Raw genomic sequence first — 144,179 nt, 5'->3', positions numbered from 1 at the left:
CTCGCTCAGTATCTAGTTAAGTTCATATTTCCTCTTTGTCAGGAGTGTCAACGTGTTCCCATCTGCTAGGTTTGCACAATGGCCCCTTTCAAGGTCCCTGATCTGGTTCTCTAGTTCTATTATCTTTTTGTTTCTTTCCCTATTCATCCTGGCCTTGATGCTTAGGAGTTTCCCTCTTATCGTGGCCTGTAAGGCCTCCCATAAGGTGCCCTTGTCAACTTCTGTGTTATCATTGAAGGTGAGATAATCTTTGATGGCCTCCTCAATTTCAGCTAGGTTTGCGAGGAGTTTCAGGATGTCACTGTTTAGTCTCCAGCTGCGGCTAGGCCTCTCGTTGTGTCTTCCGCTAAGCGAGAGGGTAATGTGTGCATGGTCTGATATTGTTATTGGGGCAATCTCCGTTTGGTCTATAAGGTGTGTGTGCGAGGCCAACATTAAGATGTAATCTATTCTGCTATATGAGTTATGGGGGTGTGAGTAAAAAGTGTATTCCCTTGCATCCGGATGTTGCCGCCTCCAGGGGTCACTAAGCTGGAGCTTGGAGCATAGGTTCTTCAGGGTACTCTGCTCCTGCGACCTATGACTCGGTCTGTTTGGGTGTCTATCTGTGGCATGGTCTAGTACTTAGTTCATGTCCCCGGCCAGCAGCATTAGATCTTCCTGGGGAAGGTTGCCTAGTCTGGACTGCATTCTGTCCATCAACTGTGATTTTTGCATTTGTCACCCCGAGTGGGATGTGTATGCTCAGACGTGAGTCCCATGCACTCCACACCACTGGATTCAAGCAAGCCGGGCTGAAGACGGCTGGAATACCAGAAACTGGTCCTCGGAAGCTTGTTTCCGGTCCAGGGAAGGCATGGCTTGGCAGTTCGGGCTGGGCTGTTCCCATGAGGCACAGGGTCAGACTGATTTGCACATGGCCATGTCTGAACTGGGGTGGTGTGTAGTGCAAAAAAAACGATGGATTTGTGCCCAGATCTCTGTACTGGGGTGAATGTATGACATTGTTCTGCATTCTGTCCATCAACTGTGATTTTTGCACTAGTCTGGACTCCACCTCGTCCCAGAGTGCTCTGTCCTCTGAGTTCGAACCATATATGTTGGCTATATGTATCATCTCGTCCCCCCTCTTAAGACTTGTCACCAGAATTCTCCCGTTATCATCAGCATAGTTCTCGTATAGGGTGAGTTTGGCTTTTTGTTTATCAGTGTGATAACCCCTCATTTTTTTTGTATGGCTGGTGAGCAGAAGGTTTCGCTTATCCAGTTTGCCTTGAGAGGCTGCGCGTCCTCCAACGAGAGTTTTGTCTCCTGGAGGACGTACACGTTGCCCTTAAGTTTTGCTAGATAGTCTAGTGTTTTCCTACTTTTAACTGGGTGGTTGAGGCCTTTGACATTGAGGGACACCACCTTGAAATCAGAGAGTAGTTGGCTGTTTGTTGGAGGTGTCATGAAAGTGTATCTCTATTGTGGCCTATTGTGGTGCGTTCTGTCTGTTTCTCTCGCCCAGGGTCTCTCTGTGTCTCTACCTCTCCTGTAGGTGCTTTGTTAGGCTAGCCTAGTAGGCAAGATGCTACATTAGCCCTGTCCCCAGGGTGAATAGTGAGTGTGGGATAGAAAGCAGAAGGAAGAAAGACACAGAAATAGAGAATCACATACGACTGTACCAGAAGGACCACCCTCCCCCACCCCACCCTCCCCTCCCCCGTGCTTTGTGCAGTAGGCGTGCGACAGCAAGGGCCCTCCCCTCCACACCCCCGAGTCAAGTCCTGAGCTTAGCTCCGTAAATCTGTCCGAGGTGTACTTCTCACTTCGCACGTTCTATATAGATGCACCTAAGGTAAAAAAAAGAAAAAAACTTAAAGGATATGAGAAACTCTTTGTGTGTATCTTGGCTGGGTCTCGATCTCCCTGGCCCTCCTGGGGAGACTCTGAGGTAGGTTTTTCAGGTCCTGTGACTCGTGATCTATTCTGGATCTGAAGTGCTCGGGCCTGAGGTAGGTAGGTTGCTCTAAAATTTAATTGATCTTCGGGGAGCATCCAGTGTGCTCGTGAATGAGCCGAGGCTGCTGTCACACGTCGGCGACTCCTTCAGCATTATCCGGCGGAGCTCTTCTTTTGCCAGTGCCCGGGCTTTGGGCCTCCAAGTCTTCCGGGGCGGGCCCCTGTAGGTACCTCCTTAGCTCGTTGGGTTCATTGAAGACCAGTTTCCCTCTCCTGTCTATGATCCTCATACGCGCTGGTCCTGCAAAGCTGAAGGTTATGTTATCCTTCCGTAGTCTATCTCTTAGGGCCAGGATGGAACCCTTTACTGGTTTCCACAGTTTGTCTTGAGAAGTCTTGTGTTATTATAACTTTGTTTCCATTCAATTTCAGGTTCTGGCTTTTCCTGGCGAAGGCGAAAATTGCCGTCGTTTGATTTGCTCGTAGAGGTTTGCATATTATCGGGCGCGGCTCTCGACCTTGCTGTGGTTTGATTGCTGGCACTCAGTAAGCCTTGTCCACCTCAAAAGTCCTGTCGAATTTCAGACCTGTCAATCGTGGCAGAAGGTCCTTTAGTAGGGCTGCGCAGGATCCTGGAGTGTCTTCTTCTCCTTCAAGGACTCCCAGGAGCCTTATGTTTCCCTTCCTGCTGCGTTGTCCTGTTCTGCCAGCAGCTTCTGCAGGTTATTGACGTCTTGGCCACATATCCCATATCTTTATGCGTTTTGCAGCTGGTGTCCTCTAAGTCACTTATCCTTTTCTCTGCTGCGCCCAGCCTACAGTTCGTCTTGCTCTGCTCTGCTCTTATGGCCGCCAGCTCTAGTTGCATATTGTCTATTGTTTTTTTGTTGCCTTAGCCAGCTCATTCCCTTCATTTATCTTTTTTAGGATCGTATCCAGTGTGGTTTCGTTTTTGAGGCCATTTTTCAACTTAGACGGGGAGTCAGGCTGGTCCTGAAGAACTGGGCTTTCTTAGAACCCAACGGCGCCAGGGGCACGGCCGAAGTCTTCGGATTCACCTGTCTTGGTTTACAGAGACACGGAATACTTCTGGGTGACGTCAGAGACCTACAGCCTGATTCATGAAGTAAAATTGCGCCCGCAATCGCTGCGAAAATGCAATTGCGGGCGCAATTTCCGTAATCGGCATTCAACATCAAAATAGCGAATTCGCAAACACAGAATAGCAAATTCGCCATTATATTCGCAGTATCCTGGCAGGTGAGCATTAGCGAATGGGAAAATGCGAGAAACCACGGATTCTGCGAAAAAAATTGCGAATTCGCTATATAATCGCAATCGGTATTCAAGAAAAATCGCTAATAGCGAAAAACCCAAAAATTGCATTTTGCGCCGCGCAAAATAAGGACAACTCAAAGCAGGTGGTAACCATAAAAGCCATGCAAAAAAAACTTTCAAAAAACCGTTGTCCAATCACCAACAGGTTCTTGCCTGACCAATCACACATAAGGACAATCATCATCAGCAGCATTAGGAGTCCCACAATGCCAGGAATGTACATGGTGGTGAGGCGTCGAAGGCTACAGCGATTAGCACGGAGGAGATGCAGGATCCAGGACAGGATATTCCGCCAGCAGGTCACCTTGCTGGGCCAAACCAGAGAGCAGATATATGCTAAATACAGGCTGAATGGGGAAATGATAATGCAGCTAATACAGGACCTTGACCCCCTGATGCAGCACCCAACAAGCCGTACCAATGCGGTGCCTACACATGTGCAGGTATTGTGTAGCCTGCACCTCCTGGCCTCCGGGAGTTTCCAGGGGATAGTAGCGGCTGCTGGGGGGATATCCCAGCCCACCATGTCACGCTGCCTCCACACTTTTGTTGACGCCATGCTCACCCAGCTACACCGTCACATCAAATTCCCCGCCAGCCAACAGGAATTGGACATGACCAAGCTACAATTCTACAATGTAGCCCATTTTCCACATGTGCTCGGATGCATAGACTGTACCTACGTCGCCATCTGCCCACCAGCTGCCATGGAGTATATGTTTCGCAATAGAAAGTCCTACCACTCCCTCAACATCCAGATGGTCTGCAATGCTAAGACATACATCACTGACATTGTCGCACAGTACCCAGGGAGTACCCATGACTCCTTCATATTCCGGCACAGCAGCCTCCACACACGACTGGTCAGGGGAGAGTTTGGGGAAGGACTCCTACTTGGTAAGTACACTTTGTTGAAAATGTCACATTGCTAAGATGTAACAGCGCAGCACAGGCAATCACCATCTGCTCCTCTCATTCAGGTGACAGTGGCTACGCCCTCCGTGAATACCTCCTGACCCCATACCTCAACCCTGCTACACCCCAGCAACAGCGCTACAATATTGCACACATACGGACAAGGAATTGCATAGAAAGGACATTTGGCCTGCTCAAGAGCAGGTTCCGCATACTGCACAAGACAGGTGGGGCCATGTATTACAGTCCTGCAGTGTGCTGCTGCATTGTGGCTGTCTGCGCAATACTACATAACATTGCAACCAAGCGCCGGATACCTGTTGACATCTCTGGCAGTGAATCTGAAGGGGACAACCGGCCACCTGCACATGCGCGCCATGCACATGGGGAGAACCCAGCAGAAGGGCACAGACGTTGCAACCACATCACAGTGAACAGTTTCTAGTATAACCTCTTCCATCACCCCACAAATCAACAATGCATGCAAAATGTAATGATGACACAACGCTAATGTGTGTAGCAAAATAAATGTATTTGTTCAATTCTAAGTATGGGCGGAAAATCCGTTCTGCTCGCGGATTTTGCGGATTTTCGGTAAATTCGCAATCCGCGAGATTCGCGAATTTCCCGCAAAATCCGCAAATCCGCGAGCAGCGGATTTTATGGCTTGCTCGCACTGTTCGCGTCAGTTCGCGGCTTCCCAGTTCAACTTCGCGCCCCGCGAATAAGCGCTAAATTGCAGAAATACGATCTTAGCAAAACTGAAACTACTTACCAGGTTCAAAAGTTCAAGCTCATCATTAGTAGCCATTTCCTGTAGTGCTTCCTGAGGGGCCCCTCCAGAGTTCAGTTGCCTACTTGCAACTATTATGTGACCCTGCTCTGACCCTCAGAATAGTTACACATATGCCACAAAGGTCCTGAATTACAGCTAAGGGAGACAAGCAGGAGCCAGGCTGGAAGTTCAAATCCAGTGACACATTAATCAGCCCCTAATTCATTATTGTCAGTTGGGGCAGGGCAGGTGTTGTAACTAATTTTGCAACAATGAAAGCACTTAGCAAGTGCAAAAGATCACTAATCAGGAAGCACTAAGGAAGCAGGTGCCAGCTAAAAAAATATTCTGTGACACATTAATCAGCCCCAAATTAATTCAGGTCACTTGAGGCAGGGAAGGTGTGCTTTGCTTTGCCACAATAATGTACACTGGACAACCAGAGGGTGCTGTGATGAAACAGAGGGTGGCATGGGTGGGCCAGAGGGTGGCATGAGTAGTCAGAGAGTGGCAGTGGTGACAGAGAGTGGGAGTGATGAAGAAGAGTGTCCCAAACAGGCTAGACACGTAGAAACAACAAGTTCGCAAAACTTGCGACATGACAGGTAAGTTTGCGTTTGCAAAATTGTACAAAACCCTCGCGAACTGGCAGAAACCCGCGCGAACACAAAAAAAAATCCGCAAATTCGCGAGAATTCGCTGATTTTGCGGATTGCGAGTTCGCAAATCCGCAAAATTCGCGAACGCGAGATTCGCAAAATTCGCCCATGCTTATTCAATTCACAAAAAAAAAAGGTTCCAGTACAAATAACTCCCACTAACAGTATTACAGCCGGCTCATGAGTTGGTGGTGGCAGCGGCGTGCTGCACTGCACTGTGTGGACATCGCAGCAGTGTTGGCCTCCATGGCTGCAGCCATGCGGGCCATTCCCTCACCCACACCTGCCATGGCTGCAGTCATGTTGTCTAAGCGCTCCCCCACACCTGCCATGGCGCCCTCATGCCGTCCATGTGGTCTGCAACTGTGGCCACATTGCACCCTATCATATGGAGCTGCAGCTGAATGGCTCCTTGCTGTCGTGCCTGGCGCTGGTGTATCCGTAACATGCGTCTTTCAACGCTGAGACGCGCCAGTCCCTGTCCATTGGCCCGCCTGCTTGCTGGAGTGGAGTGCTGGCGTGACCTGCCACGCCTGCCCTGCTGGCCTGAGTCTGTGGCTGGCCGCTGTGTGGCAACTGGCACGGGCCCGGATATTGTGGCGACAGCTGCTGGGGGTGTGACAGCTGGTGTTGCTGGTGCGCCAGATGCAGGGGGTGTGACAGCTGGTGTTGCTGGTGTGCCAGATGCAGGGGGCACAATGGTAGCTGCCCTGGCTGCGGCTCTAGGTGGTGCAGCAGTAGCAGGAGGCACAATGGTAGCTGGCCTGGCAGCGGCTGTGGGTGCTGCACCAGTCACAGGGGGGACACTGCAGGTGGATCTGGCTGCTGGTGTTGTAGCAGCGGCAGGGGCTGGTGCCTGGGTTGGTGGTGGCACCTCCTCCTCCTGGACCTCCTCATCAATTTGCAGCCTTTCTCTATCGCTGCTTTCGCCACCTGTGGGGGTAAGTGGAGGATCATTAGTTGCATGTATCTGGCAGACGTGCAGTTGCTACATGCATGCTGGGTGACATTCCCTGTATGGCTGTGGCTTTGTGTGCTTTGGGACCTGTCTGGCTGCATTGTGGTACTACAACATTGTGGCCACACTACATCTCTCACAATGCATCAGGACATTCCTTGATGTGCAACTATGGCATGCCTATGGGACATTAGGGGAGCCTATTTGGTCATGGACATTCATAGGGGGCAGGGTCGCAGTCGCATGCCACTTACCTTGGGTGTCTTGGGTGGTGCGGGATGAGTCGAGTCGTGTGAATCCTATACAGGCCTCCCTCTCCAGGGTGTCCTCCACCTGGTCCTCCATGGCAGTATTGGGTGGGACTGTTGGTCCACCACCTCCAGTGCCCGACGACTCTCCAAGGCGCGCCGCCACCTTCTCCTTGGCACGGCCTCGGAGGTCATACCACCGTTTCTTTAACTCCTCTAGGGACCTGTCCGCCACTCCCACGGAGTTAACAGTGGAGGCAATCCCCTGCCATATCCTACGTTTCTCTTGTTCAGGGACCCTCCTGGAATCTTTTCCGAACAGTTTCTCATGGTTGGCCACCACCCCCTCTATCAAGTGTTCTAGCTCCTGCTCGGAAAATTTGAGTTTCCTTTTGCGCCCAGAGGAGCTGCTGGTGCCAGGTACAGGTTTCTCGGACATTGTAGCAAAGTTGTGGACGTGTAGTTCTCTCCTGTAATGCAGCAGCTCTCCAACTTGCTCCCTCTCAGTCAGCCTCACTGTGGAGAATGGGGGTGGGTACTGGCAGCTTCCTGGTTGTGATGTCATCACTGGGCTCGAAATGCGACTTCCCGTTTTCCCAATCTCGCGAGTTTGCGATCTCGCAAATAGCGATATCTCAAATAGCGATATCGCTATTTGCGAGTTCGCAATCCCGGCGCGGGTAGCCGAAAATAGCGATTTTTCTGCGATTATCGGTAATCGCTAACGGAATTTGCGATCGCGTGCGAATCGCTTTTTTTAATCGCAATTCTTCATGAATTCGGATTTGCGATTTCTGAATAGCGATTCGCTTTTTTTCGCTATTACAGAATCGCAAATGCCGTTTTTCATGAATATGGCGGCAAGTTTATTAGCTGCAGCTAGTAACAGTGATCCTAAAAATACAGCATGGTGGTATTTCAGGAGACTGCTCCAATTCGTAGAGCAAGACATCTCTTTTTATACACAATAATCACATTTTATAAAGATACATTCCCACTGCGCCAAAAGTCAACCAATGAAATACATTCTCAAACAAAGTATCACATGACGAAAAGGCTCAGTTTGCAATGTCCCAACCCAAAGTTAATCATTCGGAATGTCCCAAATCCAATTTCCACAAGCAGGACAAACCCATAATTGAAAGGCACAATATATGTAATAAAGAACTTAGAAAAGGAAACAATGTCTGATAGTGAGCAAGATAAGCATGTGTAAGGAGACTAAAAGTTAACGATGTCCTGAACAATGATTGGTAATCTCAGACAACGATCAAACCAGGAAAATTGACTCGGCAGGGTCAGCTTCAGGCGAAGGAATCAGATTCTTGCAATTCACCTCGAAGTCAAGAAAGACCCTGTTAATGTCTAAGAATACATGAAGGCCAGGTTGCTTCGTTCGTTCAACCACACTTATCGGCCTGCGTGATGGCAAGACAAAATGGAGGCCTAAACAAAATGGAACCCATGTTCGAAACAAAATCTCAAAACACATCGCAAATTCGCTAGCTAACTGTTCCGATGCCGACCGGCCCAACACCATAGGAGTGAAGAACGTCCCAATCCTCTACCCTCACCGTGACCCCCAACACCCACAATCAAAACGGATGGTGGAGAATACGACACCGGGAGAAGGTGGGTAACAAAACTAGGGAACCCAAGGTCTTGGGGAACACAGCTCGTCTCCTCTGGCTTCTTGGCAGCTGACAGCTTGACACAGACGAGACCGCTAAAATGAAAAAAGGGGACAAGATTAAACATACCCCTACTACTATTACCAGTGCCAGGTACACACACGAACCACCGACCTCCCTGCTTACCCCAGTTAACAAACGGGAGTGGCTTGATACGAAACAGGAATTCTTCCTCTGCAATCGTATTGGTTGTTTCTTGCGTAACCCCAGACCAACCCCACCCCCTCGGGAAACACCGAGAATGTCAACGGGGGTGGAATTCACAATTCATAAGACAAAAAGGGACAGGGGAAAAAAGGCATCAAGGGAATACGAAAGACACCCAAAAAACCCCTGGAATCTAAAAAAGAACACAAAGGTAGCACAAAAACGGTCGTTATTCAGCTCCTTCATGAAACCACCCAAACACAACGTACAACAAGATGGTTTGGATACAAAAAGGGATTATAACGGGACGCCAGATCTCATGGGAAACGCAGCCGCGAATCCCCGAACGTCACCGAAGATCAAAAAACAGGTCCCCACAAAGGGTTCAGTAAGGCCAGAGGAATAGGAAAGCAGGGGAACAGGGAAAAAAGGGGGCCAAAAACCCAGCACTGGAAAAGACCGCTGGAACAGAGCACGAAGGAAGGGGAACAAGGTAGAACCACAGGAACAGGAATCACGCAGCAAGGGACCAATAAAGAAACCAAGCACCTGTTTCCTGTTGACAGCCCCCTTTTAAAGCGAGCCAGAGGGAGCGTCCATAAATTTGCATATGCACTTGGCACTTTAAGAAAAATCGCTGAACGGGGCACTAGACAGAAGGCACCAGGCCCTCCTGAACCCCAACAGTACCCCCTCCCGAAAGCCTTCCTACAGGCCTAGGTTTCCCAGGGTGCAGGCGATGAAACAGACGAACTAACCGGGCAGCATGAACCCTACTCGCCGGAACACAAGAACGGTCCTCAGGGGGGTATCCCTTCCAGTCAATTAGGTAATACAGCCGTCCCTTCATCCACTTGAAATTCAAAATAGTTTTAACCTCATACTCCACGTTATCATCTATCAAAACGGGAGGAGGAGGGGGCAACTCTTGAGAAGTGGTGACGTATGGCTTCAACAAAGAGGTGTGAAATACAGGATGAATACCATACTCAGCCGGTAAAGTCAACCTGATCGCAACTGGATTCACCACCTTCTGGACAGGAAAAGGACCTACAAACCGAGGCTGCAATTTTCTTGGTCCCGGCAACTTCAGATTCTTCGTTGCTAACCCAACCCTATCCCCAACTGCATACAGAGGAGCTGGCCGCCTATGCCTGTCTGCCTGTACTTTCATGGCTTTCTTGGACTCAAACAACTGCTGTTGGGCTTTCTTCCAGATTTCAATCAAACCCCTACTCAGGGAATCCACTGCTGGTACCCTCTCAGATGGCTGAATAGGAATTGTCTTGGGATGAAACCCCATTGAACAATAAAACGGTGACATGCCCAAAGCGGAGTGCATGCTGTTATTATATGCGAACTCAGCCACAGGAAGTGCTTGTACCCAACTGCCCATCAGTGACGTTAGCAAACAGCGCAAATATTGCTCCATGGTTTGATTGGTACGTTCTGTTTGCCTGTCACTTTGTGGATGGTAAGCTGTTGACAAACGTACTTCCACCTTTAATGACCGACACAGGGCAGTCCAAAAATGTGAAACAAACTGTGCCTCTCTATCTGAAATGATGGCAGTAGGAACCCCATGCAGTCGGATTGCTTGGGCCATAAACACATCAGCCAATTCTCTAGATGTGGGTAACCCTGGCAAGGGAACGAAGTGAGCCATTTTAGTGAATAAATCCACAACAACTAAAATGGCCGTAAACCCTGAATCAAGCGGTAAATTGGTCACAAAGTCCATACTGACCGTATGCCAGGGGGAGGGAGGCACTGGCAAAGGGTGAAACAACCCCGATGGAGACATGTGCGAGGACTTACTAACAGCACACACCGGGCATGAGGCCACAAATACCTGTACATCATGGGCCAGAGACTTCCACCAAAACCAGCGCATACACAGCTCTTTGGTCTTATTGACCCCCGGATGCCCAACCAAGGCTGATGAATGACAATATGTAAGAACCAGTGTACGCAACTCAGGGGGCACAAACAACTTCTTTGCCTGATACAATAACCCATCCCTTAACGTGATTCCTGGTTCCGATAGCCACGGAGCCAGATCCAACTGTTTCATTTCATCCTGCACTTTAACCATGAAATCGTCTATGGAAGCACAACCAACCATCTTATCTCCGGGAATCATAAAACAGGACTCCTCCATCTTACTTCCCTGTGATGGACCTGCATAAATCCGAAATAATGCATCAGACTTCCCCTGTTGAGCGGCTGGCCTATAAGTGATGGTAAAATCGTATTCATTAAAGAATAGCACCCATCTCATCTGTCTGGGGGTCAAAGCCCTAGCATACCGGAAAAACTCCAAGTTCTTGTTATTCGTATAGATAGTAATGGGGTGATGAGCCCCCCAAAGATAATGGCGCCATTCCTCAAAAGACAGCTTTATGGCCAATAGTTCCCTCTCGGCAATCGTATAATTCTGCTCAGCAGGTAGTAGTTTCTTTAAAAAAAACGCAATTGGATGCATCAACCCAGATTCACTGTCACGCTGAGACAACACGCCCCCAACGGCTAGCTGGGACGCATCCGCCTCTACATAAAACGGAAGAGCAGGGTCAGGATGCATCAACACAGGAGAAGACGTAAAAAGCCCGATCAATCTTTCCAAAGCCAACTATGCTGCAGGCGTCCAATCAAACACCACTCCCTTCTTCAACAATGAAGTCATAGGCAAAACAATGTCAGAGAAATGACTGATAAAACGCCTGTAGAAGTTCGCGAAACCAAGTAGCACCTGAATGTCTTTAACACATGTGGGTGTGGGCCAGTTAACAATAGCTTCGATCTTCCGGGGATCCATCTTTATACCATCCGCAAAAATCAAGAGAAATCAAGAATCCCAAAAACTCAACATGTGTCGCACCAAATGTGCATTTATCGAGCTTGACAAACAAACGGTGTTCCAACGACTTAGACAAAACCTGCGAAACATGAGCATCATGTTCCTCAAAAGACGGGGAAAAAACCAAAATGTCATCAATGTAAACAATTACACTGACATCTAAAAACTCACGCAAAACCTCATTTATAAAAACTGAAAAGCGGCAGGGGCGTTACACAAACCAAAAGGCATAACACAATATTCAAATAAACCAAACTTAGTACGGAACGCCGTTTTCCATTCGTCGCCCTCGCGGACGCGAATGAGATGGTAAGCACCTCTTAAATCAAGCTTTGTAAATACCTTGGCATGTCGCAGCTGATCTAACAACACCAGTATGAGAGGTAATGGGTACTTGTTCTTTATTGTGACCTTATTCAACGCTCTGTAGTCCACGCAAGCGCTTCGGTATAAAAAATATGGAGGATGACACAGGCGAAGAAGAAGGCCGAATAAACCCATTCTTTAACATCTCATTCAAGTACTGCCATAGAGGTTTTTCTTCCGGCTCCGACAACGCATAAACCCTACTACAGGGCAAAATGGCCCCCGGAACCAAATCAATACGGCAATCAAAAGCCCTGTGTGGTGGCAATACACACGCCTGATCCTTGTCAAACACCTCCTTATATGCCACAAACTGTTCTGAACACAATCACTCGCTGCACAAGACAACGGAGACACCCAATCAGTCGCTTCACAATAACAGTGAAGAAGACAATACTCTGAATCAAGCGTGACCAACCTCCGTGCCCAATCGATTCTGGGATTATGGGCCTGTAACCAGGGCACCCCGAGTACCACCCCAAATGCTGGTGCGGCAATCAGATTGAAACAGACCGTCTCAGAATGCCCATTATCAAATGTCATCAACAAAGGTTTAGTTTGTCGTACAATCGGCCCAGAGGTTAACTCCGTGCCGTCAATAGCCCTCACTGATTCAGGCTGTTTCTTCATCACACAGGGATCCATCAACTTCTCTGACAACCCAATGTCCATAAAGTTCCCTGTGACCCCACAATCCAATAATACCGACAAGGAATCTCTACCACTAGATTAATAAGCGAAGCAAGCAGATACCGTAAAATGATGCGGGACCTTTTGAACCGCCCCTTGTACGTCATATGGATTACAAAAACCACTTTCAAGGACAGAAGGACTCTCGATATCCCTTCCCACGAAAGCCACTGCCTTATTCTCCGGTATCCGGGACGGTTTCACTGGACACTCACAAGCAAAGTGTCCACCCCTCCCACAATGCAAACACAACTGCAGAAAGCGCCTCCGCTCCTTTTCCTCCTTGGATAAGGGACCCCGCACCCCACCCAAAGGCAAAGGTTCGAGGACTGTTTTTACGCCCCCATTCTCAGATGTTTCTCTCTTGGTTACAGTTGTCCTTGGGGGTTGAAACCTGATCTTTTCCCCTTTTCTTTCGCTCATTCGATGGTTGAGTTTAACAACCAAATCGACGAACTCAACGCAATATTCAGGGGGGTCTACAACCTAAGAGACTATATCTTTTAAGTCCTCACACAAGCCCTGATAAAATAAAGAGGTTCTTTTTGCCATGGGCCATTGTGTCTCTGCTACTAGGCGATTGAAAGTAGCCCCATAACCCAGAAGATTCTGCTTACCCTGCCGTAGCTTTAACAATTCAACATAACTTGCCTGCATGAAAGCATGCTTAGCAAACAGACTATGCATCTGGTTCTTAAAGACCGGGAAACTACTTAACACAGCGTCATTGTTTTCCACTAAGGGGACCGCCCAACTAGCTGCAGTACCCGAGAGATATGAGATCACGAACGCTACCTTAGTAGTATCGTCAGGAAAAGCGATAGGTTGACAAATAAAGTGCAAATGGCACTGGTTCATAAATATAGCATATCTGCTACTATCCCAGGAAAACGTCTCTGGAGCTGCTAGAGGCACCGGCACGGGAGTGTTCACTGTAACAGACAAAGGAGAAGGAGGCCCACTCTGCCCCCCACTCCTCTCATATTTAAATGTGGCTGGTTGAATCAAGGGGGGTCTAGCCTTAACTGAGGGATCCCTCCCTCTTCAATTAGAGCTTTCCTTCACCTCACTCAGTGTCCCCCGTAACTCCTGATTCTCCTGTCGCAGGGATTGGACTTCACCCTGCATGTGTGCTAAAGCCTGCATAATTTCCTGCATCGAAGAAGTCCCCCCTGCTGCCTCCTCAACCATTCTTCACTCGGGCGGTGTATTAATTCGTGGGCTTGGTTTTCTGTTCCGATGCCGACCGGCCCAACACCGCAGGAGTGAAGAACGTCCCAATCCTCTACCCTCACCGTGACCCCCAACACCCGCAATCAAAACGGATGGTGGAGAACACGACACCGGGGGAAGGTGGGTAACAAAACAAGGGAACCCAAGGTCTTGGGGAACACAGCTCGTCTCCTCTGGCTTCTTGGCAGCTGACAGCTTGACACAGACGAGACCGCTAAAATGAAAAAAGGGGACAAGATTAAACACACCCCTACTACTATTACCAGTGCCAAGTACACACACGAACCACTGACCTCCCTGCTTACCCCAGTTAACAAACGGGAGTGGCTTGATACGAAACAGGAATTCTTCCTCTGCAATCGTATTGGTTGTTTCTTGCGTAACCCCAGACCAACCACGCCCCCTCTGGAAACACAGAGAATGTCAACGGGGGTGGAATTCACAATTCCTAAGACAAAAAGGGACAGGGGAAAAAAGGCATCAAGGGAATACGAAAGACACCCAAAAAACTACTGGAATCTAAAAAAGAGCACGAAGGTAGCGCAAAAACGGCCGTTATTCAGCTCCTTCGTGAAACCACCCAAACACAACGTACAATAAGATGGTTTGGATACAAAAAGGGATTATAACGGGACGCCAGATCTCATGGGAAACGCAGCCGCGAATCCCCGAACGTCACCGAAGATCAAAAAACAGGTCCCCACAAAGGGTTCAGTAATGCCCAGAGGAATAGGAAAGCAGGGGAACAGGGAAAAAAGGGGGCCAAAAACCCAGCGCTGGAAAAGACCGCTGGAACAGAGCACGAGGGAAGGGGAACAAGGTAGAACCACAGGAACAGGAATCACACGACAAGGGACCAATAAAGAAACCAAGCACCTGTTTCCTGTTGACAGCCCCCTTGTAAAGCGAGCCCTAGGGAGCGTCCATAAATTCACATATGCACTTGGCACTTTAAGAAAAACCGCTGAACGGGGCACTAGACAGAAGGCACCAGGCCCCCCTGAACCCCAACACTAATGTGACAAATTTACTCCACATTAGCCACACTCGCTAAATAAGGTCCGACATCACCAAAATTGTAAAGAAACCATGACTTTTGGTAACGAGGCCCATTTTCACGGAACCACAGACCCTCCTTTTACCATTACGTAGGCAATAACCTAAACTCACGTTAATCTGAATCTAGGTCTATCATCATCAGACCGTCTAGGTGTTGCTGGAGCATCATCCTATTACTCTCTACTTCTCTCCTCGGGACAGGTCTCTGCACACACATCGTAGCATAAAGACCACAAACGGTAGGAGCACACTGGATACAAACACAACAAGAGAAGAGAATAGCTAGAGCCATACCAAAGAAAATCAACACTTTCCATCCCCATTTAGACAACGATTCCCAAAACCATCCAATCAACCACCAGTTCCCTTCGTCTACATGAATAGACTCAGAAACCTTATGCAATCTGGAAATGGCTTGGTACACTGTCGGGGCATTATCTGGTATATAAACGCAAGAACTAGATTGGATCAATTTGCATACCCCTCCTCTATCTGCGAGTAAAATGTCTAGCGCAACACGATTCTGCAATGTCATAACACTGTCAGCCTGTAGCTCCACTGTAATATTACTCAGAGCACCTGCAGTTTCATTTATAGTGGCCTCAACCACTCTCGTAAGCTGTCGTATGTGTCTGCTATTGGCCATAGGATCCCAAAAGGGAAGGAAACCCTTAAAGAAATATCCTACTTCCTGTAATGCTGTATCTTCCTCATCAAAGACACCTCTAACATATCTCGTCCTGTGTTAATCCGTAGCATCCGTTTACGGAGGGGGAAGAAAAAACGCTACATAACATGTGCCTGAAAAATCAGGTGGCAACAATGTGTAAGCTCTGTCATGACATACAAAATATGTACCTTTAGCTGGCACAAAGGGAGGAGAAGTCTGGGATGCATAAACATAGGTTTGAGCACATACACTCTCACCTAACTGAGCTTTCGGATTTCGACCATTACCACGTAAACAAAAGTGGCCTTGATGGGGTGCAATCCGAATCGGGGAGACCTCTTACGTTTCTCCTTCTCTGTCAGGCTAGTACTATACCCAGTAACATTCCAACCAATATATGCCTGTGCTTTATCCTTAGGGATAGCATTGTATGCATCAATATCTCTGATCATATCTACTATTCCCTTTATCAGAGCACTATTGCTCGGGTTGTCTCTCATGGAACGCATAGGGTATATCTCATTCGCATAAATAAACATTGTCTGCAAAGCCCATACAGACCCATTAGAAGAAACGGGCAAAACCACGTATGGCATACCGCTATCCGTCGTATGGGGCATAAGACCACATACCCAACAATTTGTAGTTTTGACTACCAACTGATGCTGATGCAAACGCTGTATGAATGAATTGTTTACGAATTCCGATCTTTGTGTCTGTTCATGTTCAGGCAACGTATAGAATTTGTGCAAAGAAACAGTAGTAGAAGAAAGCATAGGTTGGGTGGTGGGTGCAGAAATCAACAATGAAACATGTATAACCCAACCCATACAAGTCAATGTGATACTCAAAGACACAAAAGAACACAATATAATAAAACATTTGTTATGGACCAATGTACATAATCTCATCTTAAAATTCATTTTCTCAACAACTCTATCTTTTACAAAAGACGCCATCCTCTAACGTGCTGTTCGCGGCAGTTGTTTCTCTTCACTCAAGTGTGCGTCTGTAAGTCCAAGGAACGCCCTAGAACAAAACAGAACCGCTGACCTTGCGTCCTCGCGGCTCACAACCTTAAGTCTTTATACCGCGACCCTACAGCTGAACCCGGATGGTGGTTTGAAAAAGAAAAACACAAAAAAAGTCTCTTGTATGATAGAGTATAGTCCATTCAAAAATATCGGAAACACTCGTAACCTTTATTAGTTCGATATACTACGCAGATTATAGCGCTCTTTACCAGAAACAGTCTGATCCCGAAATAATGTCTCTGGATTCGTAGTGTCAAGTATCATCGATGGAGGCACAGCTTCTTGCAAAACTTCATCATCCTCACGTTCAGACTGAGTCCATGTCAAATGCGCATCACTAAAAGGGACAAAATTCACAATCCTCTCGCTTTCTGAATCGGGAATACCATCAGCAATGAATTGATCATACGGTAAAGGAAGTGGAAGCTTCTTGGTGTGGGTGGCATGCGCCCAATTTTTCTTTTCGGAAATTTTAACAGCTGTCCGCGTAGTTAACAGAACTTGGAAAGACCCATTCCACCTCGGCTCGAGATTCTTCGTCCTCTGAAAATTCCTAACGGAAATCCAGTCGCCAGGTTTGATGGAATGTTCTGCATCCACAGAAGCTGAAGGTAAGGTATCCTACACCTGTTGGTGAAGAACACGCAATTTAGCAGTCAGATCATGTAAGTAGTCAACCAACTTAGGGTACTCAATGTCGCTGAATTTTTTTGGCCGCGGCACACCCCAAACATTCGCCGGACGTCCAAATAAGACTTCATACGGACTAAGTCCCATACGAGAATGCACCATCGTCCTCATTGACAAAAGTGCCAAAGGCATGACATCGGGCCATGCTAGGCCAGAGCTCGCTTGTATCTTACCCAACTTCAACTTAAGGGTGCCATTGTAGCATTAACCAAACCAGCGGACTGGGGGTGATTCGCAGCATGAAACTTCTGCTTTATTCCCAAACCTGCACACACTTTCTTCATAATCTGGCCCACAAATTCACTTCCATTATCACTCCAGACCATTCTCGGCAAACCACACCTAGGGAAAAACTCCTTCAGTAAAACTTTAGCTGTAGATAAGGCAGTATTATCCTTTAGAGGGTAAGCCTCTACCCATCTTGAAAAGGCACAAACAACCACAAGGACATACTTCAGGTTGTTGCATCTCTCCAAATGAATAAAGTCCAACTGTAGAACCTCAAACGGATACATCGGAGGAGCAAAATGGCCTGCTGGAGTTGGAATTCCCTTACCAGGATTGTGCATCAAACAAACCATACAATTTTTCACCAGATTCTCAGCACATTTCGGAATTCCAGCATTCTGCCATACTGGAGCCAACAACTTACATATCCCCTTCACACTGATGTGAGCCAATCCATGTGCCATTGTAACCACTGGAAGTACATACGCATCAGGCAACAACCATCGCTGGTGTTCCGACAACTCAATCCAACAACCAATCGAGTCCAACATTCCCGTACTCTCTCTCCACACACTCAATTCTTTCTCAGTAGCTTCCGTCTGAATCGATTTCACACTCTCTATTGTATCTTCACACATTCCTCTATCCGGAACCCATCTCGCAGGGCCTACAACATACATTCGACTCGTCACATCTTTTGCTGTTTCTCTCGCTACTTCATCCGCAAATGCATTACCACGACCAACATCATCCGTAACCTTCTTAAGTGCACTGCATTTCACAATCGCAACGCAAGTGACTCAAGAAGTTCATTCACCAACTGTCCATGCTGAATCTTCGTACCATGGGAAGTAAGGAATCCACGTTCCTTCCACAAACGTCCAAAGCTATGGGCAACACCAAACGCATATTGGCTATCGGTAAACACAGTCACTCTCTTTCCTTTCGACAACACACATGCTCTCGTCAGTGCAATGAACTCTGCTGCTTGAGCTGAATTCTGTGGAATACGTACAGCTTCAACAATCGTGTGCAAAGTCGTAACCGCATACGCTGCAGTCGTATCTCCATTCGGAAGCTTAAAGCATGAACCATCTACCCATAAGGTACCATCAGAGTTTGAAAGAGGAGTATCTTTCAGATCAATTCTACCCTTTGTTTCTTCTTCTGTCCTGAGAAAGCAATCATGCTCTTCCTGAACATCTGTCTTTACAGAAATCGGCAACAACGTAGCTGGATTCAACATGTTTCATCGCTTTATGTGCACATGACTCGCCAAAAGCGTCAACTCATAACCTGACAAATGTGCACTAGTCAAATGCTGAGTCTTAGTCTTATTCAATAAAGTATCCACTGCATGTGGGACCATCACAATCAACGAATTATCCAATACAAGACCAGCAGACTGTCGGATAGAAACAGCAGCTGCTGCTGTAGCTCTCAAACAACTCGGCAACGCCTTAGCTACTGGATCTAACGAAGCCGAAAAATACGCACATGGGCGTTGCTTGTCTCCAAATGATACCCTGATTAGCATTAGCCACAACTTCTTCTTTCCATACTGGAGGAACTTCTCTCATGGGATACTGCTTCACTTTTCTCCTAACAGAAGGATCAGGTTCAAAAAACGACTGAGAAGGAAGTCTACACCTGAACGCAAGAAACGTCTCTACTGCCTCTTCAACATCGGGACCCACTATCGTCCCTTTAGCAAAATCGGACTGAACATTAAGTAACCTACCTCGATGGAATCGGACCCATTTCAATATCGTCCCACTCTTCACGAAGAAAAGTACACATAACATCAAAGACATACCTTTGCTTTGGCGCTTCCCACTGTAGGAAAACATCCATAACCGCTTGCAGATCATAGCTGGAAGCATTCAAAACCCATCTAGGAGCAAGGAGATCTAACACTGCTCGCTCCTCGAAGCTCGGGAGCTGACTACGCGTTTGTGTCTTCACAGAAACTGGGGTCATATTAAGTGACCCAAAAAGAGGAGACAAAAGGCTAGTGACAGTTTCAACTATTCCTTCTCGAGTAGAAGGAGAATAAGTCGACACAGGAACAGGAGACAAAGTATTCTGAGACGGTAAAGACATAGGGTCAGTAGAAAAAGAAGTTAAAGGCAAAGGAGTAGAAGGCAAAGGAGTTTGAGGTAAAGGAGTAAAAGGCAAAGCTGGCAGCCCTAGAGAAGGCTCGCCGGAGGTGGGAGAACCTACTGTGGAAGAACCGGTGGTGGCACAACAGCAGGAGGCACAACAACTGGAGGTTGCACAACTGGGGGTTGCGGAGGTGCAGTAGCACTCTGCATATAAGGGGGTGGTGAACTCAACAAATGCGACATCAAAGGATCCTTTTCAGAGTCCTTTGTCACATTCGAGACAGGAGGTGGCAAAGCTGGATAACACTTATCAATGGCCATGCAACGCAATCTATCTGACTCCTCAATCGCACGATCTTCTTCATCTTCTTTGAACTGCCTAGCAGCTTGCATTATCGACATATTCCTATCTTTCCTATCTCTTTTAGCTTGTTTAATTTCTCTCTGTTTGGCTTCCTTACGCCAGAGGCGGAAAGAGTCAAACATCGCCGGCCGGGCTTTCTTCCTAAATAGCTTAACTTCCAAATTATCTAAGATATCTGATTCAAAACTACCATGATGTGGCCATTTTAAGACACCATCTTTCCGTGTATAGCGGGCCCATACTTCATTATACGTAATGGGACCCACTCCATGCTTTGAATAGAGCTCATAAGTCGGATTCCAACCGGAGGTATCAAACACGAGTCCTCCAATCGGGAATCGCTGTTGCAACTACAACAAAACAAATTCCTAATTTTGCTAAGACCAGGCATCTTCGCTCACTAATCTAGCTTCAAACCTCGAGGGGTTATCTAACACGATACTCTCGCAAATGTACGAGCCTTTCGGCTTTGGTTTTTGCAAGAACCAAATCAAAGAACGCAAGAAACAAAACCAAGTCGTGGTAGCGACCCACTTATACTTAACCAAAATGTCTTGTCACGCCACCAGAGGACCGTCTATCGTCTCGCTCTACAAATCTTCACAAAAGGGTCCAAGACAGGGCGACAGTCAGGGCAGCAGTCTTTCGTAGCCTTCGGAAAGGGGAAGCCTCGCAGCAAAAACCTTCAGTCCACATTCGACATTCCGGGGTCGATGAAGTGGAGGCCCTCTTCCAGAATTTCCTCACGAAGCTCCTCACGATCCTCGGGCTTGTACCGGTACCGCTGAAGTCGCCCCACGTCGGGCGCCAACTCAAGAACTGGGCTTTCTTAGAACCCAGTGGCGCGAGGGACACGCCCGAAGTCTTCGGATTCACCTATCTTGGTTTACAGAGACACGGAATACTTCTGGGTGGCGTCAGAGACCAAGTTTATTAGCTGCAGCTAGTAACAGTGATCCTAAAAATACAGCATGGTGGTATTTCAGGAGACTGCTCAAATTCGTAGAGCAAGACATCTCTTTTTATACACAATAATCACATTTTATGAAGATACACTCCCACTGCGCCAAAAGTTAACCAATGAAATACATTCTCAAACAAAGTATCACATGACGAAAAGGCTCAGCTTGCAATGTCCCAACCCAAAGTTAATCATTGGGAATGTCCCATATCCAATTTCCACACGCAGGACAAACCCATAATTGAAAGGCACAATGCATGTAATAAAGAACATAGGAAAGGAAACAATGTCTGATAGTGAGCAAGATAAGCATGTGTAAGGAGACTAAAAGTTAACGATGTCCTGAACAATGATTGTTAATCTCAGATCAAACCAGGGAAATTGACTCGGCAGGGTCAGCTTCAGGCGAAGGAATCAGATTCTTGCAATTCACCTCGAAGTCAAGAAAGACCCTATTAATGTGTAAGAATACATGAAGGCCAGGTTGCTTCGTTCGTTCAACCACACTTGTCGGCCTGCGTGATGGCAAGACAAAATGGAGGCCTAAACAAAATGGAACCCATGTTCGAAACAAAATTTCAAAACACATGGCGAATACGCTAGCTAACGTGACAAATTCACTCCACATTAGCCGCACTCGCTAAATACGGTCCGACATCACCAAAATCATAACGGAACCATGACCTTTCGTAACGAGGCCCATTTTCACGGAACCACAGTCCTTCCTGACTTTTTCACTGTCATTGGTGGTTTTGTCATTGCGTCCCGCCATGGTATCAAAGCCTCTTCTGGCCAGATAGGTATGCAGCCTGTCGTCCTTCTGGTGTTTGGTTTGGTCCCCCTTTATGTCTGTGGGCCCCTTGTTTGTATTTGAGCTTCCTAGCCGAAACCTGATTGGCCCCCTGATCGTCCTTGTCCTAGTCTTTGCCCCCACCAGCTCTTTCTTCTGTGGGCTGCGTTCTTTTACTTCGTTGGTCAAGGCGCTACGCTGACTTCCCTCCGGCCTCTGTAGTTGCCGGGTTGCGCTGTTAGTGAGTGCAGTTCTGCTATTTCACGCGCTTGTCGTGTGCATTTAGTTGTGGTTATGCTGCCCGTGCCCGGAGGCCTTCCCTGTTGGCTGCGCGTTAGAGTTGTGGGCTTCGGGCTTCTCCTGTTGTTCCTAGTGCATTAGGGCAGATGTCCTTGTTTGAGGTCGTTTCTGGTGGGGTCTGCGCTGCTGCCCTGCTGCACTGCGGTTGGCTCCGTAGTGGTTACCCCTAGGCCGTGATATGTCTTTCCCTTGGTGTCTTCTTCTTGTTCTATCTGCGGTTGGATCTAGGCAGCTCCTGGCCTTTGTTCTGGTGCGTGTTCCAAGGTATCAAGCGCCACTGTGTGAGGGTTGCTACTTCGGGTCTCCTGCACAATGTTCGTGCTATTGATTTATCTGTTAGATGAGCTACACACCTCTTTCCCCCTCTGCCCGCGGTGCGGATGGTTGTGTCTTTACAAAATGGCTGCCCACTGGGATAGTCTTCGGTTTCGATTTCCGTCCTTTCGCCCGGCTACCTTATCTTCTCGCTTTGCGCCTCCCGAGCTTGGGGGCTGCTGTAGTACATGGCGGGTGGTTCCTTCTGACCTCCGGTGCAGGGTCTGGGTGAATTCAGGTTACGACAGCTCCGGTCCAGAGTGTTTGTTCTTCCTGAGCTTCCCGGTCTGCGTTGTCTCCTTACGCTCTTGTGCGCATTCGTCTGCGCAAAGATGGCTGCCTCCAGTACCGTTCCTTCAGTTTTGTTTTGAGTGAGTGCTCGCCCTTATCATTAAAAGGCTACCCCCAGTGTCTTCTTAGCGTTGCCGTCGGGCCAAACGGTAGCCGACAGTTGCCTGTGATTGCGATGCTCACACACCCTCAATCCTACCTCTCGACTGGCTTACGGTCTGAGTGCATCGCTGGGGATACTTCAGTGCGTCGCCATCTTGTGTTACTCCCTTGTTTCCCTTCTTCGCTCGTTTTCTGCTGATTTCTTGTTTCTCTTCGTATGTTCGTGCTTCCTTTTGTTATCCTTATGTGCCTTGTTGTTTCCGACACCGCCTTCCTCGTTTGTTACCAGATCTAAGATCGTCTCGTCGCTACTTTCCCGGTTCTTTATCTCAGGGAGGTGGAGGTAATGGACTCAGGCAGCCGTCCACATTGCCGTCCAAGCCACGCCCCCCATCGGCACTTTTTGTTGCCCTTGCACCATCACATAAGTTTATCGTTTAAGCTGGACCGTAATATTTTTTCTAGATATTGGTCCTAACCAGCGAGTCAGAATTTATATGCAATTTATGCATTTGCACTTTCATGTTCTAATCCTTTCATGCCTTTTTTATTTATCATGTTCGATCCTATACATCATGCAGCAACTGACGATTCTGCATAGATATTTCCGCCCTGTGGGGGCTGCTGCACTGCTATTTATAAATCATAACTATTTTGTCTCTGTAAAATTGCTGCTCTTTATCTTCCATATTTTATCCAGTTTTATATGTACTGTATGAATATGGCACTTTTATGGTTGCAACGGCCAAAATAAAGTTATTTGGCTTGGCAGTTCGGTCTGGACTGTTCCCATGAGGCACAGGGCCAAGACTGATTTGCATATGGCCATATCTGAACTGGCGTGGCTTGGTGAGCAAAATAATGATGGATTAAACCCAGACCTGTGAATGGGGGTGAATGTTTTGACATTGTGCAACATTTCGTACAACATCTTGTGTTTTAGACAAATCAAACTACCTGTCAATTACAATGATTATATTGTTGATTAACTATCACATTTCTGCACTATTTTAGAACTTTATTTCTGTAATTTATAGTAGTGTCTAGATAAGCACATGGGAATGACATATCCGTTTGCATGTCTATTAGGAAATTATATTGTCTATTACTATGACATTTTTGTTCTATGAAATGTTTTCCTGTTTTACTCTTGTATTTTTTTTCATTTTGTTTTGCACCTGCTTATCCTGTGGTTTATCTTGTATCTTTCCAATTCTGTGTAGAAAAAGGGAAGTTGTGTCGTGTTGGCTTCTCCCCTTTGCGAGGGGTGTACGTTGTTAAAACGCATGCTTTTACCATGCATGCTTTTACAGCGCAGGTTTTTCAATGCAAGTCGTTACAACGACTTGCGTTGGGGGGTGCTGGATAGTGAATAGTTTAATTTACTATTCCAACTCCAGTCCCCGGATAGTAGGGAAGGTGTTGGATAGTAAATTAAACTATTACCTATCCTAGAGCTCCCCCCAAGCGCAATTCGTTGTAATGACTTGCGTTGAAAAACCTGCGTTGTAAAGGCACTGCGGAGTAAAAGTTGCGTCGTAAAGGATGTTTCCCCTTTGCGAGAGGTTGCTACCTAGGGCGTGGAGGGAATGCCAAGACTCCAACGTTCTGTGGGTTAACGTTGGTGACTGACAGTTGTCCTATTGCCGGACGAGCTTTGCACCTGCCGCTCTCCCTCAGAGAGAATAAACTTCTTTAATCTTACCGCCGCTTGGAGTAGGGTGACCAACCGGCCATACTGAAAAACCGTGACGTGCATGATTGTCTCAACCTAATATAAGATTATTTTGACTTGTACTTAGGTGGCTGTCTATTTACTTACTTATATACTATTGCGCAACCACCTCTGACGTGTCTGTAAAACGTACCTTTTGTCCCGAAGTTTTGTCCTGAATTTTGACATTTAGTCCTGAATTTTTGTCCTGAATTTTGTCCCTTTGTCCTGAATTGTTAAACTCACCGTCCTGAATTTGCACCTATGCCAGTTGGTCACCCTAGCTTGGAGCCATTTATTTCCACAACATGTATACCTTAAGAAAATGCTCCTTATGACTGCTGCCCTTCATAAAGAACAGGCATACCCAGCGCAACACTTCAGCACCTGCCCTAGGTGACTGGAGGAAAACAATCATCACTATAGATGAGCAGTTCGGCTGTCTTTCCCCAGTGGCACCTGTAGATTCAATAACTGCTAAATGCCATGTATGAACCGTTGAGATAATTGAATATTAAATAACCTGTGGAAGACGTAAAGGGCCCTCTCGGGTTTCATGTCCTTTGTGCGGCCAGGCATTCTGTAAGCCAATATTTCTGCGGATCCTTCCGTATGCCGGTTACAATAGCCGAGCTCGGCCTGTAACCCGAGCCTGCTATAATTGCGCAGGCGAAACAGACAGTGAATGGGGCCGGGCGGCGCTCCGTACAGTACGCAGCTGCCATGCCCTCAGCTGGCAGCCCCATCGGTACCGGAGCCGCCTCTCCCTGCAGCTCCCCTCCGATGCTCGCCTCTGGGCGGAGAGGGGTCCTGGAGATGCGCCGCTAGCGTCCGTGGGTGGAGGCTGACTGCGGCGCGACGGGTTCCAAGGCCTGAACGAGGAAGGCCATGGCTGCCGACAGGTGCGATCCGGTTTGTCTTCGCCGTCAACGCAGTGTCCGACGTTTATGAGAGAGGTGAGCCGGTGCCGCGATGGCGTCACCGCAACGGAGCGGAGCAGCGCGCGCTGTTAATGGGTGACGTTGTGAGGATTTTTTTTAGTTCTTCTTCATGCCCTGAGAAGGGACCCCCATCATACTCATCAGCGAACTAACGAAAGTGCTCTACGCCCATAGGCTGCTTCAAGTCTTGGATACAGGGAACTGGTCCAATTATTCACATAGTTATTATTCACACACCTGTTGTCAGCATCCTTACCTTTAAAATTGGAAGCATAAAATACAAGATAGGAGGACGGGCAGACATTGTTAATTCCTTATACGAACATTTTTTTTCACCTGTGTCAGATGCAGAGTGTATCTATCTGAAAGCAAGAAACCCCAGGAGGTTCAAATTGCATTGTGGGTTTAAAGCACCGTACTTTTATTAGACGTTCATAATGTCGCATATTACAATGTTTCAGTTTTCCATGTTACAATGTCTCAGTCCTAGGCACTATATGAAGTTAGTTATATTGATTCAGTCCTTCATACAGTGGGATGTTGCAGTTCTGTTATTCTTATTGCTAATTATTGTCAAGTATGAAATTGCGCGGCCGTTCTGTAGTCTGCAGTATGGTTTTCTAAATGTTTACATTGCAGGCAGAGCTATCATCTGGTTTTGTGGGTAAGGTGCGGTCAGTAGGGTAAATATGTCATTTAGGGCCACATATACCTTTTGTGGTCACAAACAGTTTGCCGATGAAAAAGGCTTTTTCAACTGTACATAGCCCTATCTGCGATTCGGTAACCTATTACCGAATCGTAATTTGGGGTTTGCGATTCATTATGCGGAAGGAGCATGTTTAGGGCTCCCCTTCCTAATTCCAAATGGGTGTGGCATGTGTGAATGATTTGCAACTGAAATGTGGTCGCAAAACATTTGGATTTTACCACCTACTTCAAGTAGGTGGTAACCCATTCGCAAATGGGAAGAGGTCCCCAAAAGACCCCTTTCCCTTTGTGAATGTTTGTAAAAATATTTAAGAGCAGGTAGTGTTCCCACGAACCACTGCCTACTCTTAAGTAATGAAAAGAAAACTTATCAGTTTTAAAAAAAAAATATCTAGTTATCCTTTAAGGAAAACGGGCTGCATTTAAAAGAAAAAAAAAAGTTTTATTTAAAGCATTCATAAACATGGTGGTCTGCTGACCCCCAGCAGCCGAACATCCCTTTAATTTTTGTAATTCCCAATGTGTCGCATAGCAAGACCTAAATCATTAATACACATGAGGTAGGTCTATTTGCAACCCACTGGGAATCACAAATTGTGTTAGACGCATTTCCACATTGGAGTTTGCAATTACCAAATAGCGATTTGAAAATTTGCAAATATTTGCATTTGGTAATCGCAAACGATTACCTTTGTACATAAGGCCCTTAAAGAGTTTCAAATTGTTTGATGGGTCAAAGAGCACCAAAACCCTCTGTAGTTCATCGATTGGTACAGGATTCCTTTGCTTGTCAAGTGCATATGTGCGATAAGTAGCTGGTAGTAGCAAGTGTTGGATGTATGTCAGGGCTTTAAGTGGGATGAAAACACTGTGGGGGTCACTCAAAGTGGCGTGGCCAATGTCATTAAGGGCGTGGCTTAAAACACCTAAGATAAAAATCTGTGCTTAGCACAGTGTGCTGCCCGACTTGTATTTTGCTGTTTCTGTCATTGCATCCAGATATATGATACAACGTGTAACATCATACCTACAACAAGTCAGGACTTATGGGGTTGTCAATGGTTGTTAGTTGCATAAGATAAATAAACAGCAACTATGGCTTGTATATAATATTGAAAACACTTCCACTTGAAGCCCTGGTGACACCATGACAATGTTGCTGCTCCTGAGTTTCAAAAAGAGAAGGAAATTCAGAGTGAAAATTACTCTCTTTAAATGATTTCGCTTCCCCTACAACCCTCACCTGGCATGACGTCAGGCAGTAACTTCTCCACTAGTAAGAAGTGAGCAGTGTGGGCATGCGCACATCGATGTGCCTGCTGTCACTGCAATGTGGAAAAAAACGGACCGCCTCGGCCAAGGTACAAAACAGAGCACTATAGAGGCCTTCTTTAAAAAACTGCCGGTGCTCAGCACCATTGAGACCCGGCCCACTTAAAGCCCTGATGTATGTTTATAATCCTGTCTTAATGGGGGCATCTGATGATTGCTGTCACTATACATCTGAAAACCAAAGCTCAAATCATCAAACACAGCAATAATCTAGAGTACCTGCTGTTGGTGAATTTCTAGAGGTGCAGAACTAAGAGAAGAGATTTGTTTTTATCACCCCTATTAAAACCCTTCTTTTTTGCTCAAAACATCCTTAGGTGCCCTCCTTCCTAGAGTGTTGGATGCATCAGGGGCAAACATACCATTGGTGCAGCAGCTGCAGGCATTGGGCCCATTGAACCCATATAATACTATCCTAATGCAATTGAATGGGCCATTTTCCTTGATTGAACCGAGGCCCGTGCCATCCTCTCCACGCTACTGGGATGTACTATTCAGGATCAGGTTTCAAAAAGGGCGAATGTTGAACAGCAACGGGTATTTTGCAGCCAGAATAAGGATTTTAATTCCATTTGTTGTGGGGATCTTATGTTTTGTTCTTTAAAGTGCTGTGCAGAGGCTTGATGATAAAGTGTTTTACATGGTGCGAGTCTCCAGTCTTGCCATAAAATAGTTTTTTCCCTCTACATTGTTCAACCCCCTTTAATGTCTTATCCAGTAAGAAATGTCATAATGTAAAATGATGGAGTCCCCCTACAGAATGCGAAGCAGGCCCCTGAGTCTCCAATATCTCAAAGATATTTATTGGCCATAGGGTGGAATAGGGCCACTTTGAAGGATTGGGGGACCCCTGAATGGTTGGGGGCCCCCCTGTGCCGCAAACGTTTAAAGAGTTGCATTACGCCCCTGTTAGCAAGATGTTTTTGTTGTGAGTTATGTAGAGAGGACTTTGACACTCACCCATAGTGCACGTCTCTTCTGTTTTGTTTATCAAGTGTTCCGTGAGAGATTGAGTTACTGGTGAGTGCTTTTGAGATCCCATGACAGCCATTTAGGTATTTCTATGCTGTGGTACGTGCTGTAATAGAGTTCCCATGACAACCGGTAACGATATTTGTAATTTGTGGTGAGTGCTCTTAATGAGGTCCCATGACAGCCATATAAGATATTTGTAGGCTGTGATGAGTGTTGTAAGCAAGATCCTGTGACAGCCATTTAAGTTATATGTAAGCTGTGGTGGGTGCTGTAAGCAAGGCCCCATGACATCCATTTAAGGTTTTTGTAGGCTGTGGTAAGTGATATGAATGATGTCCCACGCCAGCCATATAAGGTATTCATAATCTGTGTTTTTTTTTAGCTGTGTTCAGTGCTGTAAGTGAGTCCCAAGACAGCCATATAAGGTATTTGTAAGCTGCGGTAAGTGCTGTAAGCAAGGTCCCATGACACCCACTTAAATTATAGGTAAGCTGTTGTGAGTGCTTTGAGCGAAGTCCAATAACAATAATTTGAGGTTTATATAAACTTTGGTAAATTCTGTAGGCGAGGTCACACAACAGATATTTAAGTTATATGCAAGCTGTGGTGAGTGCTGTAAGCGAGGTCTCATGGCAGCCATTTAAGGCATTTGTAAGCTGTGGCGAGTGCTATAAGCAAGGTCCCATGACAGCCTTTAAAGGTATTTGTAATCTGTGGTGAGGCCTGTAAGCAAGGTCCCATGACAGCCATTTAAGGTATATTTAATCTGTGGTGAGTGCTGTAAGCTAAGTCCCATGACAGGCATTTAAGGTATTTTCTAGTTGTTTTGAGAGCTGTATGCGAAGTCCCATTACAGCCTTTTGAGGTATTTTTTATATGTGGTGAGTGATGTAAGCGAAGTCACATGACATCCATTTAAGATATTTGATAGCTGTGGTGAGTGCTGTATGCGAGGTCCCATGACAGCCATTAAGATATGTGTAAGCTGTGGTGTTGCTATATGTATACTGTTGGATTGACCTGTGAATCACTTCAAGGGATGATAGATACAGGGCCTAATTTAGAGTTAGGCGGATAGTGGCAAAAAGCAGCAGATGTCATTTTCACCCTTTTTAAACTGTATTGAAGTCTATGCACCCTAAATATGGTGAATAGGCGTGGGACATCCGCAGTATCTGAATCAGCTAAAAGTGTTGGTAATTACTGGTCCTTCATACAGTGCGGTAGTCATTGACACTCACACTTCAGTCCTGGATACCATAGGATGCTCAAGACTTTAAGTCCATAACACTGTAGGATGGTCCAAGGTTCACCCTGGGTGCTATCGGATGTTATATTGCCTTAGTGCTTACTGCTGTAGGATGTTACGCTTTAGGATGGTATACGGTTCAGTCCTTGATACTACTGCAGGATGTTATAATGCTATAAGATGTTACATTACATTAGTCCTTACTGTTCTAGGATGTTTTAGGATGGTATAAGGTTCAGTCCTTGATACTGTAGGATGTTTAAGGTTCACATTGATGCTATACAATGTTATATTGTCTTAGTCCTTACTGCTGTAGGATGTTACACTTTAGGATGGTATAAGGTTCGGTCCTTGATACTACTGCAGGATGTTATAATGCTATAAGATGTTACATTACATTAGTCCTTACTGCTGTAGAATATTAAACTTTAGGATGGTATTAGGTTCAGTCCTTGATACTGTAGGATATTTAAGGTTCCACCCTTGATGCTATATGATGTTATATTCCCTTAGTCTTTTCTGCTGTAGGACATTACATTGTTTCAGTCTTACAGTGCTCCAGACCTTGACATAGGACCTCTCATTCTATTGATTCCGGTGCCTGCATACTACTCCTCCTATGAAAGCCGGCCCATATGTTATTCACATGTGCCCCATCAGGTTTACTCTCAATATCCATACGAAAATTCCAATGTACAGCCTTGAGCCAGTTTGTTGTGCTAGGAGAAGATAGATCAGTCTTACGCTTACAGATCTCTGTCCTGGCTAGTAGCATAAGATAGAACAAAAGGCCCCTCTGCACGCTACTCGGCAGACTACGAGAGGCCGCATCAATGCCCATTAGGACAAATACGATGCTTCATGTGATATTAACACCCAAGATATCCTTAACTACATTCTCAACATCATGTCAATAATCCTTTATCCCAGAACAGGTGAAAAACATGTTGGTCATCAGCTCTTAAAAGGCCACACCATCTACTCTGGGGATAGGCGCCTGTGAAAATTTTGCGATCTTTTAATCTGTTGATGGTAAAAAAATGATTTTGCTTAAGGTTGGCTGGTTTAACCTCAGAGTAGTTTTGCCACACAGATTGAAATTCGGTCTCCTGAATCATTCCTTCCCATACAGAATATGGCACCTTCGTTTTTCTATCCCCAGCTTCAAAAAACTTCCAGTACCACATGGCAAACTCCTTACTTTTAGATCTCACATCCCGCAGTTCCGACTCAAATTTCCAGACACCCCGTGTCTCCTGAATAGTGCTGCAAAGCAAGAAGACAGCTGCAGACATTTAAACCTTGGTAGGGAACTACCAGTACTGACCCGTAGAACTTCACAGGGTACTACCCTCTACACTGTTAACAATTCCCCCGGGTAGTTCTCCTAGCCCCAAACCCTCCTTAGTGGAATGCTCAGCCCATTCCTCAGACACTCTGGGGTACAAAATCAAAATAGTAGTTTTAGAAATGGAGGTCTCTGGTTGGCAGAGGTATGGACCTTTGTCCAAATAGGGACCCTTGCTTCTAGTCAGGGGGTAAGGGGGATACACACTTTAGATAACCCCCTGGGTAGCTTGGCATGGGCAGATATGCCTATCCCAAAGACAAGGTGTAAAGTATTTGAACTCAAATCACACAGTAATACAGTGATAACACCACAAATGGACACCACACCAATTTATGAAAAATAAAGTATTTTACCTAAACTTTAACAAGGCCAACATGACAAAAATCCAACATACATGTATTAGGAATATGACTTTTAAAGGGTTCAAACAACTTGGTCCATAGAAAACTATGGATGGATGATTTCTCTCAAAGTACCTGTAGTTGCAAAAAAATTCACAAGGCCATACAGCTGCAGAGATGGGAAGCGTTGAGAACACAAAGAGATGCATCAGTTCTAGAGATCATGGGGAAGTGATGTGACAGTTCTGCTGCATGCAGAAGTGTTGTGTCGTGTCTGGTCTGTAGAGGAAAGTGATGCGTTGACTCCAAGGTGATTCTGGTCCGTGGGTGATGTGTCGGGAAAATTTGCCACACAGGTGCGATGCATGGAAATCTGGGATGCGTCGTCGTCGTCGAGCCGTGCTGTGTCGGTTTCTTCAGTCGCGATCCCTCAATGCGTTGGTTCTTGCAGCAGCGACAGGTGCTGCATGGTTTAGGAAAAGGCGCAGCAATGCGTGGAGATTCTTCTTGCACCACGGTGCTGCGTTGGGAAAACTACTGCATGAAGGGCGATGCGTCGATTTTCTTCTAGTTGCGTTGTGTTTCCAGCTCTCAACAGCAAGAACAACCTCTAGAGGCCAAACACAATCACAGGCAACTCTTGGCAGATCGGAACTCCCAGCAAGGACGATCAGGGGTGCCGGGCATGAAGTGTTTGTTTCCCTGAGACTTCAGAACAGGAGGCAAGCTCTACTCAAGCCCTTGGAGATCTCCCTCAAGCAGTCGGACTCAGCACACAGAAAAGTCCTTGTCCTTTCCTTGGCATAAACAGCTACTGCAGGCCAACTCCAGACAGCACACAGCAAAGGGGCATTACTCCTCCCCTAGTTTCTACAGCTTTCCTCCATGGCAAAGGTTCCTCTTGATTCCAAAAGTGATCTAACGTTCTGTTGTTTTAAGTCTAATACTTATACCCCAAAATGTCTTTGTTCTCTTTGTGTAAGGGTCTCTAAGCCCAGGCCAAACAAGTTCTGTCCCCACTGGTGCAGCATGAACACAGGGGGTGGAGACAGCATTGTGCAAGGGAGACAGGCCCTATTCAGGTGCAAGGAGAATCTCCCCCCACCACTCTAAATGCAGACCAGACCTTTTCAGGTGCTAGTGAAATCTCTACCCACTACTCTGAATGCAGCCCAGGTCTATTCAGCCCAGCCCTGACTCATTCAAGAAAGGCATGACACACATACACCCTCACGTGGTGGCTGTCTGAGAGAATGCACATCCTCAGCCCCTGTCACTCCAAAACCGGAGTCAGTCAATACACAAACAGGCAGAGGCACACAGAATGGTTAAACAAGAAAGTGCCTACTTTCTAAAAGTAGCATTTTCAAACACACAATTTAAAAACCTTCTTTACTAAAATTTGTGTTAATAAATTCTGAATTCAGAGAGCCTAAACATTATTTCTCCATCTTGTCCCAATGAGAATTTATACTTGTAAGATGTTACAAAGCATTTCCCATTCTATACTATGGGGCAAGGTAGCCTCCCAATAGTGAAAAACGAAATTGGCATTATTTCACTATCAGGACATGTCACACACACCAGTACTTGTCCTACCTTTCACATAAACTGCATCTTGCCCAGGGAGGTAACATAGTGGCACCTTACATGTAAGAAAAGGGAAGGCTAGTGCCTGGCAAGTGGGTGTACTTGGCAAATCACATGGCAGTTAAGAAACTGTGCACAGACACTGTAGTGGCAAGTCTGAGATAACTTTTCAGGGCTACTCATGTGGGTGGCACAATCAGTGCTGCAGGACTACTATTAGCATTTGATTTACAGACACTGTCACATTTCAGTTCACTTTACTAGGAACTTACCAGTAAATCAAATATGCCAATCATGAAAACAGCAATCCATAAACACAATTTATACAGAGAGCATACGCACTTTAGCACTGATTAGCAGTGGTAAAGTGCCCAGAGTCCTAAAGCCAACTATCTCAGGTCAGGAAAAAATAGGAGGAAGAAGGAAAATGTTTGGGGATAACCTTGCAAAAAGGGCCAAGTCCAACAAGTTGCCAACATCCAAGACTCTGCTTACTTTGAGCCATAAACTCAAAGTGGCCTTTAGAAACTTTTGCCATACTTTTTAAAAAGATTTTGAGGCACGGGACTTATATAGGAACCCTGCGGATCCCCTCTACCTTACCATCTCTGCCAGTTACTTCCACTAAGTTGAGCTGTCCGGCTCACCCAGAAGCATCCCACAGTTTTTGAACTGAAAAGCCATGCAATACAAATTCAAATCCGGGAGAGCTAGGCCACCCATTTCGAGCCTGCACCTCAATATTTTCCACGCTAGCCTAGCCCCTCCAGAGTCCCATAAAAAAGTGGTATTTGGCCCTGGATTTAATCAATACACGGTTTTGGATATATGAGTAGTATGCAGCTGAAAAGATATGTCAGTTTGGGGAGAACCATCATCTTAATCAAGTTCACTCCCCCATAAATTGTCTGGGGCAAGTTCTTGCATCCGGCGAGTAAAGTATCCACCTTCTTCGCCACTCTCCCCAGATTGTACTGTGGTATCGCCTCCAGAGGCTTTACAGTAATGATGCCCAGATACTTCTCAACCAGAGATTCCCCTTCCAATCTGCTACATTCCAACACATCACCTCTGACTTGGAATTATTCACTTGATGTCTTGATAGGACTTGATGTCTTGATAGATTATCAAGTCATCCGCATATAGGGGGTCATTAGGATGGAGGATTTTCCGCATCCTCCGGGCCGGCGGAAGCCACCGCCGGCCCGGAGGATGCGGAAAATCCTCTGCGGACCCACCGCCACATTAGGATGGCTGGTGGGTCATGGTTTAGGTCCGCAGCTTTTCCGCCGCGGCTGGCTTACAACCGCGGCGGAAAAGCACTAAAATGGTGAAGGTGTCTCATAGACACCGTCAGCCAGATTAGGATGTGCTTGGGAACATGCTTTTCCGCGGCGGCTTTTCCGCCGTGGAAAAGCATGTGTAACTGCACTGCAGGGGCCCGTTGCAGGCCCCCTAGGTGTAGTGGGGGGTGGGGGGTGCACATGGGGGGTACCTATGGTACCCCCCTGCATTTGCGTGCACAATGCAGCAGGCACCGCGCGGTGCCTGCCGCTTTCTGCACGCAAATGCTGTGCATGCATTTTTAACATTGCTGCGGGTGCAGCTTGAAGCTCCACCCGCAGCAATGTTAAAAATAGAGGATGTGACCGCCAGGGTGGCGGTCACATCCTAATCTGCACAGAGGGAACGCCGCAGCCCATGCGGACGTTCCCTCATGCTCTGGGGTCGCGGACGGACTCAAGTCCGTCCGCGATCCTAATGACCCCCATAGTGCGATTTTATTACTATAATGGGTGTGGCTGAAGGAGTGACCTGCACATCTCTTCAAAGAAGCTGGGCAAATGCCGTAATATAAATATCAAACAATAAAGTGGACAGAGGGCAACCTTGCAGAGTGCATGTCGAGATACTGAAGCTCCCGTCAATGACCCATTAAGCAAAATTCTGGCCGACCAATTTACGTACAGCCTCTGTAGAGTTGAAATAAAGTGGGGACTGAAGCCCAATACCGTCAATACCTTCCACAAATAAGCCCAACAAACTCGGTCAAATGCCTTGGCTGCATGTAGAGTGACTACAATAAAGGGAATCGACCGAGCCGTGGCAAGATCTATAGACCTGATCAGCTGCTGGATAAAGCAAACACAAGGAGATGATGGACGGAGCACTGAAACTTTTCAGACACTCACCCCCAGTCACAGATCTGGGTTGAATCCATCATCGATTTTTAGCTCACTTCGCCAAAGCAGTTCAGACACAGCTATATGCAAATTAGTCTTGACCCTGTGCCTCATGGGAACAGTCCAGCCCCAACTGCCAAGCTATGTCTTCCCTGGACCGGAAACAAGCATCCTGGGACCGGTTTCGGGCTAACATTCCTCATCAGCCAGGCTAGCTTGAATCCAGTAGCAAAGTGAGCAAGGGACCCATGTCTGCGCATACCCTGCCAACTTAGGGCGAACAAAGCAAACACAAGGAGATGATGGACTGAGCGCTGAAACTTTTCCGAGACTCACCCCAGTCACAGATCTGGGTTGAATCCATCATCGTACTTTAGCACACCCATCTGCACAAGGAAAGGAGAACTACTCTCACTTGCAATCAAATGGGGTTGCATCACCAGTCTCAGCCTACCCTGAGTTCTAAGACCATAAACATTCCAAGTTCAGAGACATAAATTCTTGCCCACACCTATCATTGTCACCCAGGTTCAAGTCCCTCAACATTTGTTGTGGGTTCCTCACAAGAAGAGCCTGGTCTTGCAGGGAAGCAGCCACTCAGAGACCATCAAGAGAGAAATGGAAGTGTAACAGCTAGGGAGTGAGAAGAGGAATCACTGGGTTTAAAAGAAGAGATGAAAAACAGATTTGACGCATCGGAGGCTAACCAGGTGGGCATTCAAGTCTCCTGCTCTGTTTTGGCTCAGAAACTAGATGAAGTGGTTTTGCATACCAGAGCATTGGAGGAGGAGGTACGCTCGATAAGTCAAGATGTCCTAAAAATGGCACAGGGATAAGCATGCTGACTAAGCAAAACCAAGGTTTGCGGGAAGATCTCGACAGGGTGGACAACCACTCATGGAGGAACAATCTTAGATTCCTGAATATGCCCAGGGCTGAGGAAGGAGCTAATATGAAGTCCTTTATAATCTCTCTGTTGCAGGATACAGTGTTAAAAAAACGTCCAGAAATCAATCTAGATTAGGAGATATAGAGATTGCACAGGGATCGTTTTAGTTAATTTTCTTTCATATGTGGTAAAGGAGTTACGCCTTAATCCTGTCGGATATTGTAATTTATTATTATTATTATTATTTAAAATTTTATATAGCGCGCAGTTACCCTTGGGCATCCCAGCGCTTATCCAGACACCATCAGATAATAAAAACGGCCAGTTTGATGCACTCAAGCAGGAAACAGAAAGGTTTTAAGACATTTGCGAAACCACAATGTACAGGTCTCAGCGCGTAATTTTAAAGGGAGCGAGTTCCACAACTTTGCTGTGTTAAAAGAGAATCTTCTCCCGCCCGTGCGGGCCCTTTTAACTCTGGGGACTAAAAGAAGATGTTTGTGGTCAGAGCGCAGCGTTCTGCTCGCTTTGTATGAGACCACTAAATTCTTTAGAATAGGGGACCTTTCCCCAGAAGAATTTTATGGGCTGTACAGAGTGCCTTAAATATAACTCTCTCCCGCACTGGGAGCCAGTGCAGCGCCCTCAAGGCAGGTCTCGCCGATTGTGTCCTAGGAATGTCCTTAAGCAGCCTTGCCGCCGCATTTTGGACCTGCTGTAATGCTGTACATACAGATGAATATAGGGCGTCCATATCGCGTTAAATCTCATTGCTAAAATGCATCAGTGCATCAAATATATAGCACACCCAAATGCAAAAAGCACATGTTAAAAGGAATTATTGATGTTTCAGCTTCCCTGTTCGTGCAGGAACCTTAACTTCTTTCTTCTCAGGTTGTATTTATCTTCATATTCTCTCTCTTCCTATTCTAACTTTCCTGAGCCTGTCTCTAGTTTCTATTTTGCTCTCTCTTTCTGCATACTCTTTTGTTCTCACCAATTTCTTCTTTATCTTTCCCTTTCTTTGTCTCTATTCTATATACTTCTTCTTTTTATCTATCCTTATTCATGGGTCTTTATCCTGATTATGTTTATGATGTATTTTATGGATTATTGTTTATAGTATGTCATTGAACATAGTATCGTGGAATGTTAAGGGTATTAACTCTCCAATTAAGCGTCAACGTATTTTGTCACACCTTGCCAAATTGAATGTTGATGTTGCGTTCCTTCAGGAAACCCACCTCTCCGACATAGAATCTGCGAAATTTAAGAGAAGTTGGGTTGGTGAAGTTTTCTATTCACAAGGTGATGGTAAAAGTAATGGTGTAGCAATTTTATGTCGTAAATCTCTCCCTCTTATAATTATTTCCCAAGAATCGGATGCTAATGGCAGATGGACGCATGTCAGACTATTGCTTAGAGGTGTTTCAATCTCCCTCCTTAATGTCTATGCTCCCACCAATGGTGAACCTCTATTTTGGGCTGAGTTTTCTCAACGTATCACCCAATTTATGGATGATCATTTTATCCTAGCTGGAGATTGTAATCATCCCCTAGATCCTTTAATTGATAGGAATTCCGACGCCACTTATGTTCCCAATAAATCACACAGACATTTTACTCAAGCTATCTCCCAGCATAAGCTTGTTGATTCCTGGGGATTGTGTAATCCGACCTTGTGGGAGTTTACTTTTTACTCACCGTCTCAACGATCCCAGTTGCGGATCGACTATATTTTTGTCTCTCATACTCTTGCTCAGTCACTCACCGCTGCTGAAATTGGTCCGATTTTGCTCTCGGATCATGCCCCTGTTGTAATCAGCGTTGACGTGCTTCCTAAGATTAATGGGCCTAAGAGGTGGCGCTTCAACAATACCCTCCTCTTAGATCCCAAATTCACTGCTTCCTTTACTGCCTTTTTTGATGAATTTTTCCTGTTCAATGATACCCTTTCCTTCCCGAATCACACCATTTGGGATGCTTTTAAGGCAGCTGCGCATGACTTTATTATTGGCTATGTCGCAAAGAAGCGCAGGACTGCATGCCTATTCACTAAAAATCTCCTTTGTGACATTAAGAGTTTGGAACATGTCTACTTCACCTCACATTCAAAAGATAGTCTGACGGCTCTTGTCGCTGCCAATATGAAATTTAATGAGAAGTCAACAGAAGATGCCTCCTTATATTTGCTAAAGTCTAGTGCTACGTTTTATGGTGGAAGAAACAAAGCTGGGAAAATACTTGCCATTCATTTGAAGGTCAAACACAATAGACTGAACATTGAATCTATTTATGGCACCAATTCTAACTTACAGTACAAGGACGCTGACATCCTTACTGAGTTCTCCCGCTTCTACAAAATCCTATACACCTCCGAAACCCAACCTTCTATTAATTCCCTCACACATTTCTTCTCTACTATCCAAAAGCCTGCACACATCCCTCTTGATCTTTCCTTCTTGGAAAATGACATTTCACAGAAGGAACTGATTACCGCACTCCAGCATCTCAAACTTAATAAAGCCCCTGGACCGGATAGTTTTACCGTTGAGTTTTATCTCCCCTTTTCCAACTTGTTAATCCCCAAACTACACTCTCTCCTCAACACCTTTGCTGATTTGGGTAATTCCTCAGGAACCTTCTCTGACGCACATATTTGTTTCATGCCCAAGGAAGGGAAGGATGCAAAGCATTGTAAAAATTACAGACCCATTTGCCTTGTCAACATTGACTACAAAATCTTCGCTAAGGCGTTGGCGATAAGGTTGGACCATTTACTTCCTGACCTCTTGGGCGAAGAGCAGTCTAGTTTTGTTAAGGGTCGATACATTACTGACAATACCAGACTTTTATTCAACATATTGTCAAAGTCATCCCACCTCCAGCCTCCCCTTGCAGCGATCGCCCTAGATGCCGAGAAGGCGTTTGATAGGGTCGAATGGCCATACCTTTTCCATATTCTCGGATGGTTTGACTTTGGCCCTAAATTCACTTCCATAGTCTCACTGTTGTACTCTCACCCACGGGCTGCAGTCTATGCGAATGGTCAGATTTCCTCTAACTTTGATCTTGATAGAGGCGTTCGCCAAGGCTGCCCCCTTTCACCTTTTCTTTTCAATCTCGCTTTAGAGCCCTTTTTATCCAAGCTTCGCCAGAATCCCAACATACATGGCTTTCAGACTGCGGAATCTTCCATTAAACTTGCTGCCCATGCAGATATTTTACTCTTCATTTCTAATCCCACAGACTCCATTCCTGCTGTCCTAGAGGAAGTGCAGAATTACTGCTCCATCTCTGGCTATAAGCTTAACAATGACAAGTGTGAGATTTTACCCTTGATGAAGTTTACCTTTAAACCTGACTTCAGTGCTTCCAACTTTGCCTGTAGTCCCTCTCATATTAAATATTTAGGTTTGCACATCACCCCCTCCATCTCAGACACCATTTCCCTCTGTTTGACCAAATGCTCTCAGAAACTATCTGACCTTACAGCTAGATGACATCCTCTATATTTGTCTTGGTGGGGCCGTCTCGACACCATTAAGATGATGTTGTCCCCTATAGTTCTCTACACAATCTCTAATATCCCTGTCTCCATTCCCGCCCAATTCTTTAAGTTAATTCGATCCTGTCCTCCTTCTTATGGCATAACAAGAAACCCAGAATGTCCCTTGCTAGACTAATCCGTCTTTTTTCTGAAGGTGGAGTCAATTTTCCGGACTTTCCAGCTTATCAAAAAGCCTTTTTGTTACGCCAAGCCTCATTTTGGCTCCAAGATCCCGCCTCCCCCTGCCCTTTATGGACTAAGGTTGAGCGCCTTTTCCTTTCTCCATTTTCCTTCGCTAAATATATTTCTTTCTCACGTAAACCCTTCTTGATTCCCACTCCTATTCATAAATTTACCGTTAAGCTCCTTTTATCCTCCAATCCTCCTCCCCCTACGACCATTGCTGATTTTCTCTTGTCCGCCATTTGGCATTACAAATATCTTTTAATTCATAATAGACCCCTTTACTGGAAATCCTGGAGGACCAGAGGATTGCTCTGGATTTCACAGTTGTTCTCACATTCCACTTTTCTGCCTTTTCACACTCTTTGTTCCTCCTTTGACTTGCCCTCCTCCTCTGCCCCCAAATACCTTCTGCTTAAAGCAGCGGTCATGGAGATCTACACACGACTTATGCAGACACCATCCCCCTCGATTTCTCCTGACCCTGCTCTTCGACTTAATTCTCTCCTGCATACTGCTCCGAAAGCTTCCGTTATTTACAAGCATCTTCATGCTCATACATCTACTAGACCTAAGTCTAGGGTGGAGGAGCAGTGGGAACAGGACCTTGCTGTGTCTTGGCCAATACCCTTGTGGGACAGGATATGGACAAAGGTTCGTAAAACGTCTAGAGCGGCGTCCTTGACGCAATCCTTATTTTTTTATATATAAGAGGTTGCTCCATACTCCTTTTACCCTTAACAAACGGTTCTCTATTGTTCCAGATGTATGCTGGTCCTGTTCCTTACCTCACGCTACTCTGTTTCATATACTATTTCTGTGCAAAAATGTTCATGCTTTTTGGTTGCAGGTTTGGGCTCAAATTAACGTAATTTTCCATCAATGTATTCTCTTGTCCCATACTCATCTCTTTCTAGGGAGCCTCTCTCCCTGCTGAAAGGAGACGGACCTACTTGTTCGCATTGTTGATTTGCTTTTGGCTGTTGCGTTCCAACAGATTACTATTAATTGGAAGACTTCTTCTGACATTTCTTTTAAAGCATGGTGGTACAATGTTTGTCATAATCACAGGCTTGATACTGCTTTTGTTTTTCCCTACCCAATTGGCAGCCAAACGTGCAGACCCATGGCTTCCTGTTACAATGTATTTGGACAATTGTGTGACTCGTTCTTTCTGCCCACAACCTGCTCAGCAGGAGGTTCCCGAACCCCCATGATACCTTTTGCATTTCCTTTATTTTTCTGCATTATTATCTGTTTTGTCTTTATTCGCATTTGTTTCTGATGTATAATTATTGTATTCCTTCTTTTTACTCTTATTGCCCATGATAAGTCTTTTGCTATTTAATCTCTTGTAAAGTATATCCTGATTATTCTTTCTCTGTTTCCCATTTCCCTCCCCTCCTGTCCCTCATTTTCTCTTGCTTTATTATGTATTGCTGCCATATTTTATGATTAATAAAATTCTTCTTGAACTAAAAAAAAGGAATTATTGAAACTTTAAGATGTCACAGTTCTGCAGATATAACTTATACCCATATGCAAGATGTACATATGTAGCAATGACCTCTCCATGTTGTTGATATTACACTGCTGCTCATAAAGATAGTCCCCAATTGTAGGATGCCCTTGTTTTGTTTAATTCTTAATTCTGTAGGATATATCACTGCCTGAATTACAGTTTATCCCTCTCTGAAGGTTTAACATAGCACATTTTATCTTGCACATTGCCAGATGTTGACGTGCTATAAAAACTGCATATAGGATATGCATATTGCCTGGGCCATTCAATCTGTAGGTGGGTTACAGTACTCAACAAATAGGATATGCACCAATCTGGTATGTACTTGTTGTGCTGACACTACCTGAGTGCAAGATGTCAGTTCTTTCTTCTCACAACCCTGCAGTTGATGGGACCACCACACAACATCAAAGGAGATATTTTATGTGTTGTTCCCTTTAGACTAAGATGCTGGGAACTTGGCCTGAGATGGGAGGTTGGTATCCAAAGTCTCCTTAGGTCTGCAGAGTAGAGGAGATGAGCAGTCACGGCCTAGCTCAACGGAGGCAGTGTGGCACTTGGAAGTAAATACAGCACGACACACTTATCCCAAGTCCAATAAAAATGTAAATGTCCACCCAGAATTAGTTAAAAGACAAACATTTTATTAGTACTCTAAAAATACATCTACGGTAAAAGAATAAACCATACAGCAAGAATTCATGCAATACAATGAAAACGATAGTGTCACAATGGGTACACATAATGCAGTTAAAATATACTTCTCACTATAAGTACTTGATCGCAGTCACTATGATGTTCATACATGTTTCACAATTATAAGAATTGCAGTCCTTTTGTCATAGCAAAATAAACAACAATGCTATCCAATGGGAGAGGATCTCACTACCATTCTCCTACTTAAAATTATGAGTCCTACCTTGCTCACCACTTGATTGCGGCTGATAATAAAATTACAATCAAAACATGTTATAAAGACGCCTATCGGGGGACAGATAAAACAAAAAATTAACATGTTGACATCATAGTTCTATGTGTTTATGTTTTCAAATGTTCTGCTTTGTGTCCAAGTTAGGCTTGGGGTTAGGGGTTTCATGGTACTTGAAAAGTTGGCTATCTTGTTACCGAAAGGTGCTAACAAAACCCGATCTATTGTTCCAAATTCAGAGAGGGACGATTTTTTTTTTATTTAATTCATTTTTAATTACTTTGCTTGTATATAGCACACATTTGATCAACAGTTTGCTTTGTACTTTTACATATTCGAGTCAAGCAGAGGTGTAAAGGTTGAAATGTACAGCTAATTAACACTTATAGAATATATTGGTATCGGAAATATTAGAGAGCAGTACCTGTAATAGCGAGAGTCGCTGTAGGAAGAATCTAAAAATGAATGGTTATTTTAGAGGATGAAAGGCGAAAGAGCAAGGAGAGAGTGATGGTTATTCAGGGAACGAATACGCTTCCGGAATAAATAGCAGCTAAATTGGAGGTCAGTAAAAAAACTGGCAGCATATTACAAAGAGAGAGTAGTACCTCTGAAAAAATTTTATTTACGTTTTTTTCTCCAAAAGAATAAAGGAAGGGGTACGTTTCACATTGATTGTCAGGTCTAGCCATTTTGGGGGCATTTCGAGAAAAATATTTTAAAGTGATTTTCTGACTGAAATGTGTGATTTCAAGAGATAACATTGTGGCATATTAGCAACAACTTGCGAAAATGATCGCAAACTGCGCTTAGCTAATTTTTTTTTAATCGCCTCCTATCGCTGGATTTTATCGCGGAAATAACACAGTATTACCAACGTTTATCTCCACGGCGATAAAAAATCCAGCGATAGTGGCAAATCCCATGTTTAACGTGAGATTTCCAGCGATGAAAATCCTATTGCTTAGGAAAATCTCTCAAATAGGCAGGTGGGGACTTAGCCATAGAATCCACCGCCCATTGACTATTATGGCTAAGTCAGGTTTGTACCAGGTGTAAAATCCTGGCACTAATCGGGGTTAGCGTTTTTTTTCAATCGCGTCACGGGTATTGCTAATAGGCGATAGCTGTGTTAGCGACTGCTTTCAATCGCTACCAGTTTGGGTACGCCCACTTTGCATGTCATTAGTGATAAATATCGCTGACATGCAAAGCGGGCCCCAAACCTGCCGCTATCACCTGGAAGCTGTCGCTAACAGCTTGGTAATTGGGCGAATAAAATATTGCCGCTTTAACGGCAAAAAGTGCCGCTAAAGTGGCGATAACGCCCTTGCTAATATGCCCCCTTTGTTTTGTTTTTAGGGACGATACTTCCACCAAAGATTTCATTTTCAGGTAGAAGCATGTGGGTCAGAGTTTTATAAGGACACATTTACTGTGCCTGGTGAGCACTAAGGAGCATGGCATAGTGACTGCTTGTTTTGGGAGACCCCCTCCACTTTTGGTTTGTGCTTTTCAGGTGAGCCAAGCTGGTTTTCAGACAATATGTCTTTTGAAGTGGTAGCTATCTGTGAGCGATTAAAACACAGTTGATGTGTTTATACTTTCTAGCGCAAGAGATGAGATGGTCCTCCAAGTGAAGAATAGCTGTGAGAGTTACAGGTGAATTTTTGGGAGACCCTTTAGTAGGATCTTACCATACTTTTTCCAAAAGAAACAAGAGCTTTTTCTACTCACGTTAGGTCTACCTTGTGGGGGTAGGATCTGATGTTTTTCACTGGCTTTGCACTGAATCTGGCACTTTGTCGTGTTTCTGACATGCCCATCAGGATGGAATGCAGAATATGGAGTGAAGCCAAGGGATTTTGCTGATGTTTCTGTTTGGAGAGAGATACTCTTATATCTAATCTGGTTAGTTCATCGATTAGAGACATCATACTTTACATTTGACGAAAGGAGGAGGAGTTCAGTTTTTTGTTTGTTTAAGTTTTAATGCCATCTTGGTCATCAGGACTCTACTTTGGTAAGGCAGCTGATACAGGTATGCATGCACTCCTTCCATTTATGATTAGGTATAGCTGGCTATCATAAGCATCTTCGTAAAACAAGATGGCTCCTTTTTGCAGCATAACACCCACAAGGTTGGCGGGGGAGTAGGAGCTACCATGGGACCCTAACAAACTACAGAGGGAACTTTGGGGAGACTAAGAGTGAATTTCCAATCTTCTCACACTGCTATTTGTTAAGTATGAGGATGACCATTTCAAGACAGTGCTACCCAGTTACCTACTCTCACAGAGTATATTGAGAAGATATCATAGCCCACTTTGGGAATGCTCTGATAAGGCAACCACAAGCAGATTCTGCAAAACATGGGCTTCCCTCCATAAACAGCCATAGTATGTCATCAGCACTTTTGAAAAGGGTGGTTCACTGTAGTGTCTGGATCAGAAGTAAGATAAGAAGTCACCCAAGGGTTGTGTTGTGTAGGTGAAAACCGAAGTTTGCTAGAAAGGGAGGACAGTGATAGATATTTTTCTGTTAATGGTCTGAGTGGTGTTTTTAGGAGAGGGCAACTGTGGTACATTTTTAGAGGGTCAGGAACTGATCCATGTTCAAGGGACAATTACAAGAATTGGAGCCGATATGGGATGAGGGCTTGATTATGATCATTAGAGAGTAGGGGAAGAATGGTATCTGCTGAGTATTAATCTTCGCCTTGATAAGTTTGAAGTAATAGGGGTGAAAACATTCCAAGAGACTGGCCTAATATGTGGGTACAAAATATTTCACATGACCTGGATTGAGGTGTGATGTGTATCTACTATGATCTCAACTTTTTAACGAGTTTTTGGTTATTCTGTTACATTTAGATCCTTGCTACTACCTGTACTTGTACACAGATAGGCAAATTCAGGGACTCCCTTATGTATCTCGGAAACACTTTTCCTGGTAACCAGACCACTGAGGGTGGGCATGGGCCTGCCCAAAGGAAGAGGAGGACATTGCTCAACATGAGTGAATAACCTTAGCTAAGCAAGGACACACCATTATGACAGGTGATCTAAATGCAAGGACTGCATGTTTCTCATAAACCCATTATTGACATGTACTCAGAAAATATCAACCCTCTCTCCACCTATGCTACTCATTGCTCCAATAAGGTCTGGCATAATCAGGGTTCTATAGGTTGGCCGCGGTCTTTCATCTTTTTAAGATTCCTCTCTTTCAATTTAAAATAAAATAAACACTTTGGTAAGTTTATCTCCAGGTCTTTTCTTATTTCTTTGCAAGAGCACCCTATGGTTCATCGTTAGGCTTTGACTCAGAGGCGTCAGGGCTAGTCGGTGGAAGGCAGAAAAGGGAGAAAGAAGGAGGGAGAGAAAGGTAGGACAACTGTGACAGGGGAAAGACGGGGATGCAAAAGGACGTGCAAGAATGAGAAAAAGAGTCAGAAAGTGCAGAGTCAGGTGGTGAAATAAAGAGACACGAGGTTTAATCAAGATATGGCAGCTTTGGTGTTCTGCAATCCTGGTATTCGGCAAAACTGCACAGTGGACTCCATAAAACACTTTGGGATTCAGTACATATTTTATCACAAATTAGGCTCTGTAAAAGTCAATATAAACTGAAACTGCAAACATGGAATAGTCAAAATAGCTCCCGAGGAAACATGAGATAGAAACAAAGCAGCTCTTTGTTTATTTAAGGCGGATTGACAGGTCTTACGCAAATTATTCAAACACGTCGTCAACCACCTCATTTGAGTCAGTACATAAATAAACATAAGGCTCTCTTCAGTGTCACAATTAATTATAAAGTACTATTTTGACAGGCTTCAGGAACAATAATTGCTTGCAGATAATTTATTGTTCCATAAGTAAGATTAGTCCCATAAATTCTACCCTTTCCTTTGAAAACGGTCTCTATTTGGAGTATTTCTGATCCTCACAATAAGAATAATACTCTGGAGAGCAAAACAATCACTGAGGAAAATAATATTAGTCAGGACAAGTGTAACTCCTGACTGAGCTCTCATTTAGAATGATTTGTACCGTGGTAATGCCCAAAAGCAATAGCGCAAGGTATCTAGGGGTGTGCGATCAGTGCCCCCACACCGGCCGCAGACTTTTTTTTTGTGGGGGCGGGTGGCGGCATGTTTTCATGGACAGAATGGTTTTAAAAGCAACTGCTACCACTTTCCTTGCCTCCAGCAATTTTCAGGCAACCATAAAAATGTCAAGATAACTCTGGTGATTAATGTACCTGCTGCAGAGAGGTGGAAGTTTTGACTCATCATAAAGTAGCCTAGGAGGATAAAATGCCTGCTGCAAAGCACGTGTATCAGGCAGATCACAAACTGCATATAATGTAAATAGGTCAGAGAGTTACTGCTTCTGTCAGACAGGCATTTGTGCTACTTTCAGTTTATAAGTTTAAATCCTAATATAGAAAAATTAGCTATTAACTATCATCAAAGAGCTGCATGCAAACTTACGGTATAGAGAGAGCGTTTTTTTTTTCCCCTAGTCTCTCATTATCCTATTGTTGCAAACGGTTTACTTGGGTAGAAACCAGTTCTTATTAGTAAAGCCAACCCCCAACCATGGTTTTACGTTTTAAATTGTGAGTTTGTGGTTCTTCAGACCAAGGACTCTTAAACTATACTGCCTACCAGTATGGATGACTTGTGACTGGTACACCTTGTATTCCTCTGTCTGATGTAACATTTTCTGTATACTGATTTACACACTTACGATTCATTGTCTCTGTGTAAGGTGTGTGTGATATGAAGTGCTCTGATGCCTTACACTGGCAGGAGTGGCGCTATAAAACAAAAGAAATGCATGAGAACGAGGGAGTGTTTGTGGATACTTGAGGGGTACAGTTAAAGGGTGGTAGTGAGAGAGTCCATGGAGGGGGTTATGGGTGGGGGGGGGCTACAACATCCATTGTTGCATCAGGTGGCACCAGTGCAAAAGCCGCCCCCTCCCCTCACTGTACTAAGATGTTTGCTAGAAAATTTGGGTATTACTGTCTGGTCACATGACTGTCCCTTGTAAGAAAGTAGATTATTAAATGGGTGGATAGTAGTCCACCAAAAGTAATAAAGTCACTACTCTGTTAGGCCAGGCAAAGGTTTCAGTAATTTAAATCTCAGCTCAACCCGTTGCAGCTGAGGCATAGAGCAGATAGGCAGATAGGCTCACAGACGGGCTTAACTTAGTGAAATTGCAAGACCATTAAAAACCACCAAAACACATCGCAATACAGAAATTGAATTCAATTGATCAAATTAGAGGGAAATTTAATAAATAAAATAACACCAAAATAAAAAAAGTTCTATAAGGGAAACCGTAAATATCTTTTTTTTTAAACTTAAGAGAACTAAGTGCCAAGAAGAAAAAAAGCGCCAATAGAAGGTACTGTTACAGTTTGACTGGGGATCTAGGCATGGTTTCAGGCTGACTGTGATGGAGCGTGGGCCAGATACACCTAGCAGGTACATCCCAGTTAAAGATGTTACCTGACTTAGTCCTAGAAATTGAAGTTGAATTCCTAAGCAGGGCAGGTTTGCAGACTGTATCCAAAGAAGTCCTCTTGAAGTCTAATAGCCATTAAATGAGGTCCTGCTAAAATTGTTGGTTATGGCGGGAAAAGCTCAGTGTGGGAAAAGTTCATAATTTGCACCAAGAGAAATCCTCTTGTCAGCTGAATACTTTTGACACCTTTGACTGTTCAGATTTCTATCTTCAGCTTAAGGCCTGATTATGGGTTTGGGGGTGTAGGAGCAGACTGCCATGCCAGTGCCCTGCTCTTACATCCCCAAACTCATCCGCACACCGCCCACCAGATTATGAGTTCATTCGTGGTCTGCATGGTCTGCGGCAAGTCATTGGCGGTTCCATGACGGTGCCTGTTAAAAAGGCACTGCAATGGGAGCCCCAAAGCATGCTCCTGCATGGCATTTACTATGAAGTCCATGCCGTACAGGAACCGGGGGTGCATGCAGGCATGGGGACACACCATGTGCCCCCTGCATGAATTCCCTCGCCCAGGGCAACAGTTGGCCCTGAGGGCCCCCTCGGTTTCCTCACCACCACAATTTTCATGGCAAGATCACCACCATGAAAACTGCGGCGGTGAGGAAACTCATAATATGCTTGACGGTACCACAGCGGCACCATTGAGGGATCATGGATCCAATGGCGGTCCAAACCTCCCAACTCGTAATAGGGCAGTCAGACCGCTGGTTCAGCAGTTGCTGCACTGCCACCGTGTGTTTGGCAGTCTATTGGACCGCCTAAATCATAATCAGGACTGTAGTCTTTTATTTCATCAAGGTAAGGAAGCAGGATGTCTACAGGAAGGTCACACTGAATCCGGATAGACTTGCTCCACTGAACTGGATTTTCAGACGGCAAAAAGCTCAGAGTGGGACCAACCTGATTTTCTTGCTTACTGATGTCGCTCCTTGGGCAGATTGACGTGGGTTCGGTCCCAGTCTCCGGAGGTCTGGTAGTCAAAACTTTTCCTAATTCCAAATTTTTCAGAGAGTTCAGAATAAGTCATTCTGAACTAAGACTTCTAGAACTGCAGGGACAGTACTTAAGAGTCAGGACTCACTCTAGCAAAGACCACTAGCATGGCCCATTCTTCTTTTGCAGACCCCATAGGGGCCTCTCTATCTACGTTAACTTGGCGCTGGTGATAACAACAGTAAAAATAAATCTAACCACAGACATGGCACAGGTCGTGGGACTGACAGGATTGAAGATGATGGGGCTCAGCACATGGATACTGCTAATAAATATCTATTTCAGTAGTAAAGACAGCTTGAGGCTACAGACTATTAGAGAACTCGTGGCCACCCTGGAAGAGTTAATTCACACCCACCCAACCAGCGATATAATCATTAGTGGCAACTTCAACACACGCAATATAGGGGCCATGCATGTGAGCAAATACCCCCTCGTTGCTGCAGGCACTAGCCTCAACTAATTTCACGAAGCACATCAACTGACATCAGTACAAGACGGAATCTCATCATTTAAAATGCCCAAGTCTTATAACAGTGTCTCAACGCTGGATTACATGTTCATGAGCTGTACCCTATCGGCCCAGCCCTTGGGCTTCTCAATAAAGCGCCAGCAGTCTAACAACCACCTGCCATTATCCCTCTTAATATCTTTGCAGTCACGCAGCCTCCACACAATAAACACCCTGGGCTCTCCCATGGGGGAAGAAACCTACAATTTACTAAGAAGAGTGAAATGGAACAACATAAACACCACAAGCTTGGCAAATTGGAATAGCAACTGGCAGCAACAGAACAGTGATGTTTCAGGGGCTGACATATTCATGCAATAGCCAGTAACTGGAGTGGCCTTACACCTGCTACTACAAGGCAGATGCATTATGACGCATCAAGGGCCCAAGGCAAAGGAGGGCTGTCCTCAACAAAGCCAAAGCATGGCGGTGAAGAAGAGTAAAAGATCCTTGAGGCACGCCTTGTGCTAGTATTAACGTCATGGGGTTGCGGAGCTAGGTAGTAAATCCACCACTGCCAGAAAACTTCATAATTAGGTGGTATGAGAGGGTAAAAAACAACAACAAGAGCTGCAATGGCTGCATGTACACCTCCTTTTGAAAAGGCGTAACCAGGCTGAATTCTGGTTGTACACAAACAGTATGGAAAGGTGCGACCATTCGGTCCCCCCGAACGTATGGTGGAGTACCACGATCCCCCCGGGAAGCCATCTTGGGCGGGAGGCGTGTCTCGGCTGGTATGCCCGAAGCGGCGTAGCCGGGGCGCGCCTTTTTCCCGCCCTAGAGTGGGCTGGCCTAGACACCGACGCGGCCGGCCACGCCCTCGGAGGCAGGTGGGGGCGGGTTTACGCCCACCCTGAAGACGGATAAAAGGAGCGGAAGCCAAAAAAGCATCCTCTTGTTCCTGTGCTCAGAAGCTGCACCTCCCCGCTGCACGTGAGCTCGAGACGGAACGAAGAGCCAATTTTGAGCGTTGTAATCCCTCTTTTTGTCTTACAGATATCCAGTCTAAGAATGCCCAAGAAGGTCGGAAAGCGGGTCGGTACCGATGAGATGCTCCGTATGCTCATGAAGGAGATATCCGATCTGAAGAGAAAGGTTGAGGCCAAGGACGGGGAGGGAGGACCGAAACGGCCTTTACCGGGAACAATTCCCGGTGGAAAGAGCAAGAGGCCCAGAAGGGGAGCACTTGGGGGGGAGACCCCGGTTCCCGAAGCGCCACGAGAAGAGCCAACCCCGGCGCCAAAGGAGGGGAACCCAATCCCTGTGGTGGTCACCCCTGCGAACAGGGAGGATATGCCCCCCGAGTTAGCGGCGCAATTGGCAGCGTGGTTGGGAAACGATAGCGAGGGCGCCACGGCTGACGACGCCCGGGCAGTGATGAGACAACTGCGGGAATCGAGGGAGGCTGCGAAAGCTCCATCTCCTGTTCCCCCGCAGGTCCCAGCGGTTGGAAGTACAGCAGGCCCAAGTTCGGCGACAAGCGTGGGGTCTACTTCAGGTAAGCGGCCATTGCCGATTGCGGGGGGGGACTCTGCACCTTCTCGAAAGGAGAAGATTGCCCAGCACGTCCCACTAGAAGTCAAGGAGTTGATTTGGGCGGACAAATATGTAAACATGTTTTCATTGCTTACCGACCATTACGAGATCGAGCATGTAAAGAGTCAAAAGGAGCTCATGCATCCGAGTGTTTGGCGCGCTAAAATGGCCGCCTTTAAGGTTGATGAGACCATTGGTACTTGGGGCAGAGCGTGGGGAATTTTTACTTCCATCATGGGGGAACGCAGACCTGAGTTGTTGACCGAGTTACCCATCTATCAGTCACGTATTATGGAGTATTCTGTGGCATATGGGGGCAATCAGTGGTTCTGCTATGATAATCTGTTTAGAAAAGCTAAGGAACACAACCCGTTGTTGTCCTGGGACTGTTACGACTCTGTGTCTTGGCAAAAAATGGAGAGTACAGGGATGTTGAAGGTGCCGTTAGTAGGGAGTAACGGGGGGGAATCCTCCTGCCAAAACTCTGGGACGCCCTTTCGGACAGGTACAGGTAACGAGTCCCACACGAAGCCGAGTGGCAACACAGGTAAAAGGGGGATATGTTGGAATTTTAACAGGGGCAAATGTACCAGGCCCCAGGGGTCATGCAAATTCAGACATGAGTGTGGGGGATGCGGGCAGCCATCCCATCCTGAGTCCATGTGCAGAGCCAAAACGGGTGATAACGGTGGTAAGGGAGGCGCCAAACAGGTCTAATGTAGTCCGAGGGGCGCCTTTACCGACCCCGATTGATACCATGGCAATGATTCCTTGGCTCAACGAATACCCAGATTATGCTTCCGCTGGGGTGTTGCGGAACGGGTTTTCATATGGTTTCCGCATCCCAGTGGGGGATTTTCAGGGGGTACCGGACTGTAAGAATCAAATGTCGGTCTTACAGCACACGGCAGTGGTTCAAGTAAAGATTAGGAAAGAGGTGACTCGAGGTCGTGTCGCCGGTCCATTCGATTTGCCGCCAGTTGCTAATTTTGTGTGTTCTCCTCTAGGGGTGGTTCCCAAGAAGGACCCGGGGGAGTTTCGGCTGATACACAATTTGTCAGCCCCACATGGTCTTTCCGTAAATGATGCGATAGATCCGGAAGTATGTTCGGTGCGGTACGCATCTTTCGATGAGGCCGTCGCCATGTTGAATTGCCTGGGGCCCGGGACGCTGATGGCCAAATCGGACATCGAATCAGCGTTCCGGTTGCTCCCGGTACACCCAGACGATCAGCGTCTCCTTGGTTTCCAGTTTCAGGGTCGCTATTACATGGATAAATGTATGCCAATGGGATGCTCGATTTCATGTGCCTATTTCGAGAAATTCAGTTGTTTTCTGCAGTGGGTATTCACGAGGAAGACAGGTTTTCAACATGTTATGCACTATCTCGATGACTTTCTGTTTCTGGGGGCAGCCGGGGATTCTGAGTGTGGACAGGCCTTACATGAATTTTGTGTCCTAATGAATCAATTTGGTGTGCCATTGGCGCCAGGTAAGACTGTCGGTCCCTCGACCTTGATCGAGTTTCTGGGGATCGAGCTCGACTCAGTGGAAGGTTGTTTTCGTTTACCTAAAGAAAAGGTGTTAAAATTCAGGTTATCCCTTGAGACATGTATTCGTGCAACGAAAGTGAACTTGCATCAATTACAACAGGTGGTGGGTCAGTTGAATTTTGCCCTGAGAGTAATGCCGATGGCGCGCCCCTTTTCCCGCTCGATTGCACAGTCCATGGTCGGCTTGAAGGAAGGACATCATCGTACGAGACTCTCGGCAGAGGTTCGCCAGGACATGCGCATTTGGATTGCATTCCTGGCGGATTTCAATGGTCGAATTGTCTGGAATAAACCAGCAGTGTCTTCCGAGGAGTTGGGACTATGGACAGACTCGGCGGGGAGTGTGGGTTTTGGCGCCATATTGGGTACACAATGGTCGGCTCAAAAATGGCCGTCATGGTGGCATGAGTGCGGGTTGACGAGTAACATTGCTTTTCTCGAACTATTCCCTATTCTGGTGGCCTTGAGAACATGGCCAGAAGGGTTTAGGGGTCACTCTGTGGTTTTCTGGTCTGATAACATGACCGTGGTTGAGTGTATCAATAATCAGGCAGCACGTTGCAAATTGATTCTCCGATTACTCAAGGAAATTGTGTTGTTGTGCATGCAACTAAATGTACTGTTTAGGGCGCGGCACGTGCCGGGGGTGATGAACCAAGCGGCTGATGCGCTCTCTCGTTTCCGTATGCAGGCCTTCTGGGGTTTTCTGCCCACAGCGGACCCGGTGGCGGCACCCTTTCCCGAAGCTCTCTGGTCTCTCGGTGCCCCGAACTACAAGACCTTGTGGGAGAGAGTTTAGCACCCAGGACGAGGAAGGCATATGAAGGGGCGTTCCGTTCCTATTGGGCCTTTTTGGGTACTTCCGGGAGGGAGCTTTGGGGTCTGGAAGAGTCTGTAGTAAGATTCCTGCTCTCTTTACGTCACGCAGGCAAGTCAGTAGCTACGGCCCAGAGGCATCGGGCCGCCATTTCCTTCATGGCAAGGGCTCATGGGATCCAGGACCCGACAGCGTCTTTCGTTGTGCAGAAAGCGCTACGGGGGTGGCAACGCCTTGAGGGTCGCAGAGTAGACGATAGGCACCCGATAGGTTTGGATAGGTTGGCCCTGTTATTATCCGTGCTACCGGTAACATGTTCATCCCACTACGAAGCAGTGTTGTTCCGAGCCGCATTTGCATCAGCATTCCATGGGGCTATGCGGGTAAGCGAATTAGTGGCAAAGAACAAGCAGGATACGATGGGGGGACTGTGCCGGGAACACATTCAGGTCAGAGAGGAGACGATGACGGTCTCGTTTGTAAAGTCCAAATCCGATCAGGATGCAATTGGGGACTGTGTAATCATCCAGAGGATCCCCGGGTCCGCCATGTGCCCTGTTGGGTGCGTAGAAACATATTTAGCGCAGAGGGTGGCAGCATGGGGGGGGACCTTGTTAAGACACGCTGACGCCACCCCACTGACGAGGTTTCAGTTTCAGCGGGTGCTTGCGATGTCGATTTCTGCCGCGGGCTTGAACCCCGGCGACTTTGGGACCCATTCCTTTCGGATAGGGGCTGCTACGGAAGCTACAGCCAGGGGTCTGAATGTTGATCAAATAAAACGTGTGGGGCGTTGGTCCTCGAATTGTTATAAGAGGTATGTACGGTTACACATGTTGTGAAGCTGTAACGATGTACTCACGCTTCTTGTTTTTTGTTTGGTTTTCAGTTGCGCAAGCCTACGAGGCGGGGCGGACTGTCCAGTGGACCCAACACCGGGGGGCCAGCGGTCAGACATTACCGGCTGTGAAAAAGGAGGTGTGGGTCGTGGGCCACTCATACGTGAGGCGTGCCGCGGACGTATTCAAAGCAGGTGACATGACTCACGTGGCTGGGGAATACGGGTACAGTGTGTCCTTCTACGGAAAGGGCGGGCTCTGTATTGACCAGTTTCGATCATTTTTCGAGGGCTTGTTAGGGCGGACAAGGTCACCGCCGTCTGTAGTCATAGTACATCTTGGGGGCAATGATTTGGTGACCACTGGTAGACGACTTCTTCTTGAGGCGATGCTTTCCACGGTAAGTTGGTTGGCGAGAAGAGTTCCAGGGTGCACAATTGCATGGTCCCATATGATCCCACGGAAAGTGTGGCGGGGGCTATTTCAGTTACTGCTTTGAATCATTCAGTAAGGAAGATAAATAACAAAGTGAGTAGATTGTTTAGTTCAAATACACTGCATTCTGTTTCACATGGTTGTATCAAAGGGGACAGTATGTATTTGGGGGACGGCGTTCATTTGTCCCGGGTGGGGAACGAGTTACTCATAGGAGACTTCTTAGCCTGGTTAAAGGGTTTGCAGCATGACCTTTAGGTAGGAGTGTTTTGTGGGGGGTCCGGATAGCCGGTCAACTATCCGGCCTGTGGCGGTAAGGTCATGATCGGTGAGCAGTAATTGGAAGATCCCTATGAGGGGGCGTCACCCATTACGGATGGGAGCGCGCGGGGGAGGTGGCCAATTGGCCCCTCAACGGGGAGGCGGTCCTGTCTAAGGAGAGGCCGCCGGAAGGAAAGGAAAGGTGGTCAAGGCCCCTTCCTGGATAGGAGGGGCTACGGCCCCTCCTGGAGAATTTCCCGGGGCCAGGACATCTGCGACGGCAGATGGGTAAGTTGTGTGGGGTGCGGGAGGGGGTTTACGCTACCTTTTAGACACCTCACACGAGTCCTCGAACGACCGTTAAATGGCGTCGAGTTTATTGGGGCCCCCGTCAAGTACAAAGGGAAATTGGTAGATGCACTTGAGGTACGCCTCTGTGCGGTCGCTCCTCTCACAAGTGAGGGGGGTATGTCTGGTTTAGGGATCTGACACCGGTTACGACCTTGCCGTTGGCCCTTAACGTTAGGATGTACAATTTCAAGTCAAATGTTTTGTAGGATGTTAGTTCGGCTAGGAGAACCTCTGTATTAGAGATCTGTTAAGGTTAGCCAAACATCGTAATGTGGAAATGAAATTGTACATAATATGAAACTGTTATTTTAATGTTTTAATTTTGTTTCATATTTTTAATAAATACGGCCGGGAAGGGTGACTCCCTTCCCGCCTTCCAAAAATTCAAGAACTGTTTCCGGTTTCCCAATTCTTGGGGATTGTGTTGAGAGGGGGTGGCGGGTATCTCAGCCATATGACAGGTTGCACTCAAGACAAACGAAACAGAGTCTCCTCAGACATGTGGATCAGACATGTCCAAGGATTGTACTGCACGCCTCCCACCAGGTCCAGTTTCGCTCAGGACACTGAAGAGTCCAACCGATCACAAGGCAAAACCATGGGATGGTGCACAATTAGTCCTCCGTCAAGGGCGATGCATGGGGACTGCAGCTCTGTGGCCAAAATATTTAAAAACATAAGGAAGGATGGGGCCCCGGTTCTAAATGGGCTGCCTAGCCACCTATTCAAGGAGGTCTATGCATTCTGGGCTGGTCTTCTGTCCCCACATTGCCAACATTGCATCGCAACTGCCCCGACTCCTGGAGGGGCGTGATTCTCAAACCTATGTATTAAAAGGGTTAGAATACAGATCCGACGAACTATAGAATGATCGCACTGCTGGACATTGAAGCTATGGCCTTCGCACGTTTACTACTGCACAACATAGATAACTATGTCAGAGAGGAGGGCATAATGCCTTTTTACCAATCAGGCTTCAGGGAATGAGCTTCCACTGTGGGCAATATCAGGGCCCTAGCATCCTTGGTTGAGCAGGCCAAACAGCTGAACACTCATCCACTGTTTTTATGTTTCATGGATGATTCTGCTGCTTTTAATGACGGGGACAGGAAAATCCTCTGGGAAACCTAAGAATAAAGAGTGCTCCCAATTAAAAGTACCTAGGAGTGTGGTTTGTGAGCAATGGCAAGCCAAAGCTGTATGTTACCCACACAGAACGAAAGGACAAGGTAGTGACCTATGCTCTGTGCCAACTACATTCCACTCTACACAGTCCAACCGCCGTAGCCATATGAAAGGCAATAAACGCGAAACTTTTTCCCTCCATTATTTAGGGCCAAACAGTCTTTCTGGGGGTTTTAGTGGACACTATGGAGCAGGCGCAATGCAGAGACTACAAATGCATCGTCCAAATTCCTCCACTCATCCATAACTCATTGGTTCATCTTGAGTTCTGCTTGAATAAATAATCGCTAGTGAACTGGGTAGCCATCTTCCAGTACTATTTGGGCTCCCAATGCCACTTTTCGACAGCCTTTCCTTGTCGAAAAAGCCTATGTGGAATGGCTGTCAGAAACCGACATCATAATCCGGACGGCGGAGCCGCCGTCATTAAGGGATCATGTGGTCTGTCCAGTGGACCTACTGGTTCAAGGAGCCTGTCTGAACACGTCCGAATCCCCCAGCAGGTTTCACTCTGATCGCCATCATCCAAATATGGCAGTTGTCCTGTAAAGCTACTATGTCGGGCGGAAAGCCTTTCCTCCCGGCATCGTAATTAGGCCCTTAGTGTTTGGCAGACTGCGGCTTAGAATGGTGATACTCCTGTCCTACCTAACATGCAGTGCCCTGTTCCATTTAGAGGTAGGAGAATCACTGGTTTACCACCAGAAGAGACTCAGCTAGCCACGCCGACAGTAGCTCCTGACCCGAAGGTTCATCATAGCTCTGTCCGAGGGAAGATTTTCCTTGACTGCGCCTACAATGTGAGGCATTCCTGACAAGAGCGGGAACAATGTATAGTGGCCCGAAGCTCAGTGAGAAAACTCCCTACTTGTTGGGGCATTTGTGTTCTGCTTAGAGAAAAAATACTCAACAAAAACATTTGCCTACTAGACGCTTTAAACATGTGCCCACTTGGTGAACAGAGTTCTTAAGAGAGCTACTACCGCAGTGCCTCTCATTCCTGCTTGGAAATTCGAGCAAGAAAGGTGGTGGTCTCTAAATTGGACAAATGGTCCCCTGCCAGGATCTAAATGATTGTGTGTTTGCAGAAAATTTGGTGTTGTCATAGTTGGAATAATGTTGCAAATGGGCACCAGTCGGAAAGAGGATAAGTTTGTCTTTTTCTTCTAACTACTTTTCAGCAGATGTGGTAAACACATCAGCCAGCAGTGTTTGTTTGTTCACTGGTGTGGGGTCTGGCATCTGCAAGTCAGTTTAAAAATGTAATTGCCCCCAAACCATGCTGAGCATAGTGGCCCCCAAAGGTCTGTCCAACTTTTTGTTTTTATTCCTTTCCTGTAGGGAAGGGATGGTACTCTCAATGAACTTAATCTTTTTGGGGGGAAAACATTACTTGAACATCAGTTGGGAATTCCACCCGGTCCTTCTGTTGCTTTTACAGTCTGTTTACTGACATAGTAAAAGCTTGACTGGACGTGGTAAATAAATAATGGGGCAGACCCATGCTCCAGTCTGTTTGCCATGTTTAAGCCCTTGGAGTTGAAATTTTAAACATTTTGAAGTTTCAAGAACTGATTCCTGTTAGTTATAAGCCAGATAAGAGTTACGTTTATATTTAAAGCACATCGGTGTTAAGATGACCATTCAAACTTATTACAAGCAAAAAATTAAACCCAAATGGTAAAGTTCCTAGCAATGCAAAATGTTCACACTCATCTAGAATTTGTTTTCCAAAGAAGCATAGCGCACGCAGTTACCGATTACTGCTTCCAGAAGAGCTTGCACATTAACTACATTTCCAACTTTGCCACACCAAAAGATTAACCATTGAAAGCCCACTACTGATGAGACATTGCTCACTCTGGATATTCAGTGAAATTCTAGACTTCAATGTCCAGGCCATCCACAAAATGGACACTGAAATTACCAAATGCCTGTTCTGTGGTTTATCCAAGATAAGATTAACTTTCCCAACCAAGCCAGTAACTAAAGATCGCTGACCCATTCCCACACTGTATGTATACTTTCTTGGGAGTTGACTCAACATTTCATTGACACTCCAACAAGCTGATAGCTAAAGATAACTGACTCAAGCACCTTTCTTATGTAATGTCACTATTATAGGATGTATTATTTTTGAGGTTACATTAGGCTGTTGAGACTGCAGGAAAGATTTCAAGGCCAGTCCTAAAATAGGAGAAAAGCAGACAGTGTGTGTGTGTCAGTGACATTATAAACATTAAGCAGCCAGTCTTGGTCAAAAGGTGTTTTTATAAATTCTGCCACCCCATAGTGTCAAAGTCAAAGTGAAATGGTCTTTATTCATATATAAAATATCCATAAAAGTACAAATCATCACAACCAATAGGACATAAATATACAATCGACAGAAAACACATACATACAACGGGTTGGGTTTGTCAATCGAACTTCAGTAATGACGTAAGACCAATGTGTAAGAATAGCAATAAAGTGCAAATAGTTACTATATATACATTATGTAAACAGCAATTCTAGCGATATCATTGTGCAAATCCGCAATATGTAAACTATAGACTACGTGCCACCCCATAGTGATCGAAGAAATGTATGGGAATCCAGTTAGGGTACATGATGGGTTGTGGTGGATCATAAGAAGAGCGGTAAAAGGGTATTCTTCAGTAGTGCAAATGTGAGTGCAACCAGGGGATTCCTGCATGTTTTATCAGAGTCAGATACAATAATTGTGCATTTAAATATCTGTAGATCCCTTGGGCTTCCCCCAACTCAGATGTGAGACTATTTGACTCTGCGTCTCTCATGCATACTTTTTGTATTCAGACACTGATTCACTCTTCCATTATCTTTATGTCAATGTATTTATTTTTATTTTTTCGATTGAGTCTGAGCTTTTTTTGTGCCCTGTTGTTATGTGAACAAAAAGAGCTCCTTCCACTATTGCAACCATGAAAGTTCCCTGACGGGAAACGTTATTCATCATTGGAAGGTAGTCGTTGCTGGAAGCAGGAAGTGGGGCAAAGTGGCTGTACCTGTTGTGCATTTTCACTGTGTCACTGTAACTTAAGTTCTACCTACCCGCATCTCTTCCGATTATTCACCTGTTCAGTTATTTGGGCTTCGTTTACAGCATCCAAAAGGTGAATGAACATAAGCATCACCTTTGCTGGCCATTTAAAATTGTCTAAGCACCTAAGAATGTATTGAACGCATACCGTACCCAGTTACTCTGGCAATTCCTCAATTATCCTTGGAGTTTCATCCAGACACATTGGCCCTGTTTCGAAGTTGAAATGTCCAGACGAAGCACACCGAATATGTGGATTTACTGCGGATATCTTCAATACCATGCCGCTGTTAACAATGTCACTGGCCCTATCGGAATTAAGGGCCTACACATAACAAGCCTAGAGTCCATAAAAAATCAACAGTGGAGATTGTAGAACGTCTAAGTAATAATCATAGATTCGGACGCTTTTGGAATAAAATAGCTTTTCCTGAAAGAAACAGCTGTAGTGAGGCTATTATTTCTGGTTAACAAATTCTTCCAAAGTGCTAGCCGAACATGTGCTTCACCTCAGGGATATATGTCCAGGTCAAAGTGAGCGCAGAAAGTGTTCTCAGATTTCCATGTGGCCACCTCTTAAATTTCTTGTGATCAAAAGTTTGCTTATATAGTGCTGTAGATACTGGTTGAAGTCTTTGTTTAAATTCTTCTACACTTCTCTTTTTACATCTAAGTAAGCAGATGTTTGTTTACCAAACTGTAATTAATAACCCTATCAGTCACCTATTTGTTATATTGCATAACTAACGGTAATACCACTGGAGACACAATTTGGACACAGTACCAAAAATATTTTATTTTCTTTACCTAGCAAAACTATTTTATCATTCAGAATATGAAACGTTGTTTCTCGTCACATGAAAAGGACTATAAATTAAAACTTTAGTGAAACAGCTTGAGTTACATGAAAATGAGTTGCTACTTTGTGAGTACACGTAAGATAAGTAAGCAAAACTACCTCCATTTTTTAATACTTTGCAAGTAAGTAAGAGCAATTATATATTGCTTTCTTCAAGTCAGCTGACTCTAGACGCTTGTGAAATTTGCATGTGCATTTAAAAGACTTGCGTATGTCCAACTCTCTTGCCTACTGTAGAACTCCTGACTAAAACAGATGCCTACCATCACCACGGTTTGTTGACTGAAAATAGGAAACTATGTTTTTACAAAAAACATTATGCTTCCAAACTGGTGCAAGCTTATGCATAGGTGGAAAAGGTGTGATAGTTACTTTTAGCCAGTCTGGCTGCTACCCTGTATCGACAAAGCGTTGACGATTATATGTTATATGTTGTTTTAAAAAAAAAACAATAAAAATTATCTATAAAAAAAAGAACGTGTTTGTGGAATGAGCTTGTGTAGAAGGGTAGTCTCCTGATCTATCTAGTACAGATGTAGTTTGCAACGACTGAAAACATTTATAACTGATTTTCTACTATTAGCAAGATTTACTGTAACCTGGTCAGTCGCCTGAAGTTGTCATTGGATTGTTGTTGCTGTGATTAATAGTTTAAGACAATGGTGAGCTGTTTGCTCCTCTACCCCTTTATCATAAAATTTGATTGTAGTGGATCATTTCAATATTTCGGGGCCTGGGGCTTCACAGGTATTTGAGTAGGTTTAGAATAAACAGTACGTATCCCACCTCACCAGTACTGATTTTTGCCATCACAGTTTAGAAGATCACTGTGATTGTAGAAGGTTATTTATTAATTTGTATGACAGTTGCACTTGCAGAGATAGCCAATTTTGCACAATTAACTATTACCCCGGCGAAAACCCAGTACCAGGTCCACAAAAGCATGTTGGAGGTCCAACAAAAGTCCAGAAGACTATATGGGTTCACAGACCCAGGAGAGGGGCCAGGAAGCCTGATATCTAACATTTCTGATTACTACTTGATTGGAACGATAACTTCATTCAGTACTGCCTTATGAACTTTCTCTGCAGTACCCTTTGCAATTTCTTTGATGAGACATATTGAAAATATATAAAATACTCAATGTTTCTTATTACACTTAAAATATTCCAGCCAGGTGTGTCCACAAAGTCTTTTGACTCAAAAATATTTTTTAATAGTACTTTGCTAAATTATATGGCGTGGTGGTTCTTAACCTTTTGACTACTGTGGACCCCCAGTAGATCATTACTCGATTCCGGGGACCTGAACTGAGTCACTTTAGGAAGCTGGGGACCCAAGCCTAAGAAATTTCTATGATTTGAATATCAAAACTATACCAACAAAAAGCCAAAAACAAGTGTGCACCAAAAAAATGCTCAAATATTTAAATATTTAGTTTAATTCACAATCAAATTTGAAACAGTCTTCAAATTTCACTTTTGCTTCTTTATTTGTCATACTTTATTAATTTTATTTTATAAATTTAAATAATATTTAAATTTGTAAAACAGTCACAAGACCACTGAATACGCCTCGAAGAGCCCCAGGGGCCAGACTACAGGTTAAGAACGACTGATGTTGAGCAAAGAAAAATGTTTAAAATAACACCATGATTTACTTAAAAAAAACTCATAGCACACCATTATCTCCATCCTCTCAAGCCCATGAACTGAATTACCTTTCCCTAATACCAAATGTCATCCATGTGGCAGTCCCCTGATTGTCCCAGCCAAGAGCACCTCATGTTGACCATAAATCATGTAGCAAGAACTCAGACCAGGAGTAAGAAAACCATTAAATTATTTTCAATATTTTTGTCGTCCATCTCAAGACTGTTACCAAGAATTCCATCACAAGGCAATTGCGTACAGCCCCCAGCACCCACAGTGGACGGGTAAGTGGTCTTGTCTGAGTTGGTGATGCAATAGCATGCTTCCCACATGTCAGACACATGTAACAGATATTTGAAGCCCGATCCATTTCTGACGCATGACTCATCTGCTGTCTTTGGAAAATCCAATAGTGCAACCTTTAATCCCTGCCCCATGTTAATCTCCTGCATGTTGGTTCCCATAAAAATTTGGGGTATGGATAATCTACCAGGATGCTAGAATTTTGAATGCAGCCATCCGTCTGGCACCACTATTCATTTGCCCTGGGCATGTTAAGATGTGTTCCTAATTCATGCGTATTCATTGTCCGTTTGCTATGCCTCTAATTGGCTTAGGCGTAAGCATACATAGCCTTCTTGTAACAACCATAGCCCTATTGATTAAGTAGCCATATTAAAGACTATGTAGGTTTAAGTTCTGATGATTACAAGTTCAGTTGCAAATTTATTTTTCTGAGGTAAAATAAAAATAGGTGAAATATCTGGTGCTAGCATATAATTTATTTCAAAAGTATGAGTTTGTGTCTTCTTAGTACTGTTCACTATGAGTAGACTGAGCTGTCGTGTAATGCACGTAGGTGATGAGTGATTGACATGGCGACCGTTAGTAAATAAGGAATGTTCATCAATTCTGACAGTCAATTCCGATGCCTTGCGATATTAAATGTGCAAATGCACAACGTGAGGAGGCACATCATTTTTGATGCACATCCTGGGATATATTCTTTGTAAATAGGTGCAAATTTTATGGCGTTTTTACTCATACTGTATCTTCTTGTGGTGCTTGAGAAATCCTCACTCTTTCTTGATGTGGAAAAGGAATCTTTTATGGGTCATGAAGTTCTTGCTGAGTTTAGTAAGGGTGATTATGCCTCTACTAAAGAGCACAGTGGTTCTAAGACTGCCATTAAACAGTGAGATGTGAATAAAAAGAGATTACAGATTCCTCGTATTGACTTGAGACATATGTGGTAAGCCTTAGCCAACTGCTGACAACTAGATATGAAAATAAGTTCCTCCTTTTGGGTACAATCAAACACTCTATTTTATGGTGCTGCACACATTTGTTTACACACTGCTCTAACCAATGTTTTTTTAATTTCTAACAGGCATCTGTGGTCAAGCATGGACACCTCTTCAGTCGCAGCAGTGGAAAACGTTTAGTTCATCATGCACAGACTGTCTCACCAGCAGTCTGTGAGCAGCGAAAGCAGTGGCGGGGCTCGATTAGTGCTTCACCGAAAATGTGAGCCAGGAAGCAGAACCCACATGCAAGCCAAGTGAGTGTAAAACCAAAAATATGTGAATGTAGAGTCAAGAGGGAAGGAGTTAGAACATCTGCCTATGCTTTTATAACTAAAATATGTCGGGAGCTGAAGAGGAATGTTAGAATTCAATGCAGTTGTAAACATTTACTCAATTGTGCATCATAAGGAAACAAAGCATAATTTGGAGACCCAGACTTCTTACTCATTTTTTTATTTCTCATAAAAATGTCTCATACCCAGCCAGTTATAAAGGGATCATGGGTTCTACTCTCTGTATGACACAATGTGCCCCTCTTGTGAACCTGTACAATATACAGATAACATTTTAGTCCAACAAATTCAAACCCATCACGCCATTACAAAAAGAGTCATTAGAGTCTTTTTGATCCATTTTTATCCTGGTTTATAGGTCTTTTCTACGAACAACTTCTATAGACTTAAAGTGGGATTTGTGTCCACCTCTTGCCCATGATTGGATGGGTTCTTCTTGTCCACCTCACTTCTCTGCTCCTGATTTGATGGGTTTCCTCCCTTTCCACCTGTTCGTCCCACTCCCGGAATATTTTGGTCTCATTGTGTTTTGATTGGATGATGTATGCTTCCCTTGCTGGAGTCACACTTTGTATTGCAGTGCACACACACACACGCCCAGTACTGATTAGTAAATGAAATTTCTTATAGCATAAGAAAAAACATTCCATGATGGCTGCAACATTTGCGTGTGCATTCACAATGGCCATCCCGGAATGACTTGCGTTGTTTGGCTTTAAGAAAAATAATTCTAAGATATTGGCCACAATTGCAAGAATTTCTCCCATATACTTCAAATGATGTGTTTTGGGGGTGGGGCCTGAGGTGACATGTCTGCAAACACGCCCTGTGGCGCGTTTTAAGTTGGGGAATTAATTCCTCTTCAATCCTGAGGCTCCCTGGGAACCAACTAGCCCACCAGGTACCTCCAGTATGCGCCGTGGCCGAATGAGTCCTGGACACGTACGCCTTAGTTGACTTCTGGTTGACCTGGCCGAACTGACTCCTCGCCTGGGGCAAATCCCGCTGAGCCAGTTCCTTGTTCAGCAGCTGGCCTGATAAAGATCAAAGAGCAGGACGTGCCCTGACTTTATGGCACACAGTTCCCACTCCTCTATCTCCTTTCCAACTGTTTCTGCCTTTCCTATACAACATGTTCATCGATCTGGGTTGAAGGTTTTATGGTGGGTGTGTCCGGTCTGATCAAACAGGAAACTTAGCATATGTGCAATCGTTTTGGTGGGCTGGACAACGGAAAGTGGGATTAACTTTGACTGTCGTGATTTGTTACTTTTTGAAATGCTACTTGTTCATTGGTTAGTTTGTATGCACCAAATGTAAATTGTATGTTGCCAGAGGCGTAATTTTCGGCATAAAAGACCGAGTTTCGTCCATTGAATTGGTGCAGTCTCTGTCGAACTACCCGTGTGTACTTCGTAGACCTCTGTCCCTGGTTGCAACCAATAAACTTTGGTCTTTGACGTCATCGAGAAGTATCCCGTGTCTCTGCCAAGACAGGGGAATCCGGGGTCTTTGGGTGTTGCCCTGACACCGCTGGGTTAATGTAACAGTTGGGTTCCGAGAAAACCCAGTACCTCAATTGGCGCCCAACGTCGGGCGACTTCAGCGGTACCGGTCCAAGCCAGAGTTCGTGAGGAGCTTTGTGAGAAAATTCCAGAGGTTGGCCAGCCACTTCAGCGACCCCTGTATGTCGACGTGGTTCCGAAGGTCTTTGCTGCGAGGTTTCCCGCGTCCCGACGGCTACGAAGGACTGCTGCCCTGACTGTCGCCCTGTTTTGGAGCCTTAGACGTTTGTAGAGCGAGACGATTGACGGGTCTTCTGGTGACGCCATCGAAAATTCAGTTAAGTATACAGGGAGCGTCTCCTAGTTCTTAGTTTGTTTTGTATCCTTTAGTGGATAGATTTGATTTGGTACCTGCAGGCCCCAAAGCCAAGGGATTCGTGTATTCACAAGCTTATCGATTTTAGATTACCCTTGTTGTTTGAAGCTAGACTAGTGAGCAAGATGCCTGGTTTTAGCAGTCTTAGGAATTTGTTTAGTTGTGGTACTTTGAGGGATTCCCGGTTAGAGGATTCGTGTCCGGTTCCTCCGATCGGAACTCCTACATACGAGTTGTATGTGAAACATGGAGTAGGTCCTATTAGCTACAATGAGATTTGGGTAAAGTATACGAAGAATGACGGTGTCCTACAGTGGCCCCGTTATGGTAGTTTTGAGACAGAAGTTTTAGATAATCTTGAAGTGAGGTTGTTCAAGAAGAAAGCCCGGCCGGCAATGTTTGACTCTTTCCGCATATGGCGCAAAGAAGCCAAGCAGAAAGAAATTAAGTTAGCAAAGAAGAATAGAAAGGGTATGTCAATGGTGCAAGCTGCCGTTGCATACAGAGATGACGAAGAAGAGAAAAATAGTGAGCAGATGCTTAGAGTGAAGAAATTAGCGGTAGACAGATGCTACCCAGTCTTGCCGGTTAAAGAGCAGAAAGACGAAAAGGATCTTGTGAAAGACCCTTTGATGTCGCATTTGCTAAATTCACCACCACCTTATGTGCAGAATGCTACGGCACCACCACCGGTTGTAGCCGCGCAAGCACCTATTGCTTTGCCTCCTGTTATTCCACCACAGCCAGCTTCTTCGTTGGCTGTTGTTCCTTATGCACAGCCTTCTCAAGGGTTGCCAACTTTGCCTTTTTCTGCTACTACTGCCTCTATGTCTGTTCCGACTATGGATCCTACTACTACTACTGTTTCGTCTCCTCTTGTCCTTCCGACTGTTCCTTCTCCTAGACAGCGGGTGACCGCTGCCTTTTCTAATTTTCTAACTCCTTTGTTGGGACAAATGGGTATGTCTCCTGTGAGTGAGCGTAGACAATCGCATAGCCAATTGCCTGATACAGATGAGCGAGTGGTTTTGGACCATATGGCACGTAGATGGGTGACGTATAAGTCCTAGTATGATCTAGAAGGTATTATGGATGTTTTCCGACAATGGGAAGCACCAAAGCAGCGTTATGTTTTTGAGCTAATGTGTGCGTTCCTCCATGAACAATGGATGGACGGATTGGGTAGAGTTCCTGTAGAATTGTCTCGATCACGTTCAGAATTTGCTAAGGAACGATTGTGAATATGCTCGATGTTGAGAGAGCAGTATCGACGCTATTGTCACTTTGTAGCGATGTCCCTACTGAACGGCTGTTTGAGCCAGATTCATCAGTTAGGAGACATGCGCGTCAATATCCGATGCGAGAGGTTCCTCCGGTATGGAGACCTGCTGATGCTGCTGCTCAACCACCGGTTTTAGCGCACTTTCAGCGAGTGTGGGTCCATGTACCATGGAAGCGTGCAGAAGTTCTAGCGCTTAAGCAGACTTTACCAGATCCGGGGAAGAATCCGGCAGGATAATATAAAGAACTTACGCAAACTGTGAGTTCATGTGTTATGAATTTGGCGGATATAGATATGTTGTTTGGGAATGTTGTCCCACAGTCCATCTGGAATGTCATTCGGCATACAGATCATGATAATGAATTGGGCGATTCGTGGGTGAATCTCGTTGCAACAAATGATAGACAAGTTGGAGGTGCTAAGCCTGAAGATGTTATTGCTGAACTTCCTGGTAGAATTATCACTTTCATGAAGACTCTAATGCCTGAGGTCCGTGTTCATTGGGACAAATTGTCAGCCTGTAAGCAGAAGAAAGACGAGTCTGTTTCAGACTTTTTCTCGCGTTTGGAGAAACGTTTTCTTGATTACAATGTTCAGGATATGGCTACTGAAGGTGGCCAGAGATTGTTTGTTGAAATAATTCGTGCACAATCATCTTCCTGAGTTGTGTACTAAGTTGAAGGATTCCGAGAGTGCTTGGCCTGTTTCTACGTTGGCGCAAATTCTTGCTACGGCTCAATACTACGAGAATAGGCGTAAGGATGAGTTAGAGAGAGCGGATAAGAAGACTAAGGAATTGAAGACTAAAGTTCTTCTACAACAAGCTTATCCACCCCGTGTTCATAATCAGCGCGATTATCAGCCGCCTCAACAGTATTCGAGGAACTCGCAAAGAGACGAGACTCCTCAACAACAGCGTATTCAGTATGGGCCTAATCAGTGTGCATATTTCAGAGAAGAGGGCCATTATAAGAACAGTTGTCCGGTTTTGTTGCAACGTGCTAATATTGCTCCTGGTGTTAGAGGTAGAGGTGCTCAACAAGCGCCTAGAGGTAGAGGTCGCGGACAAAATGCGCGTACTTTGCCTCCGCAGAATTCAATGAACAGTTTCGATCAACAGCAGAATTCGTCTGGTAGGTCTACACAGTACTACGTAGATGATTACTATGCTGAAGGTGATGAGGAGCAAGGTTATGATTGTTAGGACAGCCATGGACAAAGAGAGGGAGTTGTTTCAGTTCCGGTAGATCAGAGTGGACCTTACGTGGAAGTGATTGCATCAGGTGTGTCAGAGCCTTTTCTGCTAGACACTGGTGCTACGAAGAGTTCTATTATGCATTCTAAACTCCCTGGCGCACCTTTGTCTGGCTTTAATAATGTTTCTATAGGTTTTTCTGGCGCCCCCGTTATGAATCCGATTTCCGTTCCATTGCCTCTTTCTGTTGGTCCTCGTAGGTTCGAAGCACCCCTTCTTTTGACTACAGGTTGTAATGAAAACCTGCTAGGCCTCGACCTGTTGAAGAGATTGTATGCGACTTTGTACTGTTCTCCGTCAGGAGTACATCTTACTCTAGGTGAGAATGTGATCTCTCCGATATATGTTTCGAAAGATTGTCTTCCACCTGAATTGTCTTCGTTACCGGATTCGTTATGGGCTACGGGTCCAAATGATGTGGGCCTGTTAGATATTCCCCCATATGTTGTGACGCTGAAGGCGAATGCTCAGTTACCGCGCATTCCGCAATATCGTATTTCAAGCGATGGTGAACAAGCGCTTTTGGCAATCATTTATGATTTGATCGACAAGGGTGTTATTGAAGAGACTCGAGGTAATGTGTGTAATAGTCCGGTTTTGCCTGTCTTGAAGAGAACTGATTCTTCACAGCCTCCAGTATATAGGTTTGTTATCGACCTTCGTGAGGTGAACAAAATTGTTGTTCCACAGTTCCCAGTTGTGCCCGACATTACTGCATTATTGACATTCATTTCCGGCTTCTGCTACCTGGTTTTCGGTGATTGATTTGAAGAATGCTTTCTTCAGCATCCCGATTGCCATAGAGAGTAGAGATATCTTTGGATTCTCTTTAGGAGGACGAAGTTTTCGCTTTAAGCGCGCTCCTCAAGGTTATTGCGAGAGTCCATCAATTTACAGTCAAGCTCTGAAGACGCAACTTGACTTGTTGGCCTTACCTGAAGGTGCAGCCCTTATCCAGTATGTTGACGATTTGTTGGTCGCTGCCGATACAGAAGACATATGCAAGGATGCCACAGTGTCTTTGTTGTCTCATTTATCCGATTGCCATCACAAAGTTTCTCTTTCAAAACTGCAATTCTGTCGCCAAGAAGTTACCTATCTAGGTCACCTCTTATCGAAGGAGGGAAGGAAACTGACCCCAGAAAGAATTCTGACTATTGCGAGAATGAGTGTCCCTATGACACAGAGAGAAGTACGTGCGTTTTTGGGTATTAAGTCCTACTGTAGACAGTGGATCCCAAATTTTTCCCTTCTAGCGAAACCTTTGATAGCTCTTATGGTTAAGGATACTCCAAATCCGATTCCTTGGACTGAGGAATGCCAAAAGAGTTTTTCTGAACTACGTAGTGCGTTGTGTTCAGCTCCTGTGTTGGGTACTCCCGACTACAGTAAGCCTTTCACATTGTATGTCCATGAGAGAGAGGGATGTGCATTATCGGTTTTGACTCAACAATTTGGCGGGAAGCAACGCCCATGTGCGTACTTTTCATCAACATTCAATCCTGTGGCTAGAGCGTTGCCGAGTTGCTTGAGAGCAACTGCAGCAGCGACAGTTTTGATTCGACAGTCTGCTGGTTTAGTTATGGACAATACGCTAGTGGTTATGGTTCAACATGCAGTGGATACCTTGTTAAATCGGACGAAGACACAGCACTTGACTAGTGCTCGGTTGTCAGGGTATGAGCTTACGTTGTTAGCAAGCCATGTGCACATCAAGAGGTGCAATACCCTAAATCCGGCTACGTTTTTGCCGATTTCACTTGAGACAGACAATGATAGCGAAGAGCAACACGATTGCTTTTTGAGAACTGAAGAAGAGACGAAAGGGAGGATAGATCTGAGAGATACTCCTCTTCCTGATTGTAATGATGCTTTGTGGGTTGACGGCTCGTGTTTTAAATTACCAAATGGCGATACCACTTCAGCGTATGCCGTGACGACTTTACATACAGTTGTCGAAGCTGCACGTATCCCGTACAATTCTGCGCAAGCGGCGGAATTAATTGCACTTACGAGAGCATGTGTGTTGGCGAAAGGGAAAAGAGTGAATGTGTATACTGATAGTCAGTATGCATTTGGAGTGGCTCATAGCTTTGGACGATTGTGGCGTGAACGTGGATTTTTGACATCACATGGGACGAAGATCCAGCATGGGCAGCTGGTGAATGAACTTCTTGAATCTCTTACGTTACCTCTGCAAATAGCGATTGTGAAATGGAGTGCCCATAGGAAGATTACGGATGATGTTGGTCGTGGTAATGCGTTTGCGGATGAAGTTGCGAAAGAAACTGCTAGGAATGTGACGAGTCGAATGTATGTTGCGGGTCCAGCGAGATGGGTTCCAGAGAAGAGTATGTGTGAAGACACTATTGAGAGCGTGAAGATTATCCAGAGTGAGGCCACTGAGAAAGAGTTGGATGAATGGAGAGAGAGTAAGGGTAGGTTGGATTCGAATGGTTGTTGGACTGATTTGTCGGAGCATCAAAGATGGTTGCTGCCAAACGCGTATGTGCTTCCAGTTGTTACAATGGCGTATGGATTGGCACACATTAGTGTGAAAGGGATTTGCAAATTGTTGGCTCCGGTTTGGCAGAATGTGGGAATACCCAGATGTGCAGAGAATTTGGTCAAGAACTGTATGGTGTGTTTGATGCATAATCCTGGCAAGGGAACTCCAACACCAGCTGGTCATTTTGCTCCTCCTACGTATCCGTTCAAGGCTTTGCAGCTAGATTTTATCCATATGGAAAGATGCAACAACTTAAAGTATGTGCTAGTGGTTGTTTGCTCTTTTTCTAGATGGGGAGAAGCTTACCCCCTTAAGGACAACACTGCTTTGTCCACTGCGAAAGTTTTGATCAAGGAATTCTTCCCTACATTTGGTTTGCCGAGAATCATTTGGAGTGATAACGGAAGTGAGTTTGTGGGTCAAGTGATGAAGAGAGTGTGTGATGGTCTCGGAATTAGGCAGAAATTCCACGCTGCAAATCATCCCCAATCAGCTGGTTTAGTTGAGTGCTATAATGGCACTCTGAAACTTAAGTTGGCCAAAATTCAAGAGAGCACTGGTTTACAATGGCCAGATGCTTTGCCATTAGCACTTTTGTCCACCCGAATGACTGTGCATTCACGAATGGGTTTGAGTCCGTATGAGGTTGTGTTTGGTCACCCGGCGAATGTTTGGGGCGTACCAAGACCGACGAGGTTTAGCGACCTCGAATATCCTGTTTTGCTTGACTATTTGCGTGAATTGACAACTAAAATGAGTGTTTTACGCCAACAGGTATATAACTCTCTTCCACAAGCTACAGAAGATCCAGGCCACGCCTTAGAACCTGGCTCGTGGTTCTTCATCAGAAACTTTCAGCGTACGAAGAACGAGCAGCCCCGCTGGACTGGGCCCTACCAGGTTCTACTTTCTACGAGATCTGCGGTGCGAGTACGTGGGAAACGCCACTGGATACACGGCTCCCACACGAAGAAAGCACCCTTACCTTTGCCGTATGACAAGTGGGTTCAGGATGGTCTCGCAGATTCTGAGACTGAGACAATCCCGAAATTTGTAACGTTCAGTGATGTTCGTTTGATTGGGACTAGCTCAGAACTGGAGAGTGATCGTCTTTTGCAAGCATCAATACCTCCTGCAGATCGATTGGACACTACTGAGCCTCATCTTTTGTTTGCTGATCAAGAGTTACCTGGAAGAAATAGATACAATTTGAGATCGAGAACTAAGGACAAATAAAAATTAATAAAGTTGATTTTTTTTTACTGTTTGCAGGTTAACTTTCTACCAAGGATCTACGTATTTTTGTTTTTCTGAGCTGCCATCCGGTTCTTGCTGCTAGGGTCGCGGTTGCTACCAGTCTTGGGAGTGTAAGCCTGAGACACTAGGTCCTGGGTTCTGTTGGTCCAAGGCAGCCTTCCTGGATTCGGCAGAGGCACTCTCAAGCAGAATCAACCAACCACCGCGGGCAGCAACTTTAGTTTAGGATGGATTTCTTTGAGTTGGAGAGACCTGTGCAGACACTGACTTTTAGAAAACGCATTTTCAAAAGAATGTCGAAGAAATGTTTTTTGATACCATGCATACTTTTACTACTGAGTTTCGTAATTTTCATAGTTGGTTATGTAGCATTTGTTTTTAAAATGACGTCTAATTCCACTGTGCAATCTACACCTTCACCTACTGTTTCCTCTTATTCTTTCAACCCTTTGCCCGAATATGAGGTAGTCAGACGTAAGGAATTCTCCAACAATTCCTTCATACAGCTTTTGCACCAGCATCAGTTAGTGATCAATACAACGAACTGCTGGATTTGTGGTTTGATGCCTCATACAACAGATAAAGGAATTCCTTATTTGGTCTTGCCCTTTAGTTTGAATGGTTCGATTCGCGCTTATAGAACCATGTTCATATATGCCCACAGTGTTGACCCCTTACGTTCACCGAGAGATAATCCGAAGAATAGTCCTATAGCTAGAGGCATAGTTGACATGATTAAAGGGACTAATGCAGTAGAGACTATTCCAAACGATGAGAGGCAAACGTATAGTGGTTGGAATGTAACTGGATATGGAGTTAGTCTGAGTATTAACCAGCGAGCGAAAAGTCCTCTACCGATCTGGATAGTGCCCCATAAGGGCTACTATTGTCTGCAGGGCAACTGTAAGAATCCGAAGGCTCAGTTAGGGAAGAGCGTTTGCGCTGAGACTTATGTGTTTCCCTCTCAGTCTTCCCCAGCGTTCTTAGCTGCTAAGGGTACTTACTTTGTTTGCTATGACAAAGCGTATACATGGTTGCCCGCCGACTTCTCGGGCACATGTTTTGTTTCCTTTCTGTTACCCCCCACTTTTACAGCTGCGTCAGATTACCACAAAATGAGAATTGCTAGAGGTGTCTTTAGCCAAGAGGAGACTGCAGGTCAAGAATTGGGTGATTTCTTTAAGGGTTTTCTGCCGTTCTGGGGACCTATGGCTAACAGTAGGAACATTCGTCAGCTTACGAGAGTGGTTGAGTCCACCATAGTGGAGACCGCCGGTGCCCTTGGTAACCTGACTGCTGAGCTCCAGTCGGATAGACTTATGACACTTCAGAATAGAGTTGCCCTAGATGTTATTCTGGCAGATCGACGGGGAGTTTGTAGATTGATTCAATCGAGCTGCTGCGTTTTTACTCCAGACAACGCTCCGTCAGTCCTCCAGGCCATTTCCAAATTGCACAAGATCTCCGATTCTGTCCACCTGGACAAAGGGGATTGGTCTTTGATGGGATGGTTATGGGGATTGATATCCACTTGGGGTTGGAAGATTCTGATGTTCATTGGTGTGGTTTTGGCGATTCTGTTCATGTTTTGTCTCTGTGTACAGTGTGCTCCGGCTATTTGTGGCCTTTGTGCCTCTTTGTGCGTACGGAAACCTGTCCGGAGAGAAATGCATAGTAATAAGATGATGCTACAACAGCATATCGATGACTTGATGAATATAGATCCGGATGCAGATTAAAATGGGTCTGGGTTTGTTGCCTATGATAGGGCAAAAGGAGGGTCTGTGGTTCCGTGGTCCCGAATTGGGTTCGATAAGTTCCGAAACCCGATTTATAAAGATCGTCGGAAATGGACGATCTTGGTGTCAACAGACCGCAAATGGCGAGTGTAACGTGTCTGAGTGTTTTCGTATGGATCGATATAGGAGAACACTCTGCATTTGAGGATTTAGTTTGAACCCTCGGGTTCCATTTTGTATGTGGCAGCCATCTTGTGTGGTTGCCCTAACATAGGCCCTATGATCGTGGCCGAATGAGTCCTTGACACGTACGCCTTAGTTGACTTCTGGTTGACCTGGCCGAACTGACTCCTCACCTGGGGCGAATCCCGCTGAGCCAGTTCCTTGTTCAGCAGCTGGCCTGATAAAGATCAAAGAGCAGGACGTGCCCTGACTTTATGGCACACCGTTCCCACTCCTCTATCTCCTTTCCATCTGTTTCTGCCTTTCCTTTACGACATGTTCATCGATCTGGGTTGAAGGTTTTATGGTGGGTTTGTCCGGCCTGATCGAACAGGAAACTTGAATGTGCCATCGTTTTGGTGGGCTGGACAACGGAAAGTGGGATTGGCTTTGACTGTCGTGATTCGTTACTTTTTGAAATGCTACTTGTTCATTGGTTTGTTTGTATGCACCAAATGTAAATTGTATGTTGCCAGAAGCGTAATTTTCGGCGTAGACCTCTGTCCCTGGTTGCAACCAATAAACTTTGGTCTTTGACGTCATCGAGAAGTATCCTGTGTCTCTGTTTGCCAAGACAGGGGAATCCGGGGTCTTTGGGTGTTGCCCTGACACCGCTGGGTTAATGTAACAGTATTGGTTCAGAGAAAAGCCAGTACCTCAGCCACAGGGCGTGTTTGCACACATGTCACCTCAGGCCCTGCCCCCTCCCTTCACCACTGTGCAAACCCGCCCTGTGGCACGTTTAAGTTGGGTGATTAACTCCTGACAGTCCCTGGGGTGTAATTAGCTCACCAGGTACCGCCATTAAGCGCCACAGAGCTGCATTGCAAAGAGGTGTAAAAAGGGGCATGGCCTCTGAACACCTCTCTGCAACGCAGCTCCGGATCCGCGAAGCCTCCGTGCATCCCTGAGGGTCCTTGTGGGGCCCCCTGAGCAAGCCTAGGGGGTCAGGGTGTTTCTACCCTGTCCCCTTTTTGTGTTGTACAAGATGGCTGCCAACACTTTGTTTTGGAGTGTTGACAGCCAATTAGCATGCAGCTCGTGATCAGGAGGGTGCCTGGATCCTGCGCACCTCTAGATATCAATATTTTTTTAATTTTGATTTTCTCAGCAACTACTGAACGGATTTACACCATTTAACAAAAAGGGATCTTTCTGAACCAAGGGCTTCCTTTTTGCCAAATTTGGTGTAATTCCTTTTCAGCAGTTCGGGCTGTAGCCGTGTCTAAAGACCCCCTTTTTTCTCAGCCCCTGCTTGGCGAATCACCCCGAACCTTTCGAGACAGGAGCTGACATGAGCGGGCCATTAGTTTAGAACATTTTGCGAAGATTCGTCAATTGGTGCCAAAGATATTAGAATTACACCAAATTAGACAAAAAGGTAGCTTTTGGTCCAGAAAGCATACTTTTCTTTAAATGGTGTAAATCCGTTCAGTAGTTTTTGAGAAATGTAAACTTTACAGATATCGATATTCGAGAACTGTGAGATCTGATTGGCTGAAACCTCATGATCATGAGCTTTTTTCTGATTTGCTGCCAACACTTCAAACCAGGAAGTGTTGGCAACTATCTTGTGACTCAGTACTCAGTCACAATAAAAAAGTGAGAAAAACATCAGTGATGTCATTTGAGATGTCATTAGTGATGTCATCAGTGATGTCACTGACCATTTCATGAGTGATGTAATATGTGACGTCATCAGCAGTGCATTGCGGGGGTCGCAAGTTATAGTTAGCTCAACTAACTATAATGGCCCAATTTCTCTGGTTTTGTATGAGTGAAATGTCCAACTAACTATAACGTCCCTGAAACCTATGTTTTTTTCAGGGAATTTTATATATATATATATATATATATATTTATTTATTTTACGAAAGTTTTCTAAAGTGCTCAGCTACACCTTTGTGGTTTCCCTGTGCTAAAATCCTTTTATGAATTCCCTTCCAGGTGGATATGGGGGCATTTTTGGCCTTAAAGATATATTTTCTGCTCAAAATACCTTTGTGTATCTGCCCTTATATAGGGTTTGTTAACGTAAGGCATAAATTGAGCAGAGTGGATGCTCCTGGTTGGCAAGACTGTTTTGCCTTCTGTTCTTATCGTTGCATCAACTAATGAATTGTTTTTTACCCATCTATCATCCCAAAGGTATCTCATATTCTCAAGTTTGACATATACCCGGTTGCATGCCATAGAAAGAAGTCGTTGTTCAAATGAGTCCTTCACAGGGCAGCCAAAACTATTTTTTTAACCTGTTCCCATTTATGAATCATACCATCTTAGCTAGGGTGTCTTCACACAGTGATTTGTTTTAAATGCAATTCAGGAGTAGTCACAGAAGCCCTCATATAAAAAGCAATTTTTACGGTAGCAAAGGTAAACTCTGAGCCTTTGCAATCACAAAATGGCATTTGTAAATGCAGAAAACTCCAATTGCAATTCGATAACACATTACCCAATCACAATTTGAGTTTGTGAGTAAATACCATCACAGTATTTGAAAGGGGCGTGTAAAGGCGTCCCTTCCAATTACCGATACCTTATGACATGTGTTAATGTTTTGCAACCGAAATCTGGTTGCAAACATTAATATTTTACCACAATGTCAAAGGAGGTTGTAACCATTTACAAATGGGAAGGGGTTCCCAAGGGACCCCTTTTCCTTTGTGAACATAGACAAAAATCTTTGTAGGAACAGGCAGTGGTTTGTGGGACCACTGACTAATCAATTCAATTTCTCTTTATTCGGATATTGAGCATAAATATCCATAAAAGCACAATTTAAAATTACAAATAAATACATTTCATAAGAAAAACATCATACATATATACACTTCAAATTAATATCATACAATATTGGAAATTGATTTACGAGATCTAAAAACATTTTTTTTTTAAGTTGATACACATGCAATGGTTCAAACATTATCTAGTTTTTGTATGGATAGAAAAGCTAGGCGACACTGGTTAAATCCCATCGTTCTCAAAAGGGGCACAATCCATTTTTTCCTTTGGGCAATATAAAATTTACAAAATAATAAGATATGCATATCCGACTGTGTCGACAATTCATCACATGGATATTTTTTTAATTCTTTTGTCCAATCATTCATTTTGGGTGACTAATTAATCTATGTAAAATGTTCATTATAAAACGGGTTAATAAAAACCTATCAAATGCTTTCATATCCAATTTTAAGCATGGTTGGATTTCACATGAGATAATGGTTAGTTGATGCAGTATTACTGTACTTTTCTTCATTTCTACATCATATCTTTTCTCCTCTAAATAGGTCATGCATTGTCGTTTTAATTATTTTCTGGTAATGGACGACATTACGTTAGGATCATCAAAGTAGTCCCTATGACCAATCTCCCTAAGAAAGAATTCAATGTAGGCCAACCATCTTATTTTTCGACTTTTTTCAATCAGCAAAGCATCTTTCAGAATTACACGGTAAAAAACGCACTCCTCCCTTGTCCACACCGATACCAAAGGGGGACTGGTTGGCATTTAATTATATCCTCGATTTAGGGTTGTCCTAATTCCATATGGCAATTAAGTGTAGCAACGCTATCAGGGGCTGCAAGGAGGTAACGCATAAATGAAAAGACTTGACGTTGGCATAGCCCCAAATGCCAGCGCCATACGTTGCTATAGCTACACTCGTTGATCTATATATTTTTTAAAGTTCCACAATCGTTTTTTTCCAATCTTCCTCGCAACATTTTCAACAGCCATAATTGATTTGGCGAACAAGAGTTTGCGAGTTTTAATTGTTGTGTTCCATTCACCATTCTGTGTAAACAATATGCCCCGGTAAGGAAAGGCCGACGTAAATTCCAGGGGTTTATGAATTATGAACATACATTTCTTGTTCTTTAAACCCCTGGGCCCACAGTTCATGCAAAACGTTTTTGAGGAATTTACCATCAAATCTAAACTAGCCATAAAGGTAGTGAAGGAATTAATCATCTGCTGCATGGATAGTCGGGTTCGAGCCATCAGAACTGCGTCATCCGCATATAAAAGGCCAGGCATAGATCTTTTACCTATAAGGGGCATATCCCGACATTCTCCAAGTAAGATCTTTTCCAAATTGTTAATATAAATTAGTAATAGAATGGGGGCTAATACGCACCGTTGTGGTACGCCTCTTTCAATTTGGAAGAGTGTAGTGCGTTCCCCCTCCCTGCCATATCTTACTGTGGCCTGAGATCTCCTATACAATTCTCTCAAGAAGTTAATTATTTTTGTATCCACCTTCAAATTTTCTAGAATCTGCCACAGCTTATTATGCGAAACGCATTTGAAGGCAGATGACAAATCGACAAAAGTTAAGTACAGGGGGTTTTCCCTTGCTTTTGTATACTTGTCTAAAATGATGTGTAAATTAAGTCCCTGTTCTATGGTCCCTAGATGCTGCCTAAACCCATATTGTAGATCACTCAATATAGCCTGATCCTCAGCCCAGACCTGGAGTCTGTTCAGAATAACCCTCCCAAAAATCTTAATTGTAGAGTCAAGCAGGGATATCGGGCGATAACATGCACAACTTACTCTATCCCCTTTTTTAAAGATTGGAATTATAGTTGACTTGTACCAGGAGGATAATATTCCTTCGGTACATACTGCGTTAAAACGTTTGGTGAGGATTGGGGCCCATAGAGGCAAGTAGTGCTTATATATATCAACAGGGACCCCGTCGGGCCTGGGGTTTTTCCCCCCATGCTGACATCTATTCCAGCAATTACCTCATTTGATGTTACTTTGAAGACAAAAAACGTGTTGCTACTTACAATCATCTCATCCTGGGTTCCTGTTAATCCAGTTTCATCTGACTAATCATATAAAATGGTTTAACAAATGGTGTTACTCATAACAAAGGTCATACCTAGGACCAGGTCTTCTCTACGAGACTGCTTAGTGTGTCTCCACTGCAGCCTGTCCTGTGGTCCGACCATTTTTTAATTAATTTTGTCGCTGCTTTCCACTGCTACAACACGGACGAGGCCTCTAAGAGACACCACGAGGGCCTCTCGGCCTTTTCACCTGATCTCTGCTGATATGTTGTCCGATGCCCTCCATAGTTTCCCTTGTCAACTTTCTGGTAATCTAGAGGGGAATCTTATTCTCTTCCAGAAATGGCTTATGGCCAGACTGGAGGTGTTAGTCCCTGAGAAGAAGGCTAAATCCACTGAGAGGCGTATATCCGCCCCATGGTTTACTCCTCATCTGAGGGCCTTACGTCAGGATTGCAAGAAGGCGGAAAGGGCCTGGCAGCGTGTCTATGATCCAGCTGAGAGATTGAAATATAGAGTGGCGACGAGATCTTACCACAGGCAGATCTGGGATGGAAAAAAAGCTTATCTGGAGCGCAGAATAGATGAGGCCGAAAACGCCAGTAAAGAGATTTTTAGAATTGTAAAGGATTTTACCTCTCCCTCCCTAAACACTCCTTCTTACATGCACTCAGAGCTCTGGATAAATCAATTAGCTGAGTTTTTTGTTAATAAAATCAAATCCATTCAGGACTCCTTTCTTCCTACCTGCCCCTTGCCGGATGTTAGCTGTCTGTCCTCCCTGCCTCCTTTGGATGGGAATGGTCCCTTTCTTTGGGAATTTCCCCCTATGTGCCCTACCATCTCTCTGGACCTTTTGTCACGGTTGAAGTCTGGCTCGCCGCTGGATCCCTGCCCGGCGAAATGTCTGGGGAGAGTGGCGCCAGTCCTTAACACCTTACTGAATCCACTCCTTTATTCCTCTTTGTCCACCGGTGTGGTCCCTCAGGCCTGGAAATGTGCCTTGATCTTACCGCTGATTAAAAAGCCTAACCTAGATCCCCTTATTCATGCGAACTACAGGCCGATCTCTCTCCTCCCTGCGCTGGCGAAAGTGACCGAGAAGCATGTGCATCGGTCGATCTCCAATTTCATCGAGGAGAACGACCTCTTACACATGTCTCAATCTGGCTTCCGTGCTAATTTTAGCATGGAGACTGCCCTTCTCGAGGTCACCGACGCCATCAGGGAGGTTTTAGATTCAGGAGGCAAGGCCATGTTGGTTATGCTTCACTCGTCGGCGGCGTTCGACACCGTTCCCCACGAAGGCCTCCTTTTAAGACTCTGGGAAATTGGCTTACGTGGGACGGTGTTGAACTGGTTTAAATCTTTTCTTACCAACCGCCGGCAAACGATCTGGGCGCCTCCTTATTCCGCCGATATGTCGCCGCTAGAGGTGGGGGTTCCTCAGGGTTCCATTCTTAGCCCCATGCTTTTTAACATCTTTATGGCCCCTCTGGCGGTGGTGGCGGAATCCTTTGGCGCCCAGATCATATCCTATGCTGACGATACCCAGCTTCTGTTCATGTGTGACAGAGGCGGGGCTTTCGACGGCACACGGATTAGGGATTGTCTAGGTGCTGTCTTCGAGTCGTTCCGGCGGCATGGCCTAAAATGCAACTCCGACAAATCGGAGCTGCTCTTTTTTGGCTGTACCCCTGATCCCAGCTGGAAGGCCTGGTGGCCACAGGATATGTTTCCCCCGGACAATGTCTCCCTCAAGGCGAAAAACCTTGGAATTTTGATTGACTGTGACCTATCTTTCAGACCCCATATCATTGGGCTTTCAGGGAAATGCTTTTGCATTCTGAGGATGCTTAGGAAGTTTCTTCCTTTGTTGTCACTCCACCACAAAAAAACCATTGTGCAGGCCCTGATAGGGTCGCGTTTGGATTATGCGAACGCCCTCTACTTGGGTCTACCTAAATATCTTTTGACCCGCCTGCAAGTGGTGCAGAATTCGGCGGCTCGAGCCATCTTTGGCCTCCCGAGACGGGCCAGCGCCGCTGAGTTGCTCAAAGCATTACATTGGCTGCCCATCCCCAAGAGAATCTTATTTAAAAGCCTGACCTTGGCCTTTAAAGCCCTTCACGGTGTAGGCCCCAAGTACATTGGGAAACGCCTATCTTTCTACCTGCCTAGCAGGGCTTTGCGGTCAGCTTCTGTGGCCAAAGCGGCTGTGCCTGCCATCAAGCGTTCCAGAATAGGAGGCCGGTCATTCCGTTATCTGGCTCCGTGGGGCTGGAACGAGCTACCTCTGTCTCTAAGAAAGGCTAACAGCCTTCTCGCTTTCAGGAAAGAACTGAAAACTTGGCTCTTTGCTCAATAGTAGCTTTGGTTCCCCTCAGTTTTTAGTTGTTGTGTTGTCACTCTGCACTTAGTTCTCTTCGCCAAAGCGCCGGGATGCTCTTGGGAGTAGCCGTGCACTATAGAAGAAAATAAATAACATAACATAACATAACATAACATTAAAACTTTTCATTTTTTGTTAAACGCCTCCCTATATTCTCTTAGCACAACGGGCTGCATTTACAAAAACAAAGAGTGCTTTATTTGAAAGTAGTCCCAGACACGTATGTGTGCTGACCCCAGTTTGCCACCATGGCTGTGGCTGTAGCCAACCTGGGATGCAGTTTACAACTTACCTCATGCATATTAATAAGATAGGTCGAATTGCGACCCAGTAGATTTGGTATTTTGTGAACCAACCTGTTAATATATAGGTTGGTTCACAAAATACCAATGCATTCAGTACAAGGTAATGCACAGATACTGATCATGTCTATATGACCCATTGTAACACATTCAAAAAATGAAATAGCAAATTGCAAATCAGTATTTTTCTCAATTTATATTTTCTTTTTTGGAATAGTAGTATATGAGGCACAGAAACCCTTTTGTGTGTCATAAAGAGGATTTGTACCTCAAAAAACCATATTTAACGAATCACAGGCTTTGCGGCCACAAATCCATGTGTACATGAGACCCGTTGTTCAGTCGTGGATGTTGGGGGGTATCTCCGGTTTTGAGACTTATGACGACAATCGAAACTTAAATGATAGGTATAATTTGTGTTTCCTAAATCAATAAATGCTATTTCCACAATGTACCTAAATCAGCCCTGACAGCTTTTTGTAAAATGTTTGAATTAGCACAAGCATTTGATAGGACGCATTTATTTTTTATTGTAGCTTCTTTGTAAAGAGAGCAGATTAATATATAGGTTTGTGATTATATAAACCAGTATTTGATGGAGGGGATGACACTGTGTTGAGTTTAATGTTATGAGAATATTGGAGACCCAGTTTTTTGCTGCTGGCAGTCAGTTAAGTCTCATCATTCCGTTTACTCTTTAACTGCACTGTAATTTAAAAAAGAAAAATACTTAATGCCTGTGTTTCTAGTAGAACAGTTGTTTGTAACCTGTGTTCCGGGAACCCCTGTGGGTCCAGAAAGCATAAACAGAGGGTCTGCAACTGTGTAGAAAATTAGATATTATTAGCAAATGTTAATAAATAAAGAAACAAAGTGTAAAATTGAAAAGTTTAAAATGTTCTGTAAATGTGAAGAATTAGAAATTGGAGACTGAAACTTTAGTATCCTCAAATTGATTCGTGGGAGCAGTGCAAGTGCATCAAACAGAATATAGTATGGCTGATGAGTGGCCTCAACTAAATTTAGATTTTTGTTATATGTGCTTGAGTGTGTCATCATTTGTGTATTTGATTACGGAATGCTTGTTTTTGTATTTTTGTGTATTGTTTTGCAGTTTTAATCATTGAAAATGCTTAGGCTAGGGTTCCCAGTTCTGGTAGTGACTCAGTGGGGGGAGAGGGGGTGACAGATTCTAATAATGATAAATTGGGGTGCCTGGGATCCAGTCATGGTTAAGGGCCTTATTTAGTCCTTGGTAACCGTGGGCGGAGAGCTCCGCTCCGCCTGCGGAGTGTGCAGAGTTTTGCCTACTTCGCGCTCCGCGAAGTAGGCAGGGTAGGCAAAACTCCACACTCCGCGGTCGAAGCGGAGTTGGCTAGCCCACGCCTCCCTTCTGCCCTATTATTAATTACATTACAAGCAGTAAAAACAATTTAAAATTAAGGAAAACGGCTTATCTTAGCTGCGGCGTCCCGGGGCTCCCTCTTCCTCCTTCATCGCGACTTCTTCATCAAAACTGCATGCGCGGGAAAAAAAAGGGGGCTCTGCGCCAGGGGATGCATGGGGCACATGTTGTGACCCCCTGTCTGCATACACCCTCAGTTCCTGCAGGGCATGGACTTAATAGTCCATGCCCTGGCATTCCTATTGTAGTGCCTGTTACGGCTCTCTTATGAGCCTTTAAACAGACATCGCCATGGGCCAGTCACTGCAGGACCGCGTGGCCTGGATTCCAGTCGTAATCTGGCAGGCGGTCTAATTATGCTTTCACCGCTAAAGTCAGAATAAGGCCCTAAAATAGTTTTGGTGCAATCCCGCAAGCTTGACGGTGGCAGAGTACTGTGAGCCAGCAGACAAGACCGCCACCATGGTTGTCTTCTATCTCTAGCCGCAACATCTATATATGGGAGTTGGACCGATGTCGGCTTGACAGAGTGCCACCAAGATCTAAATCAGGCCCTAAGTGGCAGTCCATAGAAATCAAAAGGTTAAGAACTACTGTAATAGAACATGTATCTGCTGCTGCCTATTTCAATGTTTCAATGTATTTGCGAGTCTGAATCCACAGTTTTTCCTTCAGTCTATTTCATTTACTGCCAGTGCAATGTACAGGTTTAATTTCTACTTAAAAGGAAAGTTTACCTCTGATCTTGGTTTTCTATATTTAGGCTGTTTCCACTACATTGTTTATTTAACCATGATAAGGTTTACAGGAGAACTTCACTGATTCATGGCTCCACAGGCCATTACTTCATCTTTTTAGTTACTTCAACAGGCCAGCTCTTGGGGCCTGAGATGCGCTGGTATTTGATTTGCGAGTCCCTAGGGAACCACCCCATGGGTAAAGTGCCTCTCACCTGTGCCTAAGCCTGGTCTCCACACATGCTTCGCGATTCTATGAAAGAGAAAAGACTGACATGCATCGCTTCCGTGAGCATTTGTTTCTTTTTCAAAAAAGCATTGGCAAAGCCAATAGGTCTCGCCTATGCAAGCGCTATTGGCTTTGACAATGTGTTTTAGACATGTTTAACACCAGTATACCAGCTGCTCAGCATGGCTAAAAGTAAGCGTTAGAGTGGAAGCTCATAGAGTGGCGTCTCGTGGCATGGTGTAGAGTAGAGTGGACTGGTGTAGAGTGCACTGTGGTAGAGGGTTGCAGTGTACAGTGGCGTACAGTACAGCTTCATTGATTTTCATGGGTGTTCAGTGCAGCATCATAGAATGCAATGCAGTGGTCAGATTAGAGTGTGCATAGTGGAGTGCAGTGGATTAGAGTGGTGCAGTGCAGTGTGGTGTAGAGTAGAGTGGCACAGAGTGCAGTGGTGTAGAGTGGTGCAGAGTAGAGTGGCATAGAGTGGTGCCGAGTAAAACATAATGCTGTAGAGTGTAGTGACATAGAGTGCAGTGGCATAGACTGGAGTGCTGCAGAGTGCAGTGACATAGAGTGCAGTGGCATAGAGTGGAGTGCTGCAGAGTGCAGTGACATAGAGTGGAGAGATGCAGAATAGAGTAGCATAGAGTGGAGTGTTGTAGAGTGCATTGGCATGTTATGTAATATTGATTTGTGTAGCACACTAATCACCCAAGAGTGTATCTAGATGCTTGCATAGAATGCAGTAGAGCAGAGTAGAGGGGTTTAGAGATCAGTGGCATAGAGTGCATTGTTGCCTAGAGTGCTGTGGTGTAGAGGCGCATCAAGTGCATTGGCATAGAGTGCGTTGGCGCAGTGCAGTGTCTAGTGTAGAATGATGTTAAGTAGAGTGGTATAGAGTTTAGTGGCGTTGAGTACAGTGACATGGAGTGCAGTGGTATAGAGTGCAGTGGCGTAGAGTACAGTGGTGTAGAGTGATATATAGTAGAGTGGAGTGGTGAAGAATGCGTTGGCATAGAGTATTGCAGAGTATTGGGAATTAGAGTGTAGTGTTGTAGAGTTCAGCGCCATAGTAGTAAGCGGCATACAATTCAGCATCGTAGAATACAGTGGTGTAGATTAGAATGGTGCATTGAAGAGTGCAGTGATGTGGAGTGGTGCAGAGCAGAGTGGCATAGTGTGCAGTGGTATAAAGTAGCAGTGATGCAAGGTAGATTGGTGCAAAGTAGAGTGGCATAGGGTGGTGCAGACTGGAGTGGAGTAATGCACAATGCTGTGGTGTAGAGTGCAGTGATGAAGAGAAGAGTGATGTAGAGTGCATTTGCACAGAGTGCAGTAGTGCACATTAGAATGGTGTATAGTTCAGTGGTGTAGTGGTGGTGTAGAGTGCATTGGTGTAGAGTATTTCAGAGTATAATGAATAAGAGTGCGGTGGCGTAGAGTGTAGCAGCATAGAATTCAGCATCAATAGAATGCAGCATCAATAGAATGCAGTGGTGTAGATTAGAGTGGTGTATAGAAGAGTGCAGTAGTGCAGAGTGGAGTTGTACAGAGTAGAGTGGCATAGTGTGCAGTGACGTAGAGTGCAATGCTGTAGAGTACAGTGGAGTAGAGTAGAATGACAGAGAATGCAATGGCATAGAGTGGTGCAGACTGGAGTGGTGTAGAGTGGAGTAATGCTGAATGTAGTCGTGCAAAGTGTAGTGATGCAGAGTAGAGTGGCATAGAATGCATTGGCATAGAGTGTAGTGTTTCAGAGTAGAGTGTCATAGAGTGCAGTGGTGTAGAGTGGCATAGAGTGCATTGGTGTAGAGTGCAGTAGAATAGAGTAGAGTGCCGTAGAGTACAGTGGTGCAGACTACAGTGCAGTGGTTTAGAGTGCAATTGTAGAATGGGGTGGCATACAGTGCAGTGGTTCAGAGTTGAGTGGCATATAGTGCACTGGAATAGAGTAGATTGTTTCAGAGTAGAGTAGAGCATCATAGACTGCAGTGGTGTACACTAGAGTGATGCATAGTACAGTGCATTGGTACTGAGTGGAGTGGTGCAGAGCAGAGTGGCATAGAGGCCATTGGCATAGAGTGCAGTTCATAGTAGAGTGCAGTGGCCTAAAGTGCAGTCACGTAGAGTGCAGTAATCTAGAGTAGAGTGGCGTAGAGTGGAATAGTGCAGAGTGGAGTATAGTGGGATAGAGTGCAGTGTCATAGAGTAGGTTGTTTCAGATTAGAGGGAAATGGCTTAGAGTGGAGTGGTGCAGGGTAGAGTGCAGTGACATATAGTAAAGTGGTGTAGAGTGCAGTGGCATAGAATGCAGTGGTGCAGAGTAGATTAGAGTGACATACAGTGGATTGACATAGAGTGCAGGGGCATAGAATTGAATGTTACAGAGTAAAGTGCAGTGTATTGGCATAGAGTGCAGTGTTGCAGAGTGGCTTGGAGTGGAGTGGTGTAGAGTTGAGTTGTGCAGAGTAGATTGTAGTTGCCTAGACTAGAGTGGTCTGGAGTACAGTGACGGAGAGTGAATATATGATGTTACAACGCATGCAATTACAATGTATACTTTTGCAACGCAGCCTTTACACTGCAACTACCATTACATTGCAAGATTTTAAAACCATGCCATTACAAAGCATTTTGAGAAACTACCATTACCACACAATCCATTACACGCACACCATTACAATGCATACCATTGCAATGCATAATACTTTTAGGGCAAACAGTAGTTCAATCAAGTGATTGCAACAGAAGGGAAAGTGTTGGATAATGTAGGGGTAAAAACTACTATTCTCATGTACCCCAAAACCCATACCCACCCTAATACTAAAAAAAACTCCTTTACTTACCTTATAATGTGTTGTAATGCCATGTGTTGTAATGGTATGCATTGTAGTGACATGCATTGCAATGACAGGCATTGTAATAGCATGCAATGTAAAGGCAGTTGCATTGTAACAGTTGCGTTGTAAAGGTAGGTCCTTGTAATAAATGTGTTGTAATGGGTGTTTCCCCGTAGAGTGCACTAGAGTAGAGTGGCGTAGATTGCATTGACTTAGAGTAGAGATGTGCAGAATAGAGTAGAGAGGTGGAGAGTGAAGTGGCATCCCACTGCCTATTTAACCTATGGCTGAACGGGCGTGCAGCGCAAACAACATTTGAACCTATGATGCTTGATGCTACTTGCGGGAGCATTTTACTTCGTGAACTCAATCCATTAAATGGTTCCATGCGGTTTTACGATGTAAATACTTTTTAATACTTTTTAAAAATGGTAAAATTGTATTTTGTTTTTACTCAGTGCATTCTGAATCTTTTATAGAGCACCATTTCTTAGCCTGTTATTTGTCTTAGTTATCATACCTGCTCCTTGCTCTCTCCCGCCTCTTACCCCGTTTCCGTCACGGCTGCATTTCCGATTGCACGGAGGGTAGTTTGAAGCTCAAGCCGCACTCTAGATATTGACTCAGTTCCGGTGGGGTGCGCAGTCCAGTCGTCGCATCCCACCGCCTACCTCCCACCACATGACATCCGCCTCACCACACACAAAGGAAACAGGAACCCTTTTCCTCCCACTTTAGACCCAATCTCTTACCCACCTCATACAGGCACGCACCCTCACCCGCGTCCACCCTCCTTCCCACACCAAACTGCTATGAGCAACTTGAACACCAATCTCTCTTAATACTCGGGCAATATAGCACCCACACCCCAGCTAGTCCCTCTACCCCATGACAGCCCCCTCACCCCCACAGAGAACAAGACTCAACCACCCAAACCCACTACGAACAACCGGAACACCAACCTCCTCAAACCCAATAAAGCTCCCACCCCCCAGCAAGACCCTCACCACATGACATCCCGCCCATTCCCATCAAGATCAAGACCCACCCTCCCCCTATCCTCAGCACCCATCCCAACCCTCCACCTGCCGGCTCCCACCCCCACCTGACCCCCCCAATCCCTCAGGTAACCCCGAACTACCTGTTTGCCCGCCTCCCCAAACCTCCAGGCACCATTGAGCCCACACTCCAACAAGACCCCTGCAACCATACCCTCACGGTCCCACCCAGACCCCACATGGACAACACACACAAAGCAAGGCGATCCAACCCCCTGAGACTCTCTTACCCCGGACCCAGAACCAACAACTCAAGCACCACTAGGCCTCCCAGTACCCCAGGTCTCCTCCCCCCCCAGACCCAACAGTCCCACCCAGGTCCAGCCCCGCTATTGCAACAACCCCAAAACAGAGCAGCGTCTCTCCAAGCTAGAAAGTCAAATGGCAACTATTATCCGGGACTTTACCGATATCCTAGCCAACCTCACGGAGCCCCAGCAGCCCCAGAAGACCCACTCTTCCACCCTCCACACACAGCAAAGACTGCCCGTAGTCCCCCCACGGGGATGGGTAGCCAACCCCATCACCCCTCGGGCTCAGAGACCCAAAAGAACCAGAGACGCCATGTCCAAGAGTGATGCGGCGGACCTCGCCTCCTCATATGACAATACGCTAGCTGTCACCCCCCAATCCAAAATACAGGTGATCACTGGACTGGGAAGAGTCCAGGCCCCTCCTAACTCACCCAGGCCGCCGTCCACCCGTACTAACACCCCCACAGCCCCACTAACGAAAAAACCCAAAGCAGAGACATCCCCCACTAACTACATGCTCATAAACTGCAGTTAAGCTATTAAACATGCCACAGAACTATCTGAATCCATCCTCACTCAGGACATAGACATAGCATTCATCACTGAAGCCTGGCTCAATGACTCCTCCACACCTCTCCTAGACACTCTCGTTCCCCCATACTTCACTTTCACCAACAAAAACAGAAAAGACCAAAGAGGAGGAGGCATAGCAATCATCCACAGAGACAATATTTCCATCTTGGAAACAGACTCCCTCAACTACAACACCTTTGAGTGCCTAACAGTCAACATCAACACAAGCAACAACAAAACACTAACCTGCAACCTTATTTACCACCCCCCAGGCAACCCCACCACTTTCACCGAGCACCTGTCTGACCTGATCGCCCACTGCTCACTACGAGAGGTGAATAACCTAATTCTGGGAGACCTCAACCTACACTGGAATGAAGATAGCAACCCGCTAATTCAAAACCTGAGCGAGTTACTATATACCAACAACCTCTCGCAACACTTCACAGAAGACACTCACAACAAGGGAGCAATCCATGATGCCATTTTCGCCAAACGTGACACAGTGAAGATAATCCACACCCTGCCCGTAGACTGGTCTGACCACCACCTAATCCCCTTCCACCTCAGTCAGCCAGCCACTCTACAACCCTCCATCCTAGAAGAACCCATATGGATCAGAAACCTTACCCAGATCAACATGACTGACCTAGAAGAAAAAGTCAATTCCCTCCTCTACACCTCCACAGAGGACCTATCCAGAACAAAAACTTACTGACCATTACAACACGTCCCTGATATCCATTCTTGACCGGAAAGCCCCTCTGAAACAAAAAAAAGCCAGGAACATCCCCTCAAGATCCTGGTTCAATACAGACAGACATCAACAACGAAAGGCGGCAACTCAGAGCCGCAGAAAGACTGTGGAGAAGCAACTCCTCCACCAGGCTACTCAAACAACTCCAAGCAGCTGGAAGGAACTACAAAAAACACATACGTAAGGAAAAGTCGAACTTTTTCTGCTCTGCCCTAGACAATGCAAAAAACAGGCCCAATGAACTGTTCAAAATCATCAAACAGCAAACCACCAAACCCCCGTGGCTTTTACCCAGGCTTCTAAAGAACTATGTGAAAACTTTGCCAACTTCTTTGAGGAAAAAATCTCCAAGATTGAGATCTCACTTAACATCCCCACCAACCACGCCGGTGTAAACCTGCCCTCACTCCCAACCAAAAGCACAGACAGTCACCTCACTAACACTTGCAAATCCTTCAATCCAATCTCGGAAGCCCAGGTTATCAAACTAATCTCCACCTCCAAACCCGCCTCACACGTCCTTGATCCCATACCTTCTCAACTGACCAAGAAACTCAAACTCACAATAGCCCCGTTCTGGTGCAGAATCATTAACAGCTCCCTGAGAAATGGCATCATACCAGATTGCCTCAAAGAAGGCCAAACAACGCCTTTACTAAAAAAAACAGGCCTGGACTCCACAGACCTGAACAACTTCAGACACGTCTCCAATCTCCCCCTCCTTTCCAAAATTCTCGAAAAATTCGTCCTTTCACAACTGACTCAGCACATGGACAACATCAACCTTCTTGATCCTCACCAATCAGGCTTCAGAAAAGGCTACAGCACAGAGACAGCGATCCTAAACATCACAGATGATATTCGCAAGACACTTGATAACGATCACTGCTGCCTACTCATTCTCCTTGACCTATCGGAAGCCTTTGACACAGTAGACCACCATCTTCTCATCAAAGCCCTACAAGAAAGGGTGGGTGCCGATGAAATGGTCCTCCGCTGGTTCACCTCCTTCCTCCACAACCGATCGCAAACGATAAAAATCTAAAACTTCGCCTCCGACCTCCACCCCATCAACAGAGGTGTGCCACAAGGTTCAGTGCTCTCACCGCAACTGTTCAACATTTACATCGAACCCCTCACCTCCATACTTAAAAATGCCAATATCCCCTTCCATCTATATGCTGATGACACCCAGATGTATCTGGAAACCTCCTCCCCTGTTGACATCCTCAGACTAAACAACACCCTAATAGGAATTCATCACTGGCTATCTCTAAATCACCTTAAACTTAATCAGGACAAAACAGAGATCCTCCTCATCTCCAACAAAGAAGAGAACCCACACATTGCAGAATAGCTCAAAGCTCTGGATAGTGGCTATCCTAAAAGTCAACCTCACCCTAGCTAACTCTGTAAAATCACTAGGAATCACCCTTGACCCCAAATTGGACATGACCAAACACATCAAAAATTCAGCAAAGACCGCCTTCCTCAATCTGAAACTTCTCTACAAGATTAAACCATTCATTCCCAACAAAGACCTCAAACAAGCAACCCAAGCACTGGTGCTATCTAGACTTGACTACGGCAACGCAACCCTAACGGGCACCGCAGAAACTCACCTAGCCCCCCTCAAAACAACCCTCAACGCAACAGCCAGAATGGTCACTGGAGTCAAGAAATACGACCACATTTCTCCTGCTCTAAGAGATCTAAAATGGCTCCCAATTGATCAGCGGGCGTACTTCAGAACAGCCTGCCTCACGCACAAAGCACTACACACAGGGAAACCGGACTACCTAGCAGGGATGTATGACATTACAATGTATGCTTTTACCACGCATGCCTTTACAACGCGGTTTTTACAACAAAAACCATTACAACGCATAGCGCTTTGGGGTGCTGGATAGTGAAAAGTTTAATTTACTATTCCAACACCAGCCCCCGTGGACACTAGGGAAGGTGTTGGATAGTAAATTAAACGTATTCCCTATCCTAGAGCGCCCCCCAGCACAATGCGTTGTAATGGTTTGCGTTGTAAATACCGCGTTGTAAAGGCACTGCATGGTAAAAGTTGCGTTGTAAAGGATGTTCCCCACCTAGCAGCCAAGCTCAAAAGGGCAGGTCAGACAAGGAGCCTCAGGAGTTCCAACTCCCTCCTTCTCATCCCCATGAGAGCACGCAAGCAATCAACCGCTACTAGGTCTTTCGCGGGAAATGCGCCCAAAATTTGGAAGTCCATCACAGCAGACATCAGAACAATCGCGTCCTTCACTAAATTCAAAATGCGCCTTAAAGCCCTCCTCTTCAAGTCCATCTGACTCACCACAGCCAAAACTGAGGCTTCCTCAGGTCTCCTGAACTACCTTATCAATGCATGCAACAAGACCACGCCAAGACTCTACTACTACCTCTAGAATTTGCAGCACCCTTGAACTACCTCTACAATTGCATGCAACAAAACCTCCTCAATACTCTACTACTACATCAAGAATTTGCAGCACCCGTGGACTTTCGAACTTTTGCTTAAGACTGCTTTATTAAATATCTCCACTGAAACACTGTTGTAAAGCGCTCTGATACCCCCGGGTCAGGCTAGCGCTACATAAAACCCCGAAAATAAATAAATAAAATAAATATCCTATGGCTGAACGGGCGTGCAGCACACACGTGAAGCGGGCGCGCCTAAAGCAAGCCCATGGGCGCCGGTCAGCATCCGGGAGGCGACCGGCGCCGGCCAGACTGCCGGTTTTACCATATATCGCGGACAGCCTACAACTTACAGCCGTGCCGTGCTACTTGACCTGGGTAAGAGAGTATGCTGCTCTAACTGTATTGCGATAAAGCCTGATAGAACTACTTGGAAGTGCACACACTGTAACTGGGCGGTTTACAACAACAATGGGGGAACTAACTAACCAGGGAAGGGAGGATTATTTAGACAGGGGATACAGAACGGGCTCTCCATACAACAAAGGTGATCATTTTAAAGCACTCTTACTTAACTCACGCTCTTTAAGAAAACATGAACTGCAAGTTTCAGAGCTCCTGCAAGAGTCCAGCCCAGACATTATGGGCCAGATGTAGGTAAATCCGATTTACCGACTCTTAAATACCGACTCATACCGATTCGGTATTTAAGAGTCGGTAAATTGGAAGGAGGCAGATGTAGGTAAAAAATTACCGAATCTGTAAGAGTCGGTATTTACAGATTCTGTAAATACCGAATCTGTATTTCCCATTGATTCCTATGGGCCATGCAGCCCATAGGAATCAATGGGAAATACAGATTCGGTATTTACAAAATCTGTAAATACCGAATCCTGCAAGGGTGCAGGGGGTGTCACTTTGACACCCTCTAGCACCCCAATTCCGGACTTGTGTGCCATGTGGCACACAGACATGCCCTAAGGGCATGTCTGTGTGTCGCATTGCACAGATGTGCATGCACACCTGAATTCGGTATTTTACCACCCAATAGGATTGGGTGGTAAAATACCGATTTTTAAGGGCCTGTGGCACTCTTAGGAGTGCCTCCTACATGTGGTTTTTCCGAATCAGTAAATATACTGATTCAGTATTTTACCGATTCTGTAAATTTACCGATTCGGTAACTTTACAGAATCGGTAAAATATAGGCCCCCTACATCTGGAAACCCTAATACCGGTCGGTAACGGCTGAATTCGGCCGTTACCGACCGCTATTAGGGCTCCTACATCTGGCCCCAAGTTTCTGACAGAAACATGGCTTACTGAGGCCTCTAACCCCACCATTGCTATGGCCATTCCTATAGGATATCGGATACTGAGGAAGGACTGTGTAGGGAGAAAGGGAGGTCGAGTTGCAATTATCTCTAGAAGTAACATCTCCTGCAACATAGTTCATACAGAAGAGCTGGCAGAGCGAAATGCCTGGGCTTTTACTGTGCATTATCAGCACACCAATCCCTGGCTGGAGTCTTAATATACAGGGCCCCAGGTCCAGCTGGCAACTTCCTCAAATCCCTTAGCAAGTCAATTTCACCCTTAGGCCCCGATGTAGGTAAATTAGAAATACCGACTCTAAATTACCGAATTTTACCGATTCGGTAATTTAGAGTAGGTATTTCTAATGTAGGTACCAATTCGGTAAATTTTACCGAATCGGTAAAATTCGGTATTTACCGATTCGGTAAATACCGAATCGGTATTTGCTATTGAATCCTATGGGCCTTGAAGCCCATAGGATTCAATATCAAATACCGATTCGGTATTTACCGAATCTGTAAATACCGATTTTTGCAAGGGTGCAGGGGGTGTCACTGTGACACCCTCTGGCACCCCTGTTTTAGGCTCTTGTGCAATGTGGCACACATACATGCCCTAAGGGCATGTATGTGTGCCACATGGCACAGGTGTACATGCACAGATGTGCATGTACACCTGAATCAGTATTTTACCATGCAATTGTATTGCATGGTAAAATACCGAATCTTGGAGCCCAGTAGCAATGTAAATATTGCTACCTACATTGCAATGACACACATTTGGTAATTTTACCGGTCGGTATTTTTACCGAATCGGTAAAAAATACAGAATCAGTAAATTTACCGATTCTGTAATTTTACCGATTCGGTAAAATTACCGAATTGGTAAAATTACCGATTATGTGTCATTTCTCAGCCCCTACATCTCCATGGCCATTTACCGGTCGGTAACGGCCGAAATCGGCCGTTACCGGCCGGTAAATGGCCAAAAATCGAGACCTACATCTGGCCCCAAGTCCCCAAGTATAAACACTTTGTGGTACTAGGTGACTTCAATATTCACATGGACAAATCCATAGAGCAGGATACCATTTCACTGATGGAGTCCTTTGCCATCTTTAATATGTAACCATATGTTTGTAACCCCACCCATGATAAGGGTCACACACTCGATCAGATCTTCTCGAACGTAGAGCTCCAAACTGATGTGCCTTTACCCTTAGTTTGGTCTGATCATTATCTGATTAGTTTTAAGGTGTGTAAGTTGGTAAGATGCCTTCAACCACATGGAAAGCATCATACAACTACTTCTAGACCCTTTCATCAAATCACTTCAGCAGCCCCGTGCAAAGAGCTTGCTGATCATCATCTCTCACTCAGTGATAACCCAGATAAGGATGGTCTCTGCCTGGAGAATCAGTTGCAGCAACGCTTCATGGTGCTCGCAATTCCTTCCACTCACGCCCAAGTCAGCAAGTATTTCTGCAACGTGGTTTAATGAAACTCTTAGGAAGACCAAAAGCACTTGTAAACGCCTGGAAAGAGTCTGGCACAAAAATGTCAACTCCAAGGATAAAATTACCTATAAGCAAGCCTTAAAAGTCAAACAATAACATCTATGAGGCAAATAAATCTTTTTTACTCCTCTAAAATCGAGTCATCGGGAAATAAAAGCAGAGAAATGTTTAAAATAGTAATAAGATTTTTTTTCTCCGAAGGCGGAAGCCAGGCTTTTCTCTCCCACCATAGGATGGACAAGCCAACTTGCCTCCTACTTCCACAATAAAATTAAGATCATTCAAGACATCCCGGTGGAGGGTAGGAGTTTCAAATATCTAACTCCAGCTGCTCCGGTTGTGGGTCCATCTCTGATACAGTTCCCCCTTCTTCCAATGGAAACCTGCTTGGAGATCATGAAAGGCCCTAAATCATGGCTCCCCTGTGGACCCCTGCCCTGCCAGAGTGGTGGCAGAGGCTATAAACCAAGCTGCAATCTCTGTTCTCAATTCCTCGCTGAAGTATGGCCAAGTGCCAAGCCGCTGGGAAAAAGCAAAAATCTTACCATTACTAAAAAAGCCCTCGGCTGACCCCTTGATGGCTGCCAACTATAGACCAATCTCGCTCCTCCCATTATTCTCCAAAGTACTAGAAAAATTTGTCAACTCAGTTATCACGGACCATGTGGAAACTCATAATCTTCTCCACCAGAGCCAATCTGGCTTTAGATCGAATTTCGGCACTGAGACAGCGCTGCTTGAAATCTCAGAGTCCATCAAGGAGAAGCTAGACAAAGGAGGGAAAGCGGTGTTGATCTTGTTGGATCTCTCCGCTGCTTTTGATACCGTGCCACATGACCGACTAATTAAAATAGATTGCAGAAGTGCAGTCTGCGTTCTCCTCCTTCTTGGAGGACAGATATCAGGAGGTCTGGTCCCCTCCATTCGCCATCTTATCCCTCCTCTGAAGGTGGGTGTCTCCCAGGGTTCTATTTTGAGCCCAAAACGTTCAAAATATTTACATGTCCCTTCTGGCTCCCTTTGCTAAAGCTTGCGGCGCTACAATAATATCCTATGTGGACGACACGCAGCTTCTATTTTCATGTGAAAAAAGTGAGGACTTTGTAGGGGAGAAGATCAACAAGTGCCTGACTGGGGTTTTCACACGGCTCAGAGAGAATCAACTCAAATGTAACCCGGAGATAATCTTCTTCGGCTCACCATCCCAAGATGAATGGAAACAATGGTGGGCATCAGATATGTCACCCCCCCTTGCCTCGGTTAGTACAGTTAAGAACCTGGGTGTTAAGTGGGATGATACCCTGTCCCTGAAAGCACAAATCCAGTCAGCCGCAGGATCTTGTTTTGGCCTCCTGCGCATGCTTAAGAAATTTCTCCCCTCCTGCCACTCACCCACAGGAAGACTTTGGTCCAAGCCCTTATTATCTCTAGACTGGACTACGCCAATATTTAATGCCTTGACCTTCCCGAGTACCTCAAGAGTAGACTTCAGGTGGTACAGAATGCAGCCGCCAGGGCGATCCTTATGCTTGGACCTAGAGCCCGGATCTCACCCCACTTGAAGGGGCTGCATTGGCTACCCGTCCGGAAAAAAAAATGTAAAGCCCTGGTTTTATCCTGCAAGGCCTTTCAAGGGACAGGTGCACACTATCTTAGAAGGAGAGTCACTCATTATGTCCCCAGTAGAACACTGAGGTCATCCTTCCGGCATCAAGTAGTGGTCCCTACGTTTTCCCGCACCCGAACTGGAGGTCGCTCCTTTCATGTTCAGGTGGCCCGTGTCTGGAAAATCTTACCAGTAACTCTTAAACAGGTATCAGACCTACTTACCTTTAGGAAGTTGTTGAAAACTTGGCTGTTCCAGCAACAGCCTTATGGGTCTCATTTTTCCTTCCCCTTACAGGGTCTGCAACAGCCATAGCTTCAAGGTTTCTTAAGCACCGGGACACTCTTGTTGAGTAGCTGCGTGCCCTACAAATATCTTATCATATCATATCATGTCATATCATAGAGTGCAGTGCTGCAGACTGGAGAAGAGTGCAGCGGCACAGAGTGCAGTTGTGTGGGGTGGTGTAAAATGGAGTGGTGCAGAGTACAGTGCAGTGGTGTGGAGTGGAGTATGCCTTGTGTGGTAGCACTCTGCCATTGCAGACAACACATTTTCAATTGAAAAGACAAATACATCTGCATTAACATACAGTTTTACTAATAAAACAATACTGTACACAAACAATAATGTGTGGAAATGGCATCATCTAGTATATTGATTTGTTTTGATCATAGTAAAGTTTTTTGTTTTCAACACACTTGAGAATGAACAAAACTTTACTACATTTGTGCATTCCTAATTCTGAAATACTTGCACAATCCATTTAAATGTTGTGTGCTAGAGAAAACCCTTTTCCACTGCCAGTATCCAGCAAGATTGCCATTTAAATCCTCTCACTTTGAAGTCAGAGAAAGAAAAGCAAACACTGAGCTCCTTCAGAAGACAAAGCCTGAGATTTGACCTTTGTGTTTGAATGCATAATAAATGTGACAAGATAAGAACAAGATTTATAGACCTGTTTACATAAAGTAGCACTCGTGGAAGAATACAAGCGGAGTTGGTGTGGTGTTTGCTCCTTGGGAGGGACAAACTCACCTTGAATAGCCTATAGCAAATAAAGTCAGCTTATAGAAAGTAAGAAAATGTGAGTTGCAAACCACAAAGCCAATGGCAAGCAAAGGGTCAAATGCATTCCCATGGAAGCTTCCTGAATGTCCCCAAGATGTCTTTAGCAAACCAGACAGTTGTGCTGCCCCGTAAGCTTCAGCCTAAAAGTGACTGTTGCTGGGACTCACCCCGCCTCTTCTGTTAAACAAGCTCTGTTCTCCACAGGAGGTTTAGAAATACCGACAACAAAAGTCCTGTGCACACGTTATGGGAGGTGTATATAACTATCATACTATTAGAAGAACAATTCGTAAAAATGAAACAAGGTAGACACAATTAAATGTTTCCTTTTCAAAAAGTTGTATTGGACCTTCCTTTCTGGAAGGGTGACATCAAAGAAAACAACCAGCTGAAACGTCACGAGCACGCAAGGGGTTAAACTCTCAAGAAGCGGCAGTTCACTGTACTTGAAATGAATGGAAAGTGACTCCATTTTGGAAGTAATATTACATACTACGTGAAGATACAAACTTGTAAAATGAAAATGAAGAACTAACGAAATTAATATTGTATTAGATGTTCAACAAATAAATGTAATGATTCTTTAATTCAAACAGTGTTATTATGTCTTCCTTTTTAGGACTCTCCTCTAGCTTGCAGCATTTATTGTTACAACGGTTCATAACATTATGGTACTATGCTTGTTTTTCTAGGGTTTTGTCAGCCCGGTGGGTTGAGTCCAGCAGGGCTATTATTACCCAAAAACCCTGTGTTGTGGGCATTTGTTACTAAGTTACACATATATTTGCGCAGGCTTCTCTAACAAATAGCTCGTGAGTTACTGGTAGCTCTCCAGCTACCTATACGTAGCTCTCCGGTGTGCAGACCAGCTTTTGCTTGGTAGAATTAATAATTGTGTATACAAAACATGAAAGCATGTATTGGAGACAAAAATGGGAGTATTTTCAGAACTCATAAACTGCCAGCATTTCTAAAACATATTTAATGCTTGTATTTGAGAGACAAATCATGCAGCTTTCTGGAAACGTATTGCTAATATTATTTCCTTGTTGCCTGGTGCATTACATCTATGGTTGGCATGTATTACCCACCTAAAGGCATTTCACATTGACAAAGCCTTTTTTACATTAGAGCTATCAATCCTGCCTTAATGAACTGAGGGTAATCCCTGTCAGCAATCTTACATATGGTGGCTGCTAATGTAATATTGACTGATGTGGTCACTTCTACAATACTAATAATATTAGTCGCTCAGAATGGTTTTCATTGAACATAAGCAGGATCACTGAAGTATGCGGCAGGGGAGGGCAAATTATGTGGCAGGGTTGACTAAATTATGCAGCAAGAAAAGGCAAATTATGCAGCATGATGCAGCACATTTTTAGATAATATTATTTCGTTATTTTAATACCCAAATATAGCAATAAGCAATAGAAGTATGAAAAGTTAACTTTTGCAAAGGTCCTTTCATTGCAAGATAACACATGCAGACACATTTTTAGTAACTTTGAATCGTTGAGCTAGACACAATATTTATTTTTGGCAGAGGATGAATTATGTGACCAATGCAGCAAATCTAGAATCATGCAAAAAACGCTGCGGCCGCAGAATCGCATATTTCAAGTGGGCCTGAACATAAGTAGCTCTTTTTACAGAAAAGGTCGGAAAATCCCTGTGTTAGCTCAAGTGCCTCAACCCACTGACATATCTCATCAACATTTTTAGAGATGGTTGCTTGTCACATTTGAAAAGTTAACTTTCAGTGTTGTCCTACTTTCTAGAGTTGTCATTCCAGATATAGAAAAAGAGGAATTGTTGGGTGATACCATGACACCATTTTGGATTTCATTGATCCTTATGTTGCAGATATTACGCCCCTTTTCCTGAGAGTCAAATTTGGGGTCCCTAGACATTCACATAGGCAGGCTAGACAGATGTTTACAAAGGATTTGCTTTAATGGTGCTCCCTCAGGATTATGGACCATCGCTGCAGGGATTTACAATATGCGCCTGTTCCCCCTCTTAATTCACAAGGCTGCTGACCGAAGGTGGAAGGTGCTTCTTTTGTTTGCAATTCACAGCACGGCTTCAAAGTGGAATTGGGCACATGGTTGCCGGGCAATATACTAGAATTACAGGGTGCGGTCGGTTCAGCTGCCTGCGAGCACAAATCGCAGATAATCCATGCCCTGGAAGCAGTGCCTCGCCTGCTGGTTAAACAGTGCTCCGGGATCTGTGCCCCAAACATTACACTCTCTTATTGTGTGAAAAGAAAAGGCGCACAAAAGAGCAGTGGTGTCATGGAACCGCAATATAATATCGCCTCACCTCCTGCTGCCACGGCTGAGATTTGCAAGGGAAATGCACTTTACTTCCTTGTGCAGAAAGTTCAGCAGGACAGTTCTTGGAAGCTCCTTAGTCTGTGGCGGGGGGAAGTATCTAACAAGCTGCTTTATGTAAAGTGGGTCAGGAGGTTAATGCACCGGTTGCAGGGGTCTCTGCATAAGCAATATAAGCACAGATCTAGCTTCAACCGCTGCAGAGCATGCAGCACCAAACATTTTAATTGTAGCAGGAGTATTTTGAACATGAAGTGCTGTGTGTGGTGTGGGGTTTTGATGAAGACAATCAAAGATATAGATTGTAATAAGGAGGGCTAGAAGCAGGGCACTTTTTCATATGTAACTTTCGAGAAACAGAAAGATAACGGGATTTCTTCAGAATCGTACTTTTTTTTGGTCATGTGCCAAAGCTGAAGTCAGAATTCAAGTTTCCATGGTTTATGTAAAGTGTGTAGGGCTGAAGAGACTAACATTTTGTATCACATCAGCCACATTGATAGTGCTGTCCTGTGGCACATAGGAAGGTGGCTACACTTGGTGCAGTACGTTAATACCGTTGTCACAAACAATCTCGTCTGACGTCGATAGCATGTACGAAACACAGTTACCGAAATTCTCAAGCATAGTAGTCAATTATGGAAAATCTACAGGCAATGGGACAACATTTTTGCAAAAATATTTGGGACATAATATTTACGTCAGATGATATTGTACGCGGTATTCTGACATAAAACTGCTGCATACAAAGAAGCAGCATCAGCCACAGTACAGAACTTTGTTGTGGAAAATATACACATTTTAGCTTTGACTAGATTTGGCTCCCACTCACCTACTCTCTCTCCAAGCTCACTCGTACAACATTCTTACTAGACTGAGTAGCACACTGCTTTGATTAGATATGAGTTTTGCTCTGCATCTTTTCTAAGATTAATTCCCCAATTAGTTATCATTAAGTTTCATTACTTTAAGTCGTAGCATTTAATGTCACAGACTCTTTCAGAAGAAAGGTTTGCCTTGCCCAAAAGAGGAATTAATAGTCTGTGAATCACAGATTCAATTGGCCAAAGGTTCCCTGGAAACTGGCAAATGGATACAAGCTGAACTAGCATAGACAAATGCCAAATGTGCACTGTAAAAACAGAGGGATGAGAGGAATTGCTTGGACTGCCACACTTCCTCTCCAGACTTAAATCTGAATAACAGGGTATGAAGTTCGTGACGATGGGTGAAGTTAGCCCTCTAGAGATTGACCTCATTACATCCAAGGATAATCCTGTTCAGGATGCACAGACCCTCACCCAATAAGGTGGCATGCTTCATCATCAGGTTGTGCTCCACGTGGATTGGGTGTGCAATGGCAAACGGGCTCCATCTTGTGCTCTGTATTTAGAGATTATTTTATTTGTATACATTCACTGATCCAAAGGACCAATGAACTGTAACCCATTGTGAGATGGTAGGAGTATGGGTTATTAGATTGGATAGTCCAGCTAAAATTACCAATGGATAACCTAGTGTTGTATTGAAAGGAAATCCAGGTAGGCGTAGAGTAGATTATATGGAGAAGGTTTATTAGGACTTTGTTACAGGTAAATTAAGATGGTAAATAACTAATGGAAGATAGCCCCACCAGGAGCAGACTCCTTGCTGCACAGTCTACATACTCCAACTGACATGCTACACCTCACCAGGCACCCATGCATTCCATTACATCACCAAGCACTCAGAATTCCAACAAGTATGCCAAGTACTCCAGCACTCATCCTGGTTGAGCAGCAAGGAACAGACCGCTGGGGAAGACTGCATTGCAGCACTCAAGATGCAACACATCTTCTCCCTTTAGAAAAACAAAAGATAATAAAGATGGATGCAAGATGGGAATACTTCTCAAAGATAATGCATGGATAGCAAATGCAAGATGGACATTAAATAATGCATTAATAATGAATGCAAGATGGGACTTCACATTCATAAATTACCTAGCAAACAGATACATTTGCAAGATGTAAAAACACATACATCTGATGCATAGAAAATTGGAACATGTATATGATGTAAATATTGCTTACAGATAAAACGTAACCCATCTAAGGTCACACACATGAAAAAGGGCAAACAGGCCCTATTGAATCAAAAAGACAAAAGGTGCTACGATGCGGGAGTGCATATGCCCCCAAAAGAAGAATCAACTATACATTCTCCTCACAACACATACCCCAACAGGAGTAGCCTGTTATCTTTCATAACACAACCCTGAACGGTAATATTGGGCTAAGAATAAACTTCACATAATGTCACTGCACACCCACTCCTCCTCCTGCATCACAAACCGGACACAGAAAGGCGGTACCTTGGGCTAAAAATGTCCCTGCACCCTGAACCCCTAAGGAAAGGTGGTACCTTGGACTAACAAATGGTCCTTCACCCTTAACTCCTTAAGAATGGTGGTAATCTTCAACCAAGAACCTCCACAAAAAAGGTCTTTTTCAACCCATCACATCACAGGGTAACTTTAACCCATCACAATCACAAGGTATCTTTCAACCAGTTATATCCCCATTTATACAGGGAATCTCAGAAAAATTTAGCAAAAAATATTTTTCAAACCATCACAATCGCAGGGTATATTTTAACCCACACCATTCCCACTCACACAGTTAATCTCAGAAAAATGTAGCAAAAAGTATCTTTCAACCAATCACATTCCAATTCACACAGGGAATCTCAGAAAATGTAGCAACACGTATCTTTCATTTCACACACCTTGCACAGTCTCAAACAATACACCCAGTCTCGCCACAGACCCAAACTCAAATCCTAACTGATTCCCCTTAACAGGGAAGATCACAGTGCTACACAAAACACAATATGCACATCTCAAACTGAACAGAGACATGCACCAAATGGGGCTGCAACACAGACCCATGCACTGACACATAAGCAATACTAACAACAGACAGCAGTCAACAGTCAATTAAGCATGCTTAAAGAAACACACACAGAAAGAAAGAAAATCATGTCAAACTACCCCACACCTCCATAAGTCTTGTAAAAACAACATAGCCAGAAATTACGAATGACAAGAAACAAACATGGCAGCAAAATGATAAAGAATCTGAATGATACATGGCATTGTATCAATACCATGGATAGGTTGGTAAGGATAAAAGTCACCAAAAACATTCAAAGTTCCCCCCTTTGAGTGAAACTCTCACTCGATAGGTATGACAACACACTGCACATTAAATCCACTTCTCCCACAGCAATACGTACAGTCTTGTACATCAATCCAAAATGCTTTGTAATCAGCTTTGGTCTAACCTTTAGAGTGCATGCAGGCCTCAAATTCCACCAGTCTTGGAGTGTCTGAAATACACATGACTTCCCCGGTGCCAACAGAATATCTGAAATATACAAGAGCCCATTGAAATTGCTGCACACACTGTTGGGATCACTTTCCAAGTGGTGTCACCAAAGACTCGCTGTGCTCTGCACTCTAATCTTGGCCATAACTTCCTTCCGTTTCCATCTACCGACGTAAGTTACATTGGCTAAAAGTCGAAAATCGAATAAAATACGAGGCCATGAGCTATATGCACAAAATCAAATCTTGTTGTGCTCCTCGATATCTTCAGTGCTCCTCGATATCTTCAGTCTTTGGCCAGTCCTTACGTCCCTCATCGTAATCTCCGCTCTGCTACTCAAGGGAGGTTCATCACCCCCAAATTCAAATTAGCCTGGATGGGGGCTAGATCGTTCTCTCACCTTGGCCCCTCGCTCTGGAACTCATTACCCCTAGCACTCTGAACTGAGACAAATTACACCCAGTTTTCCAAATCCCTAAAAACCTGGTTTTTCGACAAATAAACTATGTAATTCCCTCCCTTTCTCCCTCTGAGCACTGTTTCACTTTGCGCCGGGGAAACCCTTTTTGGGTAGCTGTTGTGCACTTTAAATTTAGAAACTAAACTAAACTAAACTTCAATGTGCAGTGCCTCCTGGATTCCTTCTAGGTCAGCGTTCTAGTCTTCAGTCTTCCAGTCTCCAGTTACAAATCAAAATACAGATAGATCTTTGACCTGAACACGCTCCCACATATGCTTCTTCACCCAGAAGGATGATGAACTCTAACCGGCCGTGACTTCGCATGACACACAGGAGTGCACACAGACAATTTCAAGTGCTGCACTGGACCGCGGTATAAAGGTACGCACTCCTCGTCGCATGGCATCAACAATAAAGGGACACAAGCACCGCCCAGGTTTAGGGACACACTCTACTTATTCCTGAGAGGTGTAGAAAGTGTAAGTAAAAACACATACCACAGTACGTGTTGCAAAACAATACACTGCTGCGAGTTCGTGTCAGTTGAACCCCTCCGGTTCCTAGTAAAAAAAAGTAAAAAAAATACTTTATTTGATTTGGTTTAAATCATACAAAGAGCACCTGTGACTTTTTATATTAATACTGGTTTAGTAAGTAAGCTTTCTTTTAAAACATTTTAATCAATAAAACAAAGGAAGTGAGGGTTCAATTAGTGCCTTTTAGTCTTATGAAGTTATACTAGCTCAAGGAATCCGATTCTAGTACTTATGTTTACTTGAGGTAAATGTCTAAGCATTTCCTAAATCCTGTTCCGTATCTTTCTTTTCCAGCGCTTTTGCAGCTAGACTTAAAAGTTTTAGTGATTTGCATGCCAGTTGCACTGTTGACCCTCCTAAACATTTTATTACTGCTGATCTGCATGTCCTTATCTGTTCTTTTATCAATAACGGCCGTAGCAATCTTTTCCGTTCGGATAGTAATGCCGGACAAATACAGAGTAAATGGAGCACTGATTCATCGCCTTGACCGCAAAGGCGACAGTCCATTGAGGGCCATGTGCATTTCCATTTGGGAGTTAAGTCTTTAGTTGGGTACACTCCTAGTCTCAGTAGCATTAATTGGTGTTTCATTCGGTTTGCAAAGTGTTCCGAAAGATATGGTTGGGGCTTTAGCTTTTTGTATGTCGGCAGGACCGTCCATGCATTTGTTTTCGTGGACAGCGTGGCTTTATCCTGGTCTTGTGACATTTGGTTAACTGTTTTGTTTACCAATTGTTTGAACTCCGAATAGGACTGTATGGTCTGCCATTCTACCTCTAGCTTTAAAGCCTCAATCGATTTTCTTAAGTGCGAATAGACCGAATTAGTCAGTTTTGATTGCTTTTCGACCTCCAGCCAGCAATAGTGTACCAGGGAATCGTCCTCAGCTGCACGCATTCTCCAATAGTATTTCACCAGCGCTCCCTGTCTTGCCATAGTCTGATTTTTTAGCCCAAACTCAAGTCTTATCCGGTCTTGTGAGATGTGGGGCGGGATATTAAACAGTTTTTTGAAGAGGCAGATTTGGGCGATGTTCAATGATGTTGCATCCTTTGCATTTAATAGTTCAGAACCATATGTGATTGCGGGTAGAAATTTTGATGCCACGACATTTAATAAGTGGGTGGTGGAGCTAACACTGAGTTTTTTTTGCAGGGTTTTGAATGCAAACAGAAGTTGTTTAGCTTTAATTTTCCGATGTTCTTGGTGTTGCTTATAGTTTAGGTGGTTGTCCAAAATCAGTCCCAAGTACTTGTATGTCTCCTCGCGATCCAAACTATTGCTGTTGATGGTCCAGGTGAATTTTGGTATTTTTTTACGTGGGCTGGAAAAACACATGACCTTTGTCTTTTTAAAGTTTATCTGGAGTTGGTTTAGGTCTGTGTATTCTGCCAATTTGTTTATCAGTCGTTGTAGGCCTTGAGGCGTTTGGGAGAGCAACACAATATCATCTGCATATTGCAGGCTTACTGTTCTCACATTCCCCAATTTTGGGGGATCGCCCAGTGTTGTACGTAGGTGGTTGTCTAGGTTGGCTGTGAATATATTGAATAAACACGGGGCCAAGACGCACCCCTGTTTTAGACCATTCGTGGTGATGATTTTATTTGTTAGACTTCGGCCATCTTCCATTTTGATTTGGACCCATGTTTTTGAATAAAGGTCTATAATTGCGTTCAATAAACTTCTTGGTGCGCCCCAGGATTTCATTTTTGCCCACAATGCTAATCTGGGGACCTTATCAAAGGCCGCCTTGAGGTCCACGAAACAGGCGTACAGTACTTTAGAATTTCTGATGGATTGATTGGCCAGAAGTGTTACGGCGGAAATGTTTGCTAAAGTGCCCATTCCGGGACGAAAGCCTGTCTGTGTGTTGGGGATCAATTTAATGTTATCCACCCATTCTTCTAGGTCCTTAAGCAGGTTTGCTGCGTAGATTTTTGCCTCAACATCTATGAGTGCGATCAGCCTATAATTTGAGGGATTTGCACGGGCCCCTGATTTAAATATTGGGTGTAATATACTTCCTCGCCAGGAATCCGGGATAGTGTGGGATTCCAAAATGTTGTCAAACAATATGGCTAGGTGTTTAGACCAGAATTGTGGATCTTTTTTGAATAGGGAGTTTGGCAGACCGTTGGGACCTGGCGCCCCGTCTGATCTCTGCTTTTTTATGATGTTCATTACTTGTGTTTGTGAGGTCTGGATGTCAACAATTAATTGATCAGACCCTGATGTTTCCAATTCGTTTTGCCGCGATTTTTGTTCCTTTTTTTTCTTGTGAGTTGCTGTGGTGTTTCCGATATGAGTTGTTAATCATTTGGTTTGGTGCCTGCGGGATTCGTTTTTGTGTTTCTGGCTTCTTCTGCTTTCTTGATGTTATGTCGCTGATGGTGTTTTTGTATCGCCATCCCTATTTCGTTTTCAGTTATAGCTATGGGTGCTGTCTGTAAATTGTAAGTGGCTTCTATATGGGTTTGCCATGCATGCTCTGTTATATCGGAGTTGAAATGCCGATTTTTTCCATTGGATAAAACATTAATCTAGGCCCAAAATTGCTTGGAGTTTTTTTGTCCACTTACATAGAGCATTTTTGTCCAGAGCTGCTCGATATATTTACGTTTTGCGACCCGAGTCTCTTTTTTTAGGTTGCTTTTCATTTGTTTGATTGATGTCAAGGCCTCCCGTGAAGGTTGTTGGCCTTGGGTTAGCAAATGTCTCAGTGCTTTGTTTAGTTTTTGTTTTTTTGTCCTTAGTGCTTTGGTGTACCATTCTGAGATGCTGATCCAGGACGGTTTTTGGTTTTTGGAACTTGGTATAAACCTTTTGTGCAAAATGTTAACCAAGGACTCCCAAGCCTCAATCCCCAATGGTATTGCTCCTGTGGTTGACAGGAAGTCTGTGCAGGACTCCATGATTTTATCTACAGTGTTTTCATTCCATATTAACCGGTTTAGATTGTACAATTGAGTGAAGTGCGTCAATGCACTTGATTTCAAGGAGTTTTCCCTAAAGTTGGTTAATGTGAATGATTGGGGTAGTGATCACTTTCTTTTCTTTCTATTATTTGAAAGTTTGTAATACTGGAGAATAGATCTGGATCTGCTAAGGTGAAGTCGATGGTTGCACCTGATTTTGCCGTCACTCTTGTGAATGCTGCAGGACTATCTTGCGGGCCTCGACCGTTTAAAGTGTATAATGCTTGTTTGTCTAACAATGCAGCGCATTTTTTGCCCAATGTGTCGCGTCTTGTTGTATTATTACTCCTGACGGTTATTCCTTTCGGTAAATATTTCTCTTGGGCCTGCATCAAGTTCATATTAAAGTCACCGGACAATATTATGTTGGCTTGGGGGTGTGTTGCTTTTAGAGTCTTGATGGTGGCGACCAATTGTTGCATGTGTCTCCTTTTATACTTGTGAGTTGGGTTGATGTAGATGTTCATTATTATTAGTGTGCAAGCGATGTTGACTTTGAATTTAATGCATTGCATCCAGCTCGAGTCTAAGTCGATATTTTCTTCTACCCATCGGATTTCTGTGGTAATGTATATTGATAGACCGCCCTGAGCTCTTCCGTGTGTTGACTCCTTTTTAGCAGGATTTAAATGTTCTTTATAGCCTACAATCGGCGTGTGTTTTGTTTGCCTCCGGTTCCTTTAAAGTCAGCACTGCCAATTTCCATATTAATACAAGGCAGGAGGATCTCTTGAATGTTTCCAGTTCCTCAAAAAAAACGCTGCTGGTTCCTTTAAATTAAATGCTGCTGATGGCCTCCCAATATATGTAGCTGCACAACTAAGTTAAAAGTAGGAAGATCAGAGGAGATCGACATGCTCAGGCTGTGGGCTATCTGTGCCGCAGTGCTGAATGATACCAGTAATGTAAATACAGATCCACGTCCTAGCTGTGGGCTGTCCGATGGAGACGACACTGGTGAGGCTGCGGATCGTTCCATTTCTCTATCTTTGGATTCTTCATTACATTTCTTCTGTATAGCTCTTAGTTACTCATGTAGTACTCTTAGTTTCTTTTACATTTCCTTTAAGATTCTTCACACGCATGGTTTCTTGCCTAAATTCTCACCATTGTTGAAATGAAAGGAAGTCCAGGTAGCTGTAGAGTAGATTAAATGAAGAAGATTTATTGGGACTTAGTTACAGGTTAATTAAATCTCCAAGCACTCCAGCACTCATCATGGCTGAGCAGCAAGGAACAGAACACTGGGGAAGAATGTATTGCAGCACACAAGATCCAACACCTGAAACTAATTTATTCTCAATTGGTTGAATCCATGATAAGATTAAAAGAAAGACGAGGTAGGAGTAGTGGGATGTAAACGTCCCAAAGGTCGAACAGACTTAGCGAGTTGTCGGCATGTTTCTTGTCTTATAGCCAAAAAGGTCTGCGGCGTTCATCAGGAACATTTTAATAATCTAACATAGTGAGCAGCACTATTGTCAAGTCAGTTATTGCAGTCTGGGCTCACAAATAAGCATGGGCGAATTTTGAGAATCTGGCGTTCGCAAATTTGCGTATTTGCGAATTCGCAATCCGCAAAATCCGCGAACTCTCGCGAATTTGCGGATTTTTTTTGCGTTCTCAAGGGTTTCTGCTAGTTCGCGAGGGTTTTGTACCAGTTCGCAATTGTGAACTTACTTGTCAGCTTGCAACGGTCGCGACTTTGTTGTTTCTACGTCTGGTTCATCACAGGTTCACAGCACCCGCTGTTTCAAAACTGCAATCCTCTGGTTCACCCATGCCACCCTCTGGTACATCACTGCCACCCTCTGATTCATCACTGTAGATTATGGGGGGGGGGGGGAGTAAGCACACCTCCCTGCTTTAACTGACATTAATTAATTTCTGGTTCATCACTGTAGATTATGGGGGGGAAAGCAAGCACACCTGCCCTGCTTCAACTGACATGAATTAATTTGGGGCTGATTAATGTGTCACGGACTTTAAACTTCCTGTCTGGCACCTGCTTGCTTATCTGTAATTTGCTTTCTGTTGCAGTGCAATTTTTTTTCCCAGGACCTTTGTGGCCTACTTGTAGCTATTCTATGAGCCTGCTGTGAGGGTCAGAGCAGGGTCATAGAATAGTTGCAAGTAGGCAACTGAACTCTGGAGGGGCCCCTCAGGAAGCACTACAGGGAATGGTTACTAATGATGAGTTTGAACTTTTGCACTTGCTGAGTGCTTTCAGTTTTACAAAACTTGTTTTTCTGTGGGGCACTTCCTTCCTCCCCCCCCCCCCCCAAAAAATGGACTCCTTGCAAAAAAAAGTGCAGGCAAATGTCAACCTGAGGAGTTATTCTGATAAAAATCATCATTTTCAGAAGGTTTATGCTGCTAGCTGGTGGATTTCTTGTGCAGAATTGCAAATTTTGTAAATTCGCGAGTTCGAGATTGTTGCTGCCCGCCGCATCTACATGTTTGCAATTGCGAACTCTCGCGATGCGTCGCCAAACTCCTGCGGGATCCCGCAGCAAGATCCAAAATGGCGTAGCACTCGCAAAATATCGAGAAAAACAACTCGGCAAACGCTGAATGACGGTCAGTGAACGCCGCACACCGCAATATTGTATCACCAAGCAAAAAAATCCGCTGCGTGCGAATTTGCGGATTTTCGGTAGATTCGCGAGAGTTCGCGGATTGCAAATTTACCGAAAATCCGCGAGCGGAACGGATTTTCCGCTGATGCTTACTCACAAAGAACAGAAACTTTGAAGCACACTAAAGTTTACACTGGAACAAGCCTTCTTTTTTTGTTAGGCCCCAATGAAACAGTAAAAGAAAAGTTTATGTAAAAATTATGAAGTTCTTGTTGGTTAGACAGTTGGTTCCAAATCAGTTAATATTTGCAAAAAAGAATTTATTTAGACTTAGTTTATATTGTTCATTGTGTTTTGTGGTCACTGCAAACACATAGCATAAGTGCCAGAGAAGCAGTCCCTCAGATGTGAGTCCAATAGGTTCTCCCAAGTTATCGTGAAGGCATTATCGCCATATGAAATAAATAGACATTCTCTCATGATTAAACACATATTGAAAACATTTTGGGCCAGTAGTTTACCCTAGAAATAATTTGTCAGAACCCTATCCTATGAGATGAGGGGAGCTAGTATCCTTTCATAGCAGCTACTGCAAGAATCGGTATGAGCTTCCTTTCATACCTTATGTTCTAAGTTATGATCGCCTTTTGTGCCTGCAGGGCTCAAATTACTGTTTCATTAGGTCCTCACAAAAAACAAGGCTAGTAAGTGCCTTCATAGCTATGCTTAAAATCCATGCACCATACATTCCATTTACCAAAAGCCCATGGGTGATGCTGTGTGCTAAGTCCATGTGACAGCCTGATGCTGACTAAAGCTTAATTGTAAAGAGGGGGTGATTTCAATGTAAAGTCAAAATTCAAAAGGCTCAGTCATGCATGTCCTTGCTAGGTCCACACGAGAGCATAACGGTTAGATTTTAAATTCACAGACTTCTGTTTGATGGATCACTAGCAGCCCGTCCCGACGTTGTCCGGGTATGAATTGCTGCCGGCCAGTAGTATATTGTTTTGTAGGATTTCGTTTTGTTAGCATTTCTTATCTGTGACAGGCCTGTGAAACGCTCTGATTCACAGTGCACTGCTGATGCACTTAAGAGTGCGCGTTCAGTAGTGTGTGAACTCGAGTTTCCCTACTTTATTTTTCCTTGCAAAATTATATAGCGGGAACTCGACAACATGGCATGAGCACAATTTACATTACAAAAGAACACATTCATTTGTGGTAGGCACGGGGAGACAAAGCGATTTGCCTGGAATCACAGGATGTTGAGCTGATGCCGAGATTCGAACTTAGCTCCCCAGCTCTAAAGTTCGCAATTCTAGAATTTAGGAGGTGTGTCTAAAAGTCTATGTCGGTGCTGGCCATCAATAAGAGAGACCTGTGCATTTTTCAAATGGGAGGTGAAAAAACATACGCGTTTGTTGCTGGAGATGTGGGCCGCCGTGCCACCAATGTACTTACAGGGGGAGGGTAAACACCCATTATTCCGCAACTTTCTTTCCGCATACCATCACTCCTCATACTTTCATTACGATAGTACCATGACTCCGCAATGCCATTATAACGCATGTCATTACATTTTATATGCTTTTACCACGCATACATTTACAACAAAATTCGTTGTAAATGCATGAATGGTAAAAGCATGTTTTTAAAAAATGTTTGGATAATGTAAGTATGGGTATAGGGGTATATGTTTTGGGGTACTGAGGTATATGTTTTGGGGTGTTTGGGTATTTTAAGGGTTCAGATATAGTTTTGGGTTATGGGGTACAGGGGTAGTTTTAGGGTTTAGGGATAGGTATGGGTTTTGAGGTACAGGGGTATTTTTAGGGTTCAGGGCGAGGCTTGGGTTTTGGGGTATAGGGGTATTTTTAGGGTTCAGGGGTAGGTTTGTGTTTTGGGGTACAGGGGTATTTTAAGGGTTCGGGGCTAGGTTTGGGTTTTGGGGTACAGGGGTATTTTTAGGATTCAGGGCTAGGTTTGGGTTTTGGGGTACAGGTGTTTTTTAGGTTCAGGGGTAGGTTTGGGTTTTGGGGTACAGGGTTATTTTTAGGATTCAGGGCTAGGATGGGTTTTGGGTACAGGGGTATTTTTTGGGGTTATAGGGTAGGTTTGGGTTTTGGGGTACAGGGGTATTTTAGGGTTCAGGGGTAGGTTTGGGTTTTGGGGTACAGGGGTATTTTTAGGGTTTAGGGCTAGGTTTGGGTTTGGGGGTACAGGGGTATTTTTAGGGTTCAGGGCTAGGTTTGGGTTTTGAGGTACAGGGGTATTTATAGGGTTCAGGGCTAATTTGAGTTTGTGGGTCCAGGGGTATTTTTAGGGTTTAGGGATAGGTTTGGGTTTTTGGGTACAGGGTATATTTATAGGGTTAAGATGGGTTAGTGTTTAGGGGTGTTGGGGTATTTTAAGGAGTAAGGGTGGGTTATGATTATGGGGTGCAGGGGTATTTATAGGGAGCAGGGTGGGATTCGTTTTTAGGGTGTAAAGGGTAATAAAATAAAATAATAAATAAAAATAATATAAATAATGCAATTTAAAAGAATAAACGTTTTAATTAAATAAATAAAAAAAAAAATATATATATATATATATATATATATATATAAATACACATATATACAAACATATATTTGATGTTTTAATAATGTACTTTTACAATGTATATGACTTTACCACCCATGCATTTGCGTTATAATGGCATGCGTGATAAAGTCATATGCGTTGTAAAAATTTTAGAAATTATGTCTTTGCGGAGTATGGTAAAATTGCGGAGTGATGGTATGCGGAATGTTGGTTTGCGGAATATCATCACATATTCCCGGGGTAGGGATAGTCCCTTTCTTGCTATTTCCGTGGAGGCGGGCCTTGTGTCCGGATGTTCGTCACGCGAGGCCTGTGCGCAACAGAAGTGGAAAATCTCCAGTGTGCGCTTCAAGCGTCACCGGAAGTTCAGGCAAGATTACATTTCCTGCACAATGGCCCCTGTTTGCTCTCCTTCCGGCCATTGGGAATAGCGCCATGCCTGACCTCCATACAGTAAAGCAGGTGCACGTCACTGGGAGCGCGGGGCAAGCACACCCGGAGCTGGAATGTACAGAACCTGGGAAGAAAAAACAATGAAATATTGGGCACAACGCTCGCTTTTTTTTCCGTAATCCTGTGCTCCGCATACGCCCACGCCCCAGCACACGCCCACATCACACAATATGAGACGTGGCATGAAGGGCGGAACGTACCACACGCCCCCAGCGTTTGTCACACCCCCAGCACACACCCACAGCACAACGCAGACACGCCCACAAGGGACTACTTTGCTGGCACAGTTCTTTTACCTTTTAAATGTATATGGTGGGCGTCTGCATAGCCTATGTCCTTCTGCTGCAACTGCCCTTTCCAACGCTGTATTGGGTGTTGAGATTGGTGCTGTGGTTCCTGAGATTACCCGCCTCAAAGGTTTGGCTCTCTCCTTATTATATTAGTATAGAAAGATTTAAGAAGGGGCTTTGTCAACAGAAATACAAGTCTAAATGTCTGAAGGGCTAAAGTGAAAGATACATTCACAGAAAATAAAAACTTTATGGAAATGATCAAGTACATGAAAACTAAAACATCCTACAGCTTTGATGCCCACGATCCAAGTATTTTGATTCAGAAATTACTGATCATTAAATTGAATTTAAATGCAATTACAAAGATTATATTAAAAATACACAATTAATAAAGAAGATATTTCATTGATTCCCTATTGCTGAGTTAAGTTTGGACCATTTTGTTGTATTCATAAAGTAAATGCACCATAACTAAAGAATGAACTGCATGTATGAGGCCTTAGTACTTAAAGAACTAGCCATTCAACAGATTATTTTAGTCTCCAGTTCACGATCTAGGCATCCATCATTTTTGTTTGAGTCTCACAGCACTATCCATGTGTCCTCTCTCAGTTTCACTTCATCTGCCACTTGCCAAATGTAGTCATTTCGAGAGTCCCAGAGAGTTTGTAGTATTATGTAAGAGGAAATTTGGTCACCAAAGAGTGGGTTGAAGGCATTGAAGAGACTCAACTTTGACAGGAGGCACAGTGGACGGGAGTGCTGCAGAGATAGGAGAAGAATCTATAATTTACGCTAACACCGCCCGACGCCTGGACATCAGGAAAAATCAGCGCCTCCCCCTCAGGATTTGTTTACTCACACATGTAGGGCATTCAATGGAAACCTCCATCTAACAATGAAAGATATGGAAGCCACCATACCTTCCATACCCCCCTCTACAACAGTACAAAGTACACCTCCCTACCTACGAAAATCATATCCCCCTAGCTTGGTACTAAGAACACAGGACATAGGGCGCACATCTCACATCACTCATGAAGGAAGTGCAGACACCCGAACCAATGACAGAAAAAGGAACACTGAAAAAGTCATAGATCTAGAGCACTAGGACACAAACAAACCTCAAAATAAGCAGATGCGTTCTCCCAATATATCATCTCAGACTCAGAAAGAAATCGAAGCTCTTCAAATTCAAGCAAACAATATGGCAAAGGACATTCTAAGAGCACTGCAAGGTATGGAAAAAATACTAGAAATCACTGCAAGTACTCACTCCAAAGTCGAGCTCATTCAAAAATCAGTGCATGATACTCTAGGGAAGAGTATTGTGACAACCATGCCATTATCAAACAGACATAATCGACCCTACAGAAATCTTAAATATTTATTGGAGGTTGAAACCAAAACCCTACTCCAGTCATGTGAGTCTAAAGCCAACAACAGAAATGAAGGAAATTAGATCAGTCCAGATCAATGCAAATAGAACGTCTCGGCCAAAGAACAGGAAACCAAACCTCAACAACCTAAAACAAGTCCAGATAACCGCCAATACTCAGGTGATAAACCCTAGTACCTCAGGGAAACCACTGCTATGCCTACTGCTCAACTGACGGTCCACAGCAAAACATGCCTCAGACATCGCTGCCCTCATCATTAACCTGGAAATTGACGTGACAATCTTAACAGAAATATGGCTTACGGATTCTTCTTCCCCAGTCATGGATCTACTGGTGCCCCCTCACTATAACATTGTGAGATTAGACAGACTAAAAAAGACTGGAGGCGGTATAGCCTGCATACACTGATCTAACATCGAGTTTATCCAAATACAATCGGACCCTCTTGAATCCTGTGAATACCTCGGTATCGGTATAAGAACTGCAGATAATCAAAGGTGTAACTTGCATGCGCTCTACCATCCACCAGGCGATAATGCCACCTTCACAGACCAGTTAATGGAGATTATCACGGCCAACTGTAACAGTCAAACGAACAAAATATCCCTAGGAGACTTGAATTTGCACTGAGACGACAATAATGACAAACGGGTCAACGCACTTAAAGAATTTTTAAGAGATCTAAACTTTACTCAAGCCTGCACCCAACCAACACATTCAAAAGGGGCAACCTTAGATTGGTTAATCTCAAGAAACAAGGATGTTACAATCCATTTGATTATTCCGTGCAATTGGTCGGATCACCATGCCATAACCTTCTGGATACCCACCATAAAAAAGATCAGGACTAAACAACAGGTCAAACTTAAAAAGTTGACTTGAGACACCAAAGACCCTAGTATTGAGCTACTAGTAGAGAGATCTGAGAAGGACCTAAATCCTCCCAGCAACTTGCTAAACGTCAACAAACTCGCTGATTATTACACTGCGTTGATGACAAATATAGTTATCTCCACCATGCCTCTAAAACCGAAAAGAATCTCAGAGAAAGATAAAAATCCATGGTTTAATGGGACACTGAATGAAGATAGGCGGAAACTTAGACTGGCAGAAAGAAAATGGAGACAGCATCCATCATCCCCCAAGCTGAAAACTCTCAGAAAAATCAGAAACAAGTACAACAAAGTGTTCTCAACTCCAAAAAGGATTTTTTTTTTATCAGAACTGGATGACGCCAAAAACAGACCTCAGAAACTATTCGAGATGTTAAAGCAACAATCCAATAAACTGGCCAAACCCACCCAAGAGACAGCTAAAACGCAACTGAGCTGTGAGGAATTCACAACATTCTTCACTGACAAGGCCACCACTCTAGAAAGAGAGCTAAGGATGGCAGCTGACAACCTTGCTAGCCAAATACCACAGCTGGACGATGCTAACACGAAAAACGATCTTGAGAGTTCGAAAAACAATATGCAATGGGCAACCTTCAAACTATATGACCAATATACCATTGCCAAAACTATATCGGAGATCAAACCAAATAACCACTACAATGACCCCCTCCCCTCAAAATGCTTAACACCTTGGGTGCTAAGGGGTTTTCCCCCTCCGGTGCTGGACTATGAGTTTTCCCATTGTTCATGACAAGGTCAACTCGTCATAAGCACAGGGCAGGTAAAACCCATGACGAGTTGACCTTGTCATGAGCACTGAAGAGGTTAAAAAGAATCAACCATGTCGTTGTCCCTATATGGACAAAAATATTCAATGCATCACTATCTCAAGGGATCCTACCAGGATGCCTAAAAACAGGTCAAGCCCTCCCCATCATCAAAAAACCTACAGCAGACCTGGCAGATCCAAATGACTTTAACCCAGTAACCAATATTCCATTCCTTGCCAAACATATTGAGAAATGTGTGCAAAATCAACTGAGCGACCACATTACCAATTTCAATCTACTGGACAACTGCCAATCGGGATTCAGACCAGGCCACAGTACGGAAACAGCAATCTTACATATAGTGGATGATGCGCTACAGGCCCTAGATCACAATCAAACATGTATATTAGTCCTTCTTAACCTCTTGTCAGCATTTGACACGGTAAATCATGTAAAATTGCTAGCCTGGCTTCGAGGCAGGATAGGAATATCTGGAAATGTTCTGAAATGGTTTGAATCCATCCTCCAGAACAGAACACAAAGGTTCCTGGTCAACCAGACGCTGTCCCCTACATGCCCAAATTCGATTGGAGTCCCTCAAGGATCAACACTATCTCCGTTACTATTCAACCTATATGTTGAACCCCTTACAGAAATTCTCTGAGACACAAACATATCATATCACATGTACGCAGATGACACTCAGTTCTACATCAAGATCGCGTCACTGGAAGACATCAAGACAATGAATGAGGCCCTAAAAGTATCACTACAATGGTTAACTAGCAATCATCTGAAGCTAAATGCACAAACAATTGAATTCTTTTTAATATCACCTCTAAAGAACCCCACAAATGTGAAGGTATGGACCAAACTGATCACAGCGCTAAACTGCATGGGAAACAACCTTTACAACGCAACTTTTACAACGCACTACCATTAGAACAAAACTTTTACAACGCAACATCCATTACATCGCATGCCATTACAACGCAACCATTACAACGCATGACACTACAACTCATACCATTACAACGCATGTCATTACTACTCAGTCATTACTACGCATACCATTACAACGTATACCATCACAACGCTTAGTACCCTCACACTATCAAACACTTACCCTACTGTTGCACCCTCTGGAGTTACAATAGTAATTTTTACCCCTACACTATCCAACACTTACCCTACTGTTGCACCCCCTGGAGTTAGAATAGTGATTTTCACCCCTACAGTATCCAACACTTACCCTACTGTTGTACCCCCCTGGAGTTAGAATAGTAATTTTTACCCCTACACTATCCAAAACTTAACATACATGCAATGCAATGGTATGCGTGGTAATGGTATGCGTTGTAAAGGTAGTATGCGTTGTAATGGAATGCGTTGTAAAGGTAGTTTAAAAAAAGTTGTTGTAATGGCATGCATTGTAATGGAATGCATTGTAATGGATGTTGCATTGTAAAAAATGCATTGTAAAGGTATGCATTGTAAAAGTATGCATTGTAACGTCATACATCCAACTGCACACCTACCCTAGTTGACTGGGCTAAATCACTGGGATTAACGCTGGATAAGAACCTAGACATGAAAGCCCACATCAAATAAATGGCAAAAAGTGCCCGGTTTCACCTAAACTATATCAGAAAAATGAAACATCTCATCACTCCGACGGACCTCAAACTGGCAGTTCAGTCCTTAGTTTTTTCAAGGATTGAATATGGATGTACAACACTAGCAGGTCTACCGAAAATTTCCACAGCACCACTAAAAGCCTGTCTCAATGCGGCTGCAAGACTCATTACTGAGCCTAGAAAATATGAACATATCTCCCCACACTTGAAAGCATTAAACTGGCTACCATACAAAGGCAGAATCCAATTTAAGATGGCATGTATTACCCACAAAGTGCTCCACTACAAAACACCAAGGTATTTAGTCCAGAAAATTGAGATATCAGGGGGAAGCAGACCAGCCAGAAGTGCCAAGGAGATGTTGCTGAAACCACCCATCTTTCGGAAGAAGAAAACACTTCCTCCAAACATTAGAAAAATTCCAAACACGCCAACATTCAAGAGGGAAGCGAAGATATTCCTAATGAACAAATTGCTCTCTTAAGCAAGACTTTCCTCAGTACTACTCTGGGACCTTGATGTAGAACTTAATGGAAATACACATCGGGACCATTTGGAGAGGATTAGAGGTACACCTTTGTACACTAAACAGATCCTAAATGTGTTATTGTTGAAACTGCTAAGAAAGACATATGCTGGAATCTAATATATATTAACACTACTATACCGTTGTAATCTAACTGTAACACATGTAACTGTGAAGCGCTCTGATACCCTTGGGTCACGTTCGCGCTATATAAAACTCTATAAATAAAAATAAAAAATAAAGTTCCTAGGTTAGATGTCTGCCTAAGGAGGTGAAAATCCACAACTGTGCAGGATTGTTAGTGTTGACATGTATCTTGCAGCACATTCCCACAGTTGCTATGATAAGAGATTTGCTTCTCTAAAGGACAGGATTAAATCTATGTATAATGTTGAAAATTGATGGCGGGGTTAGGGTAAGGAGTTTTCATTTTTCTGCGTGGAGAAAAAAGAATAATGTGTAATTGCAGTGAGGTGCCACATTTATAAATATACACCTGCTGTTCTCATACAAACAAAAGCCTCTTTGTTGGGGAGTAATACAAAATTCATGAAAGAGTTCCAAAATCCCAACTTCCCACGTGTACTATTGGAATTTTGACTGATTTCCAAAAAAAGTTGAAAATGTACTACCAATATAGGCATAACTCTATGGGTGTACAGTTCTGACTTTTTTGAGAATCATTTCCTAGTTACTGAATGTAAATTCAAATGCAGAGGAATGCAGAGGAATTAGGGCATCTCTAATCTACCAACAGGGTGAAGATATTGTAGGGCAACCCTTAGCTTACACTAAGGATACCAAAACAGCCTACTTCCTATCTAGGCTCTTAGTGGCATAGAGTGGGGTTAAGGGCACGTGGGCAAAATTCTCAGGGACATTTTTAGGGGCACAAAATGTTAATAGGGTCGCACATTTTTTTAAAGAAAAGTGGAAGACTTGCCATGCCCCGGGCGCTGGCAACCCATGCTACACCGCTGCTCTTGCCTCTCTCTCCATGCCACTGTTCTTTTGTCTAATTCCCATGGTAAGGGGCAGTTTTATCTAGATTTGAAGGGACAGGCATGTTAGTGAGGTGCCAGGCTTCCAAAACACACTGAACTCTGAGCAACCTCCCTTGTGTCGGTCCTGTCAGTGACATCCGGTCAACGTCTCACTCACTGGATTTTACTAGGATACACTTTGGAAAAATTGAAAATCTACAGATGAGTAACATACATATGGTGCCTTTCAGTGGATGTGGAACTGTAGTAAAAATGTCTTTGATGTGATTTTGGGATCAGTTGAGAGAAGATTAGCCTGAAATTGGTCTTTACCTCACAGCTCTTCTCAGGGGTTTCTCACATTGTGGTCTTGAGTTGTTGAGGGCGGTGTGATTGGGTTTGGTCATTATTTTTTCTTTTGTTGTAGAGGTTTATATATAGGGTAAACTAGACCCGAGACATCTGGTATCAGAGCGCTGTACATGAGCACCAGTTTCGTTACATGAGGACACATTCATTTTTTTTTTGTTAGGCATGGGTAGATTAAGTGATTTGCCCAGAATCACAGGATGTGATTATGCTCTCAATGCGATCCAGGTTTATTTGCTGTGTTGCTGTGTATTAAGTATGGTATAGCCCCTTCTATAGATAAACAGCGGTTCTTGTCTGTTTGATAAGTGCTGATGTTCATAAAATGTACAGTCACTGGGGTTAAAACCCATGCCTTTGAATTTTGTTACTTTTAAGGTTTTCTCGATATGCACACACTAGACAGTGAAAGGCAGAACATAGGGGCATATTACCATATTTATCGCTAACTAGGCTTAGCAACGATTTTTTTATCGCTAAGCATCGCCGGAAATTATCGCTGAGATACCTTGCTATTAGCAACGTTTATCTCCAAAGCGATAATTTTTCCGGCAATAGCGTGAATATCGCTGAGAATTCAGCGATATTCACGCATTAGCGACTAAATGCTCTTAGCCATGTTATCTACCTCCCATTGGATAACATGGCTAAGAACTGGTCTGAGCAGGCGTTAGTTTTTGGAGATAGCGGGAATATTTCCATCACTACGCCCACCTTGCTAATAGGCGATAGCGACGTTAGCGACTGCTTTCAGTCGCAAACAGGTTGGGTACGCCCACTTTGCATGTCATTAGTGATAAATATCGCTGACATGCAAATCGGGCCCCAAGCCGCTCGCTATCGCCTACAAGCTGTTGCTAACATCAGTTAGCGACAGCTTGCTAATAGAGTGATAGAATTATCGCCGCTTTGCGGCCGAAAACGGCCGCTAAACTGGCGATAATTGCCTATCGCCACCCTTGGTAATATGCCCCATAATTTCTGCAGTTTAAATTGCTTTGCCAGTTTTCAAATGTGCTCATTGTTTGTGATGTTTTCCAGGATGTAAGAGATTGTGTGCCAAGTCTGCTACCTTGTACTTCATTGTTTTTAATGGGGAGCCATTTTCCTTTTCCTCGCCACACCTTACTTCCATTGGGAATGGCAGAAGCACAGTTGAAACATTGAACTCTGATTAGGGATTCGGAGATGCATGTAGTTTTCCCCCCAGAAAGGTTTTGAGATTGTCCTTACTGTTGCCCTTCGCAATGGTTGCAAGGTTTCTTGCTTCACCTTTACGTATGCACGGTAGAAGTTTTTTCCATGATGAGAGGTCATTTTCATGCAGAAGTAGGACATCTTTTGTGATGCTGCAAAGTTTTCGATTGAACTTCATGGAGATTGTTTAAAAAATGTGCCATTTTACACTCACCTCTGGCAACTCTCTTTCTCTCTCTGTCTCTCACTCTTCTCTGTCTCTGTTTATTTCACTCTCTTTCCATATATTTTAGATGCTGAGCATGTGAGTCCTTTTAAACAATAAGAAAAAAAATGATCTTTTTTTTCTGGTGAAGAATGAAGATCAGGCAATTAGAAAAAAATTGGTGGACGGAACAAGTGGAATTTGATTCAGCAGAATTCTGCAGTTATATAGGTCAGTTCCCATGGTAAAACAGTGTCCGCAAAAAGGTGACATGCAATTTGCGGACGCTTTTTACAACCACTCTCATAGTACATCTGTCTGAGCATTTGTGTCTTACTCACTCACACTGTCACTACTAGCAAATACCTACAGTCATTGAAAAAAAATGTTGACAATTTTTTTAAACAAGCTATAAGACAATCTGTCATGAACTGAACATGCTAGAAAAACTGAGAATGGTTTCAGGATTGGATTTATCAACCAACCATCAAGTGCTTACATTTTGGTTGTTAGAATACTGGGCATACGCATGTAATAATTTTGAGAAGCAAGTTTAAGATTCAATTATTTTTTAAATATAGGTGCCCTGCCACAATCTATGAGAGAGGCACAGATCATGATGCTTCCGAAGAAGGGTAGAGACGTGCAGGACCTGGGTTTATACAGACTCCTAACAATGCTAGGCTCCAACACAAAAATACTAGGTGCGACACGCCTGACCAGAGTGGTGACCCAGCTGGTACATGAAGAACAATGTGGCTTTATACCAGGAAGAGGAACTCACATGAGTATTCACTGTCTCTCCTACGTGCTGCATTTGGTGGCAGACCAGGACTCTGGGTGGCAGTAGTCACCCTAGATATAGAGAAAGCCTTTGACACCCTACCATGGGAGTACCTCTGGGAAGTCCTCTGAAGAATGTGTCTGGACAACAACTTCTTAGCCTGGATCCAGCTCCTTTACCACCAGCCAAGAACTCATGTGCACACCGGTGGTCAGATATCGGAGAGTCTAAATATCTAGAGAGATACACGACAGGGGTGTTCCCTCTCTCCACTCCTGTTTGCTCTGGCAATGGTACCACTAGCAATTTTGCTAAGATGCTTCATGAATCGGTGGGATCACTGACATAATATCGAGGGACAAAATATAGACTACTAAAAATATTGATGCCAAAATATCGAAAGACAAAATATCGAATTCCTATCTACAAACAGGTAAGTACAAAAATATCGAATCCAAAATATTGTTTAAAAATATATACTTTGTAAAAATGTCGAATTTCTTAAAAATAATGTAAAATTAAAAAAATATGAAAAATAAATAACTAAAATATACTTAAAAATACTTAAATAACCTCAAAATTATTGAATAATTAATTTAAGTTATATAAAAAAAAATTATTTGTTAAAACATATATGTATATTAACATAACATTATTAAAAAAATATACACTATTATTACCGTAGGATAGCGGGAGTGTAAAAATTACTATTCCCACTCCAGAGAGTGCAAAAGTAGGGAAAGCGTTGGATAGCGTAGGGATAAAAATTACTATTCCCACTCCAGAGAGTGCAACAGTAGGGAAAGCGTTGGATAGCGTAGGGGTAAAAATGACTATTCCCACTCCAGAGAGTGCAACAGTAGGGAAAGTAAAGATATAATATATTAATAATAAATAATTAAATATCAATACCAAGAATGAATTCATTAAAATAAATTACCAATTTAATATTATGTAACAATTAATCAATTAAAAATACAAATTAATATTATTTATTATAATTAATTACCTATTAATATAAATTAATTACCAATTATCAATTAATTAACAATACATTAAAATTAATTCCAATAAATACATGAAAATTATCTACTTAATTACAATTAAATTACTTCCCACCCTATTCCCCTATAAACTCACAACCCGCTACGGAAAATAAATTAATAAAATAAACATAATTACAAATGAATCAATTAATAAAAATAAATTACCAATTAAAAATGTATTACCAATTACAAATTAATTAATTACCAATAAACTTCAATTACCAATTAATTCAAAATAAATACCAATAAATAAATTAAGATATTTAATTAATTACAATTAAATTACTTCCCACCCTATTCCCCTATAAACCCACAACCCGCTACAGAATTAAATTACGCAAAAATTAAATAAAATAAAATTAATTAATTACCAAATAAAATGTAATTACCAATTAATTCAAAATAAATACCAATACATAAATTAACATATTTAATTAATTACAATTAAATTACTTCCCACCCTATTCCCCTATAAACCCACAACCCGCTACAGAATTAAATTACACAAAAATGAAATGACATAAAAAAACACTTTAAAAAAAATCAATATTAATAAAAATTCGATATATTTAGAAACCTATATTATTTACTTCTATATTTTGACTTTCTATATTTAAAAATTTGATATTAAATTACTTACCTTCAATTCGATATTTTTAACAACTATATTCTGTCCATTCGATATTATGTCCATTCGATATTTTGGACTCGATATTATGTCTGCACCGCCAACCGTAGCAAGCGATTGGAGCGGTCCTAGAAGTGTTGCACTTTTTTGGTCTGGCTTCGGGCTCAGACATTAATCACAGAAAGTCGGTCATCTTCCCACTGGCAGGCCTGGCACGTGGTGAGGTGCAGCATCTCCCTGAGTTTGGGTTCAGCTGGGATATAGACCACTGAACATGGAAGCTGTCATCGCGGGATTGAGAGTCGATCCGGTTCTGGAATAGACTCCCCCTCTCTGTTATCGGATGGGTGGCCCTGGTGAGGATGGACATGCACTTCAAAATACATTCTGCTTCATCCCGAAATCCACTTTTATTGGTGTGGGCTGGAGGATGCAACAGAGTAAAATTACACCTACTCAAATTAGATCTGGACTTGGGTTCTGGGACTTACGGATTTCAGACTTTATTAGTTCGTGGGGTTGCTTCAGTATGTGGTCTGCAGAAGGCAACAACATCGGAAAAGCATTATTGGCCGACTGAAGCAGCGGAGGGGATCTGCTGAGATAGCTGAGGATGGGCTCATGGGTCCCCAGGGAATTCCCACTTATAGTCCGACAAGTGTAGAGGGCCTGGGAACAAGCCGTGGTCCAGGTTGTCCAAAGGCCACCATACACTAACTCAGTTCCATTACAATGGCTGCAGGGGTTTCACCAGATCCAGTCGGTCATGCATATGACCAAATGGTACGTAGGGGGATGCCCGATAGCCTGGGATTTATATACAAATGGAGCATTCTTTTCCCTTGAGAAGGTGAGGGAGTGGTTCCAAGTCACAGGGGGGCCACTTCCTACAATATGCAAAAATCTCAAGCACAGCCCACGAGATATGGACCTCATACTTGGACGAGCCAGCAAAGTCCCATATGCTAGCACTACTACTCAACCGGGGCCGACCAGAAGGCTAATATCATGTATTTATAAAGCACTGAAAGAGGACCGCATAGTCGAGACCTCTAAGACAAAAGATAGATGGACATCGGATCTAACTGTCCCGCTCACTGAGGGTGAGTGGAAAAAAGCGTTTGCCCTTGTTCAAGAGGTAACTAGCAATGCTAGGTTCAAACTCACACAATTATACTACCTACATCGCACCTACATGACACCTCAGAGACTAGCCCGTTTTAACCCGGGGTGCCCATCGCACTGCCCCAGGGCCAGTACAGACCCTGCAACCCATACATTGGACCTAGTCCTGCACCCGTCTGCACCAATACTTGCAAAAAGTACTCCGGGGGCTCTGCTAAGCCACAGCAGTTTGAATAAAAGCATCAATCAAACATTGCCTACTAGAAGTCCTACCGAAACCACAAAAGGGGATGTGTATACCACACAAATTTGCTTACCTGGTCCCAGTACTTGCTAAACAGCGCATAGCCATACATTGGGCTCACACCATCCCCCGTACATTGGATAGATGGAGGGCAGACATGCGAGAGTGGGGAGTGGCTGAGGAGGGCCGTATATGAGCGGTGCGAGCCGACAAGAATGCAGAACGTGATTTGGAAGACCTGGGGCACATGTTAGAAGAACTGCATTTACCTGGAGATCATGACGAGAGGAGGGGGGGGCACAACACAACAGTCAAGCCACACATCCTATCCGCCATACCTAGCAACTGACAATACTCCTGGCTCTCGAATTAGCCCTATGGGCAGTTGGTAACACCCTTCTGAAGATAATGTACATTGATGGTCAAGTACAGTTGCAATAAAAACAAGTTTTAAAAAAAGATTACATTATTTTGATAACCTACAAACCATTAGCCAATGTGTTTTTTTTATTTTTTTAAACCCAGGATTTACCTTTCATAGTATGCTTGAATTAAATGTGGATACAATGTTGTCCTTAGGAAATTACTCTATATTGCAACATATGAAATTATACACTGTGGGCCCGATTCACAGAACTGACTTAAGGCAAAATCCTAAACTTACTACCATTTTGGTTTTCTAAAAAGGCACTTACTCATTTCGTTATTCACAGTAGTTAGGAGTCCTAACTTTAGGACGCCTAAATGCTTTCTGTGAATACCGAAAGTCTTAAAGTTAGGATTTTTCTCAGTTTAGGAGTCCTAAAGTTAGGAGTCCTAACTTTACTTCTCCTAAACTGAGAAAAATCCTAACCATAAGACTTTCGGTACTCACAGAAGGCATTTAGGAGTCCTAAAGTTAGGACTTCTAACTTCTGTGAATTCCGAAATGAGAAAGTACCTTCTGTGAATACCAAAATGAGTAAGTGCCTTCTGTGAATACCAAAATGGTAGTAAGTTTAGGATTTTGACTTAAGTTAGTTCTGTGAATCGGGCCCAAGGTGTCTCGCAGCGATTGTTCATCTATGTGGAAGCCTAGACACTGTGCTGTAGTTCCCTTTCTCTGCATTATTGTTTAGATATAGGTAAGCATTTTGGGTCATCAAGTACCGCCTTTCTCTAACTATATACCACTTTATATAACTACAGTGTATTTGTATTTATTTCTTGAAAGTGTGATCACTTTGTTACAAAGTGTATTCAATGCATTTGTCCCAACGTCTATGTTTTTGGGTCCTCATGTTGTATTTTTTCCCCTTAGCATGCTGCAGAGTCCTGTGGATATGGACATTGGTGAACTTTTGGACGCAGAACCTGTGGCACTTACACTCATTGGCACTGAAGACAAGACGTCAGATAGGGGCAGCAGGAAGATTGACTGCATCATTTGCTATTCCTCCTACAACCTGTCCAATAGGCTACCACGCAGGCTGTACTGTGGCCACAGCTTCTGCCAGTCCTGCATCAAAAGACTTGATGCAGTCACCAATGAGCAACGATGGATCCCCTGCCCACAGTGCCGCCAAAACACTCCCACCCCACGGGGTGGAGTCACCATGCTCGACCTGGACCTAGCTGCTTTCCTAGCTGTGAAGTCAGAGAAGGACGCTGCCCAGCCAGTCAGCAAATCTGAGGCGGACATTAATTCAAAGGCGCCCTCGAAAGATAAGCCAGTTACACGCCAGCCCTCTGGTTCGTGCCAAGAAACCATGCCGGAGGCCCACTTTCCGGGCAATGCTTGCTGTAAAAAATGCTTTTGTTGTTGCTGCTGTGGCTGCATCTGAAGTCTAGCACACAGGATAGTTTATTCCCATGCTCCTGTGAATTTCCTGCATCCTTTTGGCATTACCTACACCAGATTATCTAGATCGTGTGAGCGGACACTGGTCAGGCCAAGCTGGATACCTCACAAGGAAATGCATAGTCTAGTGGTTAGGCCTTAGACCAACCAGTGTAGAAGGTCTGAGTGAGTTCATGCTTGAGCACATCAAAGGAAAGTGCAGATGGAATGTGGTGCTCAGGAAATTACCAAATTACAAAAAAAATAATTTCCAAACAATTGGCAAAAGGCGTCGGGGGACAGAGGTTGTGTTCTGGTTTTCCATTTGTACAGTTCAGAGGATCTTGTAGCATGTTACATACACACTGGACTGGGGTTCTGGGCTAGCACACATGATTATCAAGGAATGGAATGTAATTAGAACAAAAATGTATTTAGACACATGATTTGTTCATTAAGAACACTCATTTTGGAAATAATGAAAGTTTAAATGCATACATTATTCCATCTCTTTTTCCCCGCCATTTAATCCTATATCCCTTCCTCATTCCCACTTTAATTTAATCTCCTCATATTTATTCTCCTGCACTCACTCCCATATTAGCCCTTCTTCTTGTGTTCTATCCCCCTCTGTCCCCAATAATTATATTCTTCTCGGCGATTTCTCAGGAAGACCCCTTCATGACAATAGGTGGAGAGGTAGCAACCAATATCTTACTGGTATATGCATGAAAAAAGGCAGAAGACATTTTGAACATATTTGTTAACACAAAAGAAATTCTACTCTTGTTTGCCTTCTTAGAAGATATTCACAGGATTGCCTCAAATGGAATCAAAGTGTCACGTCAGTTGAGAGACTTTAACAAACATCAAGTTGACGGAGGAATGCTTCCATTAATGTCAGCCACTGGCAGTCAATTGAAAAATATTCTAGTACATCATTTTCACCCACTAAAACACTCTAGGCAGAGGCCCCCCTTATGCAATTACTACTGACCCTACTCCTAATGAGAACAGTCCATCATGACCTGCTAGGGGTGGCTCTGCCACCCCCCAGAAGGGAACATAAGACACCCTGGACCAGTTTTTACACATTTGGACCTCATCAGTAGGGTGTAGCTTAAGCCTTTTGGTATAATGAACATGGTACCCAAGTCTGGGCATACCAGATGAATTTATGGCATCATCTGCTACAAACAAGGCGGATGAAATGCTTGAATTAATCCATTTGTTCACAAGGTAAGGGCTTGTTTGAGCAATGGAATTAAATTGTCCCCAAGTTTCACTGAAGCATTCCTGAACGTGGACCAGTGTGTGTCTTACATAAACTCAAAGTTTACTCAACTAAAAGCATGTTCTCCTTTGTAGTTACACAAATATTTGTTTATTTGAATCATGTAGAGGTAGCCTAAAAAAAATATTTGATTACCATAAGCATTGGAATGTTTCTGTAGTAGGTTCACCCTTACATTCTTAAAGAGAGAGCGGCACAAGAGAATAACTTTGCATGAGATAGACAGAATCATAGACGAGGCAAACACCATGCAAAGACAAATACATTGTCAGAGAAGGCAGCACTGAGTATTAAATACCACCAGAAAAATGTGCATTGAGGCCAAGATTCACTTGCATAGACCTTTAACACATTGACTAGGATCTACACATGTAATGAACATCCAGTTTGGTATCTGTATGCTGGCATGCGGCCTGTCCAAGCAATTAGAAATTACATAAAACAACATATTTGAATGGATTGTAGTAATTGCTCCATGCTGCCTATCCAGTGAGAAGCACCAGGAACCAAATCGAACAAATGTTGTAAGCACATAAATGTAACATACCTATAAATATCATTTGTAAAAAGAAAGGTGGAAAAGATAAAAAGTAAAGACAAGCAATCACAGCAGATTTTTTCACAATCAAACCTAAGAGATGGGCAGTGTCTAATTTTGAAAGGTCAAATAATTAGATACCAGATATAGCTTCAGCACTTAAATTTATTGCATTCCAGTCACCCCTTGAGATCACTTCACCAGTTCATGATTTGGTAAGAGGTGGCAGTTTATTCTCCCAAGCATAAAGGAAATAAGCAACCTACAAGAAAACAAAGACTGAATATTTATTAGCATCACCTAATCCTATTAGGAGTTTTGTAAGTATAATCAATTATTGCAAAATAGGGTTATGTTGACATTAGTCTATTTGTCCTTTAATATATTATTTCATTCTTTCTCACAAATTGATTTCTAGCTTAGAATCTTTTCTGATTATGGTTTCTTTAACATAAGCCTATTTTCTTTCACAAATAATTGATCTCCTCTCCTGTTTTTCGTGTTATATCTGTTTTCTCATAAAGATAATTGTTCTATTCAATGGTTCTCTAAATTAAATATGTTCTTTTTAATATTGAGTAGTGATTGTCTTCAGTTCATTACTTCAAATCTGTTTTCTTCCACACCTAATTGTTACAGGGGTATCAAGTTTTTTAAATTCAACAATCGTTTTCTATTTAAAATGTTGTAGTAAATACATTTCTTAATTAAAAGGAATATATGGTGAGTGAAAAAATACACATTAAACCCCAGATGACATCATCAAACAGAGCAACATTCTAAAATGTCTATTGTGGTAATTGCTAGAGATGCTACATTGGGAGAAGAAATTGTTTTTTTATCCTCTTTACTCAATGTTGCCTTTAACACACAATTAAAATTATATCCTAAGTTTCTTTTGAGTGATGTCAAAGAGTAAGCATAATCTCGCTTCTGGCTGTATTAAGATAGTGTGGTCTTCCGAACAAAGTACTTTCTTATCCAGATTTGACACCATAGAATTACATTGAGACGGTTATCTCCTAGACAACTAGCAAAGATATGACGGCACTACATACATCTTCCAAGTCAGTCTCCACAAAATCTTTCTGACTAATTCTGGAAACCCATGTTCAAACTAATAAGATCACTTGTGATACAGCAATGCTAGTCCAATAGTACAACCGACCTGCGTTCTTTTCTGTATTTGACCATCACTTAGTGACTGCAATCAAACTTCTCAATGCATGTTTACTCACAGTTGTTTCTTGAAATAATTGTTTAGCACTGAAAACAGAAGCACTAAGTTGCTTCTCTGCATCTTCTAGGACAGTTTCAAGAAAATAAACACAAGGTGCAGACTACTTTAAATTCAATGTCCTCCTTGGGTAGCATCATCACCACATTTACTGCTATGGTCCTCTCAGTAGAGTTACTTAAGAGGCATTCTGGGAAATGATTGTTATGACAATATCATGATTCTATAGCTTTATCAGATAGTGAATTTTTTAAACATCTGTTATTTAGTTGTTTTTACTACATTCATGAGCCATAATATTTATGACATCTCTTTTTACAGTAATGGCAACTCTTCTTTGACCTGTATTTGTATTTCTTTAACAATGCTCACTGAAGTGCCTTGATACTTGACTAAGGAAGAAAGATGTGTGTTTTCCTAGTAAGTAATGCCTTTAGGGACTTGGTTGGTAGGATATGCTATAAGATGTCACAGCAGTTAACTAATTTACTAGATCTTTCATAAATGTATTAATTATTATTTTATCTACAGTTGAATTACCAATATTAATTAGGGGTTTCAGACATATTGAGTGAAAAAAAAATATTCTGTCTATTATTTTAACATAATTTCCAGTTGGATCACTTTCTAATATTTCTTGAAACATGAATATTCTAACATGGTTCCACTTGGTCTCAGAACATTCTTTCAATAAGAGTATATTTGTTTTAAAGTCGATGTATGACACTGTGACAGTGTTGCAGGATTTAAAACATAGATTTAAAACAAAATCATAAGAAATACTGCCTATGCAAATAGGAACACTATCATTGAAGTAAATGAACCAGTTTGTTGTGGAACAGTACATATATATGACTCAGCGCAAGTCCCATTTCATCTTACCTGCATACACAAAGGGGTAGATTTACTAAATTTAATGTAATGAAGCGCAGCAAACATTATGTTGCACTTTGTTTCACTAGGATGAGTGCGCAGGAAAGAGACATATCTATTCAGATATGGCACTTGTGCTTCCTTGCTAGTGCCTGATGCCTAGCAGAAGTTTTGTTATGGAAAGCTATGCATCCCATACACAAACTATGCTAAGTCATACTTTTAATCATTGTGCATGTGTGATGTACAGGGCAGCATACATGGTAAATGTAGGAACCTGGGTTGCTGGTTGAGGGGCGTGAAAACCTATTCAAGCAGGAACCACAATTCTTGTCCTGGTGAAGTTCCCAGCTATCCCTAAACTAACCTGTGCTCATCCCTAGCTTGGCGCAGTGCAGTCAGGTTTAATTTAGAGGCAATGTGTAAAACATTTTTGCTACACTTCAAACAGTAGCAAATTGAAAACACATCACAAAAAGAGCCCTATTCCAGATTAGGCAAATGGAGTAAATATTAATAATCCAAAGGTATCCCATGTTAAAGGTTTAAGTGAAAATAGTGCCACAAAGCAGAAAGGGCCCGAGTCACAGACCTAATTTAAGATAAAATCCTAAACTTACTACTTTTGGTATTCACAGAAGGCAGTTAGTAGTATTAAAGTTAGGATTTTGTCTTAAGTTTGACTTAAGACAATAGTGCTTTGGGAGGGGCGGTCGACCAGCGGGAGGCCTGGCCCTCCAGGGGGGTTTGGGCCCGGGGTGGGAGGGGCAGCCAGCACCTCAGTTGGGCTGGATGGACTTTGTGGGTTCCTTTTGGGCTGGTTGGGCTGGTCTTGGGCTATCTGGGCAGCCAGCACCTCAGTTGGACTGGTTGGGCTTTGTGAGCTCATTTTGGGCTGGTCTTCGGCTATCTTTGGGCTAGTGGCATATTTAGCCGGACATTTTGGGAAACTACCCACCATTTTGGTGGTAGTGACCCAGCAACCGGCTGTAGGTGTCCTGTGGGTTTATCTGTTTGGTTTCTCTGTTTGGGTTTTGTGGCCTGTGTCTTGGCTTGGTGTTTTGCCTGTGTTAGTTGGCTGTGGTGGTGTACTGAGGGCTTCCCTGTCGCTGGTGGAAGTTTGACTTACTGGGAGCCTTCTGTCCTGTGCGGGCCTCGTGGTGGTGACTGGCTGGCCTGGGTGCGGTTTTCGGTGCGCTCCTCTTAGTCCCTGTATTGTGGGCGTACTGCTTTTTGTTGCGCGACTACTGAGAATGCGGTGACTCTGGCGATGTCGGCGTACGAAGATCCGAAGGTGCTGGAGGCCCTCCGCCTCTTAGAAGAGGCGGGCCACACGGACCTGCTGCGACCTGGTGTGAAGGTTAGGCCGCCGCGGCACGCGGCGGTGGCTGTGCTCGAGGTGGAGCAGCCGCAGGTTTGGCGGCGTTTGGGGGTGGGGGTGGGGGGGAGGGCCACGGAAAAGGGGAGAGTGCTCAGTGCGGACGCATGGTTGTTGAGGCGGCGCGCAGGGGGCGGAGGCGGGCAGGATGCGGGGCACGGCCCGCGGCAACAGGTTCCTTTTGTGGAAGGGGCTGGGGGGGGCTCCAAAAACAGTCACAGCAGCTGGAGTGGCAGCACGGGAGGGGAGGGGGTACTTGGTGGCAGGGGCGGGGCCCAATGGGGATGCCCACATACGAGAGTGTGAACAGGTGGGGGGGATGCCCCTAGACAGGATGACATTGGGTGGTGTATCCCCCCTTCTAATTGATAGCTCGGACACGGAGGGGGAGGGGGGAGAAAGGGAGGGTGCGGTGGGGGTGAGTGCTGGGGGTGCCGCTAAGGGGGTTGGGAGTGCCCCGGGGGCACCAGGCCGATGTCCCCTGGGGGGGCGGATGACAGCGATTGTAGTTCTGGGCATGGGGGGTCCGGGTGTGAGGAATTGGGGGGTGAGGGGGCGGGGGCCGACCTGGACTGGGGGAAACCAGAGGGGTTGGGGGCGGTGCTGCGGGAATTGGAATCATTGGTTTGGAGTGTGGGGGAGGAGGAGGAGGGGGCAGTTGGGGGATGGAGGGTGGGGTTGGCAGGCCGTGGTAGGGAGCGGGGGAGGTGGCGGGACACCCTTGCGCATCGAGGGGGGCATTCAGCGGGATGGGAGAGGGAGACAGGGGAGGCGTGCGGGGAAGCGGGGGGTTCTAAAGGGCCATGGAGTCTTATTAACCCCAGCATGCTGGACTCCCCCTATTTCTCCCCACAGGAACGGCTGGTGAGATGCTCGGGAGAGCAGCATGTGGGTCCAAACCGCAGAGAGGATGGGCCGGCTCTGCTTTATGCGGGCGGTCACGCTCCCACGAGGGACCGGGCGAAAGAGGCCTACGAGAGGCGGGGCGGTAGGTCCCTGCCAGCCCCACCCCGAAGGGTCGAAACGGCCGTCGGGGAACGGGGGCAGAGATCCGTCAGTTCTGATCGGGACCCCGTGATGGAACCGGAGGAGAGGAGAAGGGAGAGTGTGGACTTGGGTGATTTGTTGCGTAACTGCAGGGAGAAGGCGGGGCTTAGTCAGCTGGAGCCCATGGAGGGCGGCCGTTGGCGTGATGTGGATATGGAAGGGCTTCAGCTGGATTATGACGATGACAGCATGGAGGACGGAGAGATTCGGGAGGGGCGGGGGCGGGGCGGGACGGGGGGACAGAGTAATATTGTTCCTAGTGTGTTGCAGGCCCCGAGGAGGAGCAGATTGGAGAGAGTGGTGTCCCCCCCTGCTCAACTGGTTAGGAGGCGGGATCCGGTGCAGAGGCCGACCTTGACGCCAGGTAAGGACGGTGGCGGATCAGGGAGTGGGTCGGGTGGGGCCCACCGGGGTACTGTGTCCGTGGGCACTGATGCCAAGGGAGGGGAGGAAGGAGTGCAACTTAATAAAGGGACGTACGTGAAGGATATGGGGGTGGGCCCAGATGCGGAGTGCGTCAGTGGGGCGGGAGCCGTTAAGCCGGATGGGGGGGCCAAGGGGGGTGACGGTGGGAAGGAGAGCCACGATATATGGGCATCACAAAGCCCCCGGGGACGCACCTGTCCTTGGCCACCAAGGAGAAGATTTGGAAAGGGGATTATGTAGATATTTTAGAGCTCCTACATCGTGAGCTTACTGCGAAGGAAGGATCGAAAGAGGAGGAGCAGGAATTGGCGAAGAGGCCGAAGGTGCCTTTGACCATAGAAAATTGGCCGCGGGGTTTTTGATATTCGCCAGCGTGTACTGTGAGTACCCAGAGCGGGTGGTCACGCTTTTCAAATACATGGACGTGATAAAAAGGGCGCAGGTCACGTATGGGGGATACGCGTGGTCGCACTATGACGAGGAGTTTTGGGCGCGATTGGCGGGGGACTCGGATGCCAAGTGGGTGGTGTCTTGTCGCTTTCAGGCTCGCCCCACCCGTGGGGAGGTGGGGCAAGGGGGGCTGAGACTACAACAAGGGCACTTGTGGTAGACAGTATTGCCGCTTTCGGCATGAGTGCTCCAAGTGCCACCCGGTGGTACACTGATGGGGGTTTGGGGGCGGTCCGCAGGGACAGCAGCCTGCGGCAGCAGGGACACAAACTGGGGGCAGGGGAGTAAAAGGGGGGTCAGGGGCGCTGGGAAAAGGCTCTTACGCTGGTTAGGCTGGAGACCCTCCTAGCGACTTATTCACGGACCGAAGACGTGGGTGTTTTGCGCCATGGGTTCTGGGAGGTTTTCTGTTTGGGGTATGAGGGTCCTCGGATTGCTCGGTGGGCGGAGGATTTGAAATCAGTCCACATGCACAAGGCGGTGGTGCGGGACAAGTTGTTTAAGAAAGTGCGGAGGGGCGGATGGCGGGCCTCTTTCGGGAGGCGCCCATTCAGGGCTTGATTATTTCCCCTATCGGCGTGGTGCCGAAGAAGGAGCGGCTGGTGACGTCGGTGGGTGTGGAAGCCCTCATGGCAAAATGCGACATTAAGTCAGCATTCAGGCTGCTGCCGGTGCATCCGGAAGATCACCAGTTGTTTGGGATCCAGTTCGACAGGAACACATTTGTGGATAAGACGCTGCCCATGGGGTGTTCGATTTTGTGCGCTTTGTTTGAGCGCTTCAGTACCTTTTTACAGTGGGCTTTTTCCTGGCACACTGGTAAGGAGACGGTGATACACTACCTGGATGACTTCTTCTTGGTGGGACGGCCTGGTTTGGCTGACTGCCAGCAGCAGCTGGACAGGTTTACGGAACTCATGGGTTACCTGGGTGTGCCCTTGGCACCAGAGAAGATGCAGGGTTCCAGTACAGTGCTGTCATTTCTGGGCATGGAGCTCAACGCGGTGGCCATGGAAGCACGCCTGCCGGAGGACAAGAAGGTGCTTACGGTGGCATTGGTGGATGGCATGTTGAGGAAACAGAAGGTGACGGTGCGTGAGGTTCTGTTGGGTCATCTGAATTTCATGGGTCGCGTCGTTCGGGTGGGCCGTATATTTTGCAGCCGGTTGGGTCTGGCGCTGTCCGGTCTCATGTTGCCGCATCATCATCTCCACTTGTCAGCAGGGACGAAAGAGGACCTGCGCATCTGTCGGGCTTTTCTCGAGCGTTTCAATTGTGTGCCCATGGCGCCCCCCAGAGGACTGGGAATGGGATGTCACCTTTTCGTCACCTACAGACATGCTTATCTAGATTGTCCACCATTTTATCATTCACCAACCAATACACAGTACCCAATGAGGGTTTAGATTTGAGGAGCAAATCTACCCATTCAACTGTTGCAAAGCCACAGCCCCCTTATTTTTAACAGGAAATCCCTTATCTGTAAATCCTTGAAAAATTCCCTATTCTCTAGCCCCAACTTATTCTTAATCTATTCAAAAGAGAGAATCCCCCCATCACCCATGAAATCCCCGAAATTTGTCAAACCCTGCTCTTTCCAGCGCCTCACATAGACATTGTTAAAAATATCTGGAAGAATGTCATTGTTATTCAGAGGGGTATATGCGTTGAAACGGCCTAGCGCAAATTTCTTCCGAACAGCTGTCCACACCCTAAATGCACAGGTCAAGGTTTTAAACTTGACCCGTTTAAAATAACCAAACTCCATGTGGTGTAAAAGACGGCCCCTGGATTCATCTCCCAATAATAGTTCGTATGACGATGGAGAGTCCGCCACTCATGCATCTAATTCTCCATCCCCTTTTAAAAAAGCGGCAATTTGTTGAAGGGTCGATGGCCAGTAATACAACAGGAGATTAGGGACAGCTCAACCTCCCTGTTCCCTCGGGAGAATCAAACATTTTAGGGCTCTTCTGGGACGTGAGTAGGCCCACAAAAATGTAAAAATCAACTGGTTCAAAGTCCTAAACCAGAAGCCTTCTATCTTCAAGGGAATAGCCCTAAAGAAGAACGAGATCTTAGGTAAAAACAACATTTTATCAATGTTGGTCCACCCAATTAATGTGAGCTTAAGAATGTTCATTCTGCCAAAATCTGATTTAGTTCTCTGAATCAGTGGGCTCAGATTTATACCTACAATTTTCCCGACATGTGCCATAATATCCACCCCATGGTAAACTGCATGCGTAACTACCCGACTATCATTCAAGTGAGACAAACTATTGACAATGACCTGAGTCTTATTTTGGTTTAACAGATACCCCTAGATCTGCCCAAACTTTGCCATCTCTCTCAATTTTTCTTAGGGCACCATCTGGATCGGGAGCAGTGACTGCTAGGTCATCGGCATATGCTAAAAATGTTGTCTCCACCCCTTGCTGTGCACAGATAGGATTAAGCTATTCTCTTTGCTCTTCCTAATTAGGGGATCAATATACAAGGCAAACAGTAAGGGAGAGCAGAGACATCCCGGTCTTGTGCCGTGTCCTACCGCCACCAAGTCAGACACTCCTTCCATTCATGAAATGCTGGCTACTGGATTGCAGCATAGCGTCTGGATTGCATTCATAAAACCCGGACCCAAGTCTTTTTTATCCATTATTGCCCATAAGAAAGGCCAGGAGACCCTATAAAAGGTTTTCAAGTAGAGCAAAAGCCATAGGGTCTTCGGCGATCTTTGCAGCATCAAACAAGGTAATTGCCCGGCAAATATGATCAATTGCACTGCGCCCAGGACAAATCCCTGCTGAGCTGGGAAGACAAGCTTCTTCATCACCCCGCCAGTCGCATAGCAAAAATGTGGCCGTAAATTTTAACATCGCCATTAACCAAAATAATTGGACAATGTGGTCTGAGCTCACGGGCTGGCTTGTCCTTCCTGGGGAACACTGTTCTGTTAGCTGAACCCCATGAATCTGGTGCCAACCATCCTGATTGTGCTTCTAAAAAGACCTCCCTCATAAATACTTGGATGCAGGGGGCAGACCCCTTGTAAAATTCTCCCAGAATCAAATCAGTTCCGACCCCCTTCCTGTTGGAACCAGCTGAATTGCCCTAATGGCATATTCTCCCCTGATTAGCTCCTCCAGCAATTCCCTTTCCTCTCTAGATAGCCCTTCACAAGGCATATCCTTCAAATATTCATCTATTTCTAGTCTCTCACAGCAGGTTTCCTCCGAGTACAACTGCTGATAGTACCTCTGAAACAAAGAGCGTATACCTGCCAGGCCTGAGACCAAGCCACATATTGGGTCCTTTATTTCCCTAATCTCTCCCTAAGTTGTCTTCTGCCTTGTGCGGACAGCCAGTAGATGCCCCGCCCTTTCATTACACTCATACATCTTGCTCCGCCAAGCCATATATTTGCCTGCAGCATTTTATGAAGATATATACATTATAGCAAATTTTGAAACTCCCACACACAATTGGGCCTTGTCAATATCCTCCCCCGCAGCTGTTGCTGCAACTAACTGCCTTTCTGCATTTAAAATCTTTTTGTACAAGTTCTGTAGCACTTTTTCCCCCCTTTCCTGACAAGCCCATCTATGTCTTGATGTCTCCCCCCATACTTCAGCCTTAAAGTCATCCCAAACCACTTTGAGCCGGTTGTTTCCTTTGTTCTCTGCTATAAATCTCGGGTTCAAAATATTCATGTTTAATAAATTCCTCATTATATGGCAGAGGCCTTTCGAATGTCCAGTGGGAAATTGGAGACGGGGCTACCTCTATTTCTATTTCCAAAACCATTGGCTTGTGGTCTGAAATGACTCTTTGGAATTTGTATATTCTACTTGACCGAACAAACTCGTGAGATATAAAAAAGTAGTCTAACCTGGCATGAACCCGATGTGGGGCTGAAAAGAATTAGTACCTCCCTTACCCCGATTCCCTTTAGAGTTGATGCTTAAATTCAAATCTCCACAAATTATAAGGGGAAGCGGCCACCCAGCCAACTCATTGTTAAGCCAATCAAAGAAGGTTGGGTCATCCACCATTGATCCATACACTAAACAGAGTGTAAATGAGTTATTTTCAACACAGCAATGCATAATCACCCATCTACTAAGTTTATCCGCACTGCAGCTTGGGAACCTGGCTCTGCCCTTACGAGCCATATTAGCTACATACAGTGTACCTGCCCCTTGTGAAGTACAGGACACTAATTAATACCCAGCTATTTCTGCAACGTCCCGTCTGCTCGCCTCTATTTGCATCTCCTTAAGGCAAACTATGTCTGCTTTTAAGCATTGTACATCCTCATTACCCTATGTTTTTTTACTGGGTTGTTCAACTCGCAAATGTTGATAGAGGCAATCCTTAACTTACCTATCTACACAAGGTCAATACCCTTCTGTACATGTCAGGCATCCTACAAAATATCATATACAACACTTTATCCCACAAGAAACATACTTGGATCATCCCTCTCCACCATCCCCCCTCTCCTCCCAAACATCCTTAACTCCCCCACCGCTCCCCCCCTTTATGAGCAACATAGGTCCAATGACCCTTGTGATGTCTCTGACAATCCCGCTGCCCCCCATTTCACTCCCCCCAGCCCTTGGATATCCACACAACTACAACTCTGGTGATAATACAAATCTAAAGAAGAAGGAAGAAGGGAAAGAAAAAGAACAACCAATCCACGTAGGCAATGCCTTCAGCCACCACCCTTACAATTGCCCTTGTCATCCCCTACTCTCTTCACTCAAGATTTCCTGTAAGAACTCCTGAGTCTGAATCTCAGACGAGAATATCCTAGTATTACCCTTAAAAATAACCTTAAGGCTGGCAGGGCTCAGGAAATAAACTTTATACCCAATTTTCTGAAAAGGTCCAATCAATTGCCTCAAGAGTCTTTACTTTCTCTCCACAGTCACATGGCAAAAATCTGTCCGGACGAAAAATATAAGTCCATCAACTGTGTGCCTGGCCTTGGATCTAGCTTTCTTGAACACAGCCTGGCGCAAGAGGAAATTCCTGAAAAAAATCAATATGACCCTGGCCTTTTATAAGGATCGGATTGACCCCAATTCTTTTTAAGCATGAGAGGAAACCGATGCACTTTCTGCCCCTCTGCCTCCCAGTCAGCCAATTCAGGAAAGGCCCCCTTCAACAAACTCAGAACGATAGCCCTAATATCACCCCCTCTGCATTCTTTTCTATGCCCAAAGGTCTCATATTATTCCTGTGCTGACGGTTCTCAAAATCTTCAGGTTTCCACATCACATCTGTCATCCAGGCCTCATGCGAAGATACTTGCCGCCCCATTGCCTCAGCCCCGGTCTCGAACACTACTGTCCGTTCTTCCAACACAGTTGTTCACTCTGAAATTTCGGTACATTTTTTATTAACCTTGCACAAATCCCCTTAAAGCTTTTTTGTAGCTAGATGAGCCCTCTTATTCTCTGAGCGAGCTTCACTTTGCATTTGTTTTAATGTGGAATAAATTAGGCCCATCGAGGAGGGAGGCTGAGTCTCTATCTCCATCTCAGGAAACAGCTTTGATATCTCCTGTGGTGCTCCGTTAGCTGCTGGCTCCTGTTCTTCCTGCATTAAGTTTGTGGCTGAGGCCGAAGGTGCCTTTGACCATAGAAAATTGGCCGCGGGGTTTTTGATATTCGCCAGCGTGTACTGTGAGTACCCAGAGCGGGCGGTCACGCTTTTCAAATACATGGACGTGATAAAAAGGGCGCAGGTCACGTATGGGGGATACGCGTGGTCGCACTATGACGAGGAGTTTTGGGCGCGATTGGCGGGGGACTCGGATGCCAAGTGGGTGGTGTCTTGTCGCTTTCAGGCTCGCCCCACCCGTGGGGAGGTGGGGCAAGGGGGGCTGAGACTACAACAAGGGCACTTGTGGTAGACAGTATTGCCGCTTTCGGCATGAGTGCTCCAAGTGCCACCCGGTGGTACACTGATGGGGGTTTGGGGGCGGTCCGCAGGGACAGCAGCCTGCGGCAGCAGGGACACAAACTGGGGGCAGGGGAGGAAAAGGGGGGTCAGGGGCGCTGGGAAAAGGCTCTTACGCTGGTTAGGCTGGAGACCCTCCTAGCGACTTATTCACGGACCGAAGACGTGGGTGTTTTGCGCCATGGGTTCTGGGAGGTTTTCTGTTTGGGGTATGAGGGTCCTCGGATTGCTCGGTGGGCGGAGGATTTGAAATCAGTCCACATGCACAAGGTGGTGGTGCGGGACAAGTTGTTTAAGAAAGTGCGGAGGGGCGGATGGCGGGCCTCTTTCGGGAGGCGCCCATTCAGGGCTTGATTATTTCCCCTATCGGCGTGGTGCCGAAGAAGGAGCGGCTGGTGACGTCGGTGGGTGTGGAAGCCCTCATGGCAAAATGCGACATTAAGTCAGCATTCAGGCTGCTGCCGGTGCATCCGGAAGATCACCAGTTGTTTGGGATCCAGTTCGACAGGAACACATTTGTGGATAAGACGCTGCCCATGGGGTGTTCGATTTTGTGCGCTTTGTTTGAGCGCTTCAGTACCTTTTTACAGTGGGCTTTTTCCTGGCACACTGGTAAGGAGACGGTGATACACTACCTGGATGACTTCTTCTTGGTGGGACGGCCTGGTTTGGCTGACTGCCAGCAGCAGCTGGACAGGTTTACGGAACTCATGGGTTACCTGGGTGTGCCCTTGGCACCAGAGAAGATGCAGGGTTCCAGTACAGTGCTGTCATTTCTGGGCATGGAGCTCAACGCGGTGGCCATGGAAGCACGCCTGCCGGAGGACAAGAAGGTGCTTACGGTGGCATTGGTGGATGGCATGTTGAGGAAACAGAAGGTGACGGTGCGTGAGGTTCTGTTGGGTCATCTGAATTTCGTGGGTCGCGTCGTTCGGGTGGGCCGTATATTTTGCAGCCGGTTAGGTCTGGCGCTGTCCGGTCTCATGTTGCCGCATCATCATCTCCACTTGTCAGCAGGGACGAAAGAGGACCTGCGCATCTGTCGGGCTTTTCTCGAGCGTTTCAATTGTGTGCCCATGGCGCCCCCCAGAGGACTGGGAATGGGATGTCACCTTTTCGTCACCTACAGACATGCTTATCTAGATTGTCCACCATTTTATCATTCACCAACCAATACACAGTACCCAATGAGGGTTTAGATTTGAGGAGCAAATCTACCCATTCAACTGTTGCAAAGCCACAGCCCCCTTATTTTTAACAGGAAATCCCTTATCTGTAAATCCTTGAAAAATTCCCTATTCTCTAGCCCCAACTTATTCTTAATCTATTCAAAAGAGAGAATCCCCCCATCACCCATGAAATCCCCGAAATTTGTCAAACCCTGCTCTTTCCAGCGCCTCACATAGACATTGTTAAAAATATCTGGAAGAATGTCATTGTTATTCAGAGGGGTATATGCGTTGAAACGGCCTAGCGCAAATTTCTTCCGAACAGCTGTCCACACCCTAAATGCACAGGTCAAGGTTTTAAACTTGACCCGTTTAAAATAACCAAACTCCATGTGGTGTAAAAGACGGCCCCTGGATTCATCTCCCAATAATAGTTCGTATGACGATGGAGAGTCCGCCACTCATGCATCTAATTCTCCATCCCCTTTTAAAAAAGCGGCAATTTGTTGAAGGGTCGATGGCCAGTAATACAACAGGAGATTAGGGACAGCTCAACCTCCCTGTTCCCTCGGGAGAATCAAACATTTTAGGGCTCTTCTGGGACGTGAGTAGGCCCACAAAAATGTAAAAATCAACTGGTTCAAAGTCCTAAACCAGAAGCCTTCTATCTTCAAGGGAATAGCCCTAAAGAAGAACGAGATCTTAGGTAAAAACAACATTTTATCAATGTTGGTCCACCCAATTAATGTGAGCTTAAGAATGTTCATTCTGCCAAAATCTGATTTAGTTCTCTGAATCAGTGGGCTCAGATTTATACCTACAATTTTCCCGACATGTGCCATAATATCCACCCCATGGTAAACTGCATGCGTAACTACCCGACTATCATTCAAGTGAGATGAACTATTGACAATGACCTGAGTCTTATTTTGGTTTAACAGATACCCCTAGATCTGCCCAAACTTTGCCATCTCTCTCAATTTTTCTTAGGGCACCATCTGGATCGGGAGCAGTGACTGCTAGGTCATCGGCATATGCTAAAAATGTTGTCTCCACCCCTTGCTGTGCACAGATAGGATTAAGCTATTCTCTTTGCTCTTCTTAATTAGGGGATCAATATACAAGGCAAACAGTAAGGGAGAGCAGGGACATCCCGGTCTTGTGCCGTGTCCTACCGCCACCAAGTCAGACACTCCTTCCATTCATGAAATGCTGGCTACTGGATTGCAGCATAGCGTCTGGATTGCATTCATAAAACCCGGACCCAAGTCTTTTTTATCCATTATTGCCCATAAGAAAGGCCAGGAGACCCTATAAAAGGTTTTCAAGTAGAGCAAAAGCCATAGGGTCTTCGGCGATCTTTGCAGCATCAAACAAGGTAATTGCCCGGCAAATATGATCAATTGCACTGCGCCCAGGACAAATCCCTGCTGAGCTGGGAAGACAAGCTTCTTCATCACCCAGCCAGTCGCATAGCAAAAATTTGGCCGTAAATTTTAACATCGCCATTAACCAAAATAATTGGACAATGTGGTCTGAGCTCACGGGCTGGCTTGTCCTTCCTGGGGAACACTGTTCTGTTAGCTGAACCCCATGAATCTGGTGCCAACCATCCTGATTGTGCTTCTAAAAAGACCTCCCTCATAAATACTTGGATGCAGGGGGCAGACCCCTTGTAAAATTCTCCCAGAATCAAATCAGTTCCGACCCCCTTCCTGTTGGAACCAGCTGAATTGCCCTAATGGCATATTCTCCCCTGATTAGCTCCTCCAGCAATTCCCTTTCCTCTCTAGATAGCCCTTCACAAGGCATATCCTTCAAATATTCATCTATTTCTAGTCTCTCACAGCAGGTTTCCTCCGAGTACAACTGCTGATAGTACCTCTGAAACAAAGAGCGTATACCTGCCAGGCCTGAGACCAAGCCACATATTGGGTCCTTTATTTCCCTAATCTCTCCCTAAGTTGTCTTCTGCCTTGTGCGGACAGCCAGTAGATGCCCCGCCCTTTCATTACACTCATACATCTTGCTCCGCCAAGCCATATATTTGCCTGCAGCATTTTATGAAGATATATACATTATAGCAAATTTTGAAACTCCCACACACAATTGGGCCTTGTCAATATCCTCCCCCGCAGCTGTTGCTGCAACTAACTGCCTTTCTGCATTTAAAATCTTTTTGTACAAGTTCTGTAGCACTTTTTCCCCCCTTTCCTGACAAGCCCATCTATGTCTTGATGTCTCCCCCCATACTTCAGCCTTAAAGTCATCCCAAACCACTTTGAGCCGGTTGTTTCCTTTGTTCTCTGCTATAAATCTCGGGTTCAAAATATTCATGTTTAATAAATTCCTCATTATATGGCAGAGGCCTTTCGAATGTCCAGTGGGAAATTGGAGACGGGGCTACCTCTATTTCTATTTCCAAAACCATTGGCTTGTGGTCTGAAATGACTCTTTGGAATTTGTATATTCTACTTGACCGAACAAACTTGTGAGATATAAAAAAGTAGTCTAACCTGGCATGAACCCGATGTGGGGCTGAAAAGAATTAGTACCTCCCTTACCCCGATTCCCTTTAGAGTTGATGCTTAAATTCAAATCTCCACAAATTATAAGGGGAAGCGGCCACCCAGCCAACTCATTGTTAAGCCAATCAAACAAGGTTGGGTCATCCACCATTGATCCATACACTAAACAGAGTGTAAATGAGTTATTTTCAACACAGCAATGCATAATCACCCATCTACTAAGTTTATCCGCACTGCAGCTTGGGAACCTGGCTCTGCCCTTACGAGCCATATTAGCTACATACAGTGTACCTGCCCCTTGTGAAGTACAGGACACTAATTAATACCCAGCTATTTCTGCAACGTCCCGTCTGCTCGCCTCTATTTGCATCTCCTTAAGGCAAACTATGTCTGCTTTTAAGCATTGTACATCCTCATTACCCTATGTTTTTTTACTGGGTTGTTCAACTCGCAAATGTTGATAGAGGCAATCCTTAACTTACCACCCCCAAATGTTGATAGAGGCAATCCTTAACTTACCTATCTACACAAGGTCAATACCCTTCTGTACATGTCAGGCATCCTACAAAATATCATATACAACACTTTATCCCACAAGAAACATACTTGGATCATCCCTCTCCACCATCCCCCCTCTCCTCCCAAACATCCTTAACTCCCCCACCGCTCCCCCCCTTTATGAGCAACATAGGTCCAATGACCCTTGTGATGTCTCTGACAATCCCGCTGCCCCCCATTTCACTCCCCCCAGCCCTTGGATATCCACACAACTACAACTCTGGTGATAATACAAATCTAAAGAAGAAGGAAGAAGGGAAAGAAAAAGAACAACCAATCCACGTAGGCAATGCCTTCAGCCACCACCCTTACAATTGCCCTTGTCATCCCCTACTCTCTTCACTCAAGATTTCCTGTAAGAACTCCTGAGTCTGAATCTCAGACGAGAATATCCTAGTATTACCCTTAAAAATAACCTTAAGGCTGGCAGGGCTCAGGAAATAAACTTTATACCCAATTTTCTGAAAAGGTCCAATCAATTGCCTCAAGAGTCTTTACTTTCTCTCCACAGTCACATGGCAAAAATCTGTCCGGACGAAAAATATAAGTCCATCAACTGTGTGCCTGGCCTTGGATCTAGCTTTCTTGAACACAGCCTGGCGCAAGAGGAAATTCCTGAAAAAAATCAATATGACCCTGGCCTTTTAT

At 44.6% G+C, this 144,179-nt stretch overlaps 1 protein-coding gene across 2 annotated transcripts; it reads left to right on the top strand.

Moving 5' to 3' along the window:
* Nucleotides 1–25,098: 25,098 nt before the first annotated feature.
* On the top strand, nucleotides 25,099–128,473 carry RNF224 (ring finger protein 224). 2 transcript variants are annotated; one of them, XM_086921234.1, is made up of 3 exons: nucleotides 25,099–25,349; nucleotides 63,189–63,359; nucleotides 125,542–128,473. In XM_086921234.1, exons 2-3 carry the CDS (start codon nucleotides 63,250–63,252, stop codon nucleotides 126,062–126,064), a joined length of 633 nt encoding a protein of 210 aa, XP_086777360.1. In that variant the 5' UTR covers nucleotides 25,099–25,349; nucleotides 63,189–63,249; the 3' UTR covers nucleotides 126,065–128,473. The 2 variants fall into 2 exon arrangements, with proteins under 2 accessions (XP_086777360.1, XP_086777359.1); XM_086921233.1 differs by having other exon boundaries at nucleotides 25,099–25,403.
* Nucleotides 128,474–144,179: the final 15,706 nt, after the last annotated feature.

The sequence above is a fragment of the Lissotriton vulgaris genome, chromosome 5 (assembly GCF_964263255.1).
Source record: "Lissotriton vulgaris chromosome 5, aLisVul1.2, whole genome shotgun sequence".
Classification (NCBI taxonomy): domain Eukaryota; kingdom Metazoa; phylum Chordata; class Amphibia; order Caudata; family Salamandridae; genus Lissotriton; species Lissotriton vulgaris.
Note: the sequence above shows the minus strand (reverse complement) of the source record. Positions and strands in the feature narration are given on the sequence as shown.

What these genes read in the sequence shown, in the direction of transcription:
- RNF224 (XM_086921234.1), top strand. Translation starts at nt 63,250, where the DNA reads ATGCACAGACTGTCTCACCAGCAGTCTGTGAGCAGCGAAAGCAGTGGC. An exon ending in AGAACCCACATGCAAGCCAA is followed by an intron (nt 63,360 to 125,541) that starts GTGAGTGTAAAA and finishes TTTTCCCCTTAG; the next exon opens with CATGCTGCAGAGTCCTGTGG.